Consider the following 135,405-nt stretch of genomic DNA (forward strand, 5'->3'; position numbering starts at 1 on the left):
TTTTGGTTGTTTTCCTTCTTCTGCTCCTCTTTTCTCGGCAGGGCTGTGTCACCAAGGCCCCAGTGTGCCTGGGGAACAGGAGAGGGCACGGCACAGCTTCTGTTGGAGCAAGGAGGTAGTGGTGGTCTGAAGCAGCTTGTTTATGAGCAGCTCAGACTAGAGTGATGGTGGGGGAAATTAAGCCTGTGTCTTTATTTCCCAAATGGATAACGTGGGCGTGTGGGGCAGAGGGTGAGGCATCCCATGGCAGCTCTCTGCAACAGTCCCGTCTGAGGGGGGAGAGCAAGGCAGCTAGGAACTTTGCTAGTTCAGTTTTCAGGAGGAAGGCGGAAAAGGCCCAAAAGACCATCACAGGGAATGAGTGATTACGAGGCTTTCATCCTCGGGGTATCAAGCGTCCCTTTACTGCCAGTCTAGGCATCTCGCAGGGCAAAAATCACCCCCTGGGCTGTGCCGGAGCAGCATCCTCTCTCCAGAAGCTCCCGCCGGGCTGACTTCAGCGAGCCCGGGGCAGGGCAGGGCTGGCCCCGTCCCCGGGTGCCCCGGGGCGCCCTGCCTGCCCTTCCCGTTCCCTTAGCCGCTGGCTTCCGCGGCTCGGGCGGTCGCCCTTGCAGCCCGGGGAGGGTGCTGAGCGGGAGGGGGGTCACTCGGAGGGGCACGGCCGGGGGCACGGCCGGGGCCGGGGGGCGGGGCGGCGCCGCCCGGCACATATAAGCGCGGCGCGGCGCGGCGGGGCCCCGGCGCCGGTGCTGCTGCCGGTACCGTCCTTCGCCGCCGGCTCCCTCCGTGCTGCCCGTCCATCCCTCCGACCGTCCTTCCCCCTCTCCATCCCCGCCCGCTTTGTTTTCTCGCCGTCCGCGGGCTCGGGCCCCCCACGCCGCTGCCACCCTGAAGTTTCTGGCGGTGCTGCTGGCGGCGGGCATGCTGGCTTTCCTCGGGGCCATCATCTGCATCATCGCCAGCGTCCACCCGGCCGGCACCGCCGCGCCCGCCGCCGCCGCCGCCGACAATGACTCGGCCGCCGCCGCGCTCCTGCCCGCCGCCGACAAGGGGCTGGGAGCGCTGCACGGCCCCGCCGAGGCTCTGGCCAGCGCCGGGCCGCGCCTGCCGGGCGGGCCGCCGCTCTTCAGCCGCTTCGTCTGCACGCCGCTGAGCACCGAGTGCCCGGCCGCCGGCACCGGCAGCGGCAGCGGCAGCGCCGCCGGCCCCGAGGAGCTGCTGGCGCTGCGCAGCGCGGCGGCCCAGCTGCGCCGCACGGCGCTCGAGCAGAAGGAGCGGATCCGCATGGACCAGGAGACCATCCGCGAGCTCACCGGCAAGCTCAGCCGCTGCGAGGGCGGCCTGCGGAGCCCCCCCGCCGCCGCGCCCCCCGCCGCCGCCGGGCTCCGCGCCGCGCCGCGCCCCGGCACCATGGGCCACCCTCCCGACGAGCCGCCCGCCGTGCGGGAGCTGGAAGAGGCTGTCCGCACCCTCCAGGACAGAATCGACCGGATAGAGGTGCGAGGGATGCTCCTGGGGATCTGGGCGGGATGCTCCCGGGGAAAGATGCTCCCACACGTGCCATTCCCCAGCCTGCAGCCGCATGCACCCCGAACTAGCTCGTCCCCCTCGTGAGGCTTCAGGAAGGCTGTCCCTGCCTCCCTCTTTCCTGAGATCTCTGCCCAGGGGCAAGGGACTCACCTTGAGCCCTCCTCTCTCTTTGCCATGCAGAGTATTCCCTAAGCACCAGGCTGCCCCAATTTCCCCACAGGCTGCACCCGGGCACGACACCTTGCTTGGCCCATAGCACCTGTTAAGGACTCCTCCGGAGCAGGTTGGCAGCTCTGGCAGCCAGATCCTGCCCTTTAGCAGAAAGGTAAATCCCATCGGATGCCATCATGGGTATGAATGGGACATCTCACAGAGTAAAGTGCAGTGCCACCCACCATGAGCCTGGCACCCTTTCCCCACGTGGTCCTTAGGAGCTGCAGAGAGAAGGGCACAGCTCATTCACTGTGCCCATTCCTGTGGCACTGGGCTGTTGGCACTTGGGATGCAGACCCCTGGTCCCCATTCTGCAGCAGCTGTGCCTGGCAGGCTCAGCCCTGGCCCAGGCACAGTCCTGTGGCACCAGAGGCTCCACCAGGTCACGGGGCACATCACAGAGTGCATGTTAGTGTTCATTTATTTGAGCTGATTTGGACTCAGCAGTCCCACGGAACTTGGCAGACTTTGCAGGATATGGCTGTGGCATGTGAGAGCTGCAAGAGGAGAGGTGTCTGTTTTCCCTGTGGGAATTGCTCCAGGTAGGAGTTATTCCCTGAGGTCTGTCAGGTGTCAGAGCCACCTGCAAGGAGCCTCCTGCGAGTCCTCAACCTTCCTGTTCGGTTTCCTGTTGCTCTTTCCACTCTTCCCTGGAGTGTGGAGCTAGGAGGGGGGTCATGCACACCACAGGGTCCCTCTCCTCAGCTTTGCCCTTCTGCCCCCCTCCCTACAGACATGTGGGCTCAGCAGCAGACAATGGGAATGGGAAATTCAGAGCCACTAAGGTCACAGGCTGAGAAATGAGACCGGGAGAGAGGGTTTTTGTAAGTGATGGAGATATGAACAGGAATAAAAAGACAGAGAAAGGAAATAAACACACGAACACAAGAAGGAAAGGAGCTGGAAAACCAGAGAGGAAGCACCTGTGAGCAGCCAGGGTAATGCACACACAGGCACAAGAAGAAACACAGAGGCATGCCAGGCACATGCAGGGAGTGTGGGATGTGCAGCCTGTCTGACATGTTGTCCAGAGCCAAATGCAGCCAAAGGGAGGGACAGACCCCCCAAAAAAACCCTGCAGCCCTAAACAAATGATTTTCTATCAGTGGAATAACGCAGCAGGTATGCTCACCCAAAAATAAAGCAGGGCAATAGGTCTCTGCACACCTATCCCAGATGATGCACGGTGGGATGGTGCCCAGCATATCAGTTTGGATCTTGGGCAGCATGAGGCAATAGAGCCATGCTCTCCCTCTTCTCTGTGGGGCAGCATCCCCCATGAGCTGCCCTGGCTCTTCTCCCAGGGTTTCTGAGGGTGGTGGGAGGTTTGGGGGGGAGGAGGAGGAGGGTGAAGCTCACAAGGGTTGGAGCAGGCTGTCACACGTGCCTCAGGAGCCTAAAGTGGAGCTGGGACCAGGCTCATGCACACACTGACGAGGAAGCCAAGTGGCACATGACCAAAAATGTTTGTGTTGCCAGGGGCCTGAGGGTCCCAGGTACACTCTGCAGGGGAGACACAGCACCCTGAGGCTCACTGAGCCCTGCCAGGTGAGGAAATAGGGCAGCGTGTTACAGGTGGGCTGGTCCTTGTCCTGGTAAAAAGTGTCACTGGTGTGCTGCACACCCCTGTGAGGGCTGCAGCCCAGCCAGCTGAGCCTCGTGGTCACACCTCAGCCATCCAGGGACAGTTGCCTGTGTCCCCCCTCTCTGAATTGCCTCCCTCCCCACCCCAGGAGCAGACCCTTAAAACTTGCTGGTGGGGTACGTGCACTCCTCTGTCCCACATCACTGCAGCTGCCAGCCCTGGGAGCCCTCCTGGGGTACCCCATGACACGGGAGGCACTCTCAGCCTCCACAGCCATCCTGGACAATGGCAATGGTCATCCCAAAAGGTGACCTGGATGGGGACAGGCTGCAAAACCCATTGGGAAGGAGAGGAAATGCTGCCAAGTCTGAGGTGGCTCAGTCTCAGAAGAGAGATGACACAAAATGCCATGGGCCGCCCTGGGAAGGCTGCGTCCCAGGGAGTCTCCAGTCAGGTTTGCCAGCAGGGATTACTGCTGGATGCTTCAGAGCCGGGACTGCAGGGAGGGGGCTGGTGGAAGATTGCTGATCTAATCTGGGCACTCTCAGCCCTGTCTGAAAGGCATAACAAGATTTATTCATGCACTGAAAAACCTATTAAGGCATTTGTTTCTTAATTTTGTCGGCATGGCAGAAGGATTCCCCAGGAGAGGATGCAGGCAGGGCCCCCACGGTCTTGCTCTTTGTCCCCTGCCGTTTCTGTGGGGCTGGGCTAGCATCAGCACAGCATTCACACATCTTCCCTCACCTCTTCCTAACGCCACCCCGATCGTCCTTTCCTCACGCACAGCAGCCTAGCTAGGCTTTTTCATCCTGGTTTCCAGGGTCCCCCCCTTTCTCTCAGCACGTGCTCATGTCTGTACTCGCTGGTGCATCTTGGAACACAGAGCCAAGGGATCCAGGTGCTCCTGTTCCACGCTTTTACTTTTTGCTGCAAATGGGAAGGGATGGGGGGAGAATCACCTTGGCTGCCTGGGCTGTGTGAGATGCAGATGCCCCCCTTCTCCCCATCATCCCTTGCAGGAGAGCGGAGCGGGAGAGGGGACAGCCTGATGGGCTCCCTGGGGGACCCGGTGGAATTGCAACAGCCTGCTTGCTCCTCGGCTGTCGTGGCTGTGCCATTGCGGCTGGTGACCTGGCTGCTGGCAGGAAACCCTCGGCTAGGGAATGGGAATGGGAATGGGGGTGACCTAGCATCTTCCCTCTTGTCTCAATCTCCAGCAGCGAGGGGATGTGAACACCCAAATTGTGACAGTCCCAGCCCCCTCCCTCTGAGCGAGATTTTAGGGGGACAGGATCAACAGTGAGCCCTCTTCTTATGAGGAAGAGGGAAAGGCTGATGCATCCCTGTTTTTCTTCTACTCCATGCAATCCCTTTTGGAGCTTAATGACCCCCAAGGTCCTCCCTGGGTCCAAAGAGGTGGCAGTGTCCAAAACCCCTGGTGCAGCAGGTGTGCTGTCCTGCAGCAGTGAGTGTCCCAAGGCAGCAGCCATGAGGAATTTTGTGCGGGCTGTAAGGATTCATGGGTCCAAGAAGTGGAAAGGGTCTGCTGTGTGTGTGCATCCCAATTCCTGGGATGTGCCAGGGCTCCCTCCTCCTGTGCTCCTGCCTGCCCTGTCCCAGCAGCCAGGGTGGGCACTGGTGTGCTGGGGCTGAGGGGCAGCATCAGCAGCGCCCGGATCTGCCGGTGCATCGGTAAATGAGGCTCTGATCTCCTTATGTAAATCAAAGTGCAATTGCTGCCCGAGGGCTGCAGCCCCAGAGAGCACACGCCGGCGTGGCTGCCGCAGCCCCCTGCCCCACCTCCCCCTCCCCACCCCCGCCAGCCGCTGACATTTAACGTGATTAATATTACCTGGCATCTTTCAATCTTTTTTGCCGGTTCTGGTGGCCAAAAAGCATGGAAGGAGCCTCCCCCACACGCACTGCCCACTCCCCTGCTGCCTGTGCGGCGGCAGATGGGAAGCCGGGTGCCTGCCGAACAGCCAGGGAGAGGGCTCCCCCCTTCCCCTCCCCAAAGGTCACCAGTAAATAACAGCTGCACATCAACCATTAATAATTTTGCAGATAATTTGCCTAGTGAGAAAGATGCTCGAGCAGCAGCTCAGAGGATCACAGCTCAGGGATGCAGCCCAGCCTGGCATCAGGGGCATCACCCAGCACAACTCAGCTGCACGGGGTAGAATGGGGAGTCCAGTCTCCTGTCCAGCCATCCTCTGTCCATGGGGACAGGGATGGTGTTTGCTGGGATGGCCTTGAAACCCTGCCAGGTGAGGGTGCTGACTATAATCCCTTTCCAGAAGGAGCACGGGGCAGCAATGGTTCAGTCTGCCATGTGGCTCCGGCTCTCGGTACCCTGGCTGCCAACTGGGAAGGACCAGCAAGAGCTGGAGAGAGGGCTGGGAGGGGGAAACTCGGGAGGGGGAAGAAAGTGAGTGAAGGGGGAAAGACACAGTGTGTGAGCATGGAGAGAAGCATCAGGAAGAGACGCTCTGAAGTCAGAGAAATGGAAAAGCCATAGGGAGAAAAGTTACAGAGGGGAGAAAATAGCAGCAGGGAGAAAAGCAGGAGGAAGACAGAGGTTTAAAAAAAAGTACTCAGTCACTACTGAATAATGTAGGGCAGGCTATCGGGGGCTAGTGAGAGTGACAAAATCTCCCAGCTTTTTCTTTTTTCATCATTAACAGATGGAGCCATGCATGAAAGCAGGGACGTAGGCTCCAAACCCGCAGCTCGAGCAGTCAAAGCGTGCGGCAGACAGGAGCGTGCCAGCCTCCGCTGCAGCCAGGCAGCCTGAAAGGACAAGAAAAGCTCTTGCCTGAAAGGACAAGAAAAGCTCTTGGAGCCCACGGGATGTGGCCATAGAGGCAAAGGCAGCCCCCTCCCACCTGTGCTGCCTCCTGCCAGTGCAGCCAGCTCAGCTTGGCTACAAATGCAGACAGCCCCAGGTGGGAATTGTCCCTGCCAGGAGGATGAGAATTAAACTTTGCACTTCCCTTCCCTCCTGCCATCTCTACCCTGCCTTTCATCCAGTGCCCAAGACCCCTTAAAAAAAAATCCCCGAAAAAACAAAACAAAACAAAAAAACCAAAACAAACCCCAGCAAAATAGTTAAAGCCCCTTTCCCATCAGATAATCTTTCAGTTTTGCAAAGAGCAAAGGCAGGATGCTCTTTGCTGGGCACTTTTCCCTTACCAGAGAGGTTTTGCTCTCACTGCAAGAGCATCCTTAGTGCTGCCCAGAGCAAGCCGGCAGTGAGAACTGGCATTTGGTCAGGGCTGGCAGGTGTCCCCAGCACAACCTCTCTTTTCTTGCTGGGTTTTCCTTTTCCAGGTTGGTTTTCCTCACGGAACTTGTGGGTTTGCTCTGGCAGACCCTGCTGGAAGCTCCTGCCAACCTTGGGGCATGATAACTTCCATTTTATTTGTAGCCTGAGCATGTTGTTGCCCAGAGTGGGTACATTTGTGCTCACACCAGCACCATCTTCTCCACACTTTTCCTCTCCCTGCTGTTCCCATCCGCCAAGGCTGCATCCTGCCCGGCCAAACCTGACTTTCTTCCAGCCTTTCCCTCCCCTTTGTTGTTCATGATGCATAGTGAAGATTAGGGGTGAGGTGGGCAGGCATTCCTCTCCTTCAGCTTTGTGTGTGTGATTATCAGGTCCTGTCCAGCCTGGGTAAGCTGGATATAAGAAAGAAGAAAAAACAGGGAACCACAACCACAGGTGAGTGTGCTGACCTCCCCCAGGCAGCTCTGAGGCAGGAGGGAGTCTGTTCAGACCGACAGGGATGGTATCCCCCGTGTCCTGCCAGCACAAGCCCTGTGAATGTCCAGGGTTGAAGCAGGCATGCAGATCCCTTGGTGCTGGAGGAGCCAAGGCAAGGGTCTCCATGGCTGCTCCAGCACCTCTGGAAATGTCTGGCAACACAGAGAAGGTGGTTGTCATCTTTCAGAGCCCATGGCAGAGACACTTATGCACTAAGGACATAGGGAAAGAAGAGGGCTCCTATTTACAGAGAAACTCCAGGAGCATGGCAAAAGGTCACTTTCTCCCTTCCAGAGTGGTTTTCTTCCAGCTGGGATGGGGTCTCCCAGTAAGGTGGGATCTGGGGTCTTTGCAGCAGTAGCAGCTGGCACCATCTTCACCAGCCACCATGTTGGACTTGCCATGGGAAGAGTTTTGGTCTGAGTGTTAACCCTGACTGGACAAGACAGGCTCGGTGTCCCCAGGTGTCCCCCTCTGCCTTGAGGGCCAGAGACACGACAGCCTGGCACCAGTCCCACTTGTCCCTGCCATCCTGGTGGACGGGGAGAGCTAGAGCTACCTGGCACACGTGCACACACCCCCGCACGCCAGCTGAGCTCGGCTAAGAGGATTACAGCCCCATTAAGAGACGTTAACGTGCTGGCTGTAGGTAAGCGGCCTCACGAGCAGCAGGACTGCCTGGGAGCTCCAAGGTCCTGCCTGCATCATTTCCTCATGGTGGGAGGCTGCCTGCAGGAGCAGAGCCAAGGGATGACCCAAACATCCCATCTTTGCTCTGTCTCTGAAGCGCAGAAAGTCATTAAGAGCAGCCAAGCTTCATTTTGCAGTAATGAGCTCAGTGGGGGCTCTGAGAGGGGAGGTACAAAGTCAGCTGGAGGCTCTTGGAGAAGACCCCAGTGCGGATATGGGACTGTCATCCCAGCGCTACCTGTGGTGCTGCAGGCTGGGCATGTCCTTATTTTAACTCTTATAGTGACACTGTGCTGAATTTTCTCTTTTGTCGCTCCTATTCCCGCCGTCGTTGCTGCCACCAAATGCAGCAGGAGCTGCCAGCCCGCACCAATGGCTCAGCACCCACTGCCCCGGCACTTGCCCGCGACGCCCTCCACACCAAGATGGAGCAGCTGGAGGAGCAGCTCCTTTCCAAGATCCTGACCCTGCAGAAGGAGCGCCAGGCCGCCAGCAGTGACCGCAGCCAGCAGCAGCACAACATCGAGAAGGAGCTGAACTCCCTCCAGAACCGCGTGACGGAGCTGGAGCACGGTGAGTCCTGCCCAGCGGGATGGAGGTGGGGCAGAGGGCTCCCACCCTGAGGTGCATCGCCAGGAGAGCCCCAGGACGGGCCACCCTCATCCCAGCTACAGGTGCTGACCTTCCTCTCTCCTCGACATAGGGAAAGAAGAGGGCTCCTATTTACAGAGAAACTCCAGGAGCATGGCAAAAGGTCACTTTCTCCCTTCCAGAGTGGTTTTCTTCCAGCTGGGATGGGGTCTCCCAGTAAGGTGGGATCTGGGGTCTTTGCAGCAGTAGCAGCTGGCACCATCTTCACCAGCTGCCGTGTTGGACTTGCCATGGGAAGAGTTTTGGTCTGAGTGTTAACCCTGACTGGACAAGACAGGCTCGGTGTCCCCAGGTGTCCCCCTCTGCCTTGAGGGCCAGAGACACGACAGCCTGGCACCAGTCCCACTTGTCCCTGCCATCCTGGTGGAAGGGGAGAGCTACCTGGCACACGTGCACACACCCCCGCACGCCAGCTGAGCTCGGCTAAGAGGATTACAGCCCCATTAAGAGATGTTAACGTGCTGGCTGTAGGTAAGCGGCCTCACGAGCAGCAGGACTGGCTGGGAGCTCCAAGGTCCTGCCTTCATCATTTCCTCATGGTGGGAGGCTGCCTGCAGGAGCAGAGCCAAGGGATGACCCACACATCCCATCTTTGCTCTGTCTCTGAAGCGCAGAAAGTCATTAAGAGCAGCCAAGCTTCATTTTGCAGTAATGAGCTCAGTGGGGGCTCTGAGAGGGGAGGTACAAAGTCAGCTGGAGGCTCTTGGAGAAGACCCCAGTGCGGATATGGGACTGTCATCCCAGCGCTACCTGTGGTGCTGCAGGCTGGGCATGTCCTTATTTTAACTCTTATAGTGACACTGTGCTGAATTTTCTCTTTTGTCCCTCCTATTCCCGCCGTCGTTGCTGCCACCAAATGCAGCAGGAGCTGCCAGCCCGCACCAATGGCTCAGCACCCACTGCCCCGGCACTTGCCCGCGACGCCCTCCACACCAAGATGGAGCAGCTGGAGGAGCAGCTCCTTTCCAAGATCCTGACCCTGCAGAAGGAGCGCCAGGCCGCCAGCAGTGACCGCAGCCAGCAGCAGCACAACATCGAGAAGGAGCTGAACTCCCTCCAGAACCGCGTGACGGAGCTGGAGCACGGTGAGTCCTGCCCAGCGGGATGGAGGTGGGGCAGAGGGCTCCCACCCTGAGGTGCATCGCCAGGAGAGACCCAGGATAGGCCACCCTCATCCCAGCTACAGGTGCTGACCTTCCTCTCTCCTCCCCATCCTCGATATGTAGGACCACTGGGCTACAGCCCTCCTGATGCCTTCAAGGTGACCATCCCAGTGCAGAACAACTACATGTATGCCCGCGTGAAGAAGAGCCTGCCGGAGCTGTATGCCTTCACCATCTGCATGTGGCTCAAGTCCAAGGGCCTGGCAGGCATTGGCACCCCATTCTCCTACTCCGTCCCGAGCCAAGCCAATGAGATCGTGCTGTTGGAGTGGGGCACGAACCCCCTGGAGCTGCTCATCAATGACAAGGTCAGCCCAGTGGCAGGAGAGGAAACCCTGCCCTCATCTTCCCTGCTTCAATCCCCCCAGGAAATTACATTCCTGGGGACACTGGTGTGGGGGAGCTAGGAGGAGGGAGCCCTAAGTTTATGGTGGGAGGCAGGAGGATTGGGAGGATGGCTCATTGGGGTGAGTTCTGAGAGGGAGAAGCAGCACATCTGCATGTCTGTAGATTTTGGGATGCCACCACCACCACGGGGGTGCACTGCTTGCTCTGCAAGGGGCTGGGGAGATCCTGGGGTCCCCCAGCAGTCCTACCGAGCACTGGGATCTCGCTCTTCTCCCAAAGGTTGCCCAGCTGCCGCTGAGTCTGAAGGACAAGGCCTGGCACCACGTCTGCGTGGCATGGACCACCCGGGACGGCAAGTGGTCAGCGTACCAGGATGGTGAACAGCGGGGTGCCGGGGAGAACCTGGCCTCCTGGCATTCCATCAGGCCCCAGGGTGTCATCATCCTGGGCCAGGAGCAGGTAGGTACCAGTTCGACACCGAGAGCTGCCAGCTAGCATCGCTGTAGTGGGAATTGGCTGGGGGGAAAAGCCCCCAAATGGGGCGAGGAGAGGGGGCAGCATGGGCAGGAGTGCTCAGCAGGGCACTTGTCTCTCCTGCCTGTTCATCCAGCCTCCAGGCTGGTCATGCCCCCTCACTGTCTTCTTCCCTCTCCCTATCCCTTTGGCTTCCCTGCCTTGTCTTCTTGAATCTCTTCCATGCATTCATCCCCTCCCCTCCTTGCCACCAAGCACCTTGCTCTGCTTCTCCCCAGACCTCTCCCTGTCCCCCTTGCCATTTCCCACGGGATGCATGTTCCTCTTCTCTTCATCCCTGTGCAATCACCTCTCCTGCTCTTTCCCAGGACACCCTGGGAGGCCGCTTTGATGCCACACAGGCCTTCGTGGGAGAGCTGGCGCAGTTCGGCGTGTGGGACCACATGCTGGCGCCAGCAGAGATCCTGGGCTTGGCTAACTGCACCTCCCACCTCCAAGGGAATGTGATCCAGTGGGATGAGCAGGCGGTGGAGGTCTTTGGAGGTGCCAGCAAGGCGGGCTTTGCCGCCTGCGAGGAAGGGAGGAAGGCGTGAGCGGCCCCAGCCCTCTCCCAGCGCCAAGGAGCCCGCTGGCAGCCCTGAAGCAGGGAGCCCCTTTCTCCCCTCCCAGACCACTGAGCCTTGCCAGGGCAATGCTTGAGCCCTGTGCTGGTGTCCCAGGAGGGAGAGGGGACCCTGGAAGCCTCCCTGTTGTCCCTGTGCTGGTGCTGTGGCTTGTCCTCATTCCTGGCAGGCTGGCTCCTGAGTCTCATCTTGCCCCACTTCTGTTTTGGGTGGAACTCGCTGTACCTGCAAGTGTCCTTGGTACGGTGAGGGTCCTCACCTTGTCAGACCTAACAGGGAGTGGGAAGGAGAACTCCCTCTGCTTTGAGTGCAGTCCAGCCTCAGTGGGATGCCAGGGTGCAGGCATCACCTGAACACATCCCCTTTCCTTATTTATTTCTAACAACCTCACTGTCCAGTTTTATGAGCCTGCATTCCAGGATCCCACCTCCAGCCCCATCCTTCTCCTGCTGCCCTGGTTTTTCAAATGTGGCCCCAGGGAAGCTGAGGGAGAATGGCAGAGAGTCAGTGGCACAGCACTTACCCCCCTGCACCCCTTTCCCTGCCTCTGCTGCCTGTTTGGGCAGGGCTGCCCGAGGAGAGCCAGGCTTTTAAGGCAGAGGGAAGAGAGACTCCCCACCACCTCCAAGCTGGGGGATGGGTCAGCCACCAAGGGAATGGGGGAAAGGGGCAAAGCATCTCCCCCAGCGCTGGCCGAGGGGGAAGGAGTGCAGCACTGCCACCAAAGGGAGCAAAAGCAAGAAAAAGAGAGATGGAAGATGGTGGTGGTCAGAGGAGCCCTGCCATCCATCCCCCAGTCTTTTGGTACTGGATTGGGCTACTGCCCTTGGTTCCACCCAGGTCCCCTTCTTTAGCTGCTCCTTGCCAGGAACAGGGCTGCCACCGGCCTTGAAACTGGGAGGGTGACAGAGCAGGCTGGTGTTCTCCCTGTGTGTGGAGTGCCTGAGAATCCGCTGTTTCCACACTGCGTGGTCACCAACATCTCGATATGTGAGTGTGTGTATGTGCACGTGTGTGTGTGTGTGTGTCTGGGGGTGGGGTGGGAGGGTAATTTCGGGGCTCTCATGGTTGCTCAATGCAGTGTTCAGCTTCCAGTGTTCCCCCTACCCCAAGTCCCACTTTGGGTGGCAGCTGCCCCCTCCCTGGGGGAGGCAAAGCTGGCAGAAGGGACAGCCCTGCTGCCCCCCATCCCCCTGCCCAGTGCTGGGGTGGCTCAGCCCACTGGGGATGACACGGCGGGGATGGGGAGCAGCCCCAGTGCCAAGTGGGAACACTGTGACCTCCGTGCACCCTGAGGAGCTGCCCCCTCTCCCTCCCTCGCTCGCTCGCTCGCGCGCTTTCTCCAATGCACGTTGTGAAAAGGGCCCTGAGGCGTGCCCGTGTTGGGGCGCTTCTTTTGTAAAGCTGATCGTGAACAATAAACGTGATGTTTTCTGTTCGAGCCTCCTGCGCGGTGCCAGCTTGCTGGGGGGATGGACATGCACGGGACTGGTCAGCCCAAGGGGATGGTGTCACAGTCTGGCCACCTTTGATCTACCCCACTGCAGAGCAGTATGGGGTACTGCTGGTGGGGCATGAGGGCTGGGGGAAACATCTCTCCATGGAGAGAAGCAGAAACAATTGAGAAATCCTGGCCTCTAGGTCAGAGCATGATAGCAAGGAGCTCACATTGAGTGTAAATCTAATTAAGTACTAGTAATGAGTTTCTGACCCAGCTAGGCACAAGATGGTTCAGGCATGGCTCTTGCAGCTCCTGTTGTAGAACAATTCATGATCAGGTCTGCATGGTGCTTTTGCCTCTCAGGGGGTCCTGCTCCTCCTACGAAAGGCACAGCTTCACCAACATTTGGGGCAAGGGGAGCACAAAGCCAGAGGACTGAGTTTTCCCATTGCTGGCATGCTGGTGGGATCTCCTCTGTGAGTCAGAGCTGCCCCCCCCACTTCTCCTTCTGCAGGGTATTTAATGCCATAAAAGAAAGGCTGGCACCCTCACCTTCAGCACATCTTCACAAAGTTGAGGGCTGGTTTTGAAGAAAAAGTGTGTACATCAGCTGGAACATTGGTTCAAGGGCCTTGCTGAGCTGGAAGCTCATACCCCCATCAGTAAGAGAGGGTTCAACAGGTGCCATCTGCTCACATGCCCAACTAACAGCAGCATAATTAAGCACAACATTTTCTAGAGGAGGAAATGCCAAAAAACACTGATGGGATCATAAACTCAGAAAGAGGTTAAATGGGGAGGAAAACTGGTCCAGAACACCCTCCTATCAAAACTGCAGAAGCACTGTGAGAGGCTCTTGGGGCTGCTGGCCAAGGCAGGAGAAACGTGAGAGGATGAACAGGGATGGAAACAGCCTGGCTGCTGATGTAGGCTATTGGCAAAACACCCATCTCCTCCGGAGCCCGGAAAACCAGCCCACGTTGAAACTGTGTGCAAGTCCTCACAGAAAAGCAGGAACAAAGGGGACACCAGGAGATGCTTGATCAGGGCCTTCGGTGCTGCCCTCCTCATCTCTGCCAAATGATGCTGGCATGATCCTCATCCCAGCCATGTCCATGTCCCCAGGATGTGGATCTGTCACTTCTGGAACAGGAGAATGGGGAGAGCCCAGTGGCAGAGCTTTTGCAGGGTGAGTTCCTCTCCCCCAGAGGTTCACAGACAGCTAGGCAGACCTGGGGGCACACAGAAAAACTTGGTAGAATTTTCCCAAACCTTTTAAAAGCTTCCAGCAAATGCCTCCACATAAGGCTCTTCAGGAAACAAAGGCATTATGGAGAGATTAGGAACTGGATGGGAGACACAAATGAAGAGCAGAAATAAATATTTGATTTCCATCCTGCCCTGGCTCTCTGCAAGAAGCAACGTCTGCTTCTTACCCGTCTGAGGAGGAGGAGAGCAAGATGAGACCATTTCTTTTCGGTAAGCCGAGCCTTGCAAGAGCTGCAAACCTGCAACAGGGCTTAAAAGGTAGAGGAGATGACAAATCAATAGCGTTGCTGGCTGCAAGGAGTAATTACAATGACTTACACATATTGCTTGCTTCTAAATTAACCAGGAGCACTCAGGAGTAGCCCCGTGTCTCTCTAAGGGCAGCTGGCTGGAAAACAACATGTTGTGCACAGAAGAGATGAGGAACAACAAAGTCAGCCTTGAGGGAAAGAGGAGGGTAAGGAAGGAAATATTTAACAGTGGTGTGGAGAAGGTTTTGTGCTTGTGGTAGGCACTTCAGCTGGTTGGCTGTGTTGTGTCCAGGCATCCAGGACAGGGGTAGAAGGAGGAGGCACCCAAGAGCTGGGCAGTGCAGGGCAGGGGCACTGCTGGGCTGTGGCACTCAGCAGGGGCTGGCACAGGAGGAGATGGAGTGGGAGACAGGCGGCTGTGATGGATGCCACCCACGTGCTGTCCTCCATCTCCCTGCCAAGGGGCTGGAAGCACGCTTCAAGGAGAGGAAAGGAACTGTCATTTCCTTTCCTAATCTAAAGGACTTGCTGCTGCAGGGCTTTTTGCTAGCCAGGGGCTTAGCCAGACTCAAACACCACCCATCCCTCACTCCCAAAGGGCTTTGTCTGGCAGTGAAGAAGACCAAGTCGAACATGGCAACGGGAAACCCTCAGGCCTGATGGCTATTAGCTTTTGTGTTTGAAAAGAAAATGCTGACATTTATGAACCCCTCCAGCCTCTGCCTCTCTTTCCAGAGGGCACCACTGGCCATGCAGGCTCTGCCTTCCCAGGGACACGGGCAATCCTGGGACCCCCCACTTCAGAGTGGGTTTTGGGGAACTCCTGTACTCCCCAATACCTGCACCCTCAGCTGAGTTTGCAAGTCACAGCTCCCTGCAGTGTGTCAGCCCCTGGTGCCCCCAAACGAGGTCAAGCCAGCCAATACTTGTCCTCAAGAGGTGACTTCCAAAGTCCCCACTACTGCTCTGCCCTAGCAATGGGGTGCTGCCTAATTGGCTCCTTTCACCTTCCTGTCCTGCTGGGAGCCTCCCTTGCTCCCTCCCAGAGGCAGGAAGGCTCATTACGACTTGTGCAGCGCTCGCACATGGGATGCACCACGATTCCGGAGCATCTGGCACAGGAACAGCCCCCGCAGGGCTGCTCGTGCTGCACAACAGACCTGATGGCAGCAGCTGTCCTCACTAGGGGTACCAGCTCCGGGATCCTGTGGGGCACTGTGTTTCCCAGCTGACCAGGGCATCGGGCTGTCCCAAAGCGAGCTGTCCTCTTGGCACAGAGGCTGAAGTGCTCCCGGCTGCCACCCATTCCTGCACATCAGCAGGAATCTCTGGCTTCCCTCAGCTCAGCGTGCTGGGCATTCTGATCCCAGCGAAATGTGGCTTCAGCATTCCCATGGAGCCTCCCAAAAGCTGCCTCCACACCGTCCTGGGGCAGCTGCAGGGTGCACCTCGGTGTGACCCAAGCCCCCAGCCGTGTCCCTCTGTTACTGCCCAAGGCAGTGAGGAGCAGTGCCCAGTCCCTGGCTGGGGCTCACAGGCTGGACTGCAAGCTCCAGCCCCCTGCTTTACCAAGAGGAGATGGGGCACGGCAGAGCCTGTGCCCACAGGGACAATGGGGAAGTCCCAAAACCTGGCCAGAAGCAGGTCAGAAAAGAAAGAAAGGGAAGAAGGATGTCCTCTGCCTGATGAAGAGTCAGCTGTCTGGTTAATGAAGATGACTAAAAGAGCATGAGGCAGTATATTTACTACATATGTGTATATTTTGCAGCCAGTGGTTACTTTTCTGTGCTCAGCTAAGGAGTACAACACACCCCATGTCAGAAGGCAAGTGGTACTTTGTTCCAATGCATTTCACTGTGGCTGCTGAAAACAAAGGGATGAAGGAGCTCTCACCTCTGATCAGTGGCAAATAAGGCATGACCAGCCAGAGCAAAGCACCAGTTCCAGCTCCCTACAGACCCACAGGGGTGAGCTGAACCCGTGCTCTGCACTTGCTTTCACCTACAGAGGGGTACCTGGTCCACTAGTAGTGGGAACCAAAGATGAGGTGATATGCTGCCTGTGCCACCAGGGCCAGCAGCACAAAGAGCAGCACACGTCACCTTTGTTGGCTCAGCGAGGCTCTCACTGGTCTGCAGTGTCATACAGAGGCAGCCCGTGGAAACCTGCACTCGAGGGTCCAGAAACCAGCTGCTCACATTTTGTTAAGGCACAGCAGATGGAGGCAGGCCAGCAGAACGCTCTCCTTCCTCAGGAGGCATCTCTGTCTCGCAGCCACACTGTATCACCCACCGCAATCACAAAAACATTGTTTTTCCTGTCTTTGGCCCGCTGCAGTTTTTCTTTGGCCGCTTTCCTTTAGCTTCTCACCTAGGAGCCACTGATGAACACTCCTCACAAGCAGTCCCCACGTTCCCTGAGGGAAACACTCCCGGGGGTCACACAGATCAGAGCCAAAGCACGTTCAGTTGGCCCCAGAATCACACAGACAGGTGTGTGCACATGCACACAAACAGACCAGCTCACACTCACTCGCTGCTTGGTAGTAAAAGTGGGTGAACTACACAGGGATTAAAGCATTAAAAAAAACACAGCGAGAATACGGTGCTTGAAAGAGCTGTGTCCCTGGAGAGATGAGAGTAGCTGCCTGGAGATAAAGTAATGATGATGGAAAGATCTTCTTCCTCACAGAGATTCTCTCCCTAATTATCTTGTCTGAAAAGAAAAAATGATGATCTCCCAGCTTTTATCTGTCTCTTGACAATTTTAGCTCTGTGCCTGCCTCGTTGCGAGAGGCCCAGAAGAGGAAGGAGAAGGAATTAGCCCAGGAGGCAGGAATGGTAGGAGAACGAGTGGCACAGGAGGCGGTGCTTCATTTTTGTCACCACCAGCAGCGACAGAAAAGGAAAACATGAATGATCACTGCAGCTTTGTCTTCCCAAGCCCAAAGGCTGCTTCCCTGCCCCCGGCACTGCTCTGTCAGGCACAGCCAGGAGATGGGATTCACTGCCAAACCTGTGCAAGAGGTTAACAGGGTGCTGCTCTCCCCAGGATCACAGCACAGCTTGGTGCTACAGCCAGGGAAGAGATGCCTGGGCTGGCAGGGGCAGGACAGTGCCCAGAGTGTTCCTCCCCCACTCTTTTCCTTCTCAAACAGCTGGAAAGCAAATTCTTCTTTCAGCAGGCAGCGAGCAGCAAGGACATTTCAAGCAGCACATGAAAAATCAGACCCAGCCACAAGCAGCACATGAAAAATCAGACCCATGAGCCACTCTGCAAGAGAGGGATGGCCACTGATGGAAAACCAGGCATCACACCCAGCAGCTGGGGCTTTGCACAGGACAAGTATTTCCCTCGGTATTGTCCTGGAGCTTGCTGCTTCTCCATCCTTGTTAATTTTGGATTAATGCAACCCTAAACCTCCCTGAAAACTGTTTGAGCCCTGGTTTAGAGGCAATCGGTGTTTGGCTAGCAGGGAGCAGAAACAACAGAGGTTTGCAGCAAGCCCAGAGCCAAGAAAAACCTCAAAACAAACAGACATTACAAGCATAAAGCTACGGAGGGCGGGAGGGAGGCGATGTTCTCTCCGTGGGGATGGAGGCTGGTGCTACAGGAGCTGTTTGCAAGCTCATGATTCATCCCCACAGCATCACTTTCTCCTTCTCTACACTCCGGCTGACATGCAAGCATGAGCCTCTCCCACACAACGAGAACCGTGTCCAGCTCTGGAGCCCCCATCTCAGGAAGGACATGGAGGTGCTGGGGAATGTCCAGAGAAGGAGGATGGAGCTGGTGAAGGGTCTGGAGCACAGATCCTGTGAGGAGCAGCTGGGGGAGCTGGGGTTGGTCACCCTGCAGAGGGGGAGGCTCAGTTCCCTGAGAGGAGCCTGTCGGGGTCAGCCTCTTCTGCCAAGCGACCACACAGGACAAGAGGACGTAGTCACAGGCTGCACAGGGGGGTTCAGGCTGGACATCAGCAGGAATTGTTTCACAGAAAGGGATCAGCCACGGGAACGGGCTGCCCAGGGAGGCGGTGGGGTCACTGTGCCGGGGGTGTTTAAGGCAAGGCTGGGAGCGGCACTCAGCGCCATGGGCTGGCGGACACGGGGCAGTTCGGCCTCAGGTGGCACTCCATGGTCTCAGAGCGCTCTCCTAACCTGATTCTGTGGGAAAACATTTTTAAAAACCAAAAAAACCACCAAAATTGCCCCAAATCGCTCCTTGTTCTTATATTTATCCTTGTTTTTTAAAAGAAAAAAATACCTCGAACTAGGCCCTAAGGGGTTTAAGTCAGAAAAATACGAACTGCCAGACTTGGGGGTCATGGGGGGGGCGGCACAGCACAGGCGCGCCGCGGCCACCCCACTGCCGCCAGCGCCCCAAGGCCCCGCGCGGCGGCCGCCAGCAAGCCAGCCAATCAGACGCGCCGGGCGGCGCTCCCCGTCCAATGGAGGCCGAGGGGGCGGGACTTCCCGCGCCGGTTGCTATGACAAGCGCGGCCCTTCCTTAGCAACGGCGCTGGGCCGCGGCGGCCGCGCAGGTGAGGCCGCGCCCGGTGCCCGGCCCGGTGCCGCTGGCCGGGCTCTTCCTCCGCGGGGACGAGGGCGGCGGGGCTGCTCCGGGTGTGCGGTGCGCTCGGGCCGCGTTCCGCCGCCCCACGCCCTGGGCTGTGGCCGCGGGCACTCCCGGGCCGGGGGTGGGTGTTGGAGGCGCTCCCGGGGATGGGTTCTGTCCTGCGGGGGTCGTGGCTTGGGTCGGCCGCGGGTGACTGTCGGTGGTCTGACTCGGTGCTTTAGCCAACAGTGTGGCGCCTGGCACCGTGTTGGCCTCGTTTTCCTTTTAGTACCAGCTCCCCCTTGCTCCCCTGGGTGCTGCGTTGCGGGGCAGAGAAGCAGAGGGAGATTCAGCACCCCTGAATCTCCCCGGCAGGGCTGTGCTCTGCGGTGCCCGGGTAGAGGCAGGCTGGTGATGCGGCCCTGAGTTTTCCCATATGGCTCTCCCCAGCTGACAAATGCTCGGGGAGCTGAGGAGCAAGTGCACAAACGAGACCAAGATGTTCCCGTTAAACGATTCTGTCCAGACGAGTACGCAGATTCTGTGCCTAAAATACTCCTGCCCTTCCCGTGTCATGTGCAGCTTGAAACCATTGCAGATAATGGTGTCCTGGGAAAACCCTTTTGGAATTAATCAAGAGAGGTGGCAGCTGATATATTGTTCTCTTGTCCTCTCCTGAAAGCTGTACCTTGGCTCAGCTCTTCCCTCAAGCTCTGCTGGTGCTTCTGGGAAGTGCTGTGCTCCTCACTTATGGAAAAAGATACAGTTTAATAATTTGTTTGCATTAATGGTCTGTGAGCTAAGACTCTCAGGGGGTGTGAAGGTGTTGTTGAGGAAATGGCAAGTGAGTGAGAGAGCATGATATTCTTGTAACAGTTTCATTTGCCTCTTGTGTTAATTGAAAGCCATCTGTCTCTTGCCCATGTTTGTTTTTGTTGAAGCAGTGTCCTCTAGGCCAAGAAACAACTCCTCCTGCTGAAGAGAGGAACACAGAACCCTGTTCCTCTCAGCTGGCTGTGCCACAGCACTGTGCTGAACTCCAGGGAGCCCCTCTGCCCCTTCCTGGAGTCTCTGTGGAAGGACCATGGAAGAAACTGAGGAGGAAAAAAAGGACGAGGCTGATTATAAAAGGCTGCACAGTTTTCCTCTGATTAGGGTATGGAGGGAGATGGATTACACATTTACCAGTGTCAGAGATTAAAATCTGCCTTCATTCTTACTGTCCTTCTTTACCTTGTTTTTTAACATTTACCAGTGTCAGAGATTAAAATCTGCCTTCATTCTTACTGTCCTTCTGCTGCTGCATGGCTGCTGTGAGGACATGTGCACTGCTGGTCCTGTGGAGAGATGCTGGTGGTCACTGCTGCTTTCTCCCTGTCCTTGACCTCTCCTGGGGAAATCTAATAGTTCTGATGTTCCCTGTGATAGCCAGAGGAAGCCTGGGCAAAGTGATCCATCAGACAGATGGAGAGCACATTGCCTTTGGAGCCCTCTCTTGTGTTTTGGATGCAGCTTGCTTTTTGTCCTGGAGAAGCTGGAGCAAAAGATCTTGCTAGCCAGCCAGACAGCAGCAGCAGCAGCAGAAAAGGCTGTGTAATTTAGACTTCTTTGTTACTCATATAGCAGTAATTAAGGGCTGTGGTGGAAACAGTGTTAGTGTGCTTCCCCTTTATCTTACAGCAGAAAAACTGGCAGATGTCTTGATTTCCTTCTTTAAGCTGTGCTTACACAGTGCTAGTTTCCATGTAGGTAGAGAAGAATTCCTCACTGGCTGGAGGAGTGGTTCACTTCTAGTGCAATAAGCCTTTTCCTGTTTACTACATGCAAGCCCCTGGTAGAGCCAGTGCAGAAGCTAGAGCAGCTCCCTGTTGTCCTGGGTGCAGCCCTCATGTTGTGCTTGCTTGTGTTGTGTGGTTGTCCTGTGCAGCACTCGGACATGCCGGAGGAGATGCGCGTGGAGACCATGGAGCTGTGCGTCACCGCCTGCGAGAAGCACGCCACCAACAACGAGGTACAGCCACCCCAGGGGGCCCCAGCAGCACGCAGGAGGGTGCAGGGCACAGCACACTCAGGTCCTCACATCCCTGAGCACTGAGCTAGAAGGAGGCACAGAGCTTGGCTCGATCTCAGATTCGGGTCCTTTGGTCTGCAAGAGCTACAAGAGCACTTTGCAGAGATTAGCAGTGGTGCTGCCTCCCAGACCTTACCTCTCTGCTTATCCTGCCTTCCTGAGACGTGCTCCCACTCTGTTCATAAAATGCCTTGTGTCCTGAGGGCTTGGCTCAGAGCTGCATGGAATCTCTTGTTTGGGGATGAGTACATGAAAGTCTGTTAAGTATTCCCTCTTGGCTTTAGGACTGACGATCAAGGGAAGACATACCTTGCTTCGTGGGCAGGGCACTGCCTGTCATTGAAAAATATTCCTCTTGCCTTTTTTAGGATCAAGCAGGGTGTGATCTGGGAGAAGCAAGCCTTTTAAAAGTCAGCCTACTTTCAGTGTTTTGGTAATTAGCTGGAGAAAAAAAAATGGACTCCTGTAAAAATAGCTGCAGCTTAGTGACCTGAATCTGCTCTCATGGTCACTGCAGCCATTATAACTCCAGCAGCATCTAAAGCAGAACTCTCCCTTCAGACTGTGTGAACAACAGAGGTGATGCAGTTCTTTAATTTTTCCTTGCTGTTGTGCTGGAGGCTGCTGAGACCAGTTCTACCCTTGGGTTTACCTCTGGGGAGCTCCCAGTTCCTGAGGCACAGCTGTTATACCTGTTGCCCATGGCTTGAGTAGTCTTAAAGGGTGGAGGATATTAAGGCAATGTTTGTATAAAACCTCTCTGGGTGCTTTGTCTCACCCTATGCTGTGTTCCTTAATGTTCTCCAGAGCGCTGCCAAGATGATCAAAGAGACGATGGACAAGAGATTTGGGTCCTCCTGGCATGTGGTGATTGGGGAAGGCTTTGGCTTTGAGATCACTCACGAGGTGAAGAACCTGCTGTACATGTTCTTTGGTGGCAGCCTGGCCGTGTGTGTCTGGAAGTGCTCCTGACCCCTGGCCGGGTCCCAGACTTGCTGAATACAAGAGATTTCTTCCTGCTTTTGACAAGTTTTGTATGATCTGGAGGTGGGGCTTTATTTTTAATACTTAAATGTCAAGATTTCTTTTTTTTCATACTGACGTAACAGTTCTGTGGGATACATAAAGTTGGTGTGTGTGTGTGTATAAATTTGCTAAACTGTCCTGTCCTTGCTTGTGGGATTTCTCATCTGTCTGTGGCTCTTTCCTTGGTGTTTGAGCTGGAGCAGGAGGGAAGTGAGGAACAGGTAATCTCACAACACACTGCACAGCAGTGCTAGCAGGGGAAAGTGAAAGCAAAAAGGTACCATCTAGCCCTACGGTTTTTCTTAACTCCCCTTTATTCCACATAGTTTTCCTCTCTCCTCTGCTTTCTCTGCTACCATGCAGTATGGCTGACCAGCACCTGTCTTTCCTCTCTCTGGATGCTGCTTATACATTCTTCCTTTCTTCTAAGACGTCTGTGCAGACCTGACAGCACCAAGGGTCTCCCTTCAGGCTGTCTGTGGAGGTGTGAGCCGCAGGGAAGCAGTCCCAGCTTGCCCTTCCCTGCTGTTTTGGGAGGGTACAACAGCTGAGCTGCCTGGGTGTAGGAGGTTGCTATGCAAACTGCCCCCTCCTTTCTCACCCACGGCACACTGAGACAGCATGAAAACACAGGCGGCTGACGATGCCTGGGGAGTGGGTGAGAGCTCTTTTTAAGGCTCAAATGCCTCCCTGTCAGTTCCTGGGGGTGTTGCAAGTGCTGTGTACTTTCAGCATCTTGTTTGGAGGCTGACAGAGAAAGGAGGCTCCATGTGAAATATAACTTGGTCATCAGATACCTAATGTCTTTCTGGACTTGCATTCTTTTAGCCAGTTTCATTTTTTAAAGCTGTTGGTGTTGGAGGATCGAATGAGCGTAACTATGTTACATGTATGGCTTATTTATAAACCTGGGGAACTGTGTTTTTACAATAAAAGTTTAGTAAAATGTCTTTGCGTGTGTTTATGTAGGCAGAGTAGTTCAAGAAACATGGAAATAAGTAAGCCATGGTGTGGCACAGGCAGAGGCCAGTGACAGGGTTCCATCCTGGTTTCCTGTGTGACTCTCATCCTCCCTGTTCAGTTCCTTTTACCAGTGCGAGCCACGGTGGTGAGGAGGGTTGCCAGGCCCATGGTGCTGCTGGCCACATCCCTCTGTCCTGTCTGACAGGCAGCTGTCTAAGCAGTAGCAGCAAGGGACTGTAACTGTGTCTGCTGCCTCTCCAGGGTGCCTCAACTCTGACTGTTGGAGTCTCCTATTTGTAGCTTCCTTAATTTTCAGATCTGTTCTCAGAATGTTGCCAGCTGACACCTCTAATCCATAGTTAAGTCTGAAGGATCTTTCTGCATTAATGCCTGTGGTCAATCAACCTGGTCTTACAATTCCTTTTGTTCCTTTTTCTGAACCTCAAGTGTTATGCTAGAGATGTCTTTTCTCAATTTCATTGTGTCAGGAAGCCAGGAGTTGGAGTAATATGAAGACAACTAAGAATTATTTCAAATTTGGGCCATCTGTGCTTGGCTGGGCCAGGGTAGGTTGGTACCATGATTCCTGCCCCATGATCAGGATTGCTGGGCTGTGTGTAAGAGCCCAAATCCTCTGAGCTCTCACTGTGCAGGTGCTCTGTGTCCCTCCAGCTGGCTGCCTTTATGTGAAGATAGTGCTATTGACAACACTTTCTACAGCTGGCAGGTGGAAAAGATTATTTCCTCTTCTGCAACTTTCTGTCTCTTCTAAATTCAGAGCAAGAGGTAAAGTCTTTGAAATGCCCCAAGCTGGAGTGGGTTGATCCCTTCAGCCATACCACGGTCACTTTAATTGTGCCTCTTTCACACTAATGAATAATTAACTGCTCTGTGCATATGCACAGGCACGCTGGTCATGGGCATCTCTGCAGGGTTGGGGTGACCTGCAGATGACCACAGGGAGCTGCTGACATCAGCACACAGTCTCTTGGACTTGCTGCCTGTTTATCTTCTTGGCCACCAGCTGATCAAAGCTGGTGTCTCTGTGACCTGCATTGGCAACAAGGGAAGGGTGAGTGCTCCCCAGCCTTCTCAAGCCTGAGTGTGCCAACAGATTGGGGTGAGCTAGGTGTGAATGTGCAGCAAGTCAGCTCCACACTGCCATTCTCACCAGGTAAGTGCAAGGTGGCTCACAGGAGAGTGGCAGGCTATTTTTATTTACAAGGGTAACAGCTTTCCTATAGGTAGTCACCTTGAGGCAAACCCTTGTTAGCTGTTTTGCATTCCTGTCATTGACATTGTACCTGAAAGCACAAGCCTCAGCCTCCCAAAATGTGGCTGTGTGTCAGATCCGTTGTCCTGCCTGTTGCACTTTGAGCCATCCTTTGCTGGCCCCTGTGTGTTAGAAAAAAGACTTTCACCCTCCTTTTGCCATGGAGCTGGAACATCTTTGGACATACCTGTAATTTTCAGAGGAGTAATGTTTATGGATCAGAGGTGGAACCTTGTCCTGTGTTTTCCCACAAGAGACCCCTGTGTGGCTGATGAACCTGCTGGATCCAGTCCAAAGGAGGCCATGAAGATGATCAGAGGGCTGAAGCACCTCTGCGATGAAGACGGGCTGAGAGGGTTGGAGAAGAGAAGGCTCTGGAGAGACCTTATTCAGTACCTAAAGGATGTCAACAGGAAAGCTGGAGAGGGACTTTTTGGCAGAGCCTCTTGTGATAGGACAAAGAGTTAGAGGTTTTAAACTAAAGGAGGTTTGTTCTAGATTGGATTGAAGGGAAGGGAAGTGTTTTAGAATGAGGATGGTGAAACACTGGAACAGGTTGCCTAGAGAGGTGGTGGGTGCCCCACCCCTGGAAATATTCAGGGATAGGTTGGATGAGGCTCTGAGCAATACAGTCTGGTTCAACGTGCCCCTGGTCATTGCAACGACATTGGACTGGGTGACCCCTAAGGGTCCCTTCCAACCCAAACTATGATTCTATGAGGCTTTAGAGCCTCTAAGGCCTCTCTACTTTTTACTACAAAACTGCTCTCAGTTGCTGGAGGATTTTTCCTTGCAGATTTTCAGTGGAAAGCTGGGAAAGTTGGCAACAGTTTGCTTGCTATTGTGTTTCCCTCTCATTTCTTGCCCCCCTGCATATTGCTGCCATTACCCATCAAAGCATCAGGCTGAGTCAGACGTGGAAAATGAGATGGAAAACGCAGGGTGATGGATGGGTGGCAGCCAAAATGACTCTTTCTATCCACCCGTCCCCTAAAGCTGCGATATTAGCTCAGAGGCTGTGCCTCATGACTTCATCCCTCCCTGCTGAGGGGAGATGGGAACATCATTATCAGCTGCCGACGAGTCCTGATTTGGAGCCGGCAGTGAAAATGTCCTCGGATGTAGGGCTCCTCCTCCGCCCCAAGGGTGACTTGAACCTGCTGGGAAGATGGAGGAAGAGCTGGAGGGGGGAGATGAGAAGAAAAAGGTGCAAATTCAACCCTCTCTCTATGATGATGTCATGGCAACAAGTCAGGTGATCAGGGCAGACTTTGAAGGTCTCCAGCCCTTCTCTGTCGCTGCAGGCTCACGTCGGACTCGCTGAAATACCTTTTGGTTAATATTTAATGCCAGCATTGAAGTGCTAAGGGTGGCAAATGCCTCACCTAAGCCCCCTGCCTTTGCTTTGCAATGGGATGCTAAATTAGGGTGAGGAGGTAGGATTACAAATTTCATTATCTGGGAATGGGACTAACAGTCAGCAGGGTGGCTTCAGCCCGTAGGGTCCCTGTGCCCATCTGACTCCAGGACATGAGAAAGAGGTTTCTATCCCCTCCAGCCCCATTTGTTGCTGGTTTGAGGCACTGGAATGAGGAGGTGTCCCTCTCTTCAGGGCTGGCTCTGGATTAGTGAAACCTGTGACGGTGCTCCGGGAGCCGAGCCCAGCTCCTTTGATGCGATCAGTTAGTACATGGAGTTGGTGTTTTGGCTGGCTGGTTGCTGTTTTTCTGAGCCATGACCTAATGATCCCATGTTCCAGCTACATCCCCTCCTAGGGGCCTTCTGTCTGAAACGTGTGTCCGGACTGAATTCAGCAAACTTCCCGGAGCAGGACGCCGTGTTCCTCCGCCCAGGGAAGCCATCTGCTCCCCTCCACCAGCTCCTTCTGCGGGGCTTGGAGCTCGCCAGCCGGGCTGGGAAGCTCTCCTCCTCCTCGCTTGCCCCGGCTCTCCCCGGCCATCTTGCCAGCAGAAGGCTCGGGAACGCGGCCGGCTCAGTCTGGGGCGGGGATGGTGTCAGCCGGAGGCGGTTTCCAGGCAACTGCCGCGCCGTGGGACAGCGAGCCGGGAGCCGGGGACAGCGCGTTCCCAGCGCCGCCTGGCAGGGCACCGGGACACGCGGGCATGGCAGCAGAGGAGGGGGTCTCTAGGATAGCCCCCCTGATCATCATACCCTCCCTGGCGGGGAGTGAGCATTCCCAAGCTGGCTGCTGGTGCAGCTCGCGACAAGGAAGAACTACACGATGTATGGGATTTCACATGCCTTCTGCATCCTTTGGAAGAGCGAAGAGAAAATAAATATTGTGCCAGACTGTACCGCAGCCCCCAGACTTACTGCAGGTGGTCCTGGGCTTGTCTGTCCCTTATCAAATACAGAGCTCCATCCCTACAAGTCATGAACCATTTTTGTACATGCATCCCAGCTCTGTGTCCCTGGTGTCACTGCAAAAATGAATTTTTTTGTAAAAAGGCATGTTCTTCCCTTCCACAAGCTGCCAGTCCTCCCCAGCACTTGGTGGGTCCCACTGTCCCTCTGGGCCAATGCCCAAGGCAGTACCCCCACTCCTGCCTGCCTCCCCTACCTGCTTTAGAGGCCCTGGGAACATCCTTGCCCCTGAAACTCACCTGCCTGGTGGCCCTTCCTTACACTGCCAGCCCAGCATTTCCCCTCGCAGCAATGTTGATACTCACATCACCTTCATTTTATCCAGTTTGAGTGATTTTTGAAAGGGGGCTTGAGTGCAACTGATTTTCAATGGATCAGGGAGGGTGATAAAATTGATATGGCCAAGCAATAAAAAAAAAAATTCTTCTGGATCCTGAGAGTGCAGCTATGATGAACAGGGGGAATGGGGCTATATAGTGCTTGGCAGGGTGTGTGCTGCAGAGGGGCCCAACCATTTTAATGCCCTGTATTCAAAGAAACGTTCTGCAGCCCTGTGCAGGTGACAGGACAGTGGGGAGTCACCCGCAGCCATTGCTGTCCCTGAGCCAGCATTGCAGCTATTGATTTGGAACTTGCCCCGTTCACTCTAACCTTGGCAGTGCCAGCTTGACCCTAATCAGCTCTGATAAACCCTGCCACAACCTCCTGTCCCATCCTGGTGGTGTCACACTGTGAGGTGCCGTGGTGACAGATCGTTCCTGCCACTCTGCCCGTGCACCAGTTGGTCTTTTGCTGCGATGCTCTAAATCCAGGAAACCTCTCTCCTATTTTTGCACAGAGGCTGCAGCCACACCAACATTTTTAACCCTGTGTTCGTGCCCATCCCTTGCTGAGTGTTTTGTGTGAGGAAGGATGCGGTGCCGGCTGCAAATGCTTTTCCAGAGGAAACTTAAATTCAGCTTTCTCTTTCTTCTGTTCTTGGCCCTTCTCGTGCACCTGGTGGTGGATTTTGCTCTCCCCACAACCCACAGGTCCTGTGGCTGCAATACTAGAGCATCAAAAGCTGTGGGTGTCCCATCAGGCAGCCCCATGCCGGGCGGCCTCAAAAAGCTGAGCCTGCGAATCCTTCAGGATTTCAGTGGAAGCAACGGCTCCTTGGAGAAAAGTTCCCAGCCAGAGAGAGCAGGACTGCACTTAAGGGCTGGAGAGCCAGGGGTCCAGCAGCAGCAAGAAGAGGCCAATGCAGGGTGGACCAAGGGATCAAAGCTGGCAGCACTCTTCGAGCATCCTCTTTACAACATCCCAATCCCAGAGGTGACAGAGAAGGACAAGCTGTTTGTCGTCAACCCCATGGAGAAGTTCAGCCTGCGCAGCAGCGGCAGTGACGAATGGTGAGGAGCCAGCTCAACCCTAGCTGCATTTGGGGGATGTGTGGGTTAGAGGGAACAAGCAGCAGGGACCAAATGTAGTTCCCTTCTGTAGATCATCCTACCCCAGAGGGGCCCCCATTACTGAGCATGCTCTTCTCATATCTCAAATCCTCTCCTAGCCCTGAGTTTTTGGGCTGCTACCCATAAGCTTGTAGCCTACAGCAAAGCTGAAGGAGATTCTTGAATTATTCATTGTATTATGGATATCTGTTAGGTGATCTCCTCAGCTCCTTCCCTTCCCCAGTGCAGGCTAGATCTTAGTCTCTCTCTCTCTGTATATAAGGAAGTCCCCACTCCATATTTCTAACCAGTTTTATCCCCGTCTCTCGGTATGTTGGAGATGCAAAGCTTGCAATTTAGGTTGCCTCTAACCATGAGACCATTCCTGTCCTGCATTTTGCAGGATATTGCCTGACCTTGTTAGGCTTGGCCATACGGTGATCTCACTGCTGACAGCTGTCTATTTTTATCTTTGGACTACTAACCTCTAATTAGAAGGGAAGTTATTAGAAGCTTTAGCATTGTAACACATAGCAGCTTCCTTACAGAAAGCGCACCTTCCAAAGTGGTGCTTGCTAGAATGTGGAGAGAATAAAAGCTGGCTTAAGAGCTGGTTTCCACAACTGGGCATTTGCCTTATCTCTGAGGCCACCTTGGGTCTGGTTTTATGAAATCAGTGCGCAGTCTGTGTTTTCCTAGAGAGAGATGTGGATTTGGGTTACAGGTGCCTTGGGCTAACTGTCCCATTGCAGTGCCAGTGTGTGCTAGCACAGAGGTGGGGCACATACCCCCAGGGGCTCCCTTGAATGCCAGCAAACTGCAAATTTGCAGAATGCACAGAGGCAGGGACAGTGCTAACCCAAACTTATCCCCCTGGGGAAACCCACCCAAGGGGAACAGGTTGTTGAGAATGGGAGTTCAGGTCCGTGCTGGGGATGGCTGGGAAGCCCGTGCTTCTCCACCCTTGTTCCATGCACACACGTGTGTCCCCAGTAGGCACATGGAGAAATGAAGCAGATTGTGCTCCTGGGAGCCAATCCCTTCGGGAAAAACAGTGAGATGATCTGTTCCAGCAGGGAAATAAATGCATGGATGAGAGAAACAAGATCAACCCAGGGTTTTTCCATGGGGGATGGAGGGAAGACACTGTGTCCAATCCAGCCATGCTGGTGGGTCTTCCTGGCCACCAGCTTTTGGTGGGATCTGCCAGGTGCCAGGAGCCCCAGGGAGGCCATATGGGGCAGGCAGTTCTGCCACCATAAAACCTGGAACCAATCCAGGGCTTGCTCTGGCCTTTCTCCCCACCTCACCCTCCATGCACTGGCTCCCAGGAAGGGCCCGGGGACACGGGACCCATCCTGTCCCAACTAAAAGCTGTCATTGTTGTTGGGGCGGTGGTGGCTCTCGGGCTGCAGGGTCAGCAGCAGTAAAGCCGAGACGCTCCTCCCGACAGGGAAGACAGCCTATGACACCTACCCCACCTGGCTCAAATTCCACATCGGCATCAACCGCTATGAGCTGTACCCCCGCCGGGACCCCTTGTTGCCCACGCTCCTCCGAGACTTGGCCACGCAAAGGATCATCAGCTCAGGTACCACCTCCCTGCCTGTAGCCCTGCTCACCCCGCTGCCTGCTGCCTGTCTCCCTCATCCCCATGTCCCTCCTTTCAGTCCAGAAGTCCGGCGGGACCCAGCTCAAGCTCATCATGACGTTCCCAAACTATGGGCAGGCCCTCTTCAAGCCCATGAAGTGAGTAGAGCCTGGGACAACCCTATACCTCACCCACACGGTCCTGTTAGGTAGCGAGGAGTGGTCAGAGGAGACCATGCAGGGAGAAATGGAGCAATGCTTCGTGTGCTGCCTCGCTCCAGCACCTCCATCCCAAAACTGAGGCGAGCAGAATGGTCCCGTTTCCCTTGCCTTCCCTGGCGGTGCTTGCTGCAAACTGGATGCAGCTTGTGATGGGGTAGTGACCTCCAGTGGTGGAAAGAAGAAGGTGGTCTATGAGGACCATCCAGGAGCTCCAGTGCATGAGGGCTTCCCCGACCCCTTGAGTTGGGAGCTTGGAAAGGGGTTTGGAGCCACCCACCCATCAGGAAGTGACTGAAGGAGACCGGGTCTGGCTGTGTCTCCAGTGTCACAAGGGAACACAAGTGAGTGGTGGTTTGGAACTAATCCCACGCTTGGAGTGACCCCATCCATGATCATTGCCCCCACTGTCCCCTCTCGTTCCAGGCAGACCCGGGACCAGGAGACCCCCATTGATTTCTTCTACTTCTCAGACTTTGAGCGGCACAATGCAGAGATTGCAGCCTTCCACCTGGACAGGTGAGCATAAGCTTTGCATCCAAGCTTGCCCTTGCCATACTGGCAAAGCACCAGAGAAACTCCTCCTTCGTCCCACCTCTCGCTCCCATTAGTGAAGAATACCTGTGTCTCCTGTCAGTTTTAATAACTCACTGTTATTAAACCAGCTGAGGTCAGTAAGAAATAGTTCCAAGGTCTGTGTTTCAGGATCCTGGATTTCCGGCGAATCCCCCCAGTGTCTGGACGATTGGTCAACATAACAAAGGAAATTCGGGATATCACCACAGACAAGAAACTGGCCAAGACTTTCTTCATCTCCCCAGGTGAGCTTTCATGCTCTCCATCCTCTCCTGTGGCCACCTGGATGGAGCTCACCTGGTGCTGGCTGCTGCTGCCCTGGCTCCCCTCACACTCAGATAAATAATCCTGCTGGGGACTGCTCCAGCTCCCACGGGTACCCTGCCACAGGCCTTTGCTCCTCACAGCCTCCCCTGCCATTGCTTTGCTGGTGGCCCATGGTGCACGGAGCATCCTTCCCTGGCTGTTCGCAGGCCCACTCTGCCTGGGGGTGCCTTCCTTCTCTTTGTCAACCTTTGTTTTGTCACCTGGCCAGCGGGTAACGTCTGCTTCTACGGGGAGTGCTCCTACTACTGCTCCACCGAGCACGCCCTCTGCGGCAAACCGGACCGGCTGGAGGGCTCCATGGCTGCCCTGCTCCCTGACAAGACCCTGGCCAAGCGCCGCTCCTGGCGCAGCCCCTGGCGCCGCTCCTACCACAAGAGCAAGAAGGCTGAGTGAGACGGGGCGTGGGGGTGTGGGGACGTGGGCCAGCAGAGCCAGGGGATGGGAGGGGACTTCTCCAGAGCCGCTCTGACAGCCCCATTGTCCTCCTGGCCTCTGCCACCAGGTGGGAGCTGAACCCCAACTACTGCGCTCAGGTGCAAGAGACGCCGCCCTACGACAGGGGCCATCGGCTCCTCGACCTCATCGACATGGCCATCCTCGACTTCCTCATGGGTGAGCCCCTCCTGCCCCTGCTGAGGGCCGTGCAGGTCCCTCACCACCTGCAGGCCCAAATGGCTCCGTGGTACCATGCCCTGTGAGATTTGTTGGCCAGACTGTTGTTCAGGCTGCAGTGAGCCACAGTCTTACTCACAAGGAGGGCACAGGGCTGTGCCACCAGGGCATTTCCTAGGCAGAAGTCGAAGGTCGGGAATCCCAGCTGAATACCCTGGACATGGGGAGCACCTTCCAGCACGCTCTCAACGTGCAGCCCCTGCAGAGCCAGAGGTGGAGATGGTGCTGCCCAGGGCTCTTGCTGCCTCTCCTGTCCCTGGGCCACTTCTTTCTCCCTGCACTGTCCCCTCACCAGCATCTGACTGGGAGAGTTTCCCATCTCCTCATTCCTGACCACCCAGCCATGCCTTTGCCATTACTTCTGCTCCATTTGCCACTGTTGTCCCTCTGTGGGGCTGCTGGGATGAGAAGGGGAGGCCGTGGGGTCTCTGCTCAGTTCCCCTGCACGGCCATGGCCACTAGATGGACAAGTTAGAGGTGCCTCCAACCCTTTTCCCAGGGCTCTGGGTTTCAGTCTCACACCAGAAGAGTGCTCTGTGTCTTTGCTCCCATCTTCCAGCCCACAGCCTGATGCCAAGTTTGTTGGCCCCACAGGCAACATGGACCGGCACCACTATGAGACCTTTGAGAAATTTGGGAATGACACTTTCCTGCTCCACCTGGACAACGGTCGCGGGTAAAGTTGCGGAGTAGGGGGGAGCAGTCACAGCAAAGGGGTGGGGGGAGACCTCCAGTCTTGCCGAAATGCCACCCTGACACATCCTTATGGGCTTCTCCCCTCCCCAGCTTCGGCGCGCACTCACGCGATGAACCGTCCATCCTGGCCCCTCTCCAGCAATGCTGCAGGTAAGGGGCTGCCCCCACCCCGCACCTGCTGCTGGGGACAGGCCCCTCCTACTGAGACCTCTCCCTCCTCATCCCTGGCAGCATCAAGAAGTCGACTTACCTGCGGCTGCAGCTGCTGGCCACCCAGCCCTACCGCCTGAGCGACGTGCTGCGGGAGGCGCTGGCCGCAGACCCCCTGGCCCCTGTGCTGGCTGAGCCCCACCTGCAGGCGCTGGACCGGCGCCTGGGGAAGGTGCTGGCGGCGGTGGGACACTGCCTGGCCAGGGCAGCCCACCGGGAGAAGGTGCTGGTGGACGATGTGGGGTCGTGGGTGTGATGGGGGCTGGGTACCCCGCTGGACTGGGCTGTTGTGGTGTGCTGCTGAGGGTGATGTGGGGATCCATGTGCAGCTCTCATTCCGTGTAGCGTCAGCTTTTGGTGGTGCCCGAGCTAGTGGCCTGATGAACCAGGAAAGCAGGTTGTAAGGATAGGTGGGACAGGGAGGGAATTTAAATAAAATGTTGGCCTAGTGGAGAGGACACAAGCTGTGATCTTCCCCACCAAGGCTGATTTCTCAGCCCTGGCCTGTCCTTGCATGCCTGGACGTGTCACTTCAGCCCTCTAAAGCCTTTTAGGAAAAGGTAGGGATTTTTCCTGCCTTTCCCCAGCAAGAACTGCCAAACTGGAATAGCTGGCGCACCCCTTCTGCCCCACCCCCAGCACGGTGATGCCCTGGTGACCCCCCAAAAGAGAGCTGAGACTCCCTACTGCTGGTGTGGGGAAAATGAGGCAGAAGCTCCCAGCTACACACCACTTATCTTCGTCCCAGTCTTCCCACACCCACTCAAAAACTCCCATGGCTCTGACATCACCACCTCCTCCACAGGACCAGGGATGCAGCAAGGACAAACCCCAGTCCCTTGAAAACATCAAATCCTCCAGGAACTGCCACTGACTCCCTTCAGACCCAAAAAAGTGGCTCCTGAGGAGGGGCTGGATTGACCTGGGGCTGTGCACCCTGCTTAGTGCCTGGTGGCTCAGCACCCAGCTTATCCCCTGAGCCTCCCGGGGGGGTTAATCCACGCAGGGTTACGTCAGCTGGAGCAGGTGCCATTGTGACAGCCACTGCCAGCGTGCCCAGGTTGGGACACGGGATTGCCATCTGCACGGCCAGAGTTAAAGGTGCCACTGGGGGGGGGAGATATCCTCTGTCCCAGCCAGACACTTGCAAAGGGATGGGAAGCCACGGGAAAGGGTGAAAAAGGGCGGCTGGCACAGTGGGAGATGGAGCTGGAAAAGCTAGGCAGAGATTTTGGCTGAAACAAAAAGTGGGCTCAAAAGGCAGGGGAAAAAAAAAGTAAAGGGAGACAAAGAGGATCTGTCTGCATTACACAACGGGGCTGGGGCCGCTGAATCGGGGTTTGTTGCGGTGTGCCCCCCCCGTGCTGAGAGCACGTCCTCCTGCCACTGCCCTGGCTCGTGCCCCAAAGCCCAGCACACGGAGGAAAAGCTTTCAGGGCTGTTTTGCAATAGGTTCCTTCCCTTCTGCCAGCTTCGTAGTTTTTTTAACTCTTTATATAAATACCTTTTTGCCCTATATGCAAAGCCAGGAGGACCATTCCTGTTTCCCACAGAAACAGCCTAAACAACCGCGTCCAGACACAGGTGGCCAGTTACTCCGAGTCTCAGAGCTCCCCCAGGCAAATCTTTTTTTCCGAGACGCCGTCAGATTTGAAACGCGAGGTGCGGGGGGGTGGCTGTTTTTTTTTCAGCCGGGTGAGTTTGCACAAGGGCCGTTCAAGGTCCCACGGGAGCAGCCCGCTGCGGCTCACACGGCCCTCAGAGCCTGCCCAGCCTCCTGGGGCAGAGCGATGGCAGCGGCTGTGGGCACACGAGTGTCGAGGGGGCTGCCCACGCCCCAGGGATCGGTTCGGCCGTGTCACCGTGACAAGTGGTGCGTGGGGTGCGGGGATTTCTCACCCCAGCAGGACCAGCAAACCAGCCGCCCCAAAAAAAGCCCAGACGGGGCTGGGGTGCAGCCCTGCACCTGGGAGCTCCCATTTCGGGCCGGCATCGCCCACGCCCTTGGCTGGCAGCGTGGGCTGGCTGCTGCCCGTGCTGGGCACGGCGGCCGAACCGCAGGGCTGAGCTGTTTGGGGACCGGTCCCGGTGGGCAGCAGAGTGCGGATGGGCCCTCCTCGTCGGCCCCCCCAAAATGATGAAAATAAAAGATATCGAAATAAAAAGAATACGCCTGTGGCGGTGATAACAATAAATAGCAATAACTGCGATGATGAAGCAGAGGTCCCCAGAGGCCGGGGGAGCGGGGCTGGCCCCTCTGCCGGCGGCGGGGCGGGGCGGGAGCGGGTGCCGCCTTCCCCCGCAAAACAAAAGGGAGCGGCGGCGGCCGGAGCGGCCGGGCGGGAAGGAGGGGATCGCTCCTCGCTGCGCGGCACTTGCCGGTGGGTTTGTGAGGGGGACGGCGCGGCGGGGCAAAGCCGGGGCAGAGCTTGCGGGCGGCCGGCTCCGCGCCGGGCCTGGGGGAGAACGTGTGGGGCCGGGGCGCGGAGGGGCCGGGGGCAGCCGCTCCAGGCGCGGAGGGGAAAGCAGAGGGGGTTCATCGGCCTGAACGGGGGCGGCTCCATCCCGGGGCGCCCCACGGCCGCCAGCTCGGGACGGGGCTCGGTGTGGGCCCGACCCCTGCCCCGGGGGCGGGGTCCCCGCCGGGGGATCCCGCTGGGTGCGTGCCTGCCGGGACCCTGCCGCTGACACTTCCCTCTCTCCCCCGCCCTCTCCCCACCCCAGGTGAGCCCGGCTCCCCTCCGTGCTGCCGCCATGTCCCGCCGCAGCCAGCGCCTTGTCACCAGCCGCTACTACCCCGGGGACGATGATGCCACCACCAGCAGCAGCAGCACATCTCTGCTGGCTGGGACGCAGCTCCCCTTCAAGGAGACCACCGGCAGGTGAGTGGGGGCACCGCTGGGGCTTCCCCCCGCCCAGATCTGACACGGGCGGGGCATCCCATCCCACGGCAGGGAGCGGGCACCTTCCTGCGTGGGGTGTGGGGATGGGAGCGTGACGGTGAGCCCGGCGGTTCCGGCATGGCCGCCTCGGCAGCGCCGTGCCCCTGCCCAGCCGGATCCCCGCTCCCAGCGCGGGCCCGGCACGGGAGCCTGCCCGGGGTGGCGGGGTGCCAGCGCCCAGCTGCAGCTGGATGGCGACGGGGAGGAGGGAGGAGGAGGGAGGTGCGCCGCGGGTGCACCGGAAAACCGCAGCGGTGCGAGCGGAAGCGATGCCCGGGACGGGCGGGAGGCCTCTGCGAAGCACAGGCTGCAGCCTCCGAGAGCTGCCGCCAGCCGGTGTGCAGGGAGCTGATGCTGGGCGAGGGGTCGGGGTGAATCACCCATTTGCCCCCGTGAGTGCTCTGTGACACGCCCACCCTGTAACCACACATGTCTGACGAGCCTGTTCTCGCCTCCCGCAGGACGATCCGGAGGAAATCGAGTAGCACAAAGCGCCTCTCTCCCGCCCCCAGCACCCAAACCTCCTACTACAGCGAGTCCATGATGAGCGAGTCCTACCTGGGGGGCAGCCGGGGCCTTGCTGCCCTGGGCAGCTCCATGCTGGATGATGACCTGGACAGCAGCACCTACTGGGGTGAGCTCTCCCACTCTCCCAGGGCAGCTGGGGACCTCCCTGGATGCTGGAGAGTGTTGGGGCAGCTGCCCAGGCTGGCTGGCTGGGTTGCCCCTTGCGGAAGTGATGGTGGGTGATTTCTCAGTGGAACTCTGTGTTTTGGGGCAGGTGGAGAGCTCTCCACCAGGAGGAGAAGAGGCACAGGGGACACCGAGTCCAGTAAGATCAATGGGGTGCTAGAGAGCAAGACGTACGACACCTACACATCTTCATCTGGGTACTCCTCGGAGGACGACTACGCTGGTAGGGATGCACTAGTCTGTCTGTAGTGGCAGGAATGCAGGGGAAGCATCCCTGGGGGGACCAGCCCAGGGCCTGGCTGTACCCACTGTGCTGCCAGTCCCCGCTAAATGCCACCCCCAGTTCCTTTGCTGTGGGCAGTGCACTGAGGTGCTGTCTGCATTGGTGACTTGCTGCTTCCTTTCCAGGTCACTATTACTCAGGCCAGAGTAGCTCTGGGTCAGGTCTGAGATCAGCAGCCTCCAGGGTGGGCTCCTTCCTCTGGCAGGTGTTCACCTCCCCAGGTGAGTGGAGGCCTGGCAGGGGCACTTCTAGCAGCAGAGTTCTTGCCAGTCAGCACCTCTGCTCTCCAGGTGGTGTGTGTGCTGTCCCCTGTTTGGGTGGAGGGGTTTTACCCCCTTGTGGTGCCACCCTTGGGCACGGAGGGGACAGGTCTGTCAGGACCCCTCCTGAGGCTTGTTTTTTCTCCTGGCAGTTCAGTTCATGGGGTGGCTGTTCTCGGGGCTGGCAGGGGCCTGGCGCCGCCTCACCGGCACGGCTTCCCACCTGGACAACGTCCCCTTCTCCAGGTGAGTGTGCTGGGGGGGACACCGGGGCGGGGGAAGCGTGGGGAAAACCTGAAGGACCCTGCAAAGGGGAGGCACGCTTGGGGTGGTGGGTGTTTTTGCTTTCCCTCTGGCCCCATCCAAAGGTGATGGAAGGTGGCTGCAGTCCCTCAGGCCCTCTCTCTTCCCCGTGCTCCAGGCGCTACCCACGTCTGAGGAGGTTCCTGCTGCTGCTGCTGCTCCTCCTGCTCCTCGCTGCTGCCGCCTACGGTGAGCCACCTCCCTTGACGTGCCACCCCGAGATCTGGGGCAGTGCAGAGCATCCCACTGCCATGGCTGGGGGATGGGCTGGCCTGGAGCTCAGAGCCATGGCTTCTGGTAACCTGCTCTGTCTGCATCCCCGTGCCAGTGTCTCCTGGCAATCCCTGGAGATGCTGATGGCTGAGCCTCTGCAAGTCCACCCTGTCCACTACTGTGGCCATTACCAGCCTGTGATTTTGACCATCTCATCCTTCTGTGCTCAGGAGCTTGGTACTTCTACCCGTATGGGCTGTCGACACTCAGCCTGCCTTCCTTCCCGTGGTGGGGAGCTGGAAAGCTTTCCTCCTCTTCTGACGTTCCTGGGGCAGGGGACCTGACCACGCTGGACCAGGTAAGCTTCAGCAAAGGCATGATGGTGGCCCAGGTGGGATGAGTGCCTTGCAGGGAGAGCTGGGATGGTGTGATCCATGGCTGAACAATTGCTTCCAGGCTGTGAGGAATGGCAGAGGATGGGGCAGATGATGGCTCCACACTGCCTCCCCCAGCTTGTGGCCATCTCTCTCTTGGGATATCCCTGGGATGGAGCAGGGGGAATGTCTGCCTTGTCCTGGGAAGCAGCAGATGAATAAGATGCCACTGACTCTGGGGAATGGGTGGTCAGGGTCCCTTTTCACAGGGGTCCTGTGGAGCAGGCACTCTCTGGAGGGCTGCATCACACCCTGTTTTTGTCTCTGCAGGGGGGACACCGACTCCTGGCTCGCTTCCAGTCCCTGGAGAAGCGCTTTGAGGCGCTGGAGGCCGAGCTGTCGCGGTGGGAGCTGCGTCGTGGGGCGGCAGCAGTGACAGCAGGGGGAGAGCCACCCCAGGGGGACATCCTTGCGCTGCTGGAGGGGCTGGTGAGCCGCCGGGACGCGGGGCTGAAGGAGCACCTCCGCACCGACATGGCCAACCACCTCCAGGTGAGGGACACGGGCAGTGGGCAGTGCAGGGAGGGGGGTGGGAGGGCCAGGCTCTGATATTCCACCCTGCTCCTCATCCTGCAGGGCGAGCTGGATGTGCTCCAAGCCCAGGTGCAGAGGGATTTAGACGGGCGCCTGGGCAAGATGGCACAAGCTTCCCGGGTAAGTGATGAGTGTGTGGTGGGACCTGGACAGGACGCCCTCAGCAGTGGTGCCACGGGTCTCACCCCTTCCCTTTTCCTGGCAGGAGATGGAAGCACGCTTGCTGGAGCTGAACTCGGAGTGGCAGAGGTAACACTGGCTGTGGGGCAGGGCCATTGCTCTGTTAGGGACAGGCAGGTAGCTGGGTGAATTCCCCTTACCAGGCTTGGGAGGGATTTGCAGGCCTGGCTGGGGACAAAGGAGAGATCAAGAGGGATGTCTGGGGGGAAGGGAAGGAAGGATACATATGTGGGTGTCTGTGGGAGCCAGCACTGTGCACTCCTGGCCAAAATGGCCAGTGGTATTCTAGGGTGGCGTTAGGAAGGGCATGGTCATTAGGTTGTGGGAGGCGATCTTGGCCCTAGTGAGGCCACCTCTGGTGTGTTCTGTCCAGTTCTGGGCTTCTCAGCAGTAAAAGGGAGCCATGGAGCTCCTGGAGTGGGTCCAGCAGAGGGCTACAGAAGTGATGAAGGGACTGGGGAATCTCTCTTATGAAGAAAGGCTGAAGGAGTTGGGCCTGTTCAGCCCTGAGAGGAGACAACTGAGAGGGGACCTCATCAGTGTCAGTGGCTGAAGGGAAGTGGCAAGAAGTTGGATCCAGGCTCTTCTCATTGGTGCCAAGCAATAGGATGAGAGGCAATGGGCAGAAACTGATGCACAGGAAGTTCCACCTGAAATTGAGGAAGAACTTCTTTACTGTGCAGTGACCACACACTGGAGCAGATTACCCAGAGAGGCTGTGGAGTCTCCCTCACTGGAGATAGTCCAGAACTGTCTGGATGCAGTCCTGTGCCATGTGCTCTGGGATGACCCTGCTAGAGCAGGGAGGTTGGACCAAATGACCCGCTGTGGTTTGTTCCAACCTCTGTGGCTGGCAGCAGGGCTCCAAGAGCAATGGCAGCAAATGACCTTTGCCACTGTTCTGCATCACTGTGAATGTGGCCCTTCAGCCGAGGGGTGAGCTGAGGATGCTTTCCCATGGGATGCAGTAGAAGAGGTCACTGCCACTGGAATTAAAACTGGGTCTGGAGATGGAGTTGAGCATTGGTGATGTGGGATGAACCTCTTCCTCCAGTTTGCAGAGGGGAACTGGGCCTATTGGCACGAGATTGTTGATGTGTTTGTGGGTTCCAGGATGAGGGAAGAGATGAATCTGAGTCCATATTTCTTAGAAGGCTGATTTATTATATTACAAAGTGCTATACTAAACTATAGAGAGAAAGGAATACATCAGAAGGCTAGGAAAGGAATGAGTAATAAAAACCTGTGACAGACTAGAGTCCCGACATAGTTGGACTGGGATTGGTCATTAAGTAAAAACAATTCACATGGAACCAATCAAAGATGCACCTGCCACATTCCAAAGCATCAGATAATTATTGTTTACATTTCTTTTGTGAGGCTTCTCAGGAGAAGAAATCCTTTCAAAGGGATTTTTCATCAAAATATCACAGTGACACAAGGTTTTGTTACCTTTCTCACACAGCTCGGTCCAGGAGAGCTTGCGAGGGACCTTCCAGCAGGAGGTGGGCAAGCTGGAGCAGGAGGTGGCCGTGCTGAGGAGGGAGCTGGCAAGCCTCAAGTCAGACCAGGAGGTGATGGGGAAGCACGTGAAGGGGATACTGGAGCAGCTGAAGACAGTGAGGGCTGATGTGAGTCCCTGGTCCCCAGCCTGTTTGGCAGAAAGGCAAGCAAGGGTCCCTGCTCCGGGGCTGAGCTCTGTCTGCACTGTTCCAGGTGGAAGCACAGTTCCCAGTGTGGATCAACAGGTTCCTGTCACAGTCCCAGCAGGATGGTGCTGCTGCCTTCATCCTCCAGCGGGAAGACTTGCAAGCAGAGCTCCAGGCTCTGGAGCACAAGATCCTTGCAAAAGTCCTGGAGGACTCCAGACTGTCAGCGCGGGATGCTCAGGCTGGTATTGGAGTGGCCCTGCGGCAAGGAGGGGCTGCAGGAGTGACAGAGGAGGTGAGTACTGGCCTGAGCCCCAGGGACACGAGGTGACCACAGGGTTGGGGACTGTGCCCCACTTCGTGTGTGCAGGGGGCTGGCATGTGTGCCTGGCAGATGGCAGAGGCATTGGGACAGCCCCCACAGCTGGGATGGTGATCCTGGGCACAGAGGATGCAAGAGCACCCTTGAAACTCCTTCCCTGCCACTCCCTTCTCAGTTTGTGCTTGCTCTGAGCTCTGGAAGGGGTCCCAGGTGCTACTGCCTGCAGCCCTGCAAGGCTCTTACTTGTCCCTGTTGTATTGAGGACCGGTGGATAAAGGGACATGACTCCTGTGTCTTCTCAGAAGGCAAAGCCGAGTTTATTAGAAACCACAGGTTCTTTTTATAGACAGTTATGATAAAGGTGGACCTGACTGGTCCTTAATCAATCTCCCTCACACGCCTGGGTAATTAGGAACAACACCCTTCTTGTAAACATCTTACAATTAACAAGTTCAAAACATCAGCTGCAGGATTGTTTTAATGCTTCCTCAAAACTTCCCAGAGGAATGTCTGGCAAAGTTTATCTGACTTTCTTCTCTGCCCACTTCTCAGCATTCACACTTACTGTCTTAAAATCAAAGCTTCTGCTTGTGCATCCTTCACCCAGAACGTGGGAGAGGTGCCATCCAGGCTTCCGTGGGTGGAGTATCTTGCTTATCCCCATTCTTCAGCAGTGCTGCGGAGTTGTTTGGTGCAGAGCATTTCAGCAGAATGACACCAAGGGGAAAAAATGAGCCTGCTTGCTTTGGAAAGAGTTGCTGGCAATTCCCTGTGGATGTAGTGGAGGGAGGGATCAAGCTGGGATTAGCAGTCCCCATAGTCTGTGTGAGCTTTATGCACTCCATAAAGTTTAGACCCAAAGTGGTGCTGCAGGGTCCTAGCTCCTTCGGCTGGCTTTGGCTCCAGATGGACGCTCCAGCTATCTCCTCCTTTTCTGGAGAGGGAGAGCTCCATCAGTCCTGTGGGACAGGGCAGGAGGGACCAGCAGATGATTCTGGGTGGTCTATCAGGTTGTGTCTGGTGCCGCCTCTCCTCCCTCTGGGCCAGCCCCTCCTGGGGACAGGCAAGTGCAGCGTGCCTGGGTGCTGCCCCTTCACTGCACAGCTCCTCTCCCCTGGGGTATTTTTAGCAACCTCTAATGAGGTTTCCCAGCCAAATGCATGTCCTCTTATTTTTGCCACGGTGATTCATCCCCTGGCTGTTCTATCCCGTGGCTGTTTTGTGGGAAGGTGCTTGCACCCTCTGTCCCTGCAGGGGCAGGCGGGTGGGGGGCAGGATGCCTGGCTCAGTTTGTCACCCTCCTGTGTCCTTTGCTCCCGCTGCAGCAAGTGCATCTCATCGTGGGCCAGGCCCTGAAGCGCTACAGCGAGGACCGTGTGGGGATGGTTGACTATGCCCTGGAGTCAGCAGGTAGGTGGTCAGAGCCAGCTGTCCTGGGGAGGTGACCACAGGGGCTGGCTGCAGCTCACCTGCTGCCATTCTCTCCTGCCAGGGGCCAGTGTCATCAACACTCGCTGCTCAGAGACCTACGAGACGCGGACGGCGCTGCTGAGCTTGTTTGGCATCCCCCTGTGGTACCAGTCGCAGTCCCCCCGTGTCATCCTGCAGGTGGGTGCTGACTGGGAGGGCTGGGCTGGTCCTCGTGGGGCTTTTTTTGGGCTTGGCCTGTTGCTCCAAGCCAGCAGCCAGGCTGGTGGGAGAAAAATTACTCTGATGGTGGTAACATTGCTGGCGTTTCACTTCCATGCTCGTAGCCAGACGTCAACCCTGGGAACTGCTGGGCATTTCGTGGCTCCCAGGGCTTTGCTGTCATCCGCCTCTCTGGCATTATCCGTCCCACGGCCGTGACGCTGGAGCACATCCCAAAAGCCCTCTCACCGCAGGGGACCATCCCCAGTGCCCCCAAGGACTTTGCTGTCTATGTGAGTGTCCTCAGCCAGACCTGAGGGGAGCAGGGGAACACACTGGGAGGGTGCTGGAAGGGATGGCTAACAAACCCCTTATCTGCCTGTGGGGTGCTCTGGTGGGGGGTGATCTTACCCTGAAGAAAAGAGGAAGAAGGAATACTGGTGGGGAGAGGGGCAGCACTGGGTTTCAGAAAGAGTTTGTGGGAGACACAGGGACAAAGGGGCTTGAGTAGGTGTAACTTTTGGTCTTCCCCCCACTTCATCCTTCCCCACTGGTCCCTGTTCCCATTTGTCTATTTTGACCTGGAAGAGCAGGAGTGGGGACCAAGCACGCTTGAGTCTCCCTCTCCCTCTTCTGCCCTGGATGTGTGCATCACCTCTGGTCTCCCTCTCTGGTGACCCCTGGTTCTCCCTTTCTGCCTCCCTACCCTTCCATAGGGCTTAAAGGAAGAAGGAGAGGAGGAGGGCCTTCTCCTTGGACAGTTCACCTACAACCATGATGGCGACCCCATCCAAACATTTTACTTGGAGGTAAGTGCTTTGCCCCTGGAGCACCTGACCCCCGAGAAGAAAATGGGGCCTCTGGGGTTTCTGAGCCGTAGAGAGCCCTCAAGGTCTCTGGTTTTTCTTTTCCTTCCTCCCCCAAGGGTGACTCCATGGGCACGTACCAGCTGGTGGAGCTGCGGGTGCTGAGCAACTGGGGCCACCCCGAATACACCTGCATCTACCGCTTCCGCGTGCACGGGGAGGCGGCGCACTGAGCCCGGCGCCGCGGGGACGCTGCCGGCGCGAGGGGACGCGGCTGGTTCACTGCTTCGCACCTACAGATCCTGGCACGTGCCAGCGGCCGCCCCGGGAAGCTGCTCCCCTGGGGGGAGGAGAAGAGCTGGTGGTGAAGGGGTGAGGCTTTCACTCTTCCAAGGACCGCGGTGGTGAGGCAAGAGCATCCCACGTGGGTCCTAGCGCAGCCTGGCTTGTTCTCAGTGCATATGGGACGTTTTAACTTTTTCAGCTAACTTTGTATCGGGTTTGCGCTGCCCCTCTTCCCTGTTGTCCCACTCCTTTCTAGCATGGCCAGGGCTTGGGGAGGGGGTGTGTCATTTTGTGACGTGCTTCACGCGGGCTTGGGTGCAGGAGCTCGGTGTGTGGGACCACGGTGCCTGACTCGGTGCTGCCAGAGCAGGTGGGAGCCACTGGTCGTGGCCACCAGGTCCCCTCCACACAGGGTCACTTCTCTTGCCTTGGTGTTGGTTTGGGTAAAGATCTCCAGCCGTCCAGTGCTGGGCTGGCAGAGAGGAAATAAGACAGTATTAATGAAGTATTAACACGAAACTAACGGTTTGAGGCAGCAGGAGAAGAGGAGCGTGGCACATGTTGGTGGCAGAGCCCACCTTGGCGCTGCCATCCACCCACTCAAGCCCTCCTGCTGACAGTAGCTGAGTTGGGTCACACCAGTGCTGTTGGCCTCCCTGGCTGGCTGCCTCCCCAGTGTTAAGCTTGATGATGCTATTGAAAATTCCTGTTGCCTGCTTTTCCTTTGGGGTTTGTTCTGATATTTTTTTTTAAAAGAGGGGTGGGGAGGGGAGCTATTTTCAAGGTGGGGTGTTGGGGTTGGTTTTTTTGTGTGTGGGGGGGTTTGTAGTAACAAAGGGAAAAAATACTTTTTCCATGCAATTTGTACTTAACCAGAGAATGTTACATGGTGCCACTTGGATGAGTGGCTTAGAGAGGGCTAGAGCTTTGTTTAGTAGAATAGCATACACAGTAGGATAAGCTAGAATAAGATGAGCAGAGCTGTTTGAAATACAGGCCTCACGTTGTTGGTGGCTTGGTAGCTAGACTTGGAAGCTGGGGTCTTCTGCACTGCTGCTGGTGGGGTGCTGGAGGCGTTGCTCTGGATGTGCTCTGAGACTGCAATGCGTGGCTGGGGCCTCTGGCCCAAGCTGCATCTGTGCATACTTGACTGTTAGCAGCAATGGAGCTGCTGCCCCGGGCTCTGCAGGGCTCCTGGGGGGGCTGGCAGTGCCAGCAGGCAGAGCCCCCCTGCCTGCAGGGCTCCCTCAGCTCTCGGGTCCTCCGTGGCAGATGGCTGGTGCAGGCTGACCTCCTTTCTCTTGGAAGGGCTCCCTTTTCCTCCTACCTCTCCTCACTGGCATTGCACTGTTCTCTGAGCCCTGGCTGTGGGAGGGCTGGGCTGGAGCAGGAGGGGGAGTTCTGCCTGCAGTGGGCATGTACATCTTGCCTGTACTGCTGGGATGGGTGGAGGCACAGCAGGGGTTTGTAGGAAGGATGCACAGGGACCTTCCCTGGGCTGAGGGGTGCTAGGGCCATCTGGCCCTTCCACCTCCTGGCTGCCTGCATGACACAGCTTGGTTTATGGTGTTGGGTGGTGTTAACAGCCTCCAGGTTTGTGGTGTGTTTCATTGAAAGAAAAGCTGAAGGGCTCACGGGTCAGTGTTTCAGCCCTGTCCAGTGCTGGTATCATCCTTCCCCTGACACCATGAGAGCACCATGTATTGATTCCCCCTCTGCTGGTCTCTGCTTGAAGCACTGTAGGCACAGAGGAGGATGAGGGGCTGGAGAAGTGTCTCCTTTCAGCATCCCCTGCTGGGCATCAGGCAGAGCCGAGCTCAGAGGGCACAGTCCTGTCTCCAGCAGGTTAAAATTACCCTGGGGAGCCTCTTGCAAAGCTGGGAGGCCCTGCTGCAGGGAGAAAGCTGACCTGGAGCCAGAGCCAGGGACTATAAATTCTCTCCTATATTGAGCGTAGTCTTAATTCTTGGCATCCACAGCCAAAGTTATTTTAAACTTGTCTACAGCTGCCCGTTTGCCTTGGAGTCCTGTCCATGAGTGCACTGAACACATGGAACTGTGCTTTTAGGAATGCCTAGACCTGTTCTGGGCTTGGCAGACCAGCTCCTGTATTTATTTGAATCATAAAGAGAAAGCAGAGATGAAGCTCTCCCTTTTTCTCACCTTTCTCTAGTTCCTGGAGCAAGAGCTATAACCATGAGCCTGGGAAAACCCCTTTTCTTACGTTCCTTCTGGCTCCCTGGTCTCTGGCTTGGACTGTAAGAACAGACAAGGTCTTTGCCCAAGAAAGAAATTATTTTGTGGTAAATCAGGCGTGCTGGTGAGAGGCAGGAAAGGTGACCTCTTCCCCTGAAAAATGGAGTTGTAGTGGGATCTCTGCTCCTTCCACATGGGTGTTAACTGCTGTGTCTGGGTTAGGGAGCATTTGGCTTTACAGTGGAAGCTTGCCCTGTCCTTTGGACATGAAAATCTTTGCTGTTCAAAGTAAAACTCCCTGGAGCCACCAGTGAGAGCTCATCCTGGGGCTTCATGCTCTTTTCTAGCTGGCTTTAGAGGCCTCACCATGCCATCTGTGTAAGGATCCCCAGGAACATATGCTGAGGCTACATGTGGGTTTTCAGCCCCCAAATCCAGCATCAGTGCTGGGCTGCAGCCCGAGCCCCTGTGCCAGGTGCCAGAAGCCGCTGGCTCTCGAGATTGTAGCCTGCAGCAACTCTGCAGCACTTCCCAGAGCTGCCAAAGAAGAGGGCACAGAAAACTGCTGCTTCAGCATGTGCTTCTCTGCCCAGGGGTATTTAATCCTGGAGCTGATGCTGAAGATGAGCCTGGTGAGGCAGGAGAAATGCAGAACAGCTGTGGGAGCAGATTTCTCTTATTTACTCCGTTTCCCTCCTCTATTCTCCCTCCTTCTCAGTTTGCCCTACACACGTGTTACGAATTAGCCCTGCAGAAACAGATGGTTACAGACAGGAGTTTGTGTTTGATGCTGTAGCCTGTTGCAAATGCTGCACTGTTTTGTTCCTTTTATTTTTTAATCAACAGATTGTAATTTATGCCTATGCAAGAAAAAAAAAAAAAAGACCAAGACATAAATTATATCAAAACTGCCCAGAGTGGTTTGGATGTTTTGTAATGGAATTTGCTGTTGGGAATGATGCACAGCTAGTAGACAAAGCTATTCTTGGAGCTCTTCTATGTAGTTTTATGGCAAATATTTATTTTCCAGCCTCATGTACTAACCCCAGGGCCAGTTAACAAAGTTATCACCTTGTCACTGAGCAGGCTTGAGGATGCAAAAACTGCCTGAAACAATGCTGAGAACAAGACTTACTCCTAAAACCTCCAATTCCTTGGGACTAAAAACTTCTACTGGATTTAAGTCTCATATCAGGGCTGTCCTCATTCTGCAGTCACCTCCCAAGCCTTCCCATCCTCTGCCCTACCATGAGCAGAGTCCAGCTTGGCCCAAGGAGCAGCAAGGGAGGCTGGGTTGGCAGGAGCAAAGCCTGACACAAAGCCCAGTGCAGGGGATCTGCTTGCTTCTCTTTTCCTTCACATGGGCTAACTACTCATCAGCTACAAAGCAAGCAGAAAGGAGATACTTAATTTTCCTTAGCGTGAGGAAGTTAATACACAAAAAAGGCTGAAAATGGGAAATTGAACTGGCTTGAGGAGAGTCAGAACCTGGGCTTGGAGGAAGGCTTCTGTTGAGGAATAGCCATGCAGCTCCTCCCAGAAGACCACGCTAGGGCCAGGCTTGCTCTCTGCTGGCCCTGGACCAGCCCTCTCCAGGAGGAGAAGGGCTGTGTGGGCCTCAGCTCTGGCTACCACAGCCCACACTTACCTATGAAAGGGCTGTGCAGAGCAGAAGCCTTTGTGAACCTCTGAGAGCAAGTGGAGACAGAAAGAGGCTCCTTGCAAACCCTGGAGAGTCCCAGTGTATTTGCAGAAACAGGTGAGGTGCATGTCCCAGGAAGCACAGTAGGCAGGCACTGCCAGTGCTCTGCTAATGCTGCATCCTCTAGCAGTTTCTCTCATGGGGCTGGCCCCCAGTGATTTGCTAGAGCTGCTCTTCACACCCACTCACATGGCACACAGCTCGCACCACGCCCCTGTTCTCGTTTTACCACTCTGCCAGCGAGCTGCACTTCATTTTGGCCAGAGTAGAAGCTGTCAGGGCTGTGCAGAGGCTCAGCAGCAGCTCTCCTGTGCTGCCATGCCCTGCCCTGCTGTCACTACGAGCACAGCCTCCTCTTGTAGCCAGCAAAGGAACCTGGTGCCAGGCAAACCTGCTTCCTCTGCCTTTCAGCCTGGTTTTCCAGAAGGACAAAAATCAAGAAGACACACTTTTACTTGGAACAAACTTTTTTAAAATTTATTTTATAGATCACACCAGCCTGAGTGATCTGTAAATGCTGGTCACAAAAGAGAGATCACACCACCTCCTTTGCACAAATTGAAGTGAACCTTCTTTCAGTCTCGGCAGTCTCCTTCATTTGGAGCACAAGGAATGGAGAAAGAGAAAACCGCCTGGAGCTCCCTGCTCCCCTCAGAAGCAGAGGGCAGTGAAATCAGATGCAGTTTGATGCTGCTACAGGGCCAGAAGACAAACAAGCCAAGCCCTCGTGCCCTGCTTAGCCACACCTCACACCCCCTCACAATGCGGGTGCTATTAGTGTTGTAGCCGCCTATAGTTCCTCCCTGGCCAGGAGAGTGCTGGTATTTAGGCACAAAGCTTGGAAAAGGACTGACCTCCCCCTTCCACCCACTGCAGTCTCTAAGGCAAAGGACCCTGGTCTCCAAACCACGTTTCTTGCCTCTCCCGTGCCGCTTAATGCTCTTGGAGTGCTGGTGTTGGCAGCGGGAGATGCGCTCTGCCTCCGCCGGCCTGCAGCCCTACCCCGAGTCACAAGGTGAGCTGCAATCAACTCCACACAGGTGACACAGAGTGAGGAACAGGAACGACCCCCTAAGGAGGGACAGAAACTTTGCAGTCTCTCTCTGATTAAAATAAAAGTCCTTCATTGGAGGAAGAAGCCCTCAGAGAAACCGAGCCTGACCGCGCCTGCTGGGGGGAGCCATGATTTGCTGAGGATGCCACCTCCTCCTCAAAACGCTACCATGCTCCCAGAGCTCACCACAAGCTGGCAGAGGATAATTCCTGTCCTCACCGGAGCCAAGGGAGGAGGCAGGGTTAGAAGAAAAGAGATCAAAATAAGCAGGGAATCAATCACTTGAAAAACTCATTAAATGGTTAAAAAAACCATTCTAACAGTAATTTGTAAACTGTCCTTGCAGGGCCTTCTTGGAGAAACCACAATTTCTCATTAAGAAAAATAAAATCTTAAAAAAAATCAGTTTAAGTCAGAAAAATTACCATGTACTTCCAACCTTGAAAGCACTTCTGTAAATTTGGTACCAATTTGTCACTGCCCTCTTTGGCCAAGAGGGGAGAAGACAAATCCTGCTTCTGCCATGGCAAAGTTTGGCCAGTGAGTTCCAAAAAGGTTTTGGAAATCTTGGAGTAAACAAAATCAAGGGGAGGTCATGTTAGCTTGGTGTCTCTGTTCCAAAGGTATCTTTCCACCTGTGACCTCTGTCCGTCGAGGTGAGAAGGCTTTCTCTGGCTCAAGGGACGGACTGAGTGCTCCTGCACTGTTCTGAATACTGTCACTGGAGCTGCTGCAGCCTTGGGAGGCACCTTAGATTTGCTCCAATGTGCACTGAACAAACACTGGGAAAAGCAGCACGATGGGAAGGGGAACTGGGTGGGTAAATATCTGCCCATTTAACTCTGTTGCCAGTTAAAATTTTAAGTGCTTTCAACATTATTTGAGGATATTGAGCAGAGGATCCCTGAACTTAACATCTACAACTGCGTTCCAATTTGTTTCCCTCTTAGATCTCCAACTAAGGAACTTTCTCACCATCTCCTTCACACTTCAGTCATTACAACATTAAATTAAATCCACTTAGAAATAGTTTAAGAGGGAGGGAATCCAAAACATATTTGGCACAAGGCCACAGTGGTGATGAAACGATGCTCCATGGAGCCATCCTAAAGAACCTGTTTTAACCTTTGCAAGTCTGAAATTTCAGGCATCTGATAACCCCTGGATCTGAGACAGCAAATAGGGGAGAGCAGCAAGTCCTGTGGACAGAAAGGGGTGAGGGAGGAGGGAGGCAACTAACTGGCTCTTTGCAGCTCTATCCAGACTCCTCTCATCTTCATGCACACAAAATATAATAAAAACTAATAAGAATAAAAACTAAGCCCATGATGTACAAAAATGTGTCGACAGGGGGAGGAGGAAGGTGTCAGTTACTCAGTTCTCTGTCTTATCACCTTCATTAGCTTATAAATTATGCTCCTCTCCATCGCTTTCTGCAGGGAGGAGGGACGATTCTTCTGCAGCCAATCAGCTGGGATGGGTTTTGGTTTACGCTGCTCTGGATCTTTTGGATAAGAAATGAAGGGATGGGGAGGAATTCTTCAGAGAGAGGAGGAATAAGAAATTCAGCAGCCACTGGCAGGAGTCACACAGGCTCCCTGAGATTTCACTTTATGGCGCTGACCCCCACGTCGACGGCCTCCTCCTCCGACTTTTGACTGAAAAACAAGACTGACTTTAGTACAAAGCAACCCCTCAGCTGGGATATCAACACAGCAGGAATTCAGATGGATCACACACACATTCAGACAGCAGCAGGGCAGTTGTGACTGATCAGCTTTCTACCACTGCAGGAAGGAGATAAGGCAGGAGGAAGACAGGCACACCATGAGGGAAGGAGGAGAGACAGATGCACCAGGAAGTTTTGCCCTTCAAGCTGGGAAGACTTTGATTTCCCAAGTTCCTAAATGTTTCACTCCCATGAGAGCCAGCAAGTGCCATGGGGCTCAGCATACAGGAAATCCAGGCCTCAGGCTCCCTTGACTTTGTACAGAATTGAAGGAGAACCCCCCACCCCCCACCATGGCTCTCAGGCTCACCTGACTTTTCCCAACCTCAGCAAACCCCCTGTTTCTCTTTGAGAGCAGCCAAATACCTTATTGCCCTCACGGATGTGGGGCTCTTCATCCAGTGCAGGCTGAGGGGACGCAGCAAGGAGAGAGAGGAAGACGTAAGCAAGAACAAAAGCAACCCAGAGCCTCAGGGGGAGGGATGAAACAAAGAGCAAGCTGGGACCACTACTTACAACCACACTGATGCTACAAAAAGACAAGGACAAGATGGAGGACTGGTGTGAAGCCCCAGGCATATGCAGAGGGAGAGAACCCCTGCCAGGGGGCCTCCTTTGACAAGCAGTCTGGCTCAAAAGGGTGAGATTTGACCATGGCAACTAATATAGCTAGAATTAAGAAGGGGAACACTGTCACTTGACAGAGTCAGTTCCTGAACCCTTCACTTTCTGAGGAGGTACCCTACAAAGAGAAGACCTTTCTTCTATCAGTAATAAAACTGATCAGTCGGCCTCCAGTGAGAATTGAGTTTCCATTCCTTTCAGGCCAGAAAGACTAGGCATCCTCCATGGACAAGCTGAACTGAGAAATCCTAACCAACAAAACAACCTGGATAAATTTCTCTAAAGGGAAACTTAAAGCCTTTCCTTCTCCTTGGATGTCCCCATCTTTATTTTTCAACAGGGTAGATGACCTGAGCCTAATACTTAGGTTGTAATGTCTCTAGTGGAGGGATATTCTACCTCCCATGCAGACGTTGGAGATTTGTTCTGTGACTGGTTGTTATATGTTTCACTAGTTCAGCTACTGGGTATATAGAAACACTTCTTCACTGTGCACATGGTCAAAGCAGTGAAACAGGTTGCCAAGGGAGGTTGTGCAGTCTTCCTCCTTGGGAGGTTTTTAAGACATGACTGGATAAAACCCTGAGCCAACCTGGTCTGACCTCACAGCTAATCTTATTTAGAGCAGGAGGTTAGACTAGACACTTCCTGAAGTCCAGCCTGAATTGTCCCAGTACCCTGAGCTGCTGTCTGCTCGAAGGTCAACCATGGAGTCATCCAGTCATCAGAGAATTATGATTCCTGATGCAAGACTACTTATATTTCTATTCATTTCTGCAGCAAGGTGAGTTCAAGGTATGAGGGGATAATACATGTGCTTTAGAGTGCCCTTCCTCCAACAGGTGAAACCATGACACAAACAGCTAGGACAGACATGGTATTTTCCTCACTTACCAATGGTTGCAGGGCAGTGGGTGTCAGTGGTGCTGCAGCTGTTGAGGGGGCCTCATCCCCAGCTGCCGGGCCTCCAGCTGCCGCCCCAGCAGCAGGAACACCATCCTCTCGTTTCGTAACAGCGCCCTTCTTCGTTGACTGCATCTTGATCTGCTGTGGCTTGGAGTTCATTGGTGAGTTATTGGTGGTCTGGAGTAGCTGCAAATTGCAAAGGGAGAGGCCAAACTCAACATTAAAATAGCCAGGATGATCTGGCGAGGTTCAGTGCTGCTTTTTAACAAAAAGCCTCAGGAGAATTTGTAAAAATAACCATAAGGAGAAGAATGCAGCAGCAGCAACTGTTCAAAGAAACCTAGACCTCTGATCTTCCACCCTTGGAAAGGGCCACTTGGCTGAGGTGACACTAACCTCCACAACATGACTCAAACAGAGCAGCTACAAGACGTCAGAAAGAGACTGAGCCTTAAGAACCAGCAGCACATGGCTCAGCCCCTCCCTTTACATTCCCTCATTCGCACCAGCTAAAGACCCACCACATGACAAAGAACATCAGTCACCCTCGACCCATGTCAGGCCTGATGCATATGGTTGAAGCACAGCCTCTTCCCTCCATCTTCCAAAGCTATTTTGATTCTCCTGCTGGCTTCTCAGTGCAAGAAGTAGCTAATGGGCAAAGCAAGTGGGACTCAGCAGCCTTTACCTTAGTGATGGTACCCACGGCTTTGGTGCGGCCTTCCCGGAAGACCAGCCGCTGGTCTATGTGTAAATATTCCGGGGTTTTGATGAAGCGGAAGTGCACCGTGGCTTTGTCCCCTGTCCGCAGGCAGTCCTTGTCCATGCTGAGAATCGTGGCTGTCTGACGGATGCTGCCGCAATGCACTGTGAAAGTAAAGCACAGGGGCTTTCAGCAGCCAGGCCCATTAGTGGAACGAGCTTCAGAGACACATCTGAGGCAGCTCCTCACCCTACAGCAAAGACCGTACGGGTCACGCAGCTGCCTTTGTTCCATCCCAAAAAGAACATGCACATAAGCTAGAACAGATGCCTTCAAATCCTGCCTGTCCTGAAGCACCCTCAACAGAATCCTACACACCAAGCAGCTGGGCTAGAGGGCAGGACCCAAAATGAGTCTTTCCATCAGCATTTGAAAGTGGAGAATCTTTGCACTACAGAGACATAGGACAGGCAGGTTCCAACTACACTTGAGAGCACACATCTCCTTTATGCCTTACAGCCTCCCCACTCTCCTCCATAAGCTCCCTTCCCTGTCCCTCCCTTCCACTCTCTCCCACAATGCTGGTAAAGGCAAAACCAGGAATTATGGCTTATATTCCGGTTGGCAGACGCATCAGGAGCAAAATTATCTTAGACTAGATCTGATACAAAATGCCACCACTGGGAAACAAAGACAATCCAGCACTGGCACACATACCCATGGCCTGGTATCGTGGGCTGATGGTGGTGGGGTGATGGAGCACCAGAATCTCTGCTTCAAACTCCCAGGACGCTTGTGGATTCAGGCGGGGTGACACCATTACCATGCCCTTCCGGATAGAAGAACGCTTGATCTGAAAAGCAGACACACAGAAAACCTTAGCATGATTCTCCAGGGAAGAAATCTGCTGCTCTGGCTGACTGCCCAGAAAAAGGCAATAGCTGCATATCTGTATGTTATGTATAGGATATTATGTAGAGGTTGCAAAAATCAAATTCAGCTGAAGTTTATAGGGAAGCTTTAGAGTACTGGAAATGCTGGACACTTGACACATTTACCTCACTGATCCTTCAAAAGCAAAACATACATCCTGGTTGCACATTATCCAAGAAAATGACCTCTCCTAAATCATGATGTCTGTTAATATAACTTGATAAGCCTGAACACATGAAGTATGGTGTAGCTTAAACTATGTCCCCTTAAAATCAGTGCAGCTTCTATTGACAGCAACCTTTTGCAAGAGAAGTCATATCAAATTTTGCTGATTTTTAAATCCCAAATCATGCAGCTGGTCCTACAAGCCAAGACAAGTAGTGTAAATACACTGTCCAGTCTACTAATGCAATTCCAGCACGAAAGGAGACTTTTCTTGCAATGCCTCCACTTTATTAGGTATCTCCAACATCATTATCTAGTGGCATTGCTATTCCCTGGCAGCTCCTAGGAGGAAAAACCAGGATGTGGAATCACAGAGGTTCCATGGGATTCCATTCCACTGCAACATGAGGCAGCTGATTGCTGTAGAAACAGCCTGACTGCAGCTGAACTCCAAGAACACTTGAGAATTAAGAGGGCAGTTCCTGTCCTGGAGGAACAGGAGGAGATCATCTCACCTTCTTCAAGGCAAAGGAGGCAGTCTGGCCTCCCCGCACCTCCTTGACAGGCATCCTCTTGCGGTGGATGGACTTGACAGCAATGGGGAGGAAGTTGCCAAGGGGATCTGGCCCCAGCAGCAGGGTGTCATTTAGCTTGATTAGGCCTCTCAGTGTCGTCCCAGAGACAACTGTTCCTACACCCTATGCCAAAAAAGCAGAAACAGTAATTGTGGTTACTCTACCAGGCCAGGGGAACAGCTCTAGAACTCTCCTCTCTAGAGAAGATACCTTCTTCAGCCTAAAACAGGGAACACAATATTCTTCCAAATACCAGAGCCCTTACCGGGACAGAGTAAGTATCATCTATCTGGAATTCTGCTGGCTCTTCTTCCCTGTAACTGGTCCGTGGAGACAAGAGATTAAGAAACATCTTCAGCAAATCTAGATTCTCCCCAGTAACATTTGAAATCTGGAAAATTGGGCACATCCTGTAAAGGAAAATTGATGAAAATGGAGTTAGTTCACCTTCCTAGCTGGCTTTCTACATGTAGGGAGACTTCCAAAATCTTGGGACTAATTCAATATAGTGTGCTAGGAAGGGAGAGTCTGGCGAGCAGTCAGATGCACAATACCCCATGTTTTGAAACCTGCAACATTGCCTCTGCCTTCCAATGACATTTAGGAAAAGGTATAAGGTTCTGAAGAAAGGACTGAAGGAAGCCAAATGCCCTGCTGTCTTCTGCAGACTGCCCAGGAGCAGCCTCTCATTTCTGCCTCAGAGAGGGGAACACAAGCAGGTCAACCTCAAAATCAACACACTCTTATGGAACACACTCCACATGGCAGATGCAACCTTCACACATCTAGACAATGGGACTCTGAATCTCCTCACCCAGTCTCCACATAGGATTGAAAGAGAAATGATTCTCCTCTGCTCCCGTTACCTCTCTGAGCTGAAGTTGGAGGCTGTTACAATGACATCATCCTTGCTCTGAACCAGCACGGGAATCTTCCTGCACCCTGGGGACTTCAGCAGTCGCTGTAACAGCTTCAGGGTTTCTTAAAGGGTGAAATGAATATTGTTAGGGCAGCATCTCCCCTCTTCACAAATCCCTTTTGTGGGGTCTCTCCCCATAGGGAGACGGGTGCTCTGGCCACAGATAAGACAGGAGAAGATGGCTAAAGGTGAGACTGTGAGTTTGCTGCAGCCCAGGTAGGACTTAGGAGCCATTCCATCTTCCATTTCATGCCAGCTAGCCTGCTGCCAAGCGAGGCCACACATGGACAGACAAGTTTGCAATGCTGTGAAGTAGACATTTTGTAGCTGTCTATTAGTAGCTTTAAGCAGTTACAAGGTATTTCCTCTTTCTAGAAAGGATTTTTCATAGTGAATTAATTGAAAATCAGGACTCAGTGACAGAAATATTTGAGAATAAGCTAATTGCAAATAAATTTTGACCAAACAAACCTCAACACATTTTCCCTGGCAGTCAACTTGCCATAGGAGGCTGGAGAAGCATGAAAGAGGTAAAGATTATCATCATAGACTAGGACAATGTGGGTGGACCATATTCAGAAATCAGTGGTTTGCGACAAATCTCATGGCTCCAAATTTTAAGCTTTTGCCTGTTTTTAACTTATTTTTTAAGCCTCATATCCAGCAGCCAGCAGGGGCATTACCTGATGCACCAGTATCAACCTCCTACAAAATGCCTGACAATAAATAAAGAAAAAACAGAAAAGGATACTAAGGGCTCAAAAGAGCAAATAATTTATGTTCTACAATTGTCATCCAATTAGACATATTTTTGTAAACAAGTGATTGCCTATGGGAAAGTAATGTTTTGGATACAGAAACACAAACATCTAATCAGGCCATCTGCTCTTCACAGATATACTTGAGTCAAATCTTGAGTCTATTTACTTTAAACAGCATGTCACAGGAGCAGCTTCTCCCTAGAGCAGCTCTTCTCTCCTCACACTGAGCCAAAGGTTCTCCCTCCTTCCCAGTTATTATCTTATGGTCAGGCCTTACATTTATTTGCCAAACAACTAGTATAGAGGTATACAGGTTATCTTCTGATCACATGCACCTATTTGCCTGAAACATATTTAGGATTTTTATAGTAGCACACTGAACTACAGACAACACCAGGAGCATTCACTTCTCTGATTCTTAGGACTGATTATGAAAAAATCCATTGCTCCAATTAACCACAGCACGTTTCTGAAGGCGTGAGAAACGCTTAAAGACAATTTTAAAAGTGAGAACAGATCACAGCCTGAACAAACATCATGCATGGGACACTGCTGGGGTTAGAGGTGCTTCTTTAACTCTGCTGAGAAAAAAATCACTAGCCCATGCTACTTATTGCCATCCCTGCTTGTGTCTAGTCCTGCCTCCCATCCTGCTACCATAGCCTACATATGCAGCTGCTTTAAACCATGATTTATTAAGTGTTGGTTGGTTGTTCAGACAAGAGGAAGGAGCTGCTGTAGCTATGCCAGCATACCTGAGAAGTGCCCAGGTGAGCAGGAGGTAACAAGCAGCTGCCCCTTCACTAACAGCAGGGGGAGATCAAGTCCAATCACAGCTTAAGATCACACTCAAACTGTGGGCAGGAAGGAAAGCAGGTTCCAAAAGAACTTCCAGACTTTTCCTCCAGGTTTAAATATCCAGAGAGAAGCAAAGCCCAAACACCAACTGTATGCTGCTCCTCTTAGAGCTCAATTAAACAAAACCTTGTAGCAAACACTTTTGGGCTGCTAAGCTGAGTCCCTAGTGTGGGTAAGTTTGACAAGGTGAGTATAAGTCAAAATGAGCAAGAGAAAAGGATAGATTTCTGGAAGATGTTTAGGATGCAGTCAGAACCAGATTAAGCAGCTTTCTTCCCGCAGTAATTCCTGAACCCAAGCAGAGGACAGCAACACAGAGGTAAGAAACAGCTCTGGAGAGAGCCTGTAAGACTCACCTTGCAGGATGTTGGCAGGGCACATGTCAATCTTGGTCACCACAACAAAGACAGGAACGTTAAGTGCAAGCGCCAGGCCTAAGTGCTCCTTGGTCATTCCAACAATCCCAGCATTACTCCCAACCTACACCAGGGATATAAAATACAGGGATGTCAGTGCTTCTTCAGCAGTAAGCTGGATTACAGAGGACTTGTGTCAGACATACAGTAGACTGTGGTTAAGTTGCAGATGTGCCACTGGGGCCGTATGACCAGGCCCAGCTCATCTCAGATGTCACTGCACACTGGCAAAGGACCAACTCATTTCTCCCCAGTTTTAACAAGGTTTTCTAAAATTCAGAAATCCTTCCACTTTCAAGAATCACAAACCTTGGGCCTGTCTGGGACTGACAGTCCTGGGGCACTTGCCTCACAATACAGGACAGACAGCCACAGAGGCTTCTGCTCTCCTGCACCATGAGATGCTGCCTCCCTCCAAAACCCCACAGACAGTTTGCAACAGAAAAGAAGCTGAGGCTGTAAAAGCTGTGAAGAGCTCCACTCCAGCTGGTATGGTCCATCTTTCTTGCTACCTACCATAAGCATGCAGAAGTCAGGCAAGTGTCCAGTCATGCCAAAGACGGTGGTTTTCAGGTACTTTTCGTGACCAGCCAGGTCAATGAAAGTAATGACCTTGGTGGATTTCTCACAGATCTTTGTCCATTCCAAGCTGCCACCGTGGCTGTCAGGTTTGTTCACCACGTTGCCCTCGCTGTCGAAGCCCAGAATGTCATTGCCCACACTGCTGGTGCGGCCTGACTCGATCTCGTGCTTGTGGCGGAAGAGCTTTTGCCGAGCAAAGCCCCGGCCGTTGTCTAACTCACCGTGAGTCAAGACACCCAGCAAGGTGCTCTTCCCTGCGTCCACATTGCCAACCACTGCCACCCTGCAGGGGAAAGGAAAAGGAGCCTGGTAAAATATGGGACCTGAAGAAATGAGCAAGTGATCGAAAAAACCAAAATATCACTGCTCCCGCAAATAACTGGCTTTTGATCCCCATCCTTCAAACAGAGATTAAAAAATGTTAGAGCTTCACAAGCAGAGCAGAGATTCTTTTATAGTTATTAATTAACAGAGGAGATCCCAGACTCTGGGGACTGTGATGTGGAAGACTGGAAACACTGTCACAGGTGTCTATAACATAGACAACTGAACATGATGTTGCTTGATGCCACACAGAGCGTCTCTATTCCAACTCCTTGTCTCTGTAATCCAACATAAACACTGTGGCAATTCAAAAGGAAGACTAAATCCCAAGCTGGTCTAGAACACCTCTGCCTTTCTCACATTTCTTATATTGCAACAGCACCAAGCGCTAAGAAGAGCATAAAAATTAAAATTGTTGCTCCCAGAAAAGGATAAGCTAAAAAAAAGTGGAATCTTTTACAAGAAAGCCATGTCCTACAGCAAGTTCCTTCTTTGATTAATGTGGCTATTATGGCTGTTGGCAAATGTTGGAAATCCTCTCCATCCAGGTCTGGGCAGACTCTCAAGCCATGTTATATAAGCTAGTATATGTCCATTAAAAGGTGACTTGGATCATCACAGTCCTGGAACAGAACCGGATCCTTTGTCAAAAGTATTGTGTTCCAGCAGTGTGCACATATACACATACACACAGCCACATGTGCACATGTGACTCCCCTCTGGCAACCCAGCATACAAAAAGATGCCCCCAACTTTGAGGCTGTCACCCAGAGAGCAACAGCCCTCTGCTAAACACAGGCAAATTTCCACCAACAGTTTGCTCCCAAAAGAGACAGCAACAACAACAAAAAGGCAATTTCATCAGCAAGGAGGGGCGAAGCTCGACTCCCTTTGTTGGGCAGCTCCAACACCCCGACCTGAAGCGGCGTTGCTGGCTCAGCACCACGCACTGCTCACACGGTAAAAATGCAGCTGAGCTGCTGACTAACCCTGTCTCCACCCGGCTCCTCACCTGACCTCCAGGAAGTCGTTGTCACCCACACGTTTCCGAACCAGGTAGTCGCGCACCTTGCCCCCGGCCTCCTGGTGCTCCCTCAGGAGGATCACGTCTGCCTCGATCTGCTCTGCCATGCTCTTCAACGTGGCGTAGGACGCCTCCATGTCTGCCTCACTCAGCCCGTACTCAGTTCCATCTGGTGTGGTGTGGAGGAGACAAAGGGCAGTCAGTGAACACCACCTTGCAACAGGCAGCAGCACTGTCATCCTGCCTGGCACCTTCACAGCCACCAGGATTTGTATGGGGACTGCAGGTGTCGGCCATGTACACAGAATAAACACCCTTGGTCCAAAATAAAAAGGGATGGTCTTCGCTCTAAGTCTTAAGAGACACTAGAAAATCACCATCTTTCATCTAGAGGAGTTCTCTTCACAATCTTTACAAGCAAATACACAGGGATTGGCAGCAAAGACACATTTCTGTCTAATTCCCTTACTTCACCTGCTGAAGGTACTTTGTGTCCTTCAGGCAGACAAAGTATCTCCTCTCATATTGCAAGAAGAGGTAAAGCATTAACAAAAGGAAAGCTCTGAGTAAAGCATCACCACAATTAGCCAGTAAATGTGGCACTGCTTCCCCAAGCAAAAGAGCTGACAGTCAGAGCCTGCCAGTGGCAACTATCTAGACAGGGTCAAGGCCACCATTGTCTCTTTCCCAATCCAGGTGCTGTGAAGATGCACAGATTTGACCCCAGAATCTCCTTGGTGGATAAAAAAAGCCCACAAAACAACAAACAAAGGTGGAGAGCCACACTGCACCCAGATGACCAAAGTTATTGCCATGTGTACATGTTCATATGCATGGCTGACTCATCGGCTGCTAAGCAGGAACTGCAGTTTGCATGAACTTATCAGCATTTTAATTACTGCCCAGCTCTAAAACTAGCAGAGTTACTGGGCAATTTCCAGCCTTGCTCATAAGCTGACTGAGACTGAGGAGTACTAAAACAAGCCTTGGGTTAGAGGAGGGGAACGAAAGGTAGGGGACAGGAGATAGCAAAACCCAAGGGAGAAAGGGAAAGGTCACTACTGGGGAACTAATAATCTTCCTGTGGCAGTCTTCAATTGCTTCTCAGCCAGCTGAGTTGGGTATCTGGGATGATCAAAATCACACATGCTGAAAGGGAATGAGAAGGAGCGACAGTGGCAGGGATACCAAGATCCTTTCTCTGCTGAAAATATCCCCATCCTCCTCAACTATGCTGCAACCCAAAATGAAGTCAAAAGTTTAACCTCATATTTTAAGAAACGAACGTCTATTTCTAAGTAAATCACTGCTACAACTACCAGTTAACACTCTCACAAGGTATCCTAGAAGAGAAAGCAGGTACCAGCCTGACTAGCTAGATCTCCACTGCAGATGTGCTTATCCCAAACACCAAGGATACAGGCTACATTGGGAAGCTTGCTTGGTGGCAAGAGCACAATCCCTGGCTGCATGAATACTGCCTATCTAATTCTGGCTTCTCCTCTATGTTGGCTGCTTGAGAAAACTCAAAAAAAACCCAAAAAGCACACAGTTCTGAGATTACACAGCTCCCTCCCTCCATTATTTCAGCCAATCCTGGCAGGGTTTCATATTCCTCCTCAAACACAGCAAATGTCTGATCATGACAACTTCATATTCAGTAGGTATCCAGTATGCTTGAAATATGCCTTTTGCCTGTTGATAACCATAGACAATTATTTTATATCCAGAAATTTCTATTTCAAAGCAAGGGCATGCTTTGCCCTTTACCAGCATCAGCCACAAATACTCAAATTGTCAAAAAGAACAAAAATGTAATCCATGCTAACTGCTAAAGTTTGCAAAGGCAAATGACTGCAGTCACATGCAAATTAATGTGACAATAAAGATCTCATGCAAAGCAAAGGAAAACCTTTCCCTTCATAGCAGACACATACTACCACAGAAAGTCAGCAGCATATATTTTGGCTACGTCAAGTATCTATAATAAATTCCTGTGGGGTAAAAATATGTTATTCCAATGGAGCAGTGAACCAAATCAAACAGAACAAGACCTTCACAGACATTGAGGACATCTGTACTGAAGCTGTTATTATCATTTTAGATTCTTTGTCTTTTACTGGTGTGCTCAGACAAGATATGCCTTATTTCCAAATAAGAACTTGCATGATTTTATTAAAAAAATATATTTAGTTCCATTACATGAAACAGTTGTTGGCAGGAATAAAACAAAAGAATCTGTCCCACATATTCTGCTATATTTTATGGACATTTTCAAGTCATTCTGGAAAAGTAAGCATCAACTTCAGCAGCAGTCTAGTTACATGAATGAGGTTTTTTTATAATTTTAATAATTTGTTGTTGTTTTGCTGGAGAAGATATACTCACCTGATCCTTGTCCAATGACATAGATGGTCTCCCCACATCCCTCATCAATCCTCTCTGACATCTGCTGGAGCAAACTGTCATACTGCTCTGAAGTTGGACTCACCATCACCAGCTGGAAAAAAAGATTGAATATCTATTTGCAGATGTCAGGCAAACAATTTGAAAACCAGTTTCAGTTACAAGCACAATCAATCTATGTGCTTTATTCAAAGAGAAGGACTCTTTTTCCAGGACCGCTTTGTGGTGGTTTTGTTTTGTTTTTTAAACCAGTTCTGCTGACAGCTATTTCCTGGTGACACAGCACAAGGTTGTTTGTCTGAGCTCAGAGTTCATTTATGCAGGAAAATACACTTCAAAGCAAGTAAGAATACCAAGCATCTTATTTTGATGTAACCAATGTTTAAAAGCCACATTTAAGTGAACACTCCAATATGTTTTCATTCAAGGAAAACAGAAAGGGGAGCAGATTTTTCTCCACAGAAATTCCTTAGCTGGGTACTCCACAGTCTCTGCTGCAAAGAGTGCTGCTGCTCCCCTGAAACACGACTGGACAGTCAGAGAAAGCCAGCCAGACCTCACTGCAGAGAACACCTGGGCACCAACATCCAGAGCATCTTTTAAGTCTTTCACGTATTTGATGTCCCCTTCTGTTTTCTGAGGGGGCAGAAGGAAAGGAGAGAGCATAAATAAGCATTATTTTCAAATTTTAGGTACTTCACACAATGGTGCTGAGGGGCAGACATGCAAAGCAATTTGTATGAGCACATCTAGAGGTTTCAGCAGTGGAGAGCTGCAGTTTTGTAGGCCAGCAGCTGTACTACCAACAAACTTTGACTGCAGATATTGCAATAATCAAACTTCCTTTGCCCTTCCTTCCCCAGTCATCAAGAGAATGACAAAATAAAAGAAAAACAAAGCAGAAAATGAGGACAAGAGAGTGCTTCAGGAATGATTTTTCCTAGAATGGAATAGCACCATTTCTGGCAGAAACCTGCACTGCTCACACAGCAGAGCTGAGGACACTTCCACAGAGCAGCCACAATGGTGGCATGGCAGTGCCAGACCAAGGAGACCTCCATCAGCACTCTACCTGCTCTCTGGCTGCCTCCATGGTTACAAATCTGTTGGTGGCTGAGCATCCCTGAGTAGCCTGATAGCTGTAGCAATGGATACCCATTTCTGTGAAAAAGGCACTTTAAGTAACAGTTATTAAAGGCTGACACCCACCAAGAGCCCTAAGGATAGGCACATCTGTGCCAACACTCAGGGACATCCACAGCTGTCCCTACATACACAAAAATCACACCCAGACAGAAGCACTTCACTATACATTGAGACTGAAAACTGTGCTAAATTAGATGTTTGCCTAAAACATATGGTTTAGAGCAATTGGCAATAACATCCTCCAGTCTGCCCAGCATTCTCTACCACAGCCTGACTTGCTCAGCACAGTTAACACAATGTGTTTTCAAGGAGAAACTACCTTTACCACTACTATTTCTACCACTATTACCACTACCACTTGATGAAGGCCTTCTTTGGACATCTAGAATGTAAAGGAACCCAAACCCCCACAAATAATGTTCAAGCAGCTTTCAAAACCATAGTGATGCATGCTGGGACACTGAAGCACAGATAGCAGAGGCTGCCAAAGCAACTTTTTCCACAGATGTTAAGGGCCTCAGACAGCAGGGATGTGTCTGCAAGGGCCAGACAGCTACAAGAGATACAATCACCTTCACGTGCCCCTCTTGGACACATGCCCTACCTAAGCCTTTCAACTACTTGGCAAAGTGGTCTGCAAAGTGTACCAAAGCACTCTGCTCTGCAAGGTCACAGTCTTTCTATTTCATGCCATAAAAAAATGAGTTTTGCTTTTATTAGTTTTTCTTTCAGTTCTGTTTTACTTTTAGTTTCATTTTCCTCTTGAGGGAAGCCACTGGATGTAAATGCACTGAGAGTGAAATCAACAGCTGTTGAGAGGTTCAATCCAGGCAGGAATGGAAGGCTGTGTTTTGATGTGTAGGGCTCATTTTGCCCTGCCGGTACTTTCAGGAATACCTGGATGCACAGCAGACAAGCTCATTCTTCAGGCCAGTGCACCAGCACAAGCCAGGGACTCAGGAAGATCTATTAAACAGGCTGTAACACACACAAAGATCAATAAAATAGGGACCACCAGCACAGGGCAAACCAACTTCAGTTTCTTCAAGTCTCATTGCCAGCTTTGTTTTCCTGAGTCCAAGTGCTTCAGCAGTGCGAGCAGGCAGGGTGCTGTAACAAGCACCAAGGCACTCAGCAGCTCATGGTACCCTTTCCTCACATTGCCAGGCAGGAGGGCTGGGGGCCTCAAACAGCACAGGCTCACTCACATCAGCCCACAACACTGTTCCCCCACACTGCTGCTTTCACTGCCATGCAAAGGCGCTCCTGAAGGGTGCTCCTGTAGCACACTGCCTCCAAAGTTTACTCCGTGGCCTATGAAGCTTACAGCTCATCCTCACAGCAGGACATCAAGAGAAGTATCTGCAGATAAAACAGCAGCTTTCAGAGTTTCTGACAACTATTTCTGCAGTCACAGCCCCAGCCAGTTGTGTGGTTTCCTGGATCACTGCAAGATGTGACGTGCTGTTTTGAAGACCTCTTTAGCTTCCTGTCCTCTGCTATCTCCTTGGTCGAAGACAAGCCCTCCATTTTGGCTCCTTCTTTTTTTTGCTTTTCACCTTCAAGCAACCCCTCCATGGCTGCACTACGAATGCATGTTTTTAAGAAGCTTTCACAAAGTCAAAAATGTTCACTTTTGTCCTTTCCACTCTGTCAGGCATTGAGCAGTTATCAGTAGGAGCCATGCGGGTCTAGCAACCTCAGGTTTCCTGTAAGGCAAAAAAGTGACAACCAGTTATTGTTTTATTCTTAGGAAACACCTCACAAGTTCAAAATGCCATCTCTCAAGTCCCTTCCCAGTCTCTGAGGAGAGGTGGCTTTGCCTGCCTCCACGAGGCAGACAAACTGTAAGCATTAGGGGCAAACCAAATACTGTGTGGTACACAGTGCTGCTCTTTGCTGGAAAAACAGAGCCTGTTATTTTGCACAGCTGGAAAGCCACCATCAGCCACTGAGGAGCTGGGGGAAAGGCACCTTCTGTAGTGTCATATTTTGTTTTCTATGCCCTGTAGACATACATTGTTGAGGTGCTATTATGTTCTGTTGTCAATGCAGATCTAATATGAGTATCAGCTTCACCAATAGCCTTGTGTGCTATGGTTCTTGACCTGAAAGGTGATTACTGCTGCAGTGTGCTGGCACTGAAGGGAAAACAAACACCCATTAAGATCAACATGGTAATGAATTTGTGCTGATGAATGGAACTGTTTCCCTGACCAGGAGACAAGGTGCACTTGATAAGAGAATCCCAAAGTGTTCCTCTCTAAAAAGAGCTCACCTTACACACAGGGAAATGACTGGGGGAAAGTATTAACACAGCCAAGGGGTGGGTCAGAAGGACCAGGACAGAACCAGCAACTATCAAACAAACTGACTGCAGTGGGAGCCCCCATTTTAAGTAGGGATTGGAGTGGAACAATTCAACTGGAGAAAAGTTGGAGGGATGGGGACGTGAGGGAGGCACAGGTTAGCTACTGCATTCTCACCATATGAGATTGCTGTTTTGAGCACACAGTGGAAGATTAATTCAGAAAGATGGAGCAGAGCTCACAATTTCAGCTCTCATCCAAGGTAGGGATGAATGAAAAGTCCAGGGAAAAGTCAGCAGGTGCACAATGTTGTATGGAAAAGTAAATCGTAATAAAGATCAAAAAAATGCTTACCTATCACCTCCACAGCACCTCCAGATTTCTAGGAATGGAAGACTGACACTACAAACGGGAGTTTATGGCAGAAAAGCACTCTTCTCTCTTTGCCAGAGTTTTGGTCAGGTTCCTGGCTGTCAAGAATCAGTGATGCAGTCCTTGGCATCCTCCTTGGCTCTCTTCCACAGCAGTCACGTCCAAGACAAAGCACAGATCAATATTGGCATCCTGTATAAAAATCTTGTCCAGCTCATTAAGGCACAATCAATAGATACTAGAGGTTTGATTTCTGTTCTTTACTACCTTACAAGACATCTTTGTAACATTTAATACAGTACCTCATTGTAAAAAAAATCCATTAAATAGAAAAAGGTTTCCATGTCCACAGACACAATTCTTCTTTCCTTCTCTGCACATAGAAGGCAAGAAAGTCCAGGACTCTGGAACAATTTAAGCTGGAAGCATGAAGAGGAGGGATGACAGAAAACCAGGAGGAAACAACAGCTATGCCAACTTCTGGATCACATAATTACAAGTGGACTGAATTAAGTTTTCAGGAGACTTTAGAGTGGGAGAGAGCACCAAAGCCGTGGCAGCAAAAGGCATACAGTTAAGAGATCAGCCAGCCAATTGGGGAAAAAAAAATTAGAAGACAGTGACAGAAGGCAACTAAGTCAGTGGCAGGCTCTGGTACACGTGTATTACTACAATGTACCTTCCTGCAGGATGGAAGCGAGAACTGGCTCTGACAGAAGTAAGACCACCACAAAGTTTTGTCACTGGGATCCTAGAAAGGAGCTGCACAAGGCGAACAAGCCTTTTCTGCGTTGCCTTAACCCTGTGTGCAAGAGCAGAGCACCCTTGTCACTGGGCTCTGGTGCTCAAAAGTCACAAGCTCTGACCTCCTTTTAAGATTGTGGAGAAAGTCCCAGGAACTAGTACAACTGGCAGCAGAGATAACTGCAGAGCCCAGCGCGGAGAGCACACGTCGGCGGGACGTTGCAGCAGCTGACAGCTCCAAGCCCAGCGCTCCCCGAGCTGCTGCACCGGCGCCGGGCCGGCGTTGCCCCGAGCAGCCCAGCTGGGGAAGGAGCAGGGCGGAGCAGCCTGCCAGCACCCTCCCGTCCCGGCCGGCCGACGGGACAACTTCACTGCGCCTCTCCCGGCCGCCTCCCCACGGCACCTCGGGCTCTGCCGCCCGCACAGGTGATGCCGGGGCCGGGGCAGCGCTCGGGGGAGCTCCGGTCCCGGCGGAGGCAGGCGGGCCGCAGCCTCTCGCTCTCCTGCGACAGGTGCGGGGGAGCGGCCAGGGGCGGGGGCAGCCCCCGCGCTCGGCCGAGCGGCAGGGCGGAGAGCAGCGGGGCCTGGCGGGGTGATGGCGCTCGCCGACGCCCGCCCCCCCGCCGGGCCTACCTTACTGGTGAGGTCGATCTCGGGCTCGCCGTTGAGCGCCTCGCCGTCCTCGCCGTCGAAGGCTGCGCGGAGGGGACAGGCGGCCGCCGCCACGCGAGGCCGTCCGCCCGGGGAGCCGGGCTCCGGGGCGAACATACAGGCCGGCACCGGGGACCCCCCGGGAACCGGGGACCTGCTCCGCTCCGCCGCCGCCATCTTCCCTTCCCTGCCCGGCTCTCCGCCCCGGCGCCGCCCCCGGGCCCGCCAAGGCGGCGCCCGCCAATCACCGGCGGCGCAGCGGCTAAATTTGCATGTTGCCATGGCGACGGTGGGTGGTGTAGTGGTTATTCATGAGGGGAGGCCACGCCCCCTCGAAGCGCGCGAAGCCAATGGGAGACGCACTGCCAGCTCGGCTTGTTTTCTACACATACACACACACAACACAGCCCCGCGACGTGTCCGGCGTGGGCTGTCCAATAGGAGAGCGGCGCTTCCTGACAAACAACCCCGACAGCCAATCGAATAAGGGATCCCCACAGGCCTGGGTGGGACTAAGTGCTGCAAAGGAGCCCGCCCTGGTGGGCGGGCATTCTCTCGGATTAGCCAATGAGAAGAGGGGATTTTTTTACTGATAGCTGTGTCAGCCAATGGAGCAGGGTGGGAGTGCTCCTGGTGTCCCTGCTGTCCGCGGGTCCCCCAGTTCGCTCCCGGGGTTCGCAGAGCACCCCGCCGCCCCTACCGCCTCGGGCTCCCTGCAGAAAACCCTGCTCGCCATGCGAGCCCACAGTGTTCAGACCGCGGGCAGGGGCCGCCAGCGCCAAGGAGGAAACCCCTCTGGCTGAGGGGCTCTGCGGACGGGCAGGTGACCCCTGCAGAGCGGCGGGGAAAGCTGCCTGTCCTGTTCCTCCGCCCAGCCCCACGCTCGCCTGCGGCACCGAGCGCAGCCGGGGGGGATTTGCGTTTGTTTATTCGGCGGGCGCTCGGACCGCTTTCGCTTCCGTCCTGGCGTCACAGGGGGCGGGGCCGACGTCGGCGCGTGCGGAGGGGGGCGCGCGCGTGTGTGCGTGCGTGCGCGCGCGAGAGCGGCGCGACGGCACGGCACGGCCCCGCGACCCTCCCCAGGGCAAGGGCGGGCGCCTCGGCCCAGCAGCGAGCCCCGGAGGGCTGGGTGGGGGTTAGACGGGGGCCTCTCCTCAGCGCGGTGGGCTGCGGGGGTCGCTGGGCCTCGGTCGGGTGTGGGAAGCGGCTCCCGCCCGGGTTGCGGTTGCTGTTGTTGTGGTGGTGGTTGTGAGGGCGGGCGGGGTGGAAAGGTGCGAGGCAGGCCGTGGGGCTGCTCCCGCCTGCCCTGCCCTCGCTGCCACGGGCTTGGGGCTCCTGTGGTTGCTAACGGAGACTTCCCTTTGTCGGAGCGCAGGGTGACCCGTGAGGAATCGCCTTCCCCGCAGCCTGGACGCGGGTTTCTCGTGGCCTAGCAAGAAGCGGTTTCCTTTCCCGAGCTGTTGGCATCTTTCTGCCAGGATTCAGTCGTTCCCAAAGGAATGGAGGAATGCAGCTGATACGTGCTTAACCACCCTGTGCTCTATAGGCAGTACCAGGCACTCGCTTCATCTTCTTCCTTTTGGCACTTTGGGGGTGGGCCTCTCCTTGTTACCTGGTCTGGGTACTGTTTTTAGTGGCACTATAGACCAAAGGAGATGGAAGAAAAGGAGCGATGTGATAAATTCCAGCTGGTACCTTGACATTAAGGAGAATCCTATATTTTGACTTTTTTTTTTTTTTCTGTGGAGGGGAGGAAAATACTGCATTTTATGGGGTATGGGAGGAGGGAGGTTGCAGATCTTCCTGTGGTTTTTAAAACCAGCTGTCAGAGGCAATTACTGAATAGACTGAAGCACGAGAGGAGGATTCGCAAGCTGGAAGCAGCGCTAGCCCACAGAAGGAAGGGGCAGTGGGCTGCTGTTGTGACTGTGGAGGCAGCAAGTTCAGCCTCCTTCATTTTCCACCATCTACTCCCCATCCACCCGTCGAGAAGATGAGTTGTGTGCCATGGAAAGGTGACAAGACCAAGTCGGAATCTCCAGAGCCGTCCCAGCTACCGCCACAGCACATTTACCACGAGAAGCAGCGCAGGGAGCTGTGCGCCCTCCATGCCCTCAACAATGTCTTCCAGGACAGCAACGCCTTCACCAGGGAAACCCTGCAGGAGATTTTCCAGAGGTAGGATGCTCTCTGTGCTGGCATTAGCTTCCCCTCATCCTCTACTGATTGGAGGAGTTTTTGGGTGTTATCTGGGGGGAAGTAGAAAAAAAAAGGAGGGATTCAGACTGTGCCACTGCTTTGAACTGAATGTATCTTGGTTTTTAAACCCCAGGCTTTTTTTTATTCCCTCCACGCAGAAATTCTTTCTCATTTTACTTGTTTCTTAACCTGTTCTGACTGCCAGCTTTGGGTCCAAGGGTTTTATTGTAGATGCTGTCGTGGTTGGAGTGCTGTCTTCCTCTCTGCTCACCTTAATGCCTCTTCTACGTGTCTTCCATATTTTTGCCCCTGACTTGTGTAGATCAGTTATCTAGATGTTAGTAATGTATTTGGGGATTGCCTTGGGAGAATAAAGGTAGCAGGAATGACTTACTGACTTATTACTGCAACACTTGTAAGTTTTTTAGAAGTTAAGAGTTTTGCCAAAAGAGTGATTCCTTATTCAGAAGGTTCAGTGAAGTTCTTCAAATATTATGGGCTTTTTTTTTTTTTCCATGCAGCAAGACTCTCTGTACTCTTTCAAACTGGATTTAATTTCAGTAGCTGGATGCCTGTTTCCTGTGGCATTGCTAAATGTTTCCCAGGAGCTTCAGATGATTAATAAAGTGGGTTTGAGTTTTACAGGGATGAATATAAATTATTAACGTGGCCTATGCAATAGCTCATATTTTGCTCAGTGTTTGTTTTGTGGTGTTTTGATGCTTTATGGAAATTCTCCTGTGTGGGCCTTTATAATTCTGGTGATCCACCACTGATGAATCTAAGTGATGATAAAGGAAATGATGGTATGGATATCTCCTGTGATACTCAACCTGCAGGTGTTGTAAAGATGCTGTAGGTTATGGCTGAATGCCTGTTACCAGCAGTTGCCAGCATCTCGTGTTTGTGACAAGCAGGAGATCCCACATCATGGCAGCACGTGCTGTGGGATGAGGCTGTTGTGGTACCTGTGCTGGTGAGCAGGGAGCTGTTGCTGCTCTCCTGACAACTGGCAAATTTATGAGTGCTTGACTCATCAAACTCTTGCCTGTCTTTGGCAAAAGAATGTGTTGAAGGACAATAACAAATATCAGATTGAAATGCTGTTTATTATAAAGCATTGTAGGTAAAACTCCTGCTGGTGGAGTGGAGATGGCCCATGGCAGGCTCAAGGCACTCTTTGTCCAGTGTAAACACGCTGTGGTTTTGTTCCAGAGCAGCAATTGTCAGAATCTTAATCACAGCTGGATTGCTCTTGGCCTGAAGCAAACAAAGGCAGTTCATGTGGTAGAAGGAGTGTGATGATCTAATTAGTTGGCTTTCATTGTGTTTGGTGAGACAGAATTAGTGTGCAGCATGAGGCCTCTCAGAAAAAGACTGGATATTAATCGTGTTGGAGCTCTTTCCCTAGAAGGGAGAGTTTGTCTTTTATTCCAGCCTGGAGTTGTTCCATCCTAATATTCAGATCAAGACACACAGATTGATTCACCCCCATGATAGTATGGAAATACACGTGGATATTGCTCTTGGAAAGGGATGAGCTACAAGTTATACAAAAGAATTGCCACTGCCTTTCTGTTTCTGTTAGGTGACTACTTGTGTGTTGCTCTTTGACTTGCCTTTAAGAAGTGTGAATTTAGTTGCCCTTTTTATGTCACTTGCCTTTTCCTGTGTCTGCTCACATTCTATGTATTGGTAAAGGATGGATGAATATTTTTAATAACCTGCAAAAATGTTGAGGTCTGATTTTTAAACCTGGTGTTGATAAGGTAACAAACTTAACAATAACAAATAAACTTAAGCTCTCTAGCTTTTACCACATTCCTTGGAGAATGATTGAACCACATTGCTTAATCATTAGCTTCCCTTTTGCTGCATCCTATTGTGTAAGGCCAGGGTATCATCTCAAGCATATGCTGAAACTTTGGGCACCCCTGTGATGGTGTAGTCTTTCCCTCTTCTTTCCTCTAAAACAAGAAATATCTTCTCGATGTTCTTCTGGCTTTTGTTGCAGGAAGTATGATTGTATGTTTCAAGTGTTGCATGGAGATACAAACAAAATCTCTTTGCTTCACTGGAGTCTCCATATTGAGACCTCATTAGGAAAGACAAGTGCATGCAGGAATCTTGGAGCCCCTTGTGTTAAGACAACATGTTGATGAAAGTTTCTGATAGAAGGATCAGGATGATTATTTACCTGGATTTCTGTCCAGCCGTGTCAGTCTTCCTCAGCTCAGTGGCTCCATAAAAAATACCAAAACTACAATTTAATTCCTTGCCTGGTCAGAATCCTTCAGCTGATGATTGTGGACCCTGCTTAGGTATGTGTGGGTCAAGATGTTGAGGTGGCTCTTGGGGAAAGTTTGTTCACAGAAGCCAGTTTTTTGTTGCCCATGCTGGTCACCTCATCGCATTGCTGGGGCTCTGGAAGTTACGTGAAAGAACAAAGATGAGTGTGTTCTTTCAGCTCTTGAATAAACTTGTCTGGAAAATGGTGCCATGAGAGGGTGCTCCTGCAGGCCAAAGGGCTCTCTGGATTGTGAGGTTTTCCTTGCTCACTGGCACTTAGGAGAGTTGGTAGGTTGAAGCAATGATCTTGAGGAATTAGGCATAGCCAAGTGATCTTGCTTTATGGAGGTGCTGGGAGAGCTGTGACAAGCTGCAGGCTCTATCTCTGATTAGTAAAATACACCCCCATGGTGGGTATTAGCAGCTTTTCCTCTTGCCATGGTACTGAACTCCTCTCCCTTCTGTAGTGAACATGCTTCCCAGACTGCTCTGCTGCAGACTGCTCCACTGCAGAAAAACTCACAGCTGAAGACAAAGGCTACCTGCCTGTAGCCTCTCCAGCCTTGTTGCTCTGAAACTCCCTACTCAGTCCACTGCTTTCTTGTCAAATGCCTTATGCTGTCATGGTGTCACTGAAAACTGGGAAGTAAACTCTCCACAGCTGGTTGAGTAAGAAAGCTGAGATTACTTCATTCAGCGTGCTGGGTGCATGGGGATCACTCCACCTAACGTGTGCCCCCAGCAGTCTGGTAGTCATACAGCCAGACCAGGATGAAAGCAGTATATATCCACTGCACTTCTATTACAAATGCATTCTATTTCCTGAATACATGCATATATGTTAGTTGTTTCCATGGATTTATTTGGATGTCAGTAGTGGTGAGGGTCATTTGGGAACATCCCATTCCCCAAATTTTCCATTTATTGTTCTGGATCCTCTAATGAATCTTTTCACCTTGAAACTATCTCAAGTATGATGTCAGGTCATGATGCACTTCTGTTATCATTCTTGGCCCTGGCACTCTATCTTTGTTCTCAAAACTAAGACATCTGCTAGTACATCCCAATAGCTGATATAGGTAAATAAGGAAGCACTAGCTGATACAAAACTGGTAGTCACAGATGTATGGAGTTAACACAAAGCCACATTAATCTCTGGCATTTGTACAAGGTACTATGTGGTACAAAACTAAGCATTAATCACAGATACGGGGATCAAACACTATTGTACTAAAGTTAAAAAGAATTTTCCACATCTTCTGCCACTGCTGCACAGATGCCTTTTTAAAGAAATATAATTTGTTGGGTAAGAAGGGCAGAAATGCAGCAGGGCTGAGGGATTTCTGGTGATGAAATATGCCTGCAAAATGTGCAGTGTGGTAAAGGCTGAGTGAAAAACTTGCAGGATCATTAGGAGTTTTGGGGATGAGTTGACAGGAGGAGGAAGCAGGTAAAATACAGATGTTTGAATGATATGAAATCTGAACTTTGCACCAGCAGAATTAATGGAGTCCTTATCAATGGAAAGGTAACTCACCACAACAGAACTCATCTGAGGCTTGACTTTTTTTGGATTGGCATTACGTGACTTTGTTGTTCTCTGCTCCCAGTTTCCCCTGTGCTTGCTTTTCCTGCTGTCATCTTCATAAAAGTACATCCTGCTGTTTTCCCTCCTTACAAAATTTCTTAGGCAGAGGGGGGAAACATAAAGCCATAAAAGTGGCTAACAGGCTTTTCTGCCACACATCTCCATGTTGTGTCACATCCATTTTCTGAGCTTGTGCAAAGGCTGTTATGTATTTTTGGCACGTAACCTCATAGCAGCCCACGGCTTCCTCACAAGAGGAGGTGGAGGGGCAGGCATTGATCTCTCCTCTCTGGTGACCAGTAACAGGACCTGAAGGAATGACATGAGGCACTGTCAGAGGAGGTTTAGTTTGGATGTTAGGAAAAGGTTCTTCACCCAGAGGGTGGTTGGGCACCGGAACGAGCTCCCCAGGGAAGTGGTCACAGCACCAGCCTGACAGGGTTCAAGAGGAGTTTGGACAATGCTGTCAAGCACACGGTGTGATCCTTGGGGGTGTCCTGTCTGGGACCAGGAGTGGACTCCATGTGGATCCCTTCCAACTCAGGATATTCTGCGATTGTATGAATGTGATGGACTGTGGTTCTGCATTTTTAGATGCTGTAGTAATGCAAGTGATGTCTAAGCAAACTTACAGGTCAAAGCTGAAGAGATTTGTTTGCATCAGGATTATCTGTTTAGTTACCTACAGCAACAGATATTTTTTGTCATCTAGCAACCGCAACAGCTTTGGAAAGTTCCCAGCCCCAAGTATCTTCACAGCTTTGTGTCTGAATACTTCTTTCATTTGCCAGTGGAGGAGGAGGAAGAGCAACCTTTCCTGCAGCCAACCTCCCGTGCCTCTTTTTTCTCATCCAGTCTTCAAGACTGGTGTTGACTGTTGGACTCTTGAAATTGTAATAGTCGCTGTCCTAAATAGCAAAGTGGCATTTACTCTGGCTGTAAATTGAGGAAGAATCATAATTGAGGCATCCTTCAGAAGTACCAGTTCAAGGGGTCAGGGAAGAAGAGCTTTGTGATTTCTTTTGCATCAAAGGCAGGATTTTTGTATGCTTTGTACATCAAAGTTATTCTCAATGCATTACTTAGTTCCCTCAGCCCATTTGATGAGGGATAAGGGGTGATGGAATAGTTTGTATTTAAACACAAAACCCCTGGAAATGGACTTCAAGTTACATAGCAGGTTGTGGAATACAGGTTCAGCAAACATCTGCTAGAGCAGTCTCCTCTTCTGTTTGCAGGCTGTCTCCCAACACCATGGTGACCCCCCACAAGAAGAGCATGCTGGGGAATGGGAACTATGATGTGAACGTGATCATGGCAGCACTTCAGACCAAAGGCTACGAGGCGGTTTGGTGGGATAAGCGCAGGTACTGAGAATTGTGTCATTCTGGAGGTGGCTACTCTTTGTAAAAATGAGAAAGAGATTGAAGTGAAAGCACCAGAACATAATCTGGTTGATGTTCTGCACTCTTTCAGGGATGTTAACGCCATTGCCCTGTCTAACGTGATGGGCTTCATCATGAATCTGCCCTCCAGCCTTTGCTGGGGCCCCTTGAAGCTCCCCCTCAAGCGACAGCACTGGATCTGTGTCCGGGAGGTGGGAGGCACCTACTACAACCTCGACTCCAAGCTCAAGGTGCCCGAGTGGATTGGAGGTGAAAGTGAGCTCAGGTAGGATTTCCTCTAATCTGTCCCTGTTGGAGGTAAGAAGTCTGTCCTTAAACAGTTGGTGATTGAAACATGTATGGCTGACTTTCAGTTGTAAAAATTTGAGAATAATTAGGTTCTTCTGCCTCCACTTGGATATATGCCCAGTTTGTGCAAAGCTAGGGAAATGCTTTTGGCAGTGGTGTCTCTGTCAGCTCAGGAGAGCTGGACTTGGCCTCTTACGTGTCTGGCTCTGTCTGTGGCAAAGGTAGAGGCCATCTCTGGTATTAGTGGGTGACACCTGCAACACCATGTGCTGTGCCCTGCTCCCTCCTCAAACATGGCAGTACCAGCATTCTTTGCCTCTTTAGTAACAATCTGTATGTCTCCAACAAAAGGCTTTCCAGACTAAAAGTGCAGCCTTATCCCTGAGAGCAGTAGAGCTGTTTGTTAGGAATCACTTTTCCTGTGTAAGCATATCCTGCCCTTCTGGCTTGGCTCCCCTTCCCTCTTCAATCTTAACACAAGAAGGTCATTACTTTGTAAAAGTTTCACCTGCTCTTGGTTGCTGTTTAGCTTCCATTCCATCGTGCTCTAAATCCTACTAGCAGCTTTGCTTCCTTGACTAGTCTTGTTCTGAGATAGGGATTGCACATGTGCAGTGTTTGCAGGGCCAGCCATGCCATTGAAGTTTTGGTAAATATCTGGGGTAAAGTAACTCTTTTGAAACTACTGTGCAGAGGTTCTGGTGGATTTTATCCTAAGCCTATCATTCTTCAGCAATAAATTAGGGCTTTCTTTGCTGGGAGTTCTGGAAATTGGACCAAAATATATTGAAGAAAATGTTGATTTTTTTCATATTTATTGGAAGTAATCCAAGTTTGGTATTAGAAAAAGCTTACGTGCAGAAAAGGGCTAAAAACATGTCAAATGATCAAGTGATACACTGCTACTAAGGACATCTGTATGATGGGGTGTTCTGTTTTTATAATAAAAAGATTTTCCCCCCCGCCCCCAGATTTGTTGGAATTATTTAAACTGGGATTCTTGATCTTGGAAATATGAAGAAACTGAATCTGGGTTTAGTTCTGTTTTTCTTACCTTGGAAAGTAAGAAAGTGGCATCTATATAGACTCATCTCTGCAGAGGTTAAGATAATATTTAATTGTTGTTGTAGATGATCAAGTTCTACATTCAGTAGCATTTGTTTCTATTTCTCTTTATGATAGGAAATTTTTGAAACACCAGCTGAGAGGAAAGAACTGTGAACTCCTATTGGTGGTGCCAGAGGAGGTGGAAGCACATCAGACCTGGAGAGCTGACGTGTGACCTGGGCCAACTCTGTCCTCCCACTACAGTTCTTCCCCTTTACCAAATTCCTGATGTCCTAAAACCTGGATGATGGGTGCCCCAACTCTCTTCGTCTGGAATTCCCTTTGTTAGGCTCTTCTCTTCCTTCCTTGGTGCAATAGGGCAATGGCACAGGACACTGGGGGTGGTGGGTGGGAAGAACTGAGGGCAGAGCAGAGGAAACTGGAAGCCAATCACTTTAATTGCAAGGTGGATGAGCTGCAGTGCCCTTTGGCCAGCTGGAAGGCATCACACTCTTGAAAAACTGGGCTGGGGAGAAAGAGTGCCAGAAACCCTGGGCCTCCATTTCCCCACGTGGTTCAAGGCTGTGTGTGGTGGGATGCTGCTCCCTCCAGGGCTTGTCAGGAAGGAGCAGGGACCGAGCATGCTGCCACCTCTTTACAGTTCCCTCCCTCCCAAACACGTTGTTGTGAAGACATTTGCAATTCCTAAGGGTCTCTCAGGACACTCAAAACACTAGGAATGGTACGGTGCTCAGCACGACCCTCTGCTTCTTAGGGCTGGTTTGTGCCAGGAATTAGGAAACAATAATAAAACCAGAGTCATCTTCTAAGAAATTCTTTGGGTAGTAGCTAGAGGATTCTTCCCCAGGGTCTCCAGGGATTTATGTATGTGGTGAGTGGTTGTTTGGCAGTGTGTGTCTGGCTAAGGTGACATGGAAACAGCAAGCACAGGATGACTGAGGAGTATCAAGTTTCTGGACTGGAGAGAGGCCACAGTCTGCTTGGGTTTCTTCGTGCTATGGTGGGGTTTTTTTTACTATTTTTTAACAGTTATTTTGGTTTTCTGCATGGTCACTCAGTAGTTTAGGGGCTCCTTGGAGAGAGGAATAAAGCTGAAGAGGTTTTCAAATAATTAATTCCCCTTTATTTTCCTCTCTCCCGAAGTCCAGCCTACAGTCACAGATGTAATGTAAATGAAAGAGGTCAAGTTATAAAATAACAATGGGCTGAGGAGGGAAGCCTTTATAGCAGTCAGTTTTGCCCTTTTATTGCTACCATCTGCTGGTGTGGGAGCTGCAGAGGGTCCACCAGAACTTCCAGGCCTTGGAGACACCCTGGCTTGGTAGTTGAAGCAACCTCTCCTTTAGCATTGGCCAACAAACATTCCATTAATGGGTGAATTGCTTTTCTCTGCTTTCCATGGGGAAGAGAGACTAGACACAGAGACACTAAGAGGAATCTCCACTGGCTGTTTCCCAGTCTCCCAGGAGAGCTGCAGCTCGGCCATGCCTTCCATGGCAGGAGGAGAAAATGCTGAATCTGGAACTCACTTTGTTGTGTTTAGCACCTCCTGGCTGAGGTGCTGTTTGCTTCCATCTTTACATGTGTTGGTTGAACAGCAACCTCTGGGACCTGATGGAGCTCGAAGGATCCTGTTCCATCATGCAGGGAACTCATTACTGATGTTTGAGCTGGCAAAGGAGGGATGGCAATGACCTTTTCTCAGTTATTTTTCTCTTCAGAGCTCTGCAAACACACGAGCAGGTGCTCGAACCTCAGAGACCACCGCAGTGGCAGCGTCCCAGCAGAGAACACAGGCCACATGACGACAGGACGAGGGTGCTGCTGACCCCTGGGCATCTGGCAAGCACCTCTGCAGTCCTTTGAGCACAGCCTCCCACAGTCAAGGGCAAATGGCTCTTACATTTTAAAAAGTCCTATTTCGTAACACATTCCAATGACCAATACCAGCTGGCAGAGTTTTTAAACACTTTCCAGGCAGGATGTTCAGCCTGCAGGCATTCTGCTCCTGACTTGAAGCCATTTCTTCAAGAGGGGAAAATATTAATCTCAACAGCAACATTTTCTATGCTGATTGAAGTTGCACTTTGGAGAAAAACCCTGTTTGCATGGGAACTGCAAGCCAATGGATCAGTGCACAATATGCAAAGATGTTTTAAAATACTTTGGGGCTGCTTTCCTCTCCTTGTATGTCAGCTGCTTTCCCGGGGGAGAAACAGTGTGATCCAGCTGCTCAGGTAAAGGGAAAGTGTGTGATCACATCCCTGTGGGAGGTGAGGCTGCTGTGCCCGGGGGTGGGGGAGCTGGTCCAGTCCCACTGCTCGGGAGCGGGGAAGCCCCTCTTTGTTTTCTTGCTTGTTTGGTTTTGTTAGAGCCTTGTCTTGGGTTTGTTTACAGAGATGTATTTTGTTTAACCAAATATTAAAAATGGAAAAAAAAAGTTTCCATATAAATGTCCTATCACTTCTGTATGTTCAATTGAATTGTTCTGTAACAAAGTATGTAAAGGATAAATAAATTTTTTTCTTTGGTTATAAAACCACCATGTTTCTGTGCATTAAGAATCTTGAACGGTGCACACTAGTGCTGAGGTAGGATCCCCTCCCAGAGAATTCCCTTAAGCCAAACGTGGCTTCCCCACCCTCTGAAGGTGACAAGGCTGTGTCAGTCCCTTAGGCACTGCATGAAATGGAGAGATCCCTACCCAGAAATCCCCAGCAGCTCTGAAAGAACTGAGCCTCCCTCAAGGACATCTATTAAAACCACACTGCTCAGGTTGGATTTATTTAATATTCCATACAAAAAAATACGCAGCTGATGTCTGTTCTACTTTATGAGGCAGAGAATCTGCGTGGATGTGATCGTCTCAAACCTGGCCTGCTGCTCCCTCGGTTCTCACACACACACAGCTGCAGTCAAAGTGTTTCTGCAGATGCATCTTCCCAAAGAGTATTTTCCGTGGGGTATTGATTGCCACCGGCACCCCTCCTTCCTCTGCTGGGAAAGTCACACTTCCTGCCACCACTGTCCTTCAGCTCCAAATCAGGCAGGAAAGCATTTGTTGTGTCTGCCTGCTGCTTCTCAAAGCCTGACCTGTGCCCCAGGGTGTTCTGAGGGGGCAAGAAGCTGGCAGAGGAGCTCCCCCGGTCCAAGTCTGTAACTGGTTATGGCAAGTGATTGAATAAAAGGAAATACTCATGATTTCTAAAGGAGAGGGGGATGCAGACAGGAGCCATCATCAGGTCCATAGGGGGGCTTCCCTCCCTCGTTATGAACAGGTCAATGTCCCAAAGGAGAACCGAAAATAAAAAGAAAAAATGCCCTGGCCCAACAAATCAACAGTTCAATATATCATAATCGCAAGGTCTTCCCACTTGATATGAATCCAACTCAGCTTCCGCAAATTAGATTTTCCCAGACAGCGGAGGCAGGGCCCCTGGCATTCCCCCTGAGAGCCCTGTGTTGGGTCCGAGGAGGATCTGGAAAGAAAACCATCGATTGAGGGGTTTCAAGGACACAAAATGTCTTGCCCTGCTGTCCCCCTCCCACAGGTATTGGTGGCACTTTGCAGCACCAGTCCCGCGTCTGCACCAGTGCCCGGCCACAGCCCCTGCTTCAGCCCCTCACGCGTCTGCTGCGACAGCCAAGGCAGTGCCCGGCCACAGCCCCTGCTTCAGCCCCTCACAGCGTATTTCGGCTGGTAAAAGCCAGGTTGTGCTTGCCAGGCACTGCCAGCAGCCTGACACTGGGCATCAGCAGGCCTGTCCAGCTGGGGCTGGCGGGGTGAGCGAGGCCACGGCGCAGAGCAGAGTGCAGGCGCTGCCGGCCAGCTCTGCGGGGCTGCGGGACACCGCGGGGCTGCGGGACACCGCGGGGCTGCGGGACACCGCGGCGCCCTCCCGCCTCACCTGTCGCTGCTGCAGCTGCTGCTGCTGCTCCATCTGCAGTTTTTCGGTTTCAAAGACGACAGGAAGAACCAGAATCATGAAGGAGGTGGTCCCAATCCACAGAGCTGCCCTAGAGAATCTGGCAAGGATAAAGAACCCTAAGAATCAGTTCTTATTGGCGCAATCCCGCGTTTCCCTCCCGTGCCTGAACCATAAGCCTGCCTCCAAATTCAACCCCGAGCTCCGGGGTGTCCCCTTATCCCCGCCCTTCCCAAGCCGCCCATAAACAAAACCCGTGATTCCGCCGCTCCCCGCAGGCCCCGCACCGCGCTAGCAGCGGCCAAAGCCACGGCGAAAGCCGGCGGAGCCGCCCGCGCCCCGCTCCGCCCGCCGGGCCCGCTCCGAGGGGCTCCGGCCCGGCCCGCCGCCCCCTCACCTGTACATCTTCTGCGCTATCGTCAGCGACAGGTCGAAGGTAGCCCCGGCCGCCGATCGGACGCTCTCGGGGAACATCTCCGTGAGCCCCCACAGCCGCTCCGCCAGCGTCTCGTCCAGCTGCGGGCGGCACCGACCACGTCAGGCCCCGCCGCACGGCCCTGCGCGCCCCGCGGGGTCACCGCGCCCGCCCGGCCTTCCCCGCCGCCTGCCCCGATACCTCCTCGTCGTCCTCCTCCTCCTCGTCGAGCTCGTCCTCCAGCTCCTCGGCCTTGCCCGCGCCGCCCTTGGGCAGCAGCTCCTCCGGGGACAGGGACGCCGCGGCCGCCATCGCCACCAGACAGGACGGAAGGAGCGGCGGCCAGAGCGCCGCCGGAAGCGCGGCGGCCCTCCCGCCACCCAGCCCGGGCGGGGCAGCGGCCCCTGGCGGCCCGGAGGAGCAGCGGCCGCCCCCCAACCCGGCCCCCTTGGCACAGCGCGACGCGTCACAAACACCCTCAGAAGCGGCTTTTAATGGCAAGGTTTTATATCAAATATGCAAAACTCTCGAGAAGGAGCATCCTGCTCGCCCAAGGCAGAGACGGTGAGGGTTGCACAAGCCGCGGGGGTCTCCGCGCTGGGGCCAGCAGGGAGGGCGGGCAGGAGCCCTCACGGAGGGAGAGCCGCTGCCCCACCGCCCGCTGCCCGCCTGCCCGGAGCAGGGCACGGCTGCCGGCAGCAAGCCGGGCAAGGTAAAGTGCTCGGAGGAAAACCGTGTTAATTACAGCGCTGTGGTGCCAAAGCAGCCATTAGCAGCACCCAGGGCGCCACACAGCGCTGGAGACACCTGGGCGCTCCAAAGTACCTCCACACCGTACCGACATGGCTGGGAGGCACAGCCAGCCCCAGCATCCCGTGGGCCAAGACCCAAACCAGCCTCTTGTTCACTTCTTCCTCCGGCTGTGCTGCTTCAGCTCCTCCAGCTCCTTCTCCATGAGGTGGGACTCGGCGGTGGTCTCAGAGAGCTGGAACGCACAGCAAACAACAGGGGGGAGTTAAAAGCTCGTGAGGCTTTTCCAGCTTCACAGCACAACTGAGATTTGCAGCCACAAGGCAGGTCCTGCGGGAGGCAATTTGTTCCTGTTGAGCAAGGGGGAAGCTGCCATGTCACGTTTCACTGAGATCGCCTGAAAAACCTGGAGAGCAGCTAGGGCTTCTGCTAAGTGTTCCAGCCACAAAAGCCATTTTCCAGTTTTAAAACACGCGAAGATTAAGGAAATAAAATATGTGTTTAGAGTGACATAAAGGCTAAGTCACTTATTAACTGTGAATAGACGTGTGTTCTATTTCCCTGAATGTCTCCAGATTTTAAGCATGAAAGCTGTGATCTTTGGGTATGATTGAATTTCTGGAAATTCTGAATTTTACTGGAAATTCTTTCCTCCAGAGTTTTACACATAGGATAGATGTATCACCATTCCTGACAGCAGATGGAAGCTTTAATCTTCTGTGACCAGAAACAGTGGCTGTAACTCGGTTTCATAGTCAGGGCAGAGGACAGAGTGGCAAGAAAAATGCCATATTCTGTACAGAAACAGGAGACATGGCGCTTGCAGGGGCTTCTCTCTCCTCAGCCACGGTGTTCACAACAAGCTCTGATGTGGGGGGACCTTCCCCTCTTTTCACAGAGGGGATCAGGTTTACTCCCACAGTCACATGGCCATTACAACAGGGTAAAGCATCAAGTGGGTGCACTGAGAACAGCCTTTTTCGGGGACCCAGCACCCTTTGCCTGGGTATCCCCACTGCTGTGGGCAGGCAGGAGGTGGGCAAAGGCTCACCATGTCCAGCAGGATGTCCACTTTCAGCCGAAGTAGGTTGTTCTCTTCCTCTAGCTGCTGGTTTCGTTTGCGCAAGCGCTGCAGTTCCCTGCGATCCCCCACGAAGCCTCCTGATTCTTGGAGGAAAGAAGGAGGTCAAAATACAGACTGTCAGCCAACCGTGGCTGCTTCAGAGCAGAGCAAGCTGAGCTGTACTCTACCTGAAACCCAGTGGCCATTTTCGAACTTCAGGCTCTGGCCAGCGAGGTTCATTGAGGGGGTGCCGTACTCCAGGCCCAGCTCAACCTCACGGGTGGATCTATCCAGCTGCAGGGAGAATACCAAGCTCAGAGCTTCACAGAATTCCAGAGCCACCCCCTGCTCTACCATTTCTCAGTGACTGGCATTCCGGTGGAAGATGCTGGTCCAAATGGCCCTGGAGCCTGGAACCCTACTTTGGTCACGTACTGCTGCAGTTGAGGACTGGTTCCTCTCACTGCCATCCCTGCACTTTCTCCCACCTACACAATCATCTCCCTGCACTTGGAGACCACTGGTGAGAAGTTTTCAGTGACAGTTCTGGACTGCAGGTGGGGTGATGATGATTCTTCCCTGAGCTATTCCATTTCTAGCGCCATGTACAGTCACAGTGATCAGGAATGGTGCTGCACTGCAGGAAGAAAGCAGCACAGTTGGAATAATAGAATATACTGAGTTGGACAGAACTCACATGGATCATTGAGTCCAGCTCCTGGCCCTGCAGAGAACCGTCCCCAAGAGCTGCACCATGTGCCTGAGAATATTGTGCAAACACTTCCAGGCTTGGGAAGTCTGTTCCAGAGCCCAATCACCCTCTGGGTGAAGAACTTTTTCCTGCCCCAGGAGCAGCTGGGAGCCCTTGTAAGGACTGTGGCACTCACAGCAGGAGCCACCCACCCCAGCCACCAAGACAGTGCTCCTGCAGCAAACCGCAGGTGCTGGCACTCACCAGGTGCAGGTTGGACAGCGAGGCCCATTTCCTGGGGGGGGTCTTCTTGGGGCTGAAGGAGTTCCCAAAGAGAGGCATTGCACGCTGCTGGCCAGCCCTAAGGCGGGCTCCTGAAGGAGCAGGAGAGACACAACAGGTCTGAGCCCGTGGGCCGAGAGCAGTGCTGCTCTCCCCAGCAGGCAGAGCCCCGCATTCTCTCCAGGGAGCTTCTCCCCAGGCAGAGCCCCCCAGCTCTCAGGCCAAGGAGCGATCCGGGGGGGTCCAGGCCGCCACCCCGCCACTGCCACCAGGCAGCACCGGCCCTGCACGGCCACGTCCCTCGCACCTCCAGCGCCACGTGGCCGAGCCGGGCGGGGACGGAGGACGACGGTGCGAGGTGTCACCCCCCGGGCCCGGCCCTCCCCGCCCCCGGCCGGTACCCCCGGCGCCGCGCGGCCCGGCACCTCGGGGGGGCACGGCCCGTACCACCCACGGGCACGCCGAGCAGCTGGAAGGGCAGCCCGCTGTGCCCGCACGGGCCACCACCGGGACGCTGCTTTGTTCCGTTCTCCCTCCCGGCATCTCACTGGCGAAAGCAGCGGGCTCGGCAAGAGCGGAGCCGACGAAGAATGCCCCCCAGCCCCCATCCCCCCCGCGCCGCAGTGGTAGGGTCAGCCCCGCGGTGCGGGGGCGGTTGGGCCGGGCTGTTCCATCGAGCTTCGCCTTAATTCCGGGGGGGGCCGCACCTCTCCGTCGGGCCGCGCCCGCTCCCGGCGCTCGTGTCCGCCGCCGGTGGGATCCGCCAGGAGCAGGAGAGACACAACAGGTCTGAGCCCGTGGGCAGAGAGCAGCGCTGTTCTCCCCAGGCATGTTCTCCCCAGGCAGAGCCCCGCATTCTCTCCAGGGAGCTTCTCCCCAGGCAGAGCCCCCCAGCTCTCAGGCCAAGGAGCGATCCGGGGGGGTCCAGGCCGCCACCCCGCCACTGCCACCAGGCAGCACCGGCCCTGCACGGCCACGTCCCTCGCACCTCCAGCGCCACGTGGCCGAGCCGGGCGGGGACGGAGGACGACGGTGCGAGGTGTCACCCCCCGGGCCCGGCCCTCCCCGCCCCCGGCCGGTACCCCCGGCGCCGCGCGGCCCGGCACCTCGGGGGGGCACGGCCCGTACCACCCACGGGCACGCCGAGCAGCAGGAAGGGCAGCCCGCTGTGCCCGCACGGGCCACCACCGGGACGCTGCTTTGTTCCGTTCTCCCTCCCGGCATCTCACTGGCGAAAGCAGCGGGCTCGGCAAGAGCGGAGCCGACGAAGAATGCCCCCCAGCCCCCATCCCCCCCGCGCCGCAGTGGTAGGGTCAGCCCCGCGGTGCGGGGGCGGTTGGGCCGGGCTGTTCCATCGAGCTTCGCCTTAATTCCGGGGGGGGCCGCACCTCTCCGTCGGGCCGCGCCCGCTCCCGGCGCTCGTGTCCGCCGCCGGTGGGATCCGCCGCCGGTGGGATCCGCCGCGTGTCCCGGGAGCGGTTTGCGGCCGCCGCGTTGCCGTGGCGATGGGATCCGCGGCTCCGCTCCGCCTCCCGTGCTGGAGGGAGGCGGGGGCGGAGGGCCGGGCGCGGGCTTGGGGGTCGGCCCTGCTCAGGGCTGCGCCAAACTCGGGTCGTGCTGACGGCGCTGTCCTTAACGCCTTCCCTAAAATGCTCGAATCGCCTGGGAGAGTGGTTAAAAATGTTTGTGGTGGGGATTGTTTGTTTATTTTTTCAGATAAATAACTAGACGCCATGAGGCAGAGAACCCTTCCTTGCTGGGAACGTTGGAGAAGAGGTGGAGGAGGTCTGGCATCCTGGACTGCTCGGGTTCAGGGGATGATGGGTGAGGAGCTGGAGAGAGCAGAGTGGTACAGAATCACAGAGCCAGTTCGGTTGGAAGAGATCTCTGAGATCATCAGGTCCTGTCTTTGGCCAAACACCACCACGTGGACATGACCGTGACACTGATGCCATGTCCAGTCTTTCCTCAAACACCTGCAGGGACGGTGACTCCACAGCAGCAGCTCCTCACACGCCTTCCTTTGAAGCATCCCAGCATCTTGATTTTTCTGTGCACGTTGCAAAGCCCTCCCTTTCAGCTCATGGTGGAATAAATTTAGATTCCTTGTGTTACTTGCTGGCTTGTGTTCCATGTGAGGTGGCAGTGGCAGTTGGTTTGGGTATTTTGAATGAATGGCATGGGTATGTAACACGTATCACCAGCACTTTTTATGTTACAGAGGCAAAATGCCACTCCTAAACTATAAAATAATTCTCCAACATGTTAGAATAGCAATCTGAAGTTACTTGCTTCATTGTTAAAAAAGCTTATGTTGAGGACTTCCTGGGGCTTTCCTGAACAATTTTTGATTAATGATGTACTAAGATGCTGACTTTAGTTAAAAGGGAACAATAAAGACAAGGAGAGAAAAAAAAAGTTAGGGGGCAGGCAGATAAAAGGAGAAGAAAAGAAGAGAATCACCTACATTTTGATTTGGTTTGTAAATGTATTAGTACTCCAGGAAAAAAAAAATCTAACACACTTTCATTCCCAGAGTGCTTAATTGGTACCCTGCCTTAAGTGAACCAGAAAATTGCTCACTTGGAATAAGAATTGGAAAAATAGCACAGTTAAATCCGGTGACTTGAGACTTGAGAAAAATTTCTGGTGCTGCTGTATTTTTTGGTAGTCCAGCTAACCAATATCTGGTTCTTGCAGGACACATGCTATAAAAACAGTTGCTTTCAGACTCAGTACAGCAGAGTCTGTGCACTGGAAAGCAGTGATTTTTTTGCATTAAGAGAAGTGATTATAATGGGGTGGGGGGTGGAAGTCAACACCTTTAAAAGTGAAATAAAAACTTGCTGTTCATAGCAGGGCCTTTGTGAAGTAGTTGTGGCTTCTATCACAATTTAATACCCACACATGTGTGCATATATTGGGTAAGAAAGATGAAAGGAAGGTCCAGACAAATGAGGGCAAGAAAAGCTGAGGGCATGTAGAATTACAATTTTGAAATGAGAACATAAAGGCAGCTCACCTAGGTGCTTATAAGAGCCAAGAACCATACAGAAGAGTGATGGATTTGGTTGGGGTGGTTTTTTCAGTAATGTTCAACTTCCTAGAAGAAACCTGTATGTTTCAGCACAGTTATTGCTTGAGTTCTCCTTGTGCTGAGCAGGATGAGTATTGAAATACACTGTCATTATTGTAAAACTAAACTGTCTCATGCATCTGGGGTCTCAGGGAGATTCCCTTACTGCCTCTTTCTGTGGAGCAGAGACTTGGAGAAAGCCAGGCAGCCCATCCCCACTGCCTTGGCACAGGAGGTGAATGCTTCTTTCTGTGCCTTGTTGCTGCACCCACGGTGAATAATTAAAAAAAAATGTCTCTGGGAATGGTCTCATAGTTGGTAGGGCTTGTCAACAAGAGTTCAGAAATCTTCTCCTGGAGACTAAGAGAAGGAGGTTCAGTGTCTTGGTTTCTGCTGTGATTTGCTTCAGGAATCTTTCTTCTTCAGCGTGGTTTGACGAAATTTAATTTCTCGCCAGACTCCATTTCCTTGAAAAATGCTGTGGAATTTCCTCACTGCACCAACCTGCCAGGGTATTCTGGCAGCAGCTTTTCATTCATTGTTTCTCCACCTACATCAGGTAGGTACCAAGACAAGAACTGTTGCTGTTTCTAGCATTGTCTCTCAGTATATTGCAAATACATACATATACATATATTTAATATAGTTTGACATATGATTTTCAGCTATGTTAAGAGCATTATGGTGTAGTAGTGTGCATCCTTCTGTTCCTGTCACCCTGTGGGGAAAAGAACACCTAGCACACACTCTTTCTCCCAGGACAATAACTACAGAGATCACTTAGGAAGTGCAAAAGCCCATTAAATGGAGAAGAACCTGCATGTTACAGTGGTTGTGTGAGGAAGCTGCCTGTGCTCCCAGGAGGACATCTTTGAGAACACTGGTGGAAGGCTGAGAGATTGACAGGATGAAGATAGGGCTGCAGCACATGGCAGTGTGGAAATTTTGGAATAGACCCAAGCCGTTCTTGGTAGCCTAATTTGGAGCATCTTCTTCGGCTTTTTTGGCTCAAAAGTGATAGAGAATCTATAGCTTAGATGTTCTCAGAGCTGCTTTTAACTCCATAGTGTTTCTCTTTTTTTTTTTTCATATACATTGGGGGATTATTATTGTTCTCTGTTATATCAGTAATTACAGGGAAACCCCATTGACTGGTGAATTCAGTAGACTTACTCTAGGCTTACTCTGAGCATTTATTTTAGTTGTTGTATTGAAAGTTGCTCCATTGTCTGGTTGTTACGAATATATAGGATTTATAAAGCCTTACCTATTGGTAACACCTGGTGGGCTAAATGAGACTGAGTTTAAAACGCTTTTTTGGCATATTGAAATTAATTCTCTGCCCAATTAAATTTTTCAGCATGAGGTAATTCTTGTTGCCTCAGTGCTGTGCAGTTAAAGATGACCTTTCTTTTAGAATCCTAGATGTTAAATAGCTCACCTATATTTTGTTGACAAAGCCGACACTTCTTTTTCTCTCTCTGTTTCTTTATTTCATTACAGCTAACTGGAGAGATAAAAGAACAGCCGTTTCACTGCTTTGTTAAGAAATGTGCTTTCCTGCCGCCTGACTGTCACAGATTCCACCACCAGGAGGCCCCTCATCCCAGTGCTTATAGCTAGGCAAAGAAAACACAAGGAGAGTGGAGCAACCCATTCACACAAAAGTAATCTGAAATTAATGCTTATCCTATAAATTGAGATTTTCAGAGTACTGTGCAAGCATCAATTAATTATTGCAAGCATCCTAATATCCCACTATCATGGATGCCATGACCTTTGGAGATAATGGAGTGTCTGTCACAGGTGGTACCCTTCATTGAATATCTGAGTGATAGCCAGAAAAGTTCATGCCTCGGTCTTCTGGATGGATCTTAGTAACCTAAAAAATAATAAAATGCAGTAAAGCACAGGTTATATTTCCCATCCCTCATGTGTGCCCTCTATCAGCCAAGAAGTATGCCTTCACCTCCTTTGCCTCTGCCTTCTCTCTTTTAGCTATTTACTTATTCACAGGTTCTTAATTCTCTTTCACTTTTCTCAGCTGGCTTTTACAGTGTCCTAAAAGTTCTAAATATCTGCACTAACACTCTTTCTGATTGTTCTATTTTGCTAACCAGACCTTTAAAGAAAGGAGGAAGGATAAATGTTTTTATCCTTATTTTTTTTACCAAATCACATATATTTTCCCTACTGGCTTTTCAAAGCTGCAGTCATTACCTTGGCTGAAATGTAGACTTTGTTGTTCAAAAGAACACTGTGTACGTGATCCCTTGACTAAAAAGAATGTAGAGTTGTCATTATTTTTCCTTAAACCCCATTTATTTTTCTCTTCACTGCTGAGTCAAGCCTTGTATATCTACTTCTGTACTTGTTTCCCCCAGTCATGTTTCGGTACTGATGAGTGCAAGACACAGCATTGCAGTGCAATTTCAGAATGGATGATAGGTGAGAACAGTTTTGCTCCTGTCAGGAAATGCAGCTAGCTCCTGCAAGCTGTAAGTTACCCTCAGTTGCTAACTGAGTTACCCCTTGTCTTTCAAACTCAGTTCCTGCCCTCCTTCCCTGAATTCACATACATACAACATGTTTACATTTGTGTACTTTGGCCTCTCTAATATGGACTAAAGTGGAAAACATGTATCCTCTGCTCTAAGAAGAAAAAAAATAAGGGTAAATGAAGGCGTGCATGAAATATGCAAAGTTCCCAGACCTCTGAGAAGGTTTTCCAATCATAGCTCACCATTCTGGCCACACTGTTCACTTGAAGGAGTTTACACAAATACACAGGCAGCTGAGCCACTCACATGCTCTGGAGAGAAGCCATTGCTTCCTGACAGAGTTTGCCACAAGGCTGTCCTTGGTGACTGGAAGACCAAAGGTTTAAAGAGCATATGCAGCCCACACAGCACTGAAAGCTTGTGTTAAGCTTTATTTCACTCTGTTCCTATTACCTGGCTACTCTTTGCTTGCTTCCACATCCGTATTTCATTATTTTCCTAGTCTCTTACTTTCACAGTCATCTGTTTCCATGGCTCACTTAAGGTGTCCTTTCCAGGAAATGATGAAACTTAAGCCTCCAGTCTGTACATTCCTGATGAGCAGATTCAGGAAAAGGGAATACAGGGAAAGGGTCTCAAGCATCTCTCTGTGTGGGTTGGTGTTTGGTGCTGTTGTAACCCTTCACCACTGGCAGCTGCTGGACACAAGATGTTTGGCCTTTGTACTGCTCTGCTGTGTTGTTTATAAGGGAGAGCAAACAGGGCCTGGATTCTAAATTCCCTGCCAAGGTAGTTTCATCTCAGGCCTCAGAAGAGCATCAGCTGTGCTTTGCCTGTACAAACAAGCACACTTGTGTATCATGGACTGCATCCTGAGATTCTGTGAAGCTCAGTGTGTGTAACATGCTATGAAGGTGGGAGAGAAGTGCTGAGTATTCTTTCCTCTTCCAAGTTCTTTCACCATTCCTTCTATACCTTCACTTAGACACACTCCAAGAAGCTCCAAGAAGCTACACTGACTGGGACTACTCCCAGTTGGAACCAGAACAATTCAAGATGAACAAACTGCTGTCATCAAAGAGAGAGTCATAAGGACACTGAGGTAAGCATTCTCCCTAGACCCTTCTATCCAAAATAAGAATTTTGTATCCAACCTGGGTGGTATTTTTTTCCCTCCAGGTCTTACTCTACACTAATTCTTGGTGTTAGAAAGGTATGCCTGTGGATGGCCTCTTATCAAATGCAAACATTGGAAGTTATGTGGTCTTTAGACAATGTGGATTCTGCAAAAACATGACAATGGACCGTGTGGCCCAGAAAGTCCTTTTGGGTATCTGCTGCCAGCTCCTATGCAGATGACATTGCTTTTCAGGCTTTTGAGGAATGCAGATGACAGCTCACCACTGGTCTGCACTACTCCAGGATGCCAATTTAGAACCCATTCCTATGAGACCTGTGAAAGCAAGGTACAGGAGTATTTACAGCATTAAATGTGAGATCTGATTGGTTTTGGTTTCCTGTTCTGTGTTGTTCCCTGGGGTAGCATGGGGTGCAAACATGAGACATGAACCAGGCAGAAGGTGATCTTGGTAGGTCAACAACTGTCATACAAGTAGCTGCACAGTGTCAAGCGTGTTCACCAGCACTAAAACTTATTGGTTCACAAGGGAAAGTGAATCCTGAAAGTATAAATTTTGAATTTTCATTAAATGCCCAAGCAAAATGAGCCATAACAGAGGGTGCTCTCTCTCCAAAACTGGTAAAATAAAACATAAGCTAAGTCTTGGATTCCAAACTTAGGAACTGTGTTTTTCATTCTGCCTTCCTTCCCCAGATTCCTTCAAGATGACAAGCAGTTCAGAGAAGACTGGTAAGACTGGTAGGAATGCAGGATAAAAATATACTCACAAATATGTGTGGCCAGTAATTGGATGTGTCACAGAAGCTCAGGTTTTCATCAAAAGTATTCATTGCTCTTAAGGAAACTTTCCTAGTCTGACCATCCAGAAGCCACTCTGTCAGTCACCCTGGGACTGAGGCCCTTTCTCAGTGGGCAGCTCCAGTGACCCAGTGGGTGCCTCACTTGACTCCCTACACCCCCCACAGTCAGACAGGTTTCCTTATTGGCTTGAGCCAGGATTTCCCTTAGAGTCTCAGACATCTGGATCCTTAAAATAATTTAACCATGGTGCAGCAAAAAAATAGCAGCTCAAGCTGGGTGCCTCCAAGAAAGGACCCCAAAGAAAGCCCTGGGTTTTTATACCCTCCCAATCTCTGTGTGACAAAGTCCTGGCTCTTCCTGCTGAGTCCTCGGCTCCTGCTGTGTCTCAGTGTCCGGTCACCTGGCTGTGCCACAGGTCCTGTGCCCTCTGTTGTGCCAAGGGTCAGCGCCAGTTCCTGGCCTCTTGCCTGGGGCTCCCATGGCCCAGAGCCCAACCTGCAGCTGACACTGCAGCTGCACACCGAGCTACCTGCACTGAATGTGTTCCTCGACACTTTTCATCTTGTTACTATAACTGAAAAGGTTGTCAGGTTGGGTTTGTTGGATTTTTGGTTTGTTTTTTTTTTAATCAATTTGTCGGATGACATGAAACAGGAGTTGTTCTGTAACCATTCAGACAGACTTGCTTGAAGTCATCAGCAGGTGTTCTATCCCCTAATTTCAAACACTATGCCCACATTGCACTCTCTCTGCTGTCCAAGGATTCTTATTTGTTGCAGGTCACCATTCCCCAGGCAACACTCACTATCTATATTGTACTCACTAGCCAAGATCCAAGATGCAGCAGACATTTCCTTTAGAAAAGAAGCAAGGGAAGAACATGGTACAGGGAAAATGATACTTAACTTTGACTTACACACCAAGTGCTTAAATATTGTAAAGAATCTCATCTTTTTAATGGGAGGGAAGGCATGTCATATTTAGAAACTGGTTCCCAGCTCACACATCTGTGTAATTTGATTCATTTTGGAAATAAAAGCAAATGAAAATATGAGTCTCTGAAGATTTAAATCTTGTCACTCTGAAAGAAAGGGAAATTGTTTTCATGGGTCAGCAGACAGGCTGTTCTCACAATTCATTCATTCATTTACAGTTGAAGTAATGTGCTATTTGAGTTCCAAGATTAAACAACTGGTAGTGATAACTTGTTGCCAGAGATCATGTTAAGGATGTCAAGCCTGTTGTAGAACATGGGAAAGCTTGTAATCGAAATTGGGACAGGTGAACCAGTGTGCAGTGGGCTGCAAAAAAAGGACAATCTGCCAGTAAAAAATGGGGATTGCAGTATCCAAAACAAATGTCCTAATTTAAATTTAAATGTCCAAATGCCCTCGGTAAGTAGTGACTCTTTCCAAAATGCTGCATAATAAGCACTTATTTTGCAGTCAATGGGAACTGCAGGTGCCCACCACTAAAATTTTACTGCTTATTTATGAGCCCCTGATTTAATTCCTGGTTTGATATCTTGAGACCTGAATAATCTGGATGGTGGAGTATAATGCAACAGCATGACCACTGTATCTAGGTAGAATGTAGCAAATTGCTTTCAAATGTCTAATAGAAAACCAAAATAGGAAATTTTGACATGTTTTTCATTAGTGTTTTAGGAAAAAGGAAAAATGCTTATTTGTCACACAAAAAAGGGAAAAGCTCTAAGCACAGGGAGCAAAGAGAGTACAGGAGAAGGAAAAAAAGCAAGGGAAGGATATTTGGGCAAAGCAGCATAGAAGTATGAGCAGTGGAAGGAATGGTAGTGGTAAATGCACACCGGCTGCATTGAGTCAGAGGCTGGGAACACTGAACTGGATACAGAAGCCTGAGGATATTCAAAGCTGGTGTTCATAGAGTCAAACATTTATTTCACTACAAATGCTTCGGAGCTAAGATGAATTATATTGCTCTTAAATTGAAGTTAAGAACAATGCCTATATTGTTACACACTTTGGGAATTTTCCTGTACTGTACATTGAAGCAGGGAGGGGAGGTGGGGTGAGAAGGAGTAGGTGATCAGTCACAAGTCTGTCTGCTCTGTTAAAATCCAGAGCCCTTGAAAACGAGCTGGCAGGAGAGCAAGCTATTCCCTTAGAGTCTGAAATTAGGTATAGTAAACATTTTCTTTTATATTTACTCATGCTGCCAATGACTTTTTTCAGTGTAACACACAATTTACTCAGTTTTCAACTTGCTGACTTCTACATATTTTTGTAATAAAAATTTGTGCTGCCACATGTCTGCCAACAAATGGAAGCAAAATCTTTGGCTTCTCTTGACCAATCTGAATTGAGTTTGGTTTATTTTTTTTCTTTTAATAGTCACTATTAGAGCAATGCTGGTGGAATCCAGGTCACTTTTTATTTTTTGGAATCCCTGTCCTTGTTTATGTTTAAGTACCATCCCAGTGATACTGCCAGGCTGCCAGCCACATTCCTCTTGCCACAGGCAGGGCATTGCCATTACAGCATGTTAGAAAAAGCCCTTTGACTGGTGCTGCTTTGTCACCGTGGAGTGGCAAGGGGGAAACATATTTCACTAAGGAATAATTCGGGGAGTGGAATTTGGGAGAAATTAATTTGCTTATAAAACCGTCTTAGAAAAATACAGTAACCATGTGATGCTAGTGTCATTTTCTATCCAGGCTGGCAGACTGAAACACACAAGTGTGTTGTGATTTGTTAATTTTGTGAAAGCAGTTTATGGAGTCAATAAATCTTGAAGGAAGAAGCATTCCAAACTTGTTTCTGTTGCAGACAGCTGACTCGGCTGTGAGCTTTATGGAATAATTCCATCAGTTGCTTTTCACTAGATAAGGGCATTCCCTGGTGTCATGGCTATTTTGCAAGACTACAATTGCCTTCTATGACCCTGAAATTTCTCCTGCCATTTCAACAGGAGAGGATGCTTTTATTCCTTTTCCCATGACTGCAGCATGGTGCAGCTTACACTAGTGCTGCTGTATTTTGCCCTAGAGATAGCTATGTTTAACTTGGGGACGGGCCAGACTTTTTAAAGGGAATGCATGAGAATTAAGGCATTAATCCTAACAATATGGTAAATTACTGAAATTTTTTCTAGCCTTCATTTCTCTTGAAGGAAGTGAGACTTGGACAAGCTTCTAGCAAGTACCATCCTCATCAAACAAGCAAATCTTCTAAGTCCAAACAAGTAAAATATAAGCCAGGTATATAACTGGGAAGAAAATGTTAAACAATATTTGAAATGTTTAACATTTCAAATATTCAACAATATTGAATATTTGAAACGTTAAGCAATATTTGTTTTACTAAGAATTTTCAGGCTTGTTGTTGTGAAGGCCTTTACTATGCTATAATACATGCTCCCCATATGTGAATCAGGAGAGCGTGTATACACAGATGGGTATGTGTTTGTCAATCCCAGACAGCTGGAACCCATCAAAGCTGCTTGTGTGTGTGTGTGTGTGTGTGCTCCTTCGTGTGCCTAAGTAGTCTAAATAGCTCCCTTAGGTTTTGGATTCACTGACATGTGCTAAGTGCAGGGAATCCGGACTGCTAATATTTAGTATTTCAGACCCCACAGCCAAGATGCAAAGCTTGAAAAGAATAAGAAGGAAAGCATTTGGAAGCAGTCTCAACATATGTTTGAAAGGAGAGGACTAAAATAGCACCTTATCCTAGAGAGGTGATGCAGGGTTTGAGAAGGACAGGCCATGATGTCATAGACTGAGTTAATTTTTCTCTCTCCTGCTGACATCGCTGGTTTGTTGGCACCCATATACACACTGTGATACAAAAAAAACAACAAACAACCAAACAAATTCTTTAGGGCAGTTGCTCATGTAAAGGCAGTGTGGAAGTGGGATTGCTTTGCACATTTTAGTGTTGCTTTTTTGTCAGTTTTTCTCACAGGTTCTGCCCCTAAGCCAATAAGGTCCATACCCATTACCACTTAAACCCTTTTGTCTTCATGAGAAGAATGGGTGAGAAGATATTACTCCTTTCTTTGGAAGCAGGTCCCCTATCCTTTCAAATACACTTGAATTCCTCCTGAGATGATACCCAGGAATGTCCTTCACCCAGATAATTCAAAATCCTGAGCTGATCTGTAGATGCTTTTACTTTAGAAAACATTCTTCAAGACCACTCAGTCACTTCTAACAAATGCCCAGTATGAAAGATGGTTGTTGCTCTCTTCAGCTTCTCATCTCCAGTTTGCTTCTGTTGCATCAGCAACATGTGATAGCTGAGGTTGGGGAAGTGTGGCTGGTCAGTAAGGAACGTCTCATGGCTGCAGTTCAATACTGAATACAACTTTGAAATCAAATATCTGAGTGTCTTATAATAACTTCCTTCTTGTTTGATGCTCAAGGACGGAGGTCATGTGTGAACTCTGGTCTCAATCTCTGTCTTGGATTGCCTGACAGTTAAAATAGGAAGTGCTGTCTTAATAATCCAGTGAAAGAACAACAGTTCAGGGCAGACAAAATAGGAAAGAGGTCATGTGTGAACTCTGGTCTCAGAAACTCTGACCTATTCCTCTGTCTTGGATTGCCTGACTGTTAAACAGGAAGTGCTGTCTTAATAATCCAGTGAAAGAACAACAGTTCAGGGCAGACAAAATAGGAAGAAAGACTGCAGTAGAAAGTACTGGGGTATGTTGAACCCCAGTGGGAGTTGTTATTGAGTAGGAGTTGTGCAGCTGCACAGAGTTTCAGAAACACAGATATGTCATTTATAATCACCAATTCAGCAAAAACATGAGAAGGAGAGATCAACAGCTTTTTTTTTTTCAGATATGGACAGAGAAGGGTTTAATGAAGAACTCACTTCCAGTAAGGCTGGTAAAAAAATCATGGTAATCCACGGAAAGAAGAACAATGGCTTAAAAAAGAAGAATCAGGCTAATGAATCTCTGAAGTTTAAAGGTTTGAGATTGAAGAAAATTATTAGCCAGATCATTACTGAAAAATAAGGCTCTATTGTAGCAAAATCAAGGAAGCAGTATTTTAAAGCAATTACAATTCCTAAGACCTTTAAATATTATTCTAATGTAAAAATAACTGTATGATGATGCACTCAATGCCTATCCAAGTTTTGAGGTTTGAAAAACAAACTGCTTATGATCTCTTGTGGCCAACAGCCTGGCAAGCATATGGGATACAAATGGAGCAAGATTGGAGTTTTTATCTGTGGTTTACATACAAACTCAATTGGAAGCAGCAGGCAAAGCCAAGAGAAGAAAACTGGCCAAAGGAGGAGCATGTTCAGTTCTGCAGCATGGCTGGTTTAAAAGGAAAGCTGGTACCAACTGAGAGGCTAAGCTAGAAAACCTGAGCTTTTCCAAACTGATTAGGAATGTGAAAAGACTGTTAAATGTATTAGCTTTTCAAGCAGAGGCGCTTCAAAGCCTTCAATTTTTTTTAATGAAGAAATGTCTTAAATACCAGTGCTGAATTTCTTCCAAATGTGAATTTAATTTTTTTTTTCAGTAATGCATCATTTTTATGTGACCAGCGAAATCTGCCATGACCTAGAAATTTAAAATTTTCTATCAGCTGCACTTTAAATACATTCTTCTTTCTGAGTCATGCTAATGAAAATGTTGTCCTGAGTACAAAACAGAGCAGTGTACTCAAAGTCATTATTCACCCTACTTGACAACAGAAGCACTCAGCTTCTTTGAGCTGGAATGCATTAAAGGGGAGAAAAAGACATTCAATGAATTATGCTTTTTTCAGCTGTAACACTGAAAACCCTGCTGTCCTATGTTTGCTCCCCAAAGCTGCTTTGCTTCATGCCTTTTTCAGACCAATTTTCAGTGCTAGTGTGTGAATAAGTGAAAAAGCATTGACTCTTTTGGCCATAACAGTTAAGAGAGTATTTGCAGTACTTCCAACTTTGTTTGCATTAGAAGTCAGAATCTCTTTGTGAAGAATACACACACAGAGGCCTATGTTCTGCAGCACTGAAAGATTTTCTTGTTTTAATTCCCTTTCTCATGAGTTATTGCAGTTTAATCAAGTTTTCTGACTCAGCTTCCTGCAACAAATACTTTTTGCTTCTCTCTCATTTTTTATTAGGCACCAATGTGTTCAGCTGCTGCCAGACAAATTCTACCCCCTGTATTTTCACTCAGTCCCAGAGAAATTCCTCTCTCTACAGGAATGCTGAGAGTCTACCAAATGGCAAAACTGATCCAGCACTGTGCCAAGGCAGTCTTTCCCTGTCTCTCTCCCTCATCTCCAGCTGCCTGATTCCATCTTCCCTTTTTTACTGTTCAGATAAGCACCAGGGGAATACAAACAGGAGAAAAGCAAATCGTAGTGCCTTGCTGGGTTAAAGCTAAGCTCAGGCTCACTCTGAGAGCTGGAACAAGGGGCATTAGTTAGGGCAGTGTAGGAGCCTGGCCATGCTCTGTGCTCTGATCAGGCCCCTGGTGCCAGGGACTGGCCACGTGATGTACCTCATTCCCTTGGGGAATGGCTTCCCATTTAATCTGTGAGCAGAGGGTTGTTCAGTCAATTCTTTTGGTTTACTCAGTGAAATGAAGATTTTCACCACGGACTTTAACCAGGGCTGTGACTGAACTTTGATTCAAATGCAAGCTCGTCAGAGGCATTGTCACCACCTCTGAAGACTGGTAACAGCTTCATATCAAATAAATTTTATTATTGCTTTCTTCATCCTACTTTTATCTGATCTTGGAGGTAATTCAAATGAACAAAGATATATGCAATTGCAATTACTACTCCCACTTAGCTACATATGTGGGCAGTCTTATTTCATAATTAGTCTGTTACTTCTGTTTATCATAAAGTTAATATTAAGCTGAACTAGAACAAGGTGCATTTATTCCAGAACAAAAATCTATGTATGTGGATTTAGGAAAGAGCAGTTATTTTGGCATTTGCAACAGCTGTTTAGAAAGCTCTCACAGTTTAAAAAAAGACCTGCACTTCCCAAAGTATACATTTCATGATTCAGAGTAATATATTTTACCAACTGCATTTTGGTTTTTTTCAATAGCGATTAAAATAGATTTTTTTTTTAATGCAGAGACTGATAAACTGTAAAAGGTTGCAGCATCAGTTGCTCAAGCAGAAAGAAGTATTAAAAATGAGAAAGCTGTATTAAAAAGATATATTTTTAAAAATATCTATTAGCATAGGTTAGAAATGTGCTCAAAGGGTTAGGGTAGTGGTTAGGGTTAGGTTTAGGGTTGAGAGAGTCAGAGATCCTACAGCTCCAGGAACACTGGGGCTGGAAAAGGCATGGCAGGGTGATCCTGGCAGGGCCCCAACCCGCCAGCACCACACCACATCTGATTTTATGCTATGTAGTGCCTATTATGAATGTTACTTTTTTTTCCTTCTTTTTTATTTCTCTTTGTTACCCCTAAATCCAGCTTCAGCTCAGCTTTTCTTTGATCACTGGTGATCACAGCCATCAGGGCAGCCAAGCCTGTGCCTTGCCTGCTGCCTTTATATCCCTGTATTCCTCAGCAAACCTCATGCCCCCACTTCTCAAGGCTTCTGCAATTGCTCCATGCCTGCATTTCTCTGTGCTGCATCACTGTGCTAATCATAAGTCTCTTTTTCTACACAGAATAACTGTTTGTTACTTTTGTTTATATAAAATGATGGTTGTACCACACACAGATAAACAGAAGAAAAACAAATTAGCCACAGACCTGGTTAATTATGGAAACTGCTGTCACAGCTAACCAAGGAAAAGATACAGAAGGGTCGAGAGAAGTTCAAACAAAGCAAACCTGACAAATCTCAGTCCCGAGGCCTTGCACATTCAGTACAAAGCTTATGGCAAATTACTGAGAGTGGCAATATCATATTGCAGGGTTGCATGTTTCAGCTCCAAAGGTCATGAGCAGGTAAGAGCAAGCTGCACACACTATCACATAATCCATCATGTTTGGGTGTTTTTTTAGAACTGAAAATGCTGGCATTTTTTTCTCTTTTGGGGTAGAAAAAAAACATGCAAGAATTAGAGTCTCTGTTACCTAAACTTTAAAAAGTAGAAGTTAGCTCAAATATTACATATTTTTTACAGATAAAATTGCATGGCATATTGAAGGGTAGACAACAAGGGTAATGACAAGGATAGGCAAGGACTGAAATCCTTGATGTCTAGCTCTTTGTCTAAAGAGAAAAGAAAATCCACAGCCTCCCCAGCCAAACGAACGTCAGACTCTGCTTTGAGATGGATAATCTCTTGATGTCTCTTTCAGTCCTATTGTTCTCTATTACTAGTTTGGTTTTTTATCTTAAATAAAAAATTCCTTGTGCATTCTCAAAATAGACATTTTTTTAATCTCCTTTGTGTTTTTGATAGATCACATGTGATACAATGATGCATGTCTTCATAAATCCTCTAACTTGGTTTAGGTTTTGCAAAATTTCCAAGTGGCCTTGTTTTTTCTAGTTTGCCTTTTTTTTTTTTAAAGTCATGTCAATCTTAATTATATATATAAAGAATTTATAATTTCACAATCACCTATAAAAATAGTGAATCTTGTGGGTCTTGGACTGCTATCACTTACTGTGTTTGTATAGTTGACACACAGAGTATTTATTTCTCATTTAGAAAAATACCCATTCCTGAATTCTCCAGTTGGTGTTTTGATATTACTGTTATCTTCTTTTCCAGTCACATACAATCTGTTGTGTTCCTGACTTGACCTGACGTCTCTTTAATACCAGTGGGCACAGCCCTCTAATTCATCACTTCCTTCATGGCTGCAGTGCTGCACCATGGTCTGGACAGCACATCTTGATAGACAGAAGGGAAATCTCTAATCCTATAACATATCCTGAGCGATTAACTCAAAGTAAATTAGAGGTAGCAAAATCTACCTTTTAATGTGCCTTTTAAACACAGGATCACTCCCAATACTGTAGTATTGAATACTTTTGTCAAGGCTTGGCCTAAGAATCTCAAGACTGCAATAGAGACATAACTCAGACCCCCAGTACCATCTCTATTCCTTCCAGTGATTTCATTTCAATAACAGAGCTCTCCTGTTACTTCAGTCTAAATTTCAGAGCTTGGCTGATCTGATATTTTGCCACCCCTATCCTGAGATCCATTGTATGCACAGAGCTTTTGCAGCTCATCTTAGCTTTGACCAGAGACGAAAAACAAAACCTCAACAACAACAAAACCTCTCATGATTTCCCTATTGCAACCATGGTTGAAGTTTGTGAGGATGAAAAAAAAAAAAATCAGCTCGATATTTAATATTTTATGGTAATGGTTTGACTTGGTTCTTGTCCAAACAGGTACAAGATCTTGAGTGAGAGGAAATCACAGTGGTGTGTCTCATTCCAGTACGTCCCTCAGGGATGGAGATGCATTGGTCAGCAGCAAAACCTGTGAAATGGAAGGAGAAGACTGAGGGAAGCCTCTACTCACTTGGGCCAATGTCTAACGGGATGGGCTCTGCAGGGTTATTGTACAACACCAGCTGGAAGCCAAATGAGCAATTAATGATCACACAATGTTTTGAAGTTGTAGAATGCAATTTATTGGCCAAAGTAGCTCTTTGGAGTGGGAAACGGTCTGAAGATTCTGTGCATTCATTGATCTTTCTGAGAACCATTTCACACTAAAAGGATAATGAAGGGAAGGTAGTTTACAGAGTGAGGTTTCTGCTGCAGAGCTGCTCAGCAGCACCAGAAGGGTCACACTCTGCATTCAGTTCTGGAATAAAAGCATACTTTGCGAAGGAATTCACCTTTAAAGGGCTGTCTGCCTAAGTGCTCTTCTGGAATAGCTCTTGCAGAATAATGCGGTTTTCAAAAGCTGTGCCAGCCACTCCCTCTGTATATCCACAAAGCCTTGTGCCCCCAGGATTGGATTTTGGTATTATAAAAATTGCTTGGTTTTCAAAAGCTGTGCCAGCCGCTCCCTCTGTATCCACAAAGCCTTGTGCCCCCAGGATTGGATTTTGGTATTATAAAAATTGCTCAATGTTTCAAATGGGGACACTGCGAGCACTCCCGTGGTGTGCTGATGATGGCACAAGGTTTTGTTGCTTGGTTTCCTGACTTGGCTAAGAAATGGCTTGGAAAAGGTGCCCTTAACCTCCCACGGGCAGAGGGTGGGGAAATTTTTGCAAGCCCCTCGGAGCAGGCTGAGAGGCTGCTCCGATCCCTTCTGCCATTCCCAGCCCACACAAGGGGCAGCCAGGAGCTCCTCCTGCTCGCAGGAGATGTGATGTCTCCTTGACATGCAGTCCCGCACCAACTGTGCCACCAGAGGCGAGCTAAAATGAGCGATTGCTTTCCAAATACTGTCTCCAAGCAGCCTGCAGATGTCTCACAGAAGTGTTCATATCCTAAAAAGCACCTTTCCCATCCTTTTAAAATGGCAGATGAAGTCATGTGTATGACTCAGCCTCATTTTCTTGTCCTGTGACTCCAGGCAAGTCACTTCTGCAGCTCCCTGACAGGTTTTGGCCACCCAATCCAAACACGCCGTGTGTGCCTCGTTGAGGAAGACGCGTGAGCAGCACCCTGGAAAAACAAAAGGCAAAGCTGCGTTGATCTAAACGCCTTCCAAACCAACGCGCTGTTAGCTAACGCTGCCTTTCCCAGCTGTAGAGTGAGGGCAGTGCGGTATTGCGGGCAGACGGCGATCACAGCAGCTGACAAGCCACGGGCGAAGGGCGGATTGGCACAAGCACTGAGGCGCCTCGCGGGGCCGCTGAGGGAAGGGCCCGCCCTCATGGCGCCCCCGGGCCCCGCCCCGCGCCGCCGGCGGGAAGGCGGCGGGGCCGTGCCCTCAGGAGCGGCGAGGTGGGCGGCCGTGGCGAGCTCCGAGCCTTCGCCCCGGGTACTGCACCCACTTCCCCCCGGAGCTGCCCGGGCACGAGCTGGGGATTTAATTACTGTTCTGATTTTGGTGGGGATTTACGGGGGGAGGGAGATTCAGCGGTCCCTCGCCCTTTGGGAACAGAAATGTGCGTCTCGTGAGGAGGCAGCTGGCAAAGAAAAGCCGAATAAATCTGTGCGTTGATGACGATCAATGAGTTATTTTCCTCTGAGGCAACAGGATGGCAGGGCGGATGGCCCCCGATGCAGGAGCCGCGCTCTGCTGCCGTGTCCTGCCCGCCCGAGCCCAGCGGGAATTGCGGGGAGTGGGTCCCTGTCACACCCGCAGGCGGCAGGGACACCGCGGTGTCCCCGTCTTGCTCACCCGCCCTTGGGCCCTTGGGGTGGCACAAGATTGCTGGTGGTTTTTCATGGATCTGCTCTGTTGTCTCAGACTTTCACCCTTTTATCTGCTTCACTGCAGGCAGTGGTGACTGGAATCCTTCAGGTGTGCCAGCACACACCAGCAGCAGGACAACACTTCACTAAGCAGGAGGATTTTTTTCGTACCTAAAGCTTTTCATAGGGTGAGGTACAATTTCTCCATTTTCCCTAATAGCCTGCAGGAAGGCACAGGTCTGGGTCTGCCTCGTTTTTCTGCTGTGAGATGCCAATTGCCTAAGGATGGGGAGTAGGAGAAGAATCCCATAACCTGCTCAACTGTGATTGAAGTCCAGGATTATGTGCATTTTGTGAGGATGTTTTTAATGAAGAAGGAGATTGTAATATAGTTTTAATGTCTCTTGTATTACTTGTTTTTCTTCCTTCGGTATTTGAAGCTAGGGGATTTTTCAAATCTCCCAAAGTATTTTTTAATAAGTGTTTTGCTGTAATTATGTGAAGGCATGATTTGTCACTCCATAATTGTCAGAGTTTTGAAATAGAAATTAAATATACCATGATACTATCAGAAACAACCGATTTTATAAGAATGTTTCCATTAAATGCTAACAGAATAAGGTAATTCTGAAATTCTGATATCCTGTTCCTTTCTCACCCAGCTTCTATACACACAAGATTCTTGCAAGCAAATTAGTATCCATTTACAAGCTGAAAAAAGGCCTTTTGCAGATATTTAGCCTAAACTAGCCCAACCTCTGTTAGACACAACCTATCTTATAGTTTGTGGATTTTGTTAACAAATGAGCAAGTAAATATATGCACACATTTTGATGTGGTGGTCTACAAAACTTTTGATCATCCAGAGCTAGAACACCAAGTGTAAGCTCACAATTTAAACAGAAGCAACTTAACCCATTTACAAAGCCACAAAAATGATAAGAGTAGTTTGGTTATAAGATCATATTTCTAAGGAACTATTTTGTATTCAATATTCTTGCCTTCATAACATTTGTGGAGGTCACACTTTGCTCATTTAACCACGGTGTCACTAAGTGCCTATTCCAGTTCTAGGCCTTGCTTAAAGGAAGTCACATAGAGAGGGCAGTGAAGCTGTGCTGGAATACAGACATGGCAAGTTAACCATGAAAAAACATGAAATGAGCTCTCTGTATATGGGTTTACATAATAAAAGTTCCAGGTTTTTATTACCCTTCTTTTGTTCTCTCCATGCAAGCATACTCCTTACAGCCATCACCTGCACGTCTTCAGCATTTATTGGTCATTTTGAACCTCAGCAAGAACTTCAAAACAAATACAGCTTTAATAATCTGCTCTCAAGATATATCAGGATGAGGGGTTGTAGCCTTCTCAGCACTGTTTTGTGAGTTTTCTGTCACATGAAGATGGAGAGGCTCAGCTGTTGCATTGCCTTTCCATTACCCATTCTGTCTGCAACTATGCTGACTTTTGTTATAAAAACACAGACTGCCTTTAGCATTCTTACCAGAATAAATTCCACTAGTGATAATTCATTTTATTAAATGTTCCCACCTCCAAAACTCATCTCTGATCCAAGATTCTCACAAAGCAATGAGATCTCTTTTCCTAATGTCTTTGAAGCCCTTCCTAGCCAAACTGGTTCATCTGAGTGTAAAGCCATAGATTTTTATCCTTTTGGCCTCATAGGTGAGATAATGAAGAGTTGGAAGCAGAATCCAAATTCAAATCCATGTGTGATGTCATACTGACATGTTTCTGTAGTTCAAGGACATCTTAAAAGTCCTTTTACAGACATTTAATCATTTATTGCCTCCCATGACTGTCTTTGTTTACATTTCCCACTAGTGATCAATACTTTATTGCCTGCTCTTTCATGATGAAGGCCATGGAGGATCAAGTAGTGCAAGAAGAACCAGGATACCAGGATGATGAGGTAAATTTGTTATTGTTTAAAAACTATGTGCAGGAAACATTTCAAGGTATTTTGATAGTGTTAAGACACCCATGGAGGGACAGGAGGTCCCCAAAACCATCAGGGAGTTCAATGCATTTAAATTTTTTTTCCAGTCTGCTACCAAGAAAATCTCATTCCCCATGTCCCTGTACAGCCTGGCTCTCCAAGTAATCTTCATTAACCTTTCAAAAGCTGTGCACAGTTTTTAATGGGATTATCATTATTTCATCATATTTTACACTTCTGTATTAAATGCAAGTTAATTTTCTGCTGTCAGTTAATTTTCTGCTTCTGAAGAATGATCATCAGCACAAAAAGAGTGAGACATTATGGCAGAAAAGCTGCAGATTATGATGGTGCTAACACAAGTTTTATTAGCACAGCAGAGGATTAATTGCCTGTGAAGATACACTTTATGGAGAAGATGATAGGAAACATGTAGGCCTTTTTGGCTCACTATGGCTTTGCTTATTTCAGTTGTCCAACAAGTTATGTATTATTTGTGAAAAATCAGTGTTTACAAATCTGAAACAGTCATGTAGTTAGATAGATGTAATAACAAGAAACAGCAACATCTATTTTTTTTCTGCTATTTTGTTTAGGAATCCTTTTTTCAGGATATTGACCTGCTGCAGAAGCATGGAATTGTAAGTATTAGCAATCACTTGATCACACAGAATTGTCCCTCAAAAGCTTCTGTGAGGTTGCTTCCAAAATGGTATACACATTGATGCAAATAACTGAAATTCCTCCTTGCAGTAAGTTCTAACTCAGTCAATGGAGACAAATTTTGCCTTTGGTGATAAGACAGATTTTTAGAAAATCTCATTCACATCAGATTCCTAAATAAAGTGTCAAGATACTCAAAGTATTTAGCACCTAGCTCTCTTGAAAAACCAACTGCTTGCTAATTTATTTGAAAACTGTGTGATAGATTATTTCCTGTTCCTGCCAATCTTTGTAATTACTCCTGCATTTTTGGTGCCTGTGAAATTACACTGTGACAATTGTTACCATACTATTTTCAGTACGCTGGTGCAGGGGGTAGAGTAGGAGTGAGGAAAATATTAGTAGCTAGAGAAATAAATGTTAGTTTTCTCCATCAAATGTGAATTTCTATCATTGCCACCATCATCACATAAACATCACCTATTTATTTTAATTACAATTATTATATGTTTATCTAGGAGACTGGCTCATGGATTGGACTCCAGTTATAATCAGAGGTTACAAAAGCAGATTAAAAAAGTTAGGTTTGCCTGAAGTAATGTGAGATTTGATAAAAGTGACTGCAGACACATAAAAATGGGAAGGACATACCACAGTGACTCATCATTAGTCAGCACTGTAGTTACTGTGCTGACCACGTCAGCAGTGCAATTGTTGGCAATTTTTTTTTAATTGGCAGCTCATTGGCAGTTTTAAAGATAGTTCTGAAGAAGGATCACATGGTTGGGAGCTCAAACTATGGGGCAACATAGGAATAATAAATAAATTATTGCTTAAAAAATTTAGCAAGCTGATCAAAGAGGGTGACCTGAGCTGGAAGGGAGCTGTACTACCCTGTCAGTGTGAAACAAGGCATGGCATTCACAGAATGATACAAATGTATGAAAGAGTTTGAAAACTAAGAATAATGACTTAGGCTGTTCTTCTGGGGTTGTGAAGGTTTTCTGCTCCTTTCCTTCATTTCTTTTCTTTCTTCCAAGTGGTTATTCCCATACCTCAGAGGAAGTTTTTGTTCTCAGCTGTGCCAGCTAAAAGCTTTGTGCAAACATAGGATGACCTATATATGTTAAATTCATTTACCTGGAGAAATAATGTTTGTGGGTTTAGAATTTTTTTTCAAGGAGTAGAGAGAAAAATATTTACTGGTGTGTGCCCAGGAACAGAATCAGATTAGAACAACTGAGACTGTGATTCGGTGATCCAAAGTATTTGGTAGGGTTTAAGGTGCTGTTGCCCCTCAGCCTCTGCTGAGTGTCACGTATCACAGGATGAGAAATAAGCTTTGAAATAAATATGACTAATTTCTCACACAACTCCCCACCTCCCTTTTTATGCTCTATGTACCCACACACTCTAGATAAATAGATTATATGTCCAGTTCATGGTTTTTTTCAAAGAAAAGTCTTGGCCAGAAATGGCAAATTGAGGCATTATCCCACACCTTTCACATAGTATGTTTTCTTGTGAGTAATCTGTTCTTGCTTTTACATTACAGTGATGTCAGAATCATAAAATGAGATGAGGGAAGGTAAAATATGTCAGTAGGGTGCTGTCTGAAGTTGTACTGTTCCAAATTTTTTCATAAATTTTCAGCTCACTCCAGCCAAAGTGTCAGTCAGATCTGCAGGATACATGTGTTTTAAACTGGACATGCAGAAGCAGCACAGCAGTTAGACTCAGTTTGCAGTGATCCATGTGAATCAGCTCCCAACTACCCACCACCAGATTATCTGGTTTATAGATTATCTGTGCTAAGGGACCAAGGACAGACTGTTACAGGGTGTCCTAGGTCCACACTATCTGAAATAATTCTGTGCTGCTTCTTTACTATCAGCTTTGACCTAGAAAAACTGGCACTGAAAGGGGAGAGGTAAATACCCAGACATCTTTCTCTCAAAACCATCAGGAGCTGCTCTCTGCACCATAATCCCTCACACCAGTGTTACTCAAAATTTTGTTTTGTTGGTGTCACAAACTACACAGTGAGGAGTTTTCTGTTTCAAATCTGTTTCTTTCCTGGTGAAAACATAGGCATATAAATGTAAACTCAAAATATTTTGCAAAGGTTTACTTCACCTTCTACTTGTTAACTGTCCTGAGTTCTCACAGAAGGGAAATTTCTTTGCAGAACGTAGCAGATATTAAAAAGCTGAAGGCAGTTGGGATTTGCACAATCAAAGGAATCCAGATGACCACAAGAAGGGCACTGTGCAACGTGAAGGGGCTCTCAGAGGCCAAAGTGGACAAGATCAAAGAAGCTGCAAACAAGCTTGTTGTAAGCCAGTCACTTTCCTGAGAGTTTAACTTAATGCTGGCCTCTCCAAAATGCTGTGTAGCATTTCTCTTAGCAGATTTCACACTGCATCATCAAAATAATTTTGAAAATTATTCTTCCTGTTACTCTAAGGTATAATACTTTATCCTCCACAACCACCAGACTAATGCTGTGGTGCTTTTTATACCCAACCCACAGGAATGAGGCTAGGGGAAAAAGAAGAATATTTATGTGGAATATTGCACTTTTAACTTCAGGTTAAAGCTAAAATGAACCTCTTGTGTCTCTTTGGTCTTCCCTAGGAACCAGGCTTCCTCACCGCCTTTGAGTACAGTGAAAAACGGAAGATGGTATTTCATATTTCCACTGGCAGCCAGGAATTTGAGTAAGCTTATCTCTTATATCTTTCCTTCATCCAAATGTTCCCAATAATCATTTTAATTGTCTTTCATGAGACACAGAAATACAAGGGAATAAATACTCAGCTAGGACACATAGATTCCCCTTGCATTTGGAGTTAGTGCTGGCTTAAAGAAGTCTACATCAATAAGCACCAAAACTACTTTTCTGAGAGGAAAATGGACTTTGTACAATCACTGTAAACAAATAGTTGGCATCCAGAAATCTTGATGGTATAATTTTTTTGCCTATCAAAATAATCTGCAGGTTTCAGGTGAAAATTACAAGTCTTCAAGTCTTCCCTTGAAATATTCTTATGGAATGTTATTTTCAAATATTATTTTCAATGTTATTTTCTCTCCTTTCTTTCCAGTAATAATAATTTGTATAGATCTTTCTCTTGCACACAAAAAGGGAAGTAAAGACAGAGATAATTCTTTATGAATCAATGATCATTTAGTGCCCTGCACTTCATGCATCAAGTGAGGAGCTATAGGGCAGAAATTACTTTCCTTAAAGTAGTAAAAATGTCTCTGTTTTACTTTCTTTTTGTGATTTTTTGGGTTTAACTATATCATAATCCTCTCCCTTTCTGCAGTAAACTTCTGGGTGGTGGGATTGAAAGCATGGCAATCACTGAGGCCTTTGGAGGTGAGAAACCACAAATGAGTTAAACCAAACAAACAATTGCAACTTAATTTAGATTTTAATTCAACTTGGATTACTTCTATCAAATTTACCACATTGTAGTTACAAAGATGAGTATCTGCATGAGTGCAAGAAGAAATAATCCACTTCTCTTTATGTTTTCCCCTTTTTCCTCTTCATTTGCTTGCAGACTAAGTTTGAGCTGAAGTAATCATTACTGGGCATGCTGATTCAGCACAACATAGCATTACTAAGACTATTACTAACATGCCAGAGTTCTCCCTGATGCAGTGTAACAAAATTGCCACAAAAGGTATTTTAGTTATGCACACTTAAGGTACACTGCATTTCATGTAAAGTTTTTAAATTACAATTAAGCTACTGTTACAGTATTATTTACCAATTATAATTATTTACCAATATTATAATATTTACCAAATTAGTTGGTGCTTGATACTTCAGCAATAAAGAGTTCATAAAACACAGTACTCTTTCCTTCAGAAGAGATAAACTGGAGACTAATGTGTTTTGGTAGAATGAGATTCACCAAATCAGTTGGTGCTTGACACTTCAGCAATAAGAGTTCATAAAACACAGTACTCTTCCCTTCAGAAGAGATAAACTGGAGACTAATGTGTTTTGGTAGAATGAGATTAATAAACTTGTAAGCTTCTCCTTGATTATTTTACTGGAAATGAAACTGGGCTAGGTTAATGGAATCAACCATTGCTTCCCCACCCCGCCCCCTCATTATCACTTTTCCACAGGTGCCATATGGTTTTAACTTCCACACACAAGAGAATGACTTCAGCAGTCAAGCACGATCAAATTAAAACATTTCAGATTTTGCTTTTCATGTAACACATTTCTCCTGCACAGAATATGATTTAGAAATTGAGGTTAAATGATTTTAAAAGGTAGAGGGTGAGGTGAATTTTGTAAGTAAGGGTTTCTAACTGCAGTAATTCCTGAATCTGTCAAACTTGGAAAAATAAACCTTGACTCTTCTTTTCCCTTCTCTTTTTTAACAGAGTTCCGGACAGGCAAAACCCAGCTATCTCACACTCTTTGTGGTAGGTATTACACCTTAAAATAGAGTGATGGTTCTTCTCAGTGAAGGCATTGTTTACCACTGTATCAGAATTAAACACATAGAGAAAAGTCAGAATCTTTTATTTCTACAAATACAGTGAAACAGACCTTGGTGACTCTTACCTCCATAAACTGTGTTTGAGTAGAGAACTCATATAAATGGTTATTTTTCAATGCTGCTCACATCCATGAAAGCTTTGCCATATGAAGAGGGAAGATAGACCAGTGAAACACACCATCTGGAAAAGCAGAGCACAAATATGGGTCACATGTAGATGGGGCATTGCTCAGAAAAGGGCAGAGGAAAAAATTTTTCTCAGCAACTCTTTGACTGTCCTGGTTTCAAGAGGTTTTGCTGAATATGACATTCTGAAAGGGCACTGAAAGGGTACTACTGGCTGTCAGTGACTGCATAAACAGACTTTGGCACTCACCATATTTGGGCAGTGCCAAAAGCAGCAGGACTCTGATTCCCAGAGATATCTCTCAATGTGTAAAGAGAAGTAAGCAATAGCTTATATAACTGTTAAGGCTGCTGGAATTACCAGACACTGGGTAGGCAAATTCTATTAAATTAACCCCCTATATTGTAAAATGAAATATGGCATGTTCTGGAAAAACAAGGCCTCTTCTGGTTAGTACAGTGTAATGGTCAGCAGAGTCATACCCTTTTGCATGAATGATTACAACTGGATTGAGTATTTTAGCTTATTCACTCCGAAGAGACTACACCCACAATCAGCAGCTATTTGCATATCAGGAAAAATTCATATCCAAAGAATTTTTGATCATATGAGTTACAGCTGGAAAAAGTGCCTACTAAGTCAATAGAATTAATTGGGCAGAGGATAAGAGGTGATTTTGAGTGTAAGAACTCATTCATAATATCCCTAAAATACACAGATTTAGTGATGGTACTGAGTTAAACAGTTTTGACACCATTAATTAAATCTCATCTGATGGGCAATCGAGAAAAGCAGCTTGAATTTATTCTCAGGATGGCAGTAAGACAAGATACTCCTGATTTTCACATTGATTAAAACTGACAGTTGTTTGTGATACGGATAAACAGTTGAATTTTATTAAAAAAATAATCATAGATGCAGTAAGAAAATATTTTTTCCGCTTTTTCATTTTAACCTTGTATGCTTCTCTGTAGTGACAGCTCAGCTCCCAGGACCAAATGGCTACACAGGTGGAAAGATTATCTTCATTGATACTGAAAACACTTTGTATCTTTTTGACTGTTAAAAGCTATACGTGTGATGAACTGGAAAGTTAGTTCATTTTAGTTAGTCATAAGGAAGCTTCATAGATGCAAAACATGACTGGCACAGAAATCCTGGAGAGCACAGTGTGTAGTGGCCCACAAGGAAGTGAATTTTTCTTTTGTCATTTGATGTAATCCAACCTGGAAAAATTACTCAGGAATTAGATTTTATTTTAACTGGGTCTTGTTTGTTTGTTTGTTTGTTTTGGGGGGTTTTATGTTTTTGTGATCTAGTAGGCCTCCTACAGGTTATAGCAGCTTTTCTATTCAAGATAAATTTATCTAAGTACTAAACACTATTTTTAACATTTCACATTTGCAGTAGACTGTGTATAAACAGGTTTTGCTCACAGCTAAATTCCTAGAGCACAGATATCCATATGTCAACCCCCCCGCCTCAAACCCTAAACACAAAACAATTACCATCGTGAGCCCTAAACTATCTTTAGGCTACGTGGGACAGCCTGAAGACAAAAAGTCAGTCTTCTCTAGGACTAAAATAAATATTCTTCTTTTTTCCCCCCCCCCCCCATAGTCCTATTTTGGAATGGAGTTTTATTATTTTCAGAGCATGGTTTGCACAAGGAGAAATCCTTAACTGTGACTCATGCCAGCCGACCAGACCGCCTGCGTGACATTGCCGATCGCTTCAATGTTGACCACGAGGCAGTGCTTGACAACGTGCTGTATGCACGTGCATATACCAGTGAGACCATTATGGCAATTGGCATGATAGCTAGGGTTTTTTCCTCTCTGGTTTTTTCTCTCTCTGTTTCCATTTTAATAGTTCTCAGTTTATTAACACTTCTCAGTTTCTTAACAGCTCAACACACTCTCTGTCACAAGACACCGCTTTAAAACTTCAAGAAATTTTAAAATAAAACTTCTTTAAGAGTGCAATATAAACATAAATAATATTATTAAAACAGTTTATATGTGTCGTTCAGTTCAACACTAAATTAAAATGTATACATTGCTTTTCAGTTCTTAACATGACAAACAGTTGTCTTCAGGCAGAGTGAAGATTTTCACAAAGAAGTTTTGTGAGATGGGTGAGAGGAAACTGGAACCTGCAAAGTAGATTGTTACTGGGCACTGGGTTTAAAACTGCTGGCAATGAAAATATAACCAGTGCATACATTTAAAGTGGAATTTTAAAATTCAGGCTTTTGTTCCTTCGGAGTTCTTTCTGATCCTAATTTCTCTTGGCAACTGCTTCCCACTAGGTGAGCATCAGATGGAATTGCTTGACTATGTAGCAGCCAAGTTCCATGAGGAAGCTGGTATCTTCAAGTTATTGGTACAAGACTTCTGTATGCTTACTGTTCTCAGAATAAATGTTCCTGTTTTCTTTTGCTATATTTACTCACCTAGCATGATTACAATGCAGATCATTGACTCCATAATGGCACTTTTCCGTGTGGATTTCAGTGGTCGTGGAGAGTTGGCCGAACGACAACAGAAACTAGCTCAGATGTTGTCAAGGCTCCAAAAAATATCAGAAGGTATGGGAAATATTGCAAGATTTGGAAAACATGGGCTGGAGTCATTACCAGTAGCTGTTGGTAGCACAACCACTTAGTAGTCCAAGTGTATTATCAATCAGGCACTGGCCCAGGGATCTTTTCTCTCTTTACACCTCTGTCAGTTACCAAAAAGATCAAACTGATAATATATTATTTCAAGATGACAGACTGAGAAAACTTAAGAACTTTCCAACATTTAGAGTTTTTCAATAAATACTGTCAGGCCCTAAATGAGATAATAGGTTGTGGAACTGGACAAATACTCAGTAAGAGTAATTGTCTTCCCCAAATTTCAAGAGTCTAAATACAAAAGAAAGACAGAGAGAAGAGGATGAAGGCATAGAGAAATAAAAAAGCCATGCCTCTTGCCACTTTCTCAGTACTTTGCAATGCTTTGAGGGATGATGACAGGATGAATAGAGTTCCTTCTCTTTGGAATGTCTCAGAAATGTTGATGAGGAATGAATAAATGCTTTTTTCCTGAAGAAAAAAAAAAAAAAAGCAAACAGAGAAAGGGAAGGAGAGGGAGCTGAGGGCAGGGAGCCAACAGAGAATAGATGGGAACTGAGAAAGACTTGTTCACTGGAATTGTAAGAAGGGCTCATTTTCAGTTATTACAACTGAAGCCATGCAAGAGCAAAGGCTATGTCCTGATTAACTGCAGCCATCAGTCATAAAGAATATTTTCTTCTCATTCATTTGAAATTTGAAGTGCTTCAGCAGAAACCTTGCTTTTACCATGGATGAGAGGATATTTTGGAATTCTAATTGAATGAATTCTACTTTCTTTGCAATGTCTTCTCTTGCAGAATATAATGTGGCTGTGTTTGTGACCAACCAGATGACTGCTGACCCAGGAGCAACTATGACGTAAGATACTTTATCTCTCTCTTTAAAAAAAATTTCCTATATTTTGTATTACATATTTAACAGAAGTGAGAACTGAGATTGTAAGGTGCAAGTGCCACTGAAATGAAAGGTCAGATTGGTCATTGTTCCCTGTGGAAGTTTCTCTCAGTTTTTTGGAATGAGCTTTTTTACGTTTATCTGCTGCCTGGTATGGTGGTGTGATTTCACCGTGACTTAAACAAAGAAAATGAGCTATAAAAATATTGAAAAAGCACCACATTTTCCTCTGGAGCAGCTTATATGTGATATTTAAGGTGTGTATTTCTTCAGCCTCTTGAATGTAATGACAGGAAAATGATGCTAGCATTGAACATATTGAGACAAGTGTGCTAAAGCTGAGTTTCTAATGTATTTCCCTATTGATTATTCATTACTGAGTTGTATAGAGCTCAGTCTGACAGTTAATCACAGTATTAACCTCTGGAATTTGCACAGTGATCACCACAATTTTCTTGCTAATTCAGCTTTCAGGCAGACCCAAAAAAGCCCATCGGGGGCCACATCCTTGCTCATGCTTCAACTACCAGGATCAGTTTGAGGAAAGGGAGAGGGGAGCTGCGTATCGCAAAGATCTATGACAGGTAAATCACCTTTCCCTCACAGGAGGGAAGGTGATGAAGTTCAAGGTATTGAAACTTTCTGGATTCTACATTGGGAGAAAATCTGAAAGGACAAACTAATTAACAGATTAAACAACTCATTAAAGTTGTCTTGCACATTGCATACATTAAATAACATAATCTTTCATCGTAAATCCTACTACATGCTCAGCCCTTAATGAAGACCATCAAATACTTTGGTAGGACTGGTGGTCCCTCAGCAGGAAAATTCTGGAGATGTTAAATTCCTAAATTTTCCTGACACTATAATTTCACATTTTCTCATCCTGATGATACTGATCACGTTCTACATTTTGCACATAGGTATAAAGGCACTGAGGTATTCCAGGTTGCTGACACCCACAACATTTTGGAGACTGTTTCACAACTGCATTGTACATGGAGAAACCCACAAGTTTCTTATTTCTTTTTCTCCCAGCCCTGAGATGCCTGAAAACGAAGCCACATTTGCAATAACTGCCGGAGGGATTGGGGATGCCAAAGAATAGGTTAAAAAATGATGTAAATGTACAGCTAAAAACCAGCTGGGCAGTTGAGATGAAGATTTGTGAAAGGTCAACAACCACCTGGCTGCATTTGTAGCTTTTGGGAGATATTTAAGATATTTTTGGGAGAAAACTGGGATGGACTTTGTACAGTTCGGTTTTACTGAACTAAAATTTTGGTCATTTTTGGATTTTTGATTTTCAGTTGAACTTTTAGCACGCAAAGATTTAAGCCATTCGATTGTGAATTGTTCTTAGAATCCTTTTCCTATCTTTTGTGAAAATCAAACCTGTCCTTTCACATGGGAGTGAATATACTATTTCTTAATTTATTTCAAAGAGAGTGTCTAAGCGGTAGAATTTAACAGTGTGAAATGCAACAGAACTGGAATAAACTCAGTTATAAAATTGACATATATAGATGGAAAAGGCAGTGGGAGGAACAACAGCTCAAGAACTTGACGGATTTTCATGTACTGTAGAGGAACAAGTTTTAAGAATATGTTTTTAAACCTTTTTATCTTGACTAGATAATGTTCATGTTTTTATTTAGCATTTTCTACTTTTTGGACAGAATGTTTTAAACCTGTTCTTATTAAAGTTAAAAATAAAGACTATGAATTAGAACAGAAGACTGGCTATGTTTGGGTGCTTTGAATTAAGCTCTCCTCTCAAAAATCTCATTGATCTTTCATGAGAAGAATGATCTGGGTGTAACCCACTACGTTAAAACCTTTTCACTAGTTCTCTAAAGAAACAAACTTCATATAATTGACTTGTCATTCTTCTAATATAAGTAAGACTATTAAAGATTACTATTAAGTAATATTCAATATTGTTACTATTAAAAAGAATAAAACAAATCCTGTGGCTAGGTAGGAGAGGCTGGCACCAGTGCTTACACCAAGGAAAAGGCACTTAACATTCAGCTTGCTGAGGGAGCCAGCCAGCACAGGAACTAGCAGGAGATGTAGGTCACAGGGGGCAAAAGAAGAAGCTGGGAATAAAGAGGGGAACAGTGCAGTGGGGGCCAAAATAACAGTTCCTTTTACAATATCCCCAATGCTCATGGAATTGCTTGTTTTAAATAAATTAATACATACACACACACACACATACATATGGATATAAAGGGGAAGTCTTTGTTTTCTGGTAATTACAATGAGTCTGATTTTGGTATCTAGTCAAACAACTTGTCCTCACTGGCAAGCAAAATAAATTTTTTTTTTGTTTAGATTACCAAATGCATGTAAGATAACATCAAATAAAAAGGCAGCAATGACCAGAAAGGTCTGACATTTTAGCCAGGCTTTTCCTTGTGACAGACCTAGAGGGCTTGCCTTCCCTAAGTGGTTTCTTAACAGATAGTTGATATTTTTCCTGAGGTAAAGCACTATTTTTCTTTGTGGGAAAATCTAGAGAGCTGTAGGCTGGAAAGCTGGTTCATCTGGGAGAGCCAGAATGGGTCAGCCATTGTAATTTAATGCAATGTCCAGAGCTTTGCATGTGCCAGGCTTTTCCACACTAGGCATTTTTATCCAGTGGCCAAGTACCCAGTGTCGGTGAGAGCATGCAGTGTCACTTGACTCCCTGCCACCCACTTAAAAGACCCAGGTTTCTTACAGAAACATTCTTGCATTTTATTTTAAGCACTCAGATTGCTTTTTGCTTTCTCACACATGTGATACATACATACATATATATATATAGCATGTGAAACTAAAATGGTAATTTGCGTGTCGTTCTAGGCTGTTATTTTTATCCAAGGGTCTGAAAGTAAAGGGGCCTTGCCTTCCCTTCTGCCAGTACAAGCAGTTTTTGATAACCTGAGAGCCCAGAAATGACTGCTGATAGCGATAACGCGGTGTGGGCCGGGGCTGTGTTTGGCTGCTCTAACCCCGCCACCCATGGGACACGGCTCCTTGTGCCAGGACACAGTGACCTGCGACAGCACACACACAGCACAGAAGGATTTATGGTCTGTGCCACGTAATCGTCTCGTGGGTGATTCTGCCTTTCAGCGAGGAGTCTCTGGCTCGTATGGGGAATTCTCTCCCGGCCTGCCGGCGCTGAGGCGACAGCAAACATCATGGCCGCTGTCACTCTGCTCCTGCCCCCGCGCCGCGCCGAGATCCCCCTACTAATCTGACAGGGAACGACCTCGGCCCGCCGGAGCCGCCACAGAGGTCCAAAGAGCCGCTCCCGCCCCGCCGCCCAGCGTCCCTTTATTGTTCCGCCATTGTCCCATCATCGTGTCCTCAACCCGCCGCCACCTCGGCGGCGCCCGTGGGCGAGCAGCCGACGAACCGTATTCTTCAAACCGTCTGCGAATCTAGCGTAACCCTCCGGCCCGGCCTGCACGGGCCGCGTAAGAATGTTACACCATGCGCACCGGGCTCTTCCCGCCCTATGCCGGCCTGAGTTAAGCACCTTGCGTACGCCCTGCACTTACGTAACGTGCGCCTCGGCCCAGGTATTCCCTGCCCTGCAGAAAGGGTTACGGAGAGTGCTCCTTGCGCACCTGACTTTGGGGAATAGCGTTACGCCTCCCCTCCTCCTTCCTCACGCAGGGCCCCGACTCTAAGTAAAGAACGTTACGCACTTTTCGTAGCCCGCCTGACACTGCACGGGGCGGCGTTTCGCCGAGCGCGCTTAGTGCGCAGTTGAGTTCCGTGAATAGGCGTAGGTGTTTCGGAGGGCCGCAGTTTGCGCAGCTCCGGGCTGCCCGTAACGTAAGCGGAGCGGGCCGGGGCGGCGGCGGCCATTTTGTGCCGGGAGCGCGGAGGAAGAAGACGCTGGTGTCTCCACACTGCCCGGGCCCTGGAGCCGACCGAGAGCCCCGCCGTTCCGGCCGCTGACGCCCAGCGGGTCTCGGACCCTCTGACCACCTCTTCTCCTTTTGTGTCCCACCAAAGAGGCGAGGTGGCGCAGAGCGAGGCCTCCGAGGCGCAGCCGCCCCTGGCTGGACCCTCGCCCCGTACCCCCAGCCCCTCGCCGTCCCCACGGCCGGCGTTCCGCTGCCTCTCACCCACCCCTCCGGGGGCGATGAGAGGCTTCGGGGACCGGGGCCGCGACCGAGACCGCGGCGGGTAAGGGGGAGGGGGGCTCGGCACGGCGGGGGGCGGTGGGGGAGGCCGGGCGCCTGCGTTGGGGGCGGGGGAAGGCCGCGGCTCGGGGGCTCCGTGTTGGAGCGGCGGTGTTGGGGGAGCCAGAATCCCCTCTGGGGAGAGTCCCCCCATCGATTCTCGTGTGGGGGCGGGGGTGGTTGGAGATTTATCTGTTCCCAAGGCGGGGTGGTGGGTTTGGAGTGTTTTGTGGGGTTTTAATTTTTTAATTTTTTAAAATTTATTTAGCTTTTCCACCGTCCATGTGTAACTAGTTCTGAGCCTTGCTTGCAATTTTAAGGCCTGCATCCACCCTGCCCCCTTAATTATTTTCTGCCAGCCTCCTTATTTACCCCGCGAGACCCGTGTCACCCTCCCCCCTACCAGCCACGAAGGTCTCGGTGGCCCTGGCAGGGCTGGCTGTCCTTCTGTCTGCCCTTCTGGTTGTCATTGCTCCTTCTGGACTTGCTGGAAAGATGGCAGTGGGGGGAAGGTGTCTCTCAGCTGCGCTCCTAGGCTTACCGTGATAGGAAACGGGGTTGGAAACGCTGCCTTGCGGGGGACCTGGCCACTCGGGAGGGTGATCTCGGTCTACCACGGTGCTGGACCACGCTTGCCGAGCTGACATAGTGCTACAGAAATTGTTTGTGTGCTTCTGGAAAGGCCTAGTGCTTGGTACTCTTCAATCTGTTGTTTAAAGGAGGTTTGGCTTGCAAAAGGCTTTCGCAGGTTTGATTTGATGTGATTTTTTTTCTTTGGACAGTGACAGCAGTAAGTACGGTGGTGTTACACTGCGTAACTAGATTGAGTCTGGAGGTTTTGAAGTGTTGAAAGTAATAAGGCTTTCGTGCCAGGCCTTTTTGAAGAGAAAGTTAAAACTCATTTCTGAGAGTGGCGTTTTCAGATCATGAGTAGTTCTCAAGGATTACCAAAAAACATATAGTGTGTGGTCTGCTATATAGTAAACTTGATCTCAGTTAATGAGTCTTCTCTATTTTTTTCTTTTTTTTTTCACTCACTTCCTTTTCCTCTTGTTTTCCCTCGCCACTGGGAGATTAAAGAATATTTTGCTATGCATTGCAATGCACTTTGACATTCAGTTTCTTGTTGGCTGTGGAGGGAGATAGTTGTATCAGTGCTTTATCTTACACCCACATTTAACATTCTGAAATTAAAAGATACTTTCATTTTTTTTTTCACAGAGAGGAGGGTTCTGGTGTTTTTCTGCTAAGAGATTTTCAGCTCAGTTTAACACAAGGACATTGGAGTAAGCACTTTGGCAAGTCTGAGATAGATCAGACCACAGCTGTTTTTGGAGTTTAGTGAGTGAGTTTGAGTATGCAGATTTATGTACAGTTACTTAAAAGAGCACTGGCCAAAGCGTTGCCACAACACTTGATGTGCCTTAAAATTAGGGTTATTTCATTTTCTGCAAAGTCTTTAATTATAGTGGATGCTTCTCTTTTAGATCAGGAGTTTTGCATGAGTAAAAGAAGTGCCTACATGCTTTTTTGTGAAGTTTGTGGACATTTGCATGAAAGATCTATCCTTTTTCTTTTTTTCTTTTTTTTTTTTTTTTTTTTTTTTGCATATTATCCTGTAAGCTTTAACACATTAGGATTCAATTTGTTACATACATAATTTTAAGGTATGAAAATATTTGTAACCACTAACAACTATCTTGCTTCATAAATAACCTGTATAAAATATTGGGCCACCCAGTGTGTTGGTTCAGCACCTTTTGAAAGTTTATCACCACTTCTTTTGTAGTCTAATCACATAAAAGGGTTCTAGTTTCCTCTTGTCAGGAATGAGCTGTAGGTGATTTCTTAGGATGGAAAATTGTTGTGTTTTGCTCTGGAATGTATCAGATTTACTCAGTTTTGTCCCAGAAGTGGTGGCACCAGTAATATTAGGGAACAATGTTTTGAGCCAGCTTGAATTTACCTTTGAAAAGGGAGCTGTTGGCAAACCAGGGAAATGCTAGATTTCACTCAGTTTAATTGGAGTTGGAATCTCATTTTACTTGCAGTCAGAATGTGAAGTGTCACTTACTGCCAGTTTAGCAACAGAACCCCCACAGAGGCAGCCTTCAAGGGCTGCTGGGGGGCTCCTTTCCTGGATACATGTCAGTGTCCAGGCATGTTGTGTGTAAGAGTGGAGAACTGAAACTGTGCCTTCTGTGTAGAATGTGTCATTTTCTCCCTCTGCATAGCTTTGGAGCAGGTTCATGGTGCCAGCTGTTGCAGTGTCCAGCCTTGCAGGCAGCCCTGTCCTTTCCTTTTCTAAGGGAACTCATCAGCCCTTTGAACCTCTGGTGGACTTGAGTGAGGTTATGGGTTTTCTAGGAACTGTTCTTTAGGAATTTTTGACATTTTGTGGTAACAAACAGCATCACTAAAGGTGAACACCCCTGTAAATTAAAGTCTGTGCCTTTTTTTTCCCTTGTCCTGAAAGGAAACATAATGCTTAAATGCATTTTTGAAGTTGTGTTTCACAGTCTTTTTCAGAAAAGAACTTGATGACTCTGCAGGCTGTCTGGGGGATCTGATAGACACACAGATGAGATAATAAGGGATATTGATAGGAAAGTGAAGAAGGCTAGTGCACAGTTGCAACACAGCAGATATCTTAAAACTAGCTTAGCAGGTTTTAAGTTCAAGTTCAATTATATCTACCATATACTTGGCCTTTCCAACAATTTAACCACTTCTTCCTGCTAAAATATTGATTTGAGTAGTGTTTCTTTGGTCTCTTAGTCACTATAATTTATAGTTTCCATTGGGAAGTAATTTAAAGAACAAATGTAGTTAATGTTTGAGCAGGTAGTCTTGTACTTCAGATAATTCAGATTTTTTTTTCAGCTCTTGTGTATTTTTTGGTAACTCTTCTACCCCCTCTTTCATCCACAAGTTAATTCTGTAAGAATGTTGCTTAGAGATTTTTGTTGCTTTCACTTTATTTCATTACCAGTTTTTTGTTTACTAGTGGACTGCCTGGGTAGGGTACAGATGCTTTGGTTTTGCTGTCTAAAAGTTGTTTGAAATGGGCATGTCTCATTAATTCATGTTTTGCATAAAGCTGTACCTTTAGGACAAAAATGGACTTGATAGCATTTTGAAAAGTTCTTTCTGCTGAGTTTGTACAATACTGATGAAAGCGCTGAAATTTTTTTTTTTGGGTGTGTTATTTTAAAGTACAGTTAACTGATGAAAGCACTGAAATTTTTTTGGGGGTGTTTTATTTTAAAATACAGTTCATGATATTTACAGTAAATAAACATATAATGCCACTGGGTTTTGAGTTACTCTTACAGCTTGCTGCCACAAGCTCATGTTTAGACTATTGCATTGGCCAGTCATTACAGTTAGTTCTTACCTTCTGAATTGTATATAATTAACTGGATAAAGAAAACTTAGAGAGAAAGAGCAATAGCTTTAGAATTGTTCTGCTAGAACAGAATTTTTTTTTGTGGACATGAGCTTTTTTTCTCCTCTTAAGCTGTGTTTTAAAAATAAGGGTTTTTTTTTTAAATGTTGATAACAGAATTACAGAGAGACTTGCGGGCTTGGCTGAACTTGTTTACTTTCTGTTCTTCAGTCTGCTGTTTTTCATTTGAGGCATACTTCTTGATAGGAAGGAAGGGAGAGATGATACAGAGGGGGAGATAGTGAAACAGCTGTCTAGTCTAAAACTAACCTTGAGAGACAGAGAAGGAATTTGCAAGGAGAGATTTTTCTCATCCCTTTTATGTAACTGTGTTGGAAGTGCACTGTCAGTTTCAAGACAAATGCCATAGGTGTACAGCAGCCATGTCCTAGAGGCAGGAGCTTTAAAGGGCTGAATTCCAATAACATGGTTTTAGGATCAGAAACAACCCAAAGCAGATTTGTTATTTCAAGACGTTTTATACCATCATAGTGATTGGAGGGAGGTGACTTACTAGAATGTTGTGCTTGGGGAAAGCACAACAGAAAATGCTTAAGAAAATTCCACAGTAATTCTAGAATAGTTTTAAAGTACTGGTTGTGTTTTTTTTAAAGTAACTAACATTCACATTCACAGGTTTGGAGCAAGTCGTGGAGGTCCTCTTCCTCCAAAGAAATTTGGTAATCCAGGGGAGCGTTTACGTAAGAAAAAATGGGATTTAAATGAGCTGCCCAAGTTTGAGAAGAATTTTTATGTGGAACATCCGGAAGTGGCCAGGCTTACTCCAGTAAGTGCTATGTTGTCTACAATAGAAAATGTCACAAGCTGAAAAACTTGTTCTAGGAAGTCTGGGACAGCATATAAAGTAGAGCTGTCTCTTCATTAAGCTTGTTTGGCGTGTGAACTCTGCTGGATACTGATTCTAGTTGCCTTTACTATTTAACATTAGCAAAGGATGTGCTTCTCTTCTTGATTGCTTTTATATGAGATAGTTTCTATTTTGTCATTCATAATGCATCTTTATAGTGCTTGTCTGGTCTGGCAGTTTGTCAGTGGAGACAAAATTTACAGTCCTGGAGAAGCCCTGGAAAAATGTAAGCTAATGAACTAAAAGTGACAGAAATACATGAGAAAGGTTTTGTCGCTACAGGACACAAGACAACACGACGCAAACACGCTGCTGCTCTTAGACAGGGAAAAGAGAAAGTTTATTTTCTGACTCCTACATTTATAGATTTCCAAAGGTGACAGAGGATTGGAAGGTGAAAGTGCCACCTCTCCAGGGACACTGGACAAACCAACAGTCCATCAAATTTCTCCTCCTCCATAAAAGAATGCAAACAATAAGTTGTTTACACAAAAGTGTATGAGAAAGTTTCATACAAGAATGCAAACATCAGAAGGCTTTAGAAAGTCTTAAAAAATCAGGGCGACAGGTTTGAATGTAGTATTTTGTCATAAGAGTAATTTGAGCTGAAGGAGGCCTTGGGGGACATCTCTAGTCTAATCCTCTGCTTAGAGCAGAACTAATGGTAGAACTAGAGCAGGTTGCTTAGTGCCTTGTCCTTTTGAGTTTGAATATCCCCAGAGATAAGGAGAATTTATGTCTTCTCTGGGTGGCTGTCTCAGGGCTTAATGTTTTTCATGGGATTTTGAACGTCTTTCCTATAGTGACCCATCAAGTAGTTGAAAGTAGCAGGTCACTGTTAGCCCAATCTTTCCCAAGCTAAACAAATCCAGTGCTCCCAGTATGTCTTCATATGGCCTGTACTGCAGCCTCCAGCTTTCCCCCATAATTGGACATGCCCCATTAAAACAATGTTCTTCTCACACAGGGGGCTCAAAACCAGCTGCAGTACTCTGTGTTTACTGTGTAGATACAGAAATCTTCCTTTCCTACCAAACCTGAGTCTAGCCTAGTCTTTGGTGCAACATATTTTTATAATTAGAAATTAATAGATTTTGCTCTTAACATAAGGCAACAAACAAACAAAATGTCATTATCTGACTGCATAGACTTACAAATACTTTTGTGAAATATGCATATGGCATAAGGATATTAACTTCCTAAAGATACCACAGATTGAGCTACTGAGCCATGCTTTGCATCAGCTGCTGTAGCTGCCTTTGGCTTAGCCAGCTAAAAGGATTTTCATGTTTTCCCAGAAGTAATTTTCTTTTTTTGCCTTTTAATTCAAGCTCAAGGGATTCTCAGAAATACAGAATCTGTTGCTTTGGATAAAATGCCTGTTTGGTATTCCAGTGTCTCTGTTGATTTCTAATAAGCATTACAATAAGATCATGAATTGTCTGAAGAATGTTGCAAAGGAAAGTTGGACTTGAAAGATAACCTAGACAAAAATAAAACACTTCTTCTAATCCTGAAATTGTGTGGTTGTCTACACATTTCAGAAATATTACAAGAAGTTCCTTAAAAGAATTGTGAGGGCCTAGGGTATCATTATGATGTTGTCAGAGCTTCTTTCATTCTCTGAAGCATTCCAAGCAACATTTGAGTTGCAAATTATCCAGCAAGAACTCTGTATTTATCTGCCTCTGGAATGTGTTAATTGATGGAGAAGGACTGCTCTGCCTTCTGTTCATGGCATATTAGGAGCTGTTTAGTCTGTTTAATTCTTAGCACTGTCACATAAAGTATATTTCTTATCCTGTGTTTCTAATCACTTTTCAAACTGTTGGTCATTTCTGGCTTCTGGAAAAAGTGTAATTCCTAAAAATATTCCTTTAACATGCTTTTCATTTAGAAGGGCTGGTTGTAAGAAGAGATTGACATTTGTAGGCTATGTAGGGAGCTCATACCTCTGAATATCAGAGAATCTGTGCAATAACTCAGACTTAAAGTCTTTAGTAAAGAAGTCTTTTCTAGATCAGTGTGTGAATTTAGTTCTCTAACAAAGCTGTTATCCAGAGGTGAGAAGAGAGTTAGTAGTTAGAAATATGCACTTTAAGTCCCCCTTTTTTTTTCCCTTTTTTCATAAATAGTATGAAGTTGAAGAGCTGCGAAGGAAGAAGGAGATAACAATTCGGGGAATGGAGGGCTGCCCCAAGCCGGTGTTTGCCTTCCACCAGTGTAGCTTTCCGCGTAAGTATTTTTGCCATCTTTAAGATCATGAAGATTGCTCCGAAAATACCTGAACAGTTGCTGCTTCTATTCTCTAGAAGGTTCTCTAAAGCCTCAGTTATCCTTTAAGAAATGTATTATTTTCTTGATTTCTGAAGAGTACGTGATGGATGCCTTGATGGACCAGAACTTCACGGAGCCCACTCCAATTCAGTGCCAAGGCTTTCCGCTCGCCCTCAGCGGCCGTGACATGGTGGGCATTGCGCAGACCGGCTCTGGGAAGACACTGGCAGTGAGTATGCTTTCCTTTCCTTTCTCCAGCTAGCTTTCCTGGTCACCCAGTAGAAATTACCTATGAGTTAGTTTTTGGGCTTGCCAGTAGTAGCAGTGGGATGATTACATTTTTAAAGCTTTTTGTATGGCATCATGGGGGACACTTGAGTTTCAGCTCAGCTACAAGCCTCTTGTGTTCACAGGTTTTGTGCATCTTCCTGTTTGGATGCTTAGTCAGTTCTCTTTGGTCTGTGCTTACATTGTGGTTTAAAAAAAACAGGATATTCTCTTTAGCACACTAGTTTTATAAACTACACAATAATAAAATAAACTAATGGTTTAATTTAAGCATAGACATTAATTTTAGCTCCAGTGTTAAAAAGAATTTTTAAAGCTTTTTGAAACATGGGTTAAGATAATGACTACTCCGTTCTGCTAACTTACACTCCAAACTTAAGTGAGCCTTCCTTTCAGAGGTGCTGAGCAGCCAGTTTTTGTGCTTATGCCAAAGTGGATGCAGTTGGTCAGCAGCTCTGAAAATCTGTTCTGCTTGATAAATGCAGGTATCTGGTTTTGCAGAATCACAATTTGTATATATTACAGAATACTGTTTTCTTCTCTTTTAGTACTTGTTGCCTGCAATTGTTCACATCAACCATCAGCCATATTTGGAGAGAGGGGATGGCCCAATTGTAAGTGGTTGTTGATTCTCTGTGTTTTGTATGTATGGCATGACATTGTTAATGAGATGGTGCTTTATTTAATTGATGTATCAGAGTAGTAGTTTTTCCTATCCTATTCCTGTCAGAATAGGAATTTTTACTATCACAATGTGAGCATCCCACTCAGTTGAAATTCTGTGCAATTGCTGGTGTAGTCTAAAGATATTTAAATGTTTCAGCTAATAAAGAGCAGATGGTCCAACTTTGCTTATGGTTTTATGTTAGGGATGTGTATGCAGCTTGACTTCCTGAATCATTTCCTTTTGCAGTGTCTGGTTCTGGCACCTACTAGAGAGTTGGCCCAGCAAGTGCAGCAGGTGGCTGATGATTATGGCAAATGTTCAAGACTGAAGAGTACCTGCATATATGGAGGAGCACCCAAAGGCCCCCAGATCAGAGATTTAGAAAGAGGTAATTTTAAAATGGGTGCTTGCAGTTTCTGGAGGAAGTGGTATTGTAAAATTTCTGTAGAAATAAAACTTCTCAAAACCTGTCTAGAATGGGGTGAGAGTGAAGGAGTGCCTCAATTTCCAGTTGCAGTGATAGTTCATGAGATAGTTCTCTTCTTTGCTGTGTAGTGACTTGGATATTAGATTTTCTTTTTGTTTGCTCTTTGATCATTCCACTTGTGAAGATCATCAGGGTGTAGAAAGGGAAAAAAGAAAACTTCACAGAAAGACAACAGCTTATTTTAAGGAAATGCAATACCAGCATGTTTAAGGAAGGATTTTTCTTAAGGCAGATTTCAGGTTTTCTGCCTATGTTCATTCAAATACTCAAACTTTGTTTCTGAATATATAGAAGCATCTTTGGACAGGAGCCGGAGCAGTGAGTGATTTTGCTTTGGTCACAGATTTTATTGGTAGTTTTTGTTGTTTGGGTTTTTTAAAATTAATCTTAAGCACTAAGCACTATGTGCCTTGTAAGCAACCACTGTAACATGGTAGTGCTTCAGTGATCTCTAATTTCAAATTCAGGAATGTGCTGATGGCTTTCATCTTCACCATATAAAATGTAATAGAATTATGTGAAAAGATAAAAGAATTGTTATCAAGGCAGATATGCATACAGATCTAGTCAAGAAATCAGAAAATTTAGCTGACCACTGCAGTTCACAGGGTCCTTATTGCAAACTGCAATAGTGGGACAAAGGCGTGCGTGGTGGAGGTCTGTGGGATATCTCTGTTCAAGAATACAGTTACTTTCCAACTCAAGCCCAGCATCTTCAGTGGAAGAGTCCTTGGGAGGATCAGCATGCTGAGGTTTTTGCACACCTTTTTGGAGTGCTGTAAAATGGATGTTCTGCATAAAGAAAATCCTTTTCATGCCTCTTCTTCCTGAAACTTACCTTCTGTGGACATTTCAGTTACACTGAAATACTCGCCTGTAAAATTTGGGAATTGGTGGTAACCAGGTCTTTCTTTTAAAGAGTGTGTAAATCACCAGCCTGGTGTTAGTTAGGAATATTTGAACTCTCTTCTTATCCCTGCAAACATTGGTCAGATGGTTGTCTCTCACTGTTGGTGCATAATTGCTCAGTATTAAAGTCAGTGCTTTGGCTTTATATATTAAAAAAAGGTGAAAGTAATTTGACCTATACAGCAAGAAGAGCACTTCATGTTTGAAAACAACACCACCTTAGACTGCATAAATCTGGATGAAGGTGGTTCAGGCTTGAGTAGAAGCTTACTTCTATTTCTAATTTTTGGATAGCTTTTCACAGGTGTTCTCTGGTAGTAACCTTTTAGTTTCTGTACTGCATTTGTTATTCTAATGGCACTGTAACAGTAATTTCAGAATGGAAAAAATATTAAACAGAACTGGGGCTTCTACTGAAGTGACTCAGTCTTGGGTACGAATGAGGGTGGTGCTTTTTTTTTTTAAACAATTTTGCTCTGGAAGGTGATTCATTCTGACTAAAAATACCAGCTGACATTCAAATGAAGAGCCTTACTCTTTTTTCCTTATTCTCTTCTGAAGGTGTGGAGATCTGCATTGCTACACCAGGTCGCTTGATTGACTTCCTTGAGGCTGGAAAGACCAACCTTCGTCGGTGTACATACCTGGTGCTGGATGAAGCTGACAGAATGTTGGACATGGGATTCGAGCCACAAATTCGCAAAATTGTTGACCAGATTAGAGTGCGTGATCCTTTTAGAAGCACAGTCTCCTTTGTTTTCCTACCTGAAATCTAGTGCTATAAACAAATCTGTTTTCCCTTTTCCTTAGCCTGACCGCCAGACTCTGATGTGGAGTGCCACCTGGCCTAAAGAAGTGCGCCAGCTTGCTGAGGACTTCCTGCAGGACTATGTTCAGATCAATGTGGGAAACTTGGAGCTAAGTGCCAACCACAATATCCTGCAGATAGTGGATGTATGCATGGAAAGCGAGAAAGACCATAAGTAAGCTGGTGTTCCCACCATTTTGCTTTCTTTGGTTGTACTTCAAAGTCTGCAATGCTTTGTAAGCTACTAGGAATTCTAAATAGTGAAGTTACTTGTAGTACTATTTAACCTTTGAGTGCTACAAAGTCAATCAGTCTTGTAGTTAACTAATTTCTTGTGTATGTTTTGACCATACCTCTGTAAGCCAGCAGAAATTCTGTATGATACTAAGTTATATGGATGTGTGTTGTCTATGTCCTCAATATCTCTTGGGAGAGAGATCCTATATTCTGGTATGTGTGGCTAAACGTCTTGGCTCTCATGTCTGTTTTAGACTGATACAGCTGATGGAAGAAATCATGGCCGAGAAGGAAAACAAGACTATCATCTTTGTGGAGACAAAGAGGCGATGTGATGATCTCACTCGAAGGATGCGCAGAGATGGGTGATTAGCTTCTCCCCTTCCTCCACTTTTTTCCTAGTGGGAAACCAAAATTGTAATCAAAAGTAGTAAGGTTTAAATGTTTGTTGTTGGGAACAACTTATCCATTATTTTCTTGGCTGAATTCAGGCATTGTTTCCCAGAAGATTCCACTTCATCAAAGCATTAGTACAAGAGAGAGTGTTTCTGAGTGGTGCAGCTTTTTTAGTGTGTCAGAATCCCGATATGCTGATGGGGACTGCATCAATATAGCAAACGTGATTTATAATGCTGTATTTATAATATAGCAAACCATTATAATGGTTGTTTTGGTAGGTAGTGGGTTTACAGTACACATGCTGGGTAGCTAGATGCCAGAGAATAAAATATTTCTCAAATCTTAGTTTTTCCCTTTTAAACAAAATGCTAATAAAGCTCTGTTTTCTTTAATGTATGTACTTTCTATCTATACTAATGTACATCTCTGTTTGGCAGTTGGCCAGCCATGTGTATCCATGGAGACAAGAGTCAGCCAGAAAGAGATTGGGTGCTTAATGGTGAGTCCATCACTGACAGGATAATAACTTGGGCTGCTGAACCTAATTTACCTAGACGTATTTTTCTCTGGTCTTGTTGTTGGTTTGTGGGTTTTTTTGGGTTTTTTGGTTTTTTTTTTCCTTTTTTTTTGTGAGGGGGGGTTTGTCTTTTGGGGTTTTTTTTGTTTGTTTGTGGGGTTTTTTTGTTGGTTTGGTTTGTTTTTTATCTCTAGACCAAATAGACAACTGTAAAAGGACTTCTCATGCCTCTTGTGCTCTTAATTTCAGTACTTGTTCCTTTTTTTTTGTTTTGATAAAACAAAGTGGGAAAATTGCTTAACGCAGCTGGATTTTGAAAAATCGGTGAGGCATTATATCCTGACTTGTGGGGGTTTCTGGAATTGTCCCACCTTATCTAGCTTCTGGAAAATGAGCATTTAATGTAAATCAAATTCAGGTAACTTTATAATTTTGGAAAATCTTACTTCATAGCATGCTTTGTTTTACAGAGTTTCGTTCTGGAAAGGCTCCTATCCTCATTGCTACCGACGTTGCATCTCGTGGGCTAGGTTTGTACACATAGACCACTCTTGCCTACTGCTGCATATTTTTCTTCTTTGGACTGAAAAACGTTTCTTAAAAAAAAAAAAAAAAATTCAAAGCGTGATTTTCCCCCACATGTGAAATACGTTTTTTAACATTAATCTTTTTTTTTTCTTTCATATTCAAAGTCTCTTCCTGCTCCTAATGAACAGGCTTTGGTCTGCAGCAAGGCCTAGGCATGACCAATCGATCGCCAAGAGGGAGAAGAGACGTCCAATTATGCAACCCAACCCTTCCACCACACTCACTTCTTCCCCCAATCCAGCTTTTGTAGCTGGATGTTAGGGATGGATTGCTCTCAGTTCAGAGCGTGTCAGATAAAGTTCAAGTAGGAAGTTGTGGGAGAGCATTTCGACAGCAAATAGCGAATATTCTCCCCGTATGGCACACCACAGATTTGAATACCAACCCCAGTGTACATGCATGTTTACCCTGCAGATGTATTCACATCTGAGAAAGCACTGCTCCAGATCTTTGCTCTTGACATGTAACCTTCCCTCCTCCTCTGTGTTCCTTCTAGGCAGGACCACTGAGATTATATATGGCCTTTAACATCTTGTTACCCAGCTGTGTAGTTGAATCAAAATCACACAGCTCTGTTCTGGTGGTATGAAAATGATCTGTCTGGATGCACCAGTTGTGCCCCCTTTTATAATAAGCATATTTGTGTTGTGAAGCACCATGTGCTGAGCACAGTCCTTATGCATCTGCCCACCCTAGAAGAGGAGGATGGCTGCTGAAGTGCTCTGAGTTTAATAACAGATGTTGAATACTCTGCCCACCCTGAGTTTGGTAGACGATAAACTACTTGAGAGTCAGCATCTCATTGTAGTAAACTCTAGACAAAATGACTGCAAATGGGTGGAGATTTAACTCAGAGAATCTAGTTTGTTAAAAGCCTCAGTTACCTGAGCACTCTTTGTATGCTGAAAGGGTGGCTGTGCTGTGCATCATATGGTCACTTTAATACAGGCAGACCATTAACAGACTTGGCAGCCTTTGTTCACACAACCTTCACCCCTCCTTCCCCTCCCCCCTCAAAAAATGTCCAGCACTTCCTCAGGAAGTGATTATATGGACTTCAGTCTCTGCCCTCTAGGGTCATGTCTGGACCTGTGCAGTTAGAACTTGGGCCTGTTGGGAGAAGGGACTGAGGCCTGAAACCAGTTTATATGAAAGAGAGCTGCTTTCTCTAGCAGCATTTTTTAAACAGGCTTGCTATGTGCTGGTAGCTTCTTTGTGCATCTTGCCTAGACATTTAAAACAGCCTCAACCCCCTAAAAAAAAAAAAATCAACAAAAACCAACACTCTTCCCCCAAAACTACTCAATTGGATAACACTTCAGAAAACAATCCCCTCACTTCCCATCGTCCACTTCACCCAAGCTAAGGGGGAAAGGTATCAGTCTGTTTCTTGTTACTGAACAACATCTCTACTTGTTTTGGGGCCCTGAGTTTGCTGCTTAAAGTAAGTCACTTAACTGGCAAACTTCTGGACGACTTCCTCCAAGATCCTGGAAAGTGAAGGCTTCTACCTAAATAACATAAAACAGGGGCGCGCGCCTTTTGGCTGAGTCACCAGGGCTTTCCCTCTTCCTAATGGAACATTGGTTTCAAAAAAGCTTCTTTCAGGTAAGTTCTGAGTCCCGTAATGACTTCTTTGTGATAATTCCCTGGAGTGAGGTCCTCTCTCTGCACTGATTTTTTTTTTCTTTTTTTTTCCTTTTTTTTTGTTCAGTCTATGAAATTAAAAATATTGAATTTGTTTTGTTTTGTTTAACAGAAGCTTTGATATCAGCTGCAGATAATTCTCAGTGCAGGGGTGGGGATACATCTACAATGATGGTCTAAACAGCTCTCTAGACTAGCATGTTTGCTAGTTTATATCTGTCCCGTTTAATAATTGGAGACTGTCTGTGCCATAGGATGTTCTAATGGTCTGACAAAGGGAATGTTTCCCAGGTAGCTGTCAAAAATGATTGACAGTCTCCATTCGTGATCCTGCTACATTATCTTCTAAAAGTGCAGGAGGATTGCGAGTGTGCACAAACACTTTGGAGCACGCTAGACTGGAGAAGCTGAGCCTTGTGCACGCTCTGGTCTTCAGCAAGCTGCGTGCTCTACCAGGACCACTCTCTAGTCTGGAAACACCCTTGCATCTTCCTCTTCTGCCTTCCCATTCTTTCTGCTCCTCCCCAGTCAAGTCAGTTCTGTCTGCATTGGTAGCTACAGTTCCTTGTGCTTTCTGACAGGAAAGCACATCCTTGTATCCTCTCTGGTAATTCAAGTCACTTGCTACTGGATGTGCAAAACGGGACTGGCTGAGGACCATGTAGCCTGGAGCTTGTCAGTCTAGCTACACCCCGGCTGTGAAGATGCAATCTGTCACACGTACTCCTCTCTATACTTCACTTTCCCTTTTTAAAAAAACTGTTGCATCAAGGACCCTAGCTGGAGACTCGCGCAGCCCCCTGTGAAACCTGCCTTCTCACTCCCTTTTTTTGGTGTGATTCAGGACTTTGGAGTCAGCAAAGACTGAGGAGCCCCCCCTTTGCTGTAATAAGAAACAGACATAAAGTCCCCCTCATGTCACAACAACCCTCAATGTTTTTATTTTTCTTACAACCCCTTCGAAATTGATGCAGTCTGGGCAATAGATGCAGTCTGACCCTTTGGATGTAATTTTTGTATCTTCATTTTTTTGACAATTGCCCCTAAGAGCCCCAAATAGGGGACAAAAAGCGTTGGAGGACCTGAAACTTTTACCTGAGCCCAGGTTCTCCGGCGCTTCCCAACCAAATGGGGCTACAGAGAAGCGTCTAAGCCAGTTCACAGAGCGAGCGTGTGTGGGGACTTCTCGCTGCCACGGACCCTTGATGCATGCTCCCCGCGCTCCAGTGGTCCCGTGTCAGAGGGCGGAGTTTTCGAAAGGAGGCCGCCAAAAATAAAAGGCAAAGAGACGGGATCGGCTGCAGCGGTTTCCCACAGGAGGAGGGAGTGTGCATCGGTCTGGTAACAAACAGAGAATGTTTCTCTCTTTAAAACAAAACAAAAAAAGAGGAAAGGAAATCACAAAAATCTGTGTTTTATCTTGGATATTTTCAGAATATTCTTGTTAAAATGCAGATTTTAAATTTTTTTTTTTATGAGCTGTTAGGGCTCTTACTGTAGAACGGTGCATTTGAAAATACTGTATAATATAGCAAATAGGTGCTCTTGGTACTTAAGATGCTTTCACTGAAGCATTGCACTAACATTTACTTGGTTTCTGTCACATAAGTTTACAAAGTCTTGTCTTAAAACACAATTCAGAAGTCGTAAATTTTGAAGCTGCGTATAAAGCCATTTGGGTAATTTTATTTCCTGCTTCCTTCTGAACTGGAAGTAGGGAATTACTTACAGAACTCAAATTTTCCAAATTGTGCAAGCTTACCAGAACTAGACAGAGCAGCACAGAAATGTTAGTGCAATGCCTTCTTGTGATAACTACAAAGCTAAGTTAAGATACATTAGGTTTGAATAATTTTTAAAGAGTTGGCTGAATAAAACTAATGTAATTTGAATGCCTAAAGCTTTAGGATAGGGCAGTTAATTCACTGTATTTTATTAGTACTGTAAAAGTAAATATTTTTAAGATTGTCTTTTGTTTCATGTTGCCGAGCGGAAGGTAAGTGATCTCATTACTGTTATTTTTTGTTAGACTTCTCCCAACAGAGTAAAAGCTTTACCATGGCAGTTCTGCCCTTCCTCCACCCCAGTTTGCTCTGTCTGATGGTGACATTTTCACTTTACAGATTGTGTTAAAAAGAAATACGAAATTCAGTTAACTTATTCACAAACATCAGTGTCTTTGACACAAGAAGACAGAGAAATGCATTCCGGGGAGGATGACTTTGAGTGCAGGGCAAAGCTGCTTTAAAATTGCCATTCTTTTTCAGGACACTGACCTTTGTTCCTGATGATCTTAATTTCAGCCTTCTACTCTTTTGGGATGAGTCTGTCTTGTATTTATTCTGTGCAATTACTAACTTTGTATTTTTTTTTCTTATTACTGTCACCTGCATTCGTGCTCCCCACCTTTCGTTGGCACGTCCTCTCTTCTTCTCCCCTTTCCTGAACCCCACCCTTTCACTGTGCTTCGCTGCTGGGCACTTCACCAGACGTGGAAGATGTTAAATTTGTGATAAACTACGACTATCCGAACAGCTCCGAAGATTACGTGCACCGTATTGGCCGTACCGCACGCAGTACCAACAAAGGTACTGCCTACACCTTCTTCACACCAGGAAACCTGAAACAAGCCAGGGAGCTTATCAAAGTCTTGGAAGAAGCCAATCAAGCCATCAATCCAAAGCTGATGCAGCTTGTGGACCACAGAGGAGGAGGAGGTGGTGGTGGAGGTAATGGCACAAGGGAGAAGGGCTACACAGGGGGATACCTTCCCCATTTTGAGGGAGGGGATGTTACGAGAGGGTAGGGGAGCAGTAAGTATAGGTCTAAGATAACACATTAATAAATAAAGCTCTTCTGTACTTGAGGTCCCAACACTTCATGTGGATGCAGTACTTCTATCCCGAGAGAGAGGCAGTCCCTTGTTTGACCTCAGCTGTAGAATTTTTTTCTCTCATAAGGTCCTCAGGGAGCTGATTTTGCTTGAAGTAATTACTTCCTCACGGCTCCTACTAAGGCAACAAGGTGCATGTCCAAAATTTAAATCAGTAAGGGGATACACTGAATTTCAGGAGCTGACACACTTTTTCTTCCCATTCCCTGAAGGGATCTTAATACTTCTAAATTAGTTCTGCATTTCTTCTGTTTCTTTGTCTCCAAGCACATACATAAAGAACCCTTGTTGAATTTCATGTTTACACCTTGAACAAAATCAGGAGGCATATGCACAGCTGTGCAGAGAAGTTACAGTCAGTCAGCAGAAGGTGCTCCTTGGGAGCAGAATTGGAGGTGGTGAAGGGGGAGAAAGGGTGGCATAAGTGTACCAGAGATCATTGTTTAAGACTTGTTCGTGGTACTAAATCCTAATGTATCCATCGCCAGGAGGTCGTTCTCGTTACCGAACGAGCAGTTCGGTAAACAACCCTAACCTGATGTACCAGGAGGAGTGTGACAGGAGGCTCCGGGGAGTGAAAGAGGGCCGGAGAGACTCAGGTGGCTTCAGAGACCGTGAGCGTGGTGAAAGTTATGCCAACGGAGCCAACAAGACCTATGGCAGTGCCTACGGGAGCCCAAATTCTGCTTTTGGGGCAGCACAGAGCCAGTATGGTTACACACAAGGGAGCTATGGAGCAGCTGCCTATGGCACAAGTGGCTATGGCACTGCAGAGTACAGTGCTAGTGGCTATGGTGCCAGCACCACAGCTGCCACAGCTGGGAGAACCTCACAGAGCACTACCCAACAGCGCTGGTGACCAGTGTAGACCTCTTGCATTTAAAGGAACCTTTTCTTTCTCTTCTTTCCCATTGTGATGTCTCTCATGCAGGTTAGACTTAGAATTCACTATCCAAATCCCTTGAGCCCATCAAAAATGGCCCCCAGCCCACATTAATGACCCTGTCTTTTTTTTCTTTTTTTTTTAAGATATATGTATAGTTGACTGGAAATTTATTATTTTTGTCTTGCATGTTGAGGAATTCGGAAATCTTATTTTTTTTAAAAGAAAAGGGTGTAAGGCAGATAGGTTCCAGCTGGATCATCTTGGTGTCTGAGGTTTGTGGGAAAATTTGCTTTTGAGGGAAAGAAGTTTCTATTCTGTAACAACATTAACTTAATTTCAGGAAGTATAAAGAGAGATGGGAAACACTGGGGGAGCCAAAAAGCACTTCATTTAAAATATAAATGCAAGGGAGAAATGCTCACTTCTCCTAATCTTTTTTTTTTTTTAGTAGCTCACTATTACTGCTTGTAATCTTACTGTAGGTGACTTTCCTTAGGAAAACTCTTCTCATTTGTCTGAGCTGGGTGGTGTTCAGAGTAAATACATTGGCAATTTCTGTAGTTCTGGAAGCCCCATTTTCTGCTACCTGTAACAGCCGGCAGTAGGGAGCTTGAGGTTAAAAACCCTGTGTAGAGACCAAACCTGTCTTGCATTCACTCCCTGAAAACCATCTACCCACAGTTGCTGTGGGTACCACTGCTGAAATGTTCAGCTAAGTAAGTTCTTTCCTTACAATTGTTAAATTGCATCATCGCAAATGCGTGGAGCCTGATTATCATTAAATTGGTTACTGCTCTCAAATTTCTGTTTGATTTATTGAAAGAAGTCTTCCCTGAGAGCCTAGAAATTATGCAGAGCTGAAATGATGAACAGCGTTGTTTTGTTTGTCTGTCCTTCACAAACAAACTCCCTTTTGCCATGGGCAATGTTCTGAGTGCCGCTACGCTCGATAAAATGTGACAGAGTTTTCCACACTTAAATTTAAGAGGTTTGAATAGGGTGGGCTGGGGGAAGGGCTGGGGGGAGGAAGGCAGGAGAAGATTGCCTGGGGTCTTCTTTTCGCGAGGTAAGCGGTGAGCTGGTTAGTGCATCTTGATTCTGAAGCTTTGTTTCTTTTGTACCTTGCACTGACTATTGCTTTCTCTGGCTTTTGAGTGCATTTCCCTGCTCCACTGGTCCCTTTGAGCTGAGCTCTTGCAGGTAGGTAGTATTTTAGAGAATGTTAGAGAAGAGTGAAATTTTAGTACATACGTAAATAAAACTTGTTTATTTTACAGGCTAAGGTGGGTGTGAGGGGGGGGTACAGCTGGGAGAACCTCACAGAGCACTACCCAACAGCAGTATGCAGGGATGGTGGGGCGCTCGGGCCAGCAGCCACAGCCGCTCATGTCACAACAGTTTCCACAGCCCCCTGCCACTAACGTGATGGGCTATATGGGACAGACTGCCACCTACCAGTACCCACCCCCTCCCCCATGTTGTTGACTTTTTATTTCTAATACCAGACGGTTCAGAGACAGTAGATGATAACAGGAGTTGGCTGCTCTTGGTCTGATAAGATGACAAAAGGATGGATACATCTCCTGGTTTGAGGCATGCTCTTTGCATTAGGAGAGTGCAGGGGGCTTGTGGGTTTTTCTGTTGGCGTTCTTGCATATGGATGAACAAGGCAGCCCACTCCTTCTGTAGCAGAGTGGAACTTCTTATAGCCCTGGAAAAAGAGCTTGCTTATACAGAAATTATTTCTTTTAACATTTAATTTCTTCCCAGAGTAAATTTTTGGGGGATGGATGTGCTTTTTCCACACAGGTAGGTTGCTGACAGGGAGAAGGGAGATTGCTTCCAGAACCTCAGTTCCCTGGTTCCATTTTATATTTCCAGTGCATGGGCAGGAAGTTCCTTTGCTTGTGTTAAGTGAAAGCCAGAAATACTTTGTTTATCCAGGCACTGACTGATAGGTCTTTGGCCTCCCTCGCAAGCAAATGTAGAGCTTTTTTTTTTTTGAGAGGAGAATGCAGAAATGCATTTGAGGGGTGTAGGAGTAGGACATTTCACTGACTGGTAAAAAGGGTCTCTGGACCGCCAAAGCTGCCTTACAGTCTGTTACAGCTTTCACTTTTGGGGTGACTTGTGCGTGTGTAAACATCAATGCCAAGTCTTGCAGCGCTTTGTTGCCGTTGAGGTCAGCTGAAGTCCAGGGTCTCGGTTCAGTTCAGTGTCAGCCAGACCGCTGAATGCACCGTGGCATGTGCTGCCCCCGTCCCATCCGGTGCTCTGCTCTGCTCCATGTACCAGCTGGAGGGCCCTTGTGGATAAAGCATTAGCCTCTAGTGTTGTTTGCATTGTTTTTAATCTGTAAAAAGTTTGTGGGAGTGTCAGGTATCTGAGCTGGGTGTCTCCTCCCCTCCCACTTCCTGAAGCAATTTACTGTTTGGATTTCTCTGAACAATGGAAGAGTTACTAGCTTTGTGTGGGATCAGCATCTTGTTTCACACACCTGCTGGTCTCTGAACACATTCCTGTTGTATTAATGAAGACTTGAATTGAGAGATTCATAGATCTGTGGTGTTGAGGCACAGGATACTAAGAGCTATGTTACTATTCTTAGTTTGTAAATTGTCCTTTTGATACCATCTTGTTTTCTTTTGTAGGTATAAATAAAAACACTGTTGTCAATAAATTGTGAACTTTGTCTTTATTTTTGGAATGGCAAGCTGTCTTTGCCCCTGTTCTTCCCAGTTCTTAGAAGTCAAATTCAAGGAGGTGGAAACACTTCTTGGCAACCGCCTTAATTGTAATTGAAATTGTCCCTGTTTGTAGAACATAAGGAAACTGAAAATAAGTGAGTGGGGAGGATGTTTGAATACTTGTGGAATTAGAAGATTCTTTTTATTCAAAGGCAATGTGTTTTTCTTGAATGTTACAGGGCCTATTCTACAGGGATAGAGAGAGGGTCAGGCAGAATAAACTTTCAAGAGGGTGTTAGTTCATACAAAGTTAAAGTAACAATTTGTAGCATCTGCTGTGTCAGACACGGCCACCTGTGAAATGGGTCAGTTAACACATTTTATTAAAGGGTGTTACGTGTTCCCTTTACCATGGGCACTTGCTGAAGG

The 135,405-nt window shown here is 48.6% G+C and overlaps 11 protein-coding genes and 2 long non-coding RNA genes across 23 annotated transcripts in view; 7 read left to right on the forward strand and 6 right to left on the reverse strand.

Annotated features, from left to right (window-relative positions):
• Positions 1-695: 695 nt before the first annotated feature.
• On the forward strand, positions 696-12,484 carry NPTXR (neuronal pentraxin receptor). Its single transcript, XM_039725306.1, has 5 exons — positions 696-1,497; positions 8,135-8,357; positions 9,662-9,906; positions 10,226-10,405; positions 10,789-12,484. The coding sequence occupies exons 1-5, from the start codon at positions 922-924 to the stop codon at positions 11,011-11,013; spliced, it is 1,449 nt and encodes a 482-aa protein (XP_039581240.1). The 5' UTR covers positions 696-921; the 3' UTR covers positions 11,014-12,484.
• Positions 12,485-18,466: 5,982 nt separating this feature from the next.
• On the forward strand, positions 18,467-22,605 carry DNAL4 (dynein axonemal light chain 4). 3 transcript variants are annotated; one of them, XM_039725539.1, is made up of 4 exons: positions 18,467-18,544; positions 19,503-19,714; positions 20,486-20,569; positions 21,437-22,605. In XM_039725539.1, the coding sequence occupies exons 2-4, from the start codon at positions 19,643-19,645 to the stop codon at positions 21,599-21,601; spliced, it is 321 nt and encodes a 106-aa protein (XP_039581473.1). In that variant the 5' UTR covers positions 18,467-18,544; positions 19,503-19,642; the 3' UTR covers positions 21,602-22,605. The 3 variants fall into 3 exon arrangements, with proteins under 3 accessions (XP_039581473.1, XP_039581474.1, XP_039581475.1); XM_039725540.1 differs by having other exon boundaries at positions 18,502-18,544; positions 19,500-19,714; XM_039725541.1 differs by having other exon boundaries at positions 18,513-18,700.
• Positions 22,606-27,039: 4,434 nt separating this feature from the next.
• Positions 27,040-32,588, forward strand: LOC120510038 (extracellular serine/threonine protein kinase FAM20C-like). Its single transcript, XM_039725444.1, has 10 exons — positions 27,040-27,667; positions 29,122-29,297; positions 29,377-29,455; positions 29,942-30,034; positions 30,221-30,336; positions 30,627-30,807; positions 30,921-31,030; positions 31,685-31,766; positions 31,877-31,936; positions 32,018-32,588. Exons 1-10 carry the CDS (start codon positions 27,189-27,191, stop codon positions 32,250-32,252), a joined length of 1,611 nt encoding a protein of 536 aa, XP_039581378.1. The 5' UTR covers positions 27,040-27,188; the 3' UTR covers positions 32,253-32,588.
• Positions 32,589-34,278: 1,690 nt separating this feature from the next.
• On the forward strand, positions 34,279-45,640 carry SUN2 (Sad1 and UNC84 domain containing 2). The gene is made up of 18 exons (XM_039725428.1): positions 34,279-34,377; positions 34,721-34,878; positions 35,400-35,572; positions 35,720-35,854; positions 36,040-36,135; positions 36,327-36,420; positions 36,596-36,666; positions 36,921-37,048; positions 37,395-37,616; positions 37,701-37,778; positions 37,864-37,907; positions 39,304-39,469; positions 39,555-39,782; positions 41,135-41,219; positions 41,302-41,417; positions 41,564-41,731; positions 42,155-42,247; positions 42,364-45,640. The coding sequence occupies exons 2-18, from the start codon at positions 34,751-34,753 to the stop codon at positions 42,475-42,477; spliced, it is 2,139 nt and encodes a 712-aa protein (XP_039581362.1). The 5' UTR covers positions 34,279-34,377; positions 34,721-34,750; the 3' UTR covers positions 42,478-45,640.
• A 1,236-nt stretch (positions 45,641-46,876) lies between these two features.
• On the reverse strand, positions 46,877-66,031 carry GTPBP1 (GTP binding protein 1). Of its 2 annotated transcripts, XM_039725426.1 has the most exons (13): positions 65,611-66,031; positions 60,389-60,500; positions 57,989-58,169; positions 56,587-56,935; positions 56,011-56,134; positions 53,983-54,097; positions 53,382-53,526; positions 53,057-53,239; positions 52,161-52,296; positions 51,429-51,607; positions 50,729-50,926; positions 49,577-49,618; positions 46,877-49,139 (listed from the first exon to the last, which is right to left on the reverse strand). In XM_039725426.1, the coding sequence occupies exons 1-13, from the start codon at positions 65,908-65,910 to the stop codon at positions 49,047-49,049; spliced, it is 2,157 nt and encodes a 718-aa protein (XP_039581360.1). In that variant the 5' UTR covers positions 65,911-66,031; the 3' UTR covers positions 46,877-49,046. The 2 variants fall into 2 exon arrangements, with proteins under 2 accessions (XP_039581360.1, XP_039581361.1); XM_039725427.1 differs by lacking the exon at positions 49,577-49,618.
• Positions 60,508-65,604, reverse strand: LOC120510035. Its single transcript, XR_005629402.1, has 3 exons — positions 64,913-65,604; positions 64,216-64,376; positions 60,508-63,261 (listed from the first exon to the last, which is right to left on the reverse strand). It is a non-coding gene; the product is annotated as an uncharacterized LOC120510035 (long non-coding RNA).
• A 191-nt stretch (positions 66,032-66,222) lies between the features above and the next one.
• On the forward strand, positions 66,223-77,005 carry JOSD1 (Josephin domain containing 1). Of its 4 annotated transcripts, none has more exons than XM_039725430.1 (5): positions 66,223-66,451; positions 67,004-67,806; positions 72,943-73,071; positions 73,181-73,375; positions 74,581-77,005. In XM_039725430.1, exons 2-5 carry the CDS (start codon positions 67,622-67,624, stop codon positions 74,678-74,680), a joined length of 609 nt encoding a protein of 202 aa, XP_039581364.1. In that variant the 5' UTR covers positions 66,223-66,451; positions 67,004-67,621; the 3' UTR covers positions 74,681-77,005. The 4 variants fall into 4 exon arrangements, with proteins under 4 accessions (XP_039581364.1, XP_039581365.1, XP_039581363.1 ...); XM_039725431.1 differs by lacking the exon at positions 66,223-66,451 and adding an exon at positions 66,462-66,790; XM_039725429.1 differs by lacking the exon at positions 66,223-66,451 and adding an exon at positions 66,673-66,763.
• A 215-nt stretch (positions 77,006-77,220) lies between these two features.
• TOMM22 (translocase of outer mitochondrial membrane 22) lies at positions 77,221-79,169 on the reverse strand. The gene is made up of 4 exons (XM_039725439.1): positions 79,009-79,169; positions 78,790-78,908; positions 78,375-78,492; positions 77,221-77,945 (listed from the first exon to the last, which is right to left on the reverse strand). Exons 1-4 carry the CDS (start codon positions 79,117-79,119, stop codon positions 77,871-77,873), a joined length of 423 nt encoding a protein of 140 aa, XP_039581373.1. The 5' UTR covers positions 79,120-79,169; the 3' UTR covers positions 77,221-77,870.
• Positions 79,170-79,292: 123 nt separating this feature from the next.
• CBY1 (chibby family member 1, beta catenin antagonist) lies at positions 79,293-83,740 on the reverse strand. Of its 5 annotated transcripts, none has more exons than XM_039725434.1 (5): positions 82,982-83,740; positions 81,576-81,685; positions 80,809-80,914; positions 80,609-80,724; positions 79,293-79,792 (listed from the first exon to the last, which is right to left on the reverse strand). In XM_039725434.1, exons 2-5 carry the CDS (start codon positions 81,651-81,653, stop codon positions 79,712-79,714), a joined length of 381 nt encoding a protein of 126 aa, XP_039581368.1. In that variant the 5' UTR covers positions 81,654-81,685; positions 82,982-83,740; the 3' UTR covers positions 79,293-79,711. The 5 variants fall into 5 exon arrangements, with proteins under 5 accessions (XP_039581368.1, XP_039581371.1, XP_039581370.1 ...); XM_039725437.1 differs by lacking the exon at positions 82,982-83,740 and adding an exon at positions 82,722-82,870; XM_039725436.1 differs by lacking the exon at positions 82,982-83,740 and adding an exon at positions 82,700-82,706.
• A 15,809-nt stretch (positions 83,741-99,549) lies between these two features.
• On the reverse strand, positions 99,550-110,210 carry LOC120510055. The gene is made up of 3 exons (XR_005629408.1): positions 110,116-110,210; positions 107,599-107,714; positions 99,550-99,679 (listed from the first exon to the last, which is right to left on the reverse strand). It is a non-coding gene; the product is annotated as an uncharacterized LOC120510055 (long non-coding RNA).
• On the forward strand, positions 101,728-112,884 carry DMC1 (DNA meiotic recombinase 1). Its single transcript, XM_039725460.1, has 14 exons — positions 101,728-101,759; positions 102,224-102,311; positions 102,935-102,979; positions 105,190-105,336; positions 105,639-105,721; positions 106,334-106,386; positions 107,415-107,456; positions 108,635-108,707; positions 109,360-109,451; positions 109,972-110,045; positions 110,136-110,250; positions 111,081-111,141; positions 111,645-111,761; positions 112,219-112,884. The coding sequence occupies exons 1-14, from the start codon at positions 101,728-101,730 to the stop codon at positions 112,286-112,288; spliced, it is 1,092 nt and encodes a 363-aa protein (XP_039581394.1). The 3' UTR covers positions 112,289-112,884.
• A 2,358-nt stretch (positions 112,885-115,242) lies between these two features.
• DDX17 (DEAD-box helicase 17) lies at positions 115,243-133,774 on the forward strand. Its single transcript, XM_039725223.1, is given in 14 exon segments — positions 115,243-115,374; positions 119,455-119,605; positions 121,822-121,921; positions 122,059-122,192; positions 122,800-122,865; positions 123,165-123,306; positions 124,876-125,036; positions 125,125-125,297; positions 125,614-125,724; positions 126,196-126,257; positions 126,746-126,805; positions 131,000-131,239; positions 131,892-132,265; positions 133,628-133,774. Coding segments are annotated over 14 exon segments (1,965 nt in total). The 5' UTR covers positions 115,243-115,330.
• Positions 133,775-134,091: 317 nt separating this feature from the next.
• KDELR3 (KDEL endoplasmic reticulum protein retention receptor 3) overlaps positions 134,092-135,405 on the reverse strand; it is an 8,206-nt gene continuing 6,892 nt past the window's right edge. Inside the window, exon 5 of the mRNA XM_039725461.1 lies at positions 134,092-135,405. This exon is cut by the window's right edge and continues 373 nt beyond it. The gene's annotated coding sequence lies outside the window, so the exon portion shown is untranslated.

Source organism: Passer montanus, unplaced genomic scaffold, assembly GCF_014805655.1.
Source record: "Passer montanus isolate IOZ18808 unplaced genomic scaffold, ASM1480565v1 scaffold55, whole genome shotgun sequence".
Taxonomy (NCBI): Eukaryota; Metazoa; Chordata; class Aves; order Passeriformes; family Passeridae; genus Passer; species Passer montanus.

What these genes read in the sequence shown, in the direction of transcription:
- NPTXR (XM_039725306.1), top strand. Translation starts at nt 922, where the DNA reads ATGCTGGCTTTCCTCGGGGCCATCATCTGCATCATCGCCAGCGTCCAC. An exon ending in AGCTGCTCATCAATGACAAG is followed by an intron (nt 9,907 to 10,225) that starts GTCAGCCCAGTG and finishes CTTCTCCCAAAG; the next exon opens with GTTGCCCAGCTGCCGCTGAG. An exon ending in TCATCCTGGGCCAGGAGCAG is followed by an intron (nt 10,406 to 10,788) that starts GTAGGTACCAGT and finishes GCTCTTTCCCAG; the next exon opens with GACACCCTGGGAGGCCGCTT.
- DNAL4 (XM_039725539.1), top strand. Translation starts at nt 19,643, where the DNA reads ATGGAAGAAACTGAGGAGGAAAAAAAGGACGAGGCTGATTATAAAAGG. An exon ending in ACAGTTTTCCTCTGATTAGG is followed by an intron (nt 19,715 to 20,485) that starts GTATGGAGGGAG and finishes TGTCCTGTGCAG; the next exon opens with CACTCGGACATGCCGGAGGA. An exon ending in AGCACGCCACCAACAACGAG is followed by an intron (nt 20,570 to 21,436) that starts GTACAGCCACCC and finishes AATGTTCTCCAG; the next exon opens with AGCGCTGCCAAGATGATCAA.
- LOC120510038 (XM_039725444.1), top strand. Translation starts at nt 27,189, where the DNA reads ATGCGGTGCCGGCTGCAAATGCTTTTCCAGAGGAAACTTAAATTCAGC. An exon ending in GCAGCCTTCCACCTGGACAG is followed by an intron (nt 30,035 to 30,220) that starts GTGAGCATAAGC and finishes TCTGTGTTTCAG; the next exon opens with GATCCTGGATTTCCGGCGAA. An exon ending in CACAAGAGCAAGAAGGCTGA is followed by an intron (nt 30,808 to 30,920) that starts GTGAGACGGGGC and finishes CTCTGCCACCAG; the next exon opens with GTGGGAGCTGAACCCCAACT.
- SUN2 (XM_039725428.1), top strand. Translation starts at nt 34,751, where the DNA reads ATGTCCCGCCGCAGCCAGCGCCTTGTCACCAGCCGCTACTACCCCGGG. An exon ending in TTCAAGGAGACCACCGGCAG is followed by an intron (nt 34,879 to 35,399) that starts GTGAGTGGGGGC and finishes CGCCTCCCGCAG; the next exon opens with GACGATCCGGAGGAAATCGA. An exon ending in GCAGGTGTTCACCTCCCCAG is followed by an intron (nt 36,136 to 36,326) that starts GTGAGTGGAGGC and finishes TTCTCCTGGCAG; the next exon opens with TTCAGTTCATGGGGTGGCTG.
- GTPBP1 (XM_039725426.1), bottom strand. Translation starts at nt 65,910, where the DNA reads ATGGCAACATGCAAATTTAGCCGCTGCGCCGCCGGTGATTGGCGGGCG. An exon ending in AGATCGACCTCACCAGTAAG is followed by an intron (nt 60,501 to 65,610) that starts GTAGGCCCGGCG and finishes CTTTTTTTCCAG; the next exon opens with CTGGTGATGGTGAGTCCAAC. An exon ending in AACGACTTCCTGGAGGTCAG is followed by an intron (nt 56,936 to 57,988) that starts GTGAGGAGCCGG and finishes TTTCCCCTGCAG; the next exon opens with GGTGGCAGTGGTTGGCAATG.
- JOSD1 (XM_039725430.1), top strand. Translation starts at nt 67,622, where the DNA reads ATGAGTTGTGTGCCATGGAAAGGTGACAAGACCAAGTCGGAATCTCCA. An exon ending in CTGCAGGAGATTTTCCAGAG is followed by an intron (nt 67,807 to 72,942) that starts GTAGGATGCTCT and finishes TTCTGTTTGCAG; the next exon opens with GCTGTCTCCCAACACCATGG. An exon ending in GTTTGGTGGGATAAGCGCAG is followed by an intron (nt 73,072 to 73,180) that starts GTACTGAGAATT and finishes GCACTCTTTCAG; the next exon opens with GGATGTTAACGCCATTGCCC.
- TOMM22 (XM_039725439.1), bottom strand. Translation starts at nt 79,119, where the DNA reads ATGGCGGCCGCGGCGTCCCTGTCCCCGGAGGAGCTGCTGCCCAAGGGC. An exon ending in ATAGCGCAGAAGATGTACAG is followed by an intron (nt 78,493 to 78,789) that starts GTGAGGGGGCGG and finishes TATCCTTGCCAG; the next exon opens with ATTCTCTAGGGCAGCTCTGT. An exon ending in AGCAGCTGCAGCAGCGACAG is followed by an intron (nt 77,946 to 78,374) that starts GTGAGGCGGGAG and finishes TTTTCTTTCCAG; the next exon opens with ATCCTCCTCGGACCCAACAC.
- CBY1 (XM_039725433.1), bottom strand. Translation starts at nt 82,136, where the DNA reads ATGCCGGGAGGGAGAACGGAACAAAGCAGCGTCCCGGTGGTGGCCCGT. An exon ending in ACGGGCCGTGCCCCCCCGAG is followed by an intron (nt 81,686 to 82,018) that starts GTGCCGGGCCGC and finishes CTGCTCCTTCAG; the next exon opens with GAGCCCGCCTTAGGGCTGGC. An exon ending in TGGACATCCTGCTGGACATG is followed by an intron (nt 79,793 to 80,608) that starts GTGAGCCTTTGC and finishes TGTGCGTTCCAG; the next exon opens with CTCTCTGAGACCACCGCCGA.
- DMC1 (XM_039725460.1), top strand. Translation starts at nt 101,728, where the DNA reads ATGAGGGGTTGTAGCCTTCTCAGCACTGTTTT. An exon ending in ACTGGCAGCCAGGAATTTGA is followed by an intron (nt 105,722 to 106,333) that starts GTAAGCTTATCT and finishes CCCTTTCTGCAG; the next exon opens with TAAACTTCTGGGTGGTGGGA. An exon ending in GCTATCTCACACTCTTTGTG is followed by an intron (nt 107,457 to 108,634) that starts GTAGGTATTACA and finishes GCTTCTCTGTAG; the next exon opens with TGACAGCTCAGCTCCCAGGA.